Source organism: Anopheles bellator, chromosome 2, assembly GCF_943735745.2.
Source record: "Anopheles bellator chromosome 2, idAnoBellAS_SP24_06.2, whole genome shotgun sequence".
Taxonomy (NCBI): domain Eukaryota; kingdom Metazoa; phylum Arthropoda; class Insecta; order Diptera; family Culicidae; genus Anopheles; species Anopheles bellator.
The window spans coordinates 33,935,312-34,059,705 of NC_071286.1; the positions used below are offsets into that span (position 1 = coordinate 33,935,312).

At 50.0% G+C, this 124,394-nt stretch overlaps 6 protein-coding genes and 1 non-coding gene across 8 annotated transcripts; 2 read left to right on the forward strand and 5 right to left on the reverse strand.

Moving 5' to 3' along the window:
* Positions 1-65,876: 65,876 nt before the first annotated feature.
* Positions 65,877-69,612, reverse strand: LOC131212684 (putative aminopeptidase W07G4.4). Its single transcript, XM_058206641.1, has 3 exons — positions 69,467-69,612; positions 66,277-67,657; positions 65,877-66,214 (listed from the first exon to the last, which is right to left on the reverse strand). Exons 1-3 carry the CDS (start codon positions 69,478-69,480, stop codon positions 66,041-66,043), a joined length of 1,569 nt encoding a protein of 522 aa, XP_058062624.1. The 5' UTR covers positions 69,481-69,612; the 3' UTR covers positions 65,877-66,040.
* Positions 69,613-70,530: 918 nt separating this feature from the next.
* Positions 70,531-71,730, reverse strand: LOC131210201 (protein BCCIP homolog). Its single transcript, XM_058203411.1, has 3 exons — positions 71,546-71,730; positions 71,341-71,467; positions 70,531-71,272 (listed from the first exon to the last, which is right to left on the reverse strand). Exons 1-3 carry the CDS (start codon positions 71,663-71,665, stop codon positions 70,629-70,631), a joined length of 891 nt encoding a protein of 296 aa, XP_058059394.1. The 5' UTR covers positions 71,666-71,730; the 3' UTR covers positions 70,531-70,628.
* A 328-nt stretch (positions 71,731-72,058) lies between these two features.
* On the forward strand, positions 72,059-74,147 carry LOC131208762 (T-complex protein 1 subunit zeta). The gene is made up of 2 exons (XM_058201643.1): positions 72,059-72,278; positions 72,486-74,147. The coding sequence occupies exons 1-2, from the start codon at positions 72,142-72,144 to the stop codon at positions 73,942-73,944; spliced, it is 1,596 nt and encodes a 531-aa protein (XP_058057626.1). The 5' UTR covers positions 72,059-72,141; the 3' UTR covers positions 73,945-74,147.
* Positions 74,148-74,579: 432 nt separating this feature from the next.
* On the reverse strand, positions 74,580-76,229 carry LOC131209383 (CDP-diacylglycerol--inositol 3-phosphatidyltransferase). The gene is made up of 4 exons (XM_058202440.1): positions 76,074-76,229; positions 75,871-76,005; positions 75,468-75,621; positions 74,580-75,388 (listed from the first exon to the last, which is right to left on the reverse strand). The coding sequence occupies exons 1-4, from the start codon at positions 76,129-76,131 to the stop codon at positions 75,052-75,054; spliced, it is 684 nt and encodes a 227-aa protein (XP_058058423.1). The 5' UTR covers positions 76,132-76,229; the 3' UTR covers positions 74,580-75,051.
* Positions 76,230-76,829: 600 nt separating this feature from the next.
* LOC131211089 (uncharacterized) lies at positions 76,830-79,191 on the reverse strand. Its single transcript, XM_058204441.1, has 3 exons — positions 79,128-79,191; positions 77,980-78,086; positions 76,830-77,906 (listed from the first exon to the last, which is right to left on the reverse strand). The coding sequence occupies exons 1-3, from the start codon at positions 79,189-79,191 to the stop codon at positions 76,830-76,832; spliced, it is 1,248 nt and encodes a 415-aa protein (XP_058060424.1).
* A 4,837-nt stretch (positions 79,192-84,028) lies between these two features.
* LOC131212723 (protein TRC8 homolog) lies at positions 84,029-90,928 on the reverse strand. Of its 2 annotated transcripts, none has more exons than XM_058206701.1 (8): positions 90,164-90,928; positions 88,123-88,399; positions 87,357-88,046; positions 87,078-87,219; positions 86,762-86,936; positions 86,026-86,207; positions 85,793-85,963; positions 84,029-85,719 (listed from the first exon to the last, which is right to left on the reverse strand). In XM_058206701.1, exons 1-8 carry the CDS (start codon positions 90,429-90,431, stop codon positions 85,156-85,158), a joined length of 2,469 nt encoding a protein of 822 aa, XP_058062684.1. In that variant the 5' UTR covers positions 90,432-90,928; the 3' UTR covers positions 84,029-85,155. The 2 variants fall into 2 exon arrangements, with proteins under 2 accessions (XP_058062684.1, XP_058062683.1); XM_058206700.1 differs by having other exon boundaries at positions 86,026-86,222.
* Positions 90,929-109,805: 18,877 nt separating this feature from the next.
* Positions 109,806-109,878, forward strand: Trnav-cac (transfer RNA valine (anticodon CAC)). The gene has a single exon. It is a non-coding gene; the product is annotated as a tRNA-Val (tRNA).
* The last annotated feature ends 14,516 nt before the right edge of the window (positions 109,879-124,394 follow it).

Below are 124,394 nucleotides of genomic sequence, written 5' to 3' on the forward strand. Positions count from 1 at the left end.
ATTACAAATTGGTCGCATCTGGTCTGGCCCGCTGGCCGGCCATGGACCAACCGCGGGGCCACGGCTTTGCATATCAGGAAAGGGACGGCCAGGGTCCAGGCACCCAGTGAACGATCCGCCGGCTGGTGTCGACCGCGTTTACTACCCAAAAAACCAAAAAGAGCTCCGGATCCGGATTCGGAGCACCCAAAACTGAAATTAAACCTGCGCATCGTGAGCTGTCACATCAGTTAGGCGGTCGATCGATTAGGAGGTGAGGCGGGGGTCAAACGTGCTCAGGACTTGAGACTTTAAGTCGGCTAAGGCTGGCGTCTAAGATGGCAAACTGAAGATTGTTTCGTATTAAGATTGTGGTGTCGCAGTGTCGCCACCTCAACACCGAACAGCCATCAAGTGGAAGTGGATAATAATTTTTTTCCAGTTCACACAAATGAAATCAATGTCCCAATACAGTTCCAATAGAATTAGTAAAAATGAGAATGAGTAAAACGAGTTAAGATTGGGGACAATTCAAGCCACAGGAACTTCAATTTGATAAAATGGATTTTGTGCGTCGATTCGTGATTAACGCCATAATCATGATTCTAAACAAGAGACCGAAGGTATGGTGTAAACTTGATTTTTCGGCTCCGTAACGAGTTCGTGTGCACAAATCGCCCAAGCAAGTGTTAGCATCAGTCTTTTTGGGATGCAAAGGGAATGTTGTTTTTTTTATTGTTTGTAAACTTTGTAGACCAGCTGAAGAAACAGATTTTTTGTTCACGACCCGGTTTGTAGAAGAAAAAAATCCCCAAAAAGAACATTTTGAAAATGACAAAAATCTATCGAATTCGTTCGACAGATTTTAGAATCGTTCGAATTGTTTGAGTAATCACCGTATTCGCCAGATTAGAACTCTAGCGACTTCCACTTGTTTCCAGACCTCAAAAAATCATACGTGGAAAGCATTGTTCATCAAAAGATGAGGTCATAACAGCTGTGGAAGCGTATTTTGCAGCCCTATAAAATAAAGCATAAAGTGAAATCTCATTGAATCAAGTGTATTGATGTTCAGGAAGACTATACTGAATAATAAAGTGTATTTCAAACCAACAAATTGTATTTTTCCTGACGAAGCTTGAAATTTATTGAATTACCTAGCAACACTAACTGAACAATTTAGATGTATGATTTGGCTACCGACCCCGCGCTCAGCTCAATAGTCAGTTGATAATAACCGTCAGATAACGGTATCTATGACGGCAAGAAGGACAGTAGCATCTGACTGTGGGACATGTTGAATTATAGAAATGAGCTTGTAGCGAGTCATCATATTCCTAGGGCATCGAACGAACAATTCTGAGTTTCTCATCCGGTCGTCATCGAGATTCCATAGCCGAACTAAACTGAGGCTGAACGCTTGTCTTGAAGCGTCCCAAAATGTTAAAACATATTGTAATTTAATTTCACAAATGATCTAAAAGACACCAAGTTCGTCGTTTAAATGAGGTCCAAAAGAAAAATGAAGCCCGGCACGGTACCAGCAGAAGGATCCGATGGCAGCGGCCTAAGCGAATGTCCTTTGAAATAACAATAATAGGGTGATGATGAACTGGCGGTTAAGGTAGCATGCGGTGCCTGCGTACTCTTCACGGGAAGCTGACCGCAAAGAGATTCCGAACGATGATTTAAATGGTTAACATAAACGGCACTGATCGCCCTCGGCAGCGCGCAACTTATCAGGTTGCAGATGGTCGGTCACCGGTCGAGCTGCACGTGCCCCATCGTCCCATCGTGATTGTGCAGGACGAAGGATGAATAATGTACAGCTACACTGCCATGGGCTTTGTCGCCATGACCTTTGATTTCCGATCGGAACGAGCTCTCAAAATCTATCGATCACGTGCAAAATCTACAATTCCTTTGGCGCATCTCGCCCTGCCATCAACGCAGCGAGGGCGACGCATTGCGCACGGGCTCCTGTTTCGGCAATGAGATCGAACGTTCTGACATCTGGTGCCCGGTACCTTACACCGCCTTGTTGGAGGCGTATTGCTCGTCCCGAAAGTGCCACACGAAGGAGTGATTTGCGATTCAAAAGGGTTGCATCCTTCATTGGCGCAATCCTTAACCATGGTTCTGCCATCCGATGAGCCGCCCTTCGATCGCAGGGACCTTCGTTCACTTTCTCACCGCGGTCAATGATTGTGTCGCGCGAAGGTTTTACTACAGCGCCCGCGTCAACGACGTACCGGACGGCCAATGAACCTCCGGCCATCTCCTATCCGGTGCCAAACATTGGATGCGCCAACGCGCATAAATGTATGATTTCGTTTTGACGCGATAAGCAAAAACGCGTTCACGTTCTCGCCGTACCGTAAACAACATACCAACCGGCCGGGGTCGGAAGTGTGCTGGCGAGGCGCGGGTTCAAATGCAGTTCAACTGCGTTTTTCCGAAATGCATCGCCGGACCTTATTTTATTGGCACACGGGACGGGTGGGGGGCACACGCGGGTCGCGGGCTGCATCGCGCGTTCTCGGAATTCCAGGGAACACCCGCCGAAACCCGAGCCGGACCACCACGGTGGGTGGGTGGGAAAAATAGCTCCCTGGTGCTCCTGTTGTGCTGACCAGGCCACCCCGGGGACCGCGGGTTTGGTATTCTCGTGAATGGCGTTGCGTTGCGGTGGACCCTCGCGTTCGACCACAAGCTGCTGACGCGACTAGGGACGCCAAAAATACTACGAACCCGTAAGGGCAACGACGCATGTTGCTCACGCTCCAATCCAATTCATTCCGACACCGAGCGGCCAGTGAACGGAATGGGCAGCATAAGTCCTAAAAAAAGCAAAGCAAACAAAGCTAAATAAATAAACCGATTAACGCTCCCGATCGGACATGGAGCGGTATTTTTTAGTGAAATCGCTGCGTCCGGCAAACAATGAATGATGTTTTGCAAAGCACCGATCAGCATGTGAACAATGTTGGAGATCATAAGGAGAGTTTGAAGGAAACCGAAATTTGTTTACCAATCTTTGCTGGTAATTGTTTCATGTTTTTAAACCCTTCGTTTGGTGTTACAAAAAAACCTGGCAAAGAGTGGCACGCGATACAACAATCGGAGAGCCTGATTTGTTGAGGGACAATTCTTGGTTTTTGCCCCACAAGTAGCTTGTTGCATCACCTTGTTTTTTTTATTTTCTTTTACCATGTTACTTCTGGCTGTTCGCCAAAATAAAGAGGCCGCGGACACCTTTTCAACAGTTGGGATAGGAGCCGAAATGAAGGATGTGTTGTAGACTATTCCTAAAATGAGCTTTTCGTCGCCAAAGTTAAAACACATGTAGTCAGAGATGTACAGTAGCGATTATTTTTAAGGTAATGCCATTGACTTAGAAGAATAAAGAAACAATTTTTGAATTAGGCTAAAGGTTACAAACAAAAGATCAAACCGCCCCTTTTCAGGACCACTGACATCCCTTTTTGACCACAACAACGGCGGTTCAATTTACTATTATTTTGTTAGTTCACCATATTTTGCATTCAATCATCGTCATCCATTATTAGTATGATTTTATAATTGTCTTTATCAATTGATTACTACTTTATGATTTCATGTCTCACTCATTTTTATTTTACCATTATAATTTTGGCGGTTTCGAATGGTGCGCTTGTGGTGCGAACAAAATTCTTCATAGCATCGGATCCTCATCGGTTTATTCGGCTCGCCGGTGCTATGGGAGGCCATAAATCACTTTCAGAGCCTTTACCCCAACGGGTCATACACTCTTCTAGAGTCTCTCTTCAATATTGCGAGGAATCAAACATATATTTAGATAGAATTACTATGCAAAAAGGGACCAATTTAATGCCAAAATTGCAGCTCAAAATCTCTAACTGGATTCCTTCCAGACTCGACTTCCGATGGTGACACTAAGAAATGCCCCAATCCTAGATGACCCTCTCCGATAACCTATCATCTTGCCCGGTGCGTGCCTACTGTCATGATTGCGACCCTCAGCTCGCGGTCGATTGGGAGCGACAAATTTTCGACATACCCAAAACCAAATCCCTACCCCAAAAACAGGACGTCTAGATGTCCAATTCCAGGACATCGCCATCGCCGGTCACCGACATCAATTTGCATTCGCGCAGGGCACAAGTTGGCACGGCATCGACGGGCCACGCCACAAAAAGATGCGGCACCGGAGAAGGGCAAGTCGTTCGCGGAGCAGTCCTTCAATCACTGCTAAACTCTTCATTACCAAACAATGTTGTTGCACCCCCCGCAAGGTCCTCCCCTCCACCCGTCCTCCAGGAAGCCTGATTCCATCGGAAGCGAACGCGTCGGTTTTTATTCGGGTGTCCGCCTCCAGGATAAGTGGTCCGCAGTCCGCGTCCGACCAAAACGGCCCAAAGAGCCACCCGCGGTCCCGATATGGACCGTGCCGAGCACGAGCCAAACGTAGCCAAAATATTGACAAAAATTGCTGCCACTGTTTTTGTCCATTTCTTGGCGATTCGCAAATGGAGCGACCGGCGACCGGTCCCGGTGCCGGTGCGCTGCGCCATCTTTGCGCTGCCAGAGGTTCTTTCCGTTCCGCCGAATATGGGTTGTTTGTCCTTTTTGAGCTCTCGGGCCCTTGGTCGGTTCGTGGCCTCACCATTTCCGATTGTTATCCGCCGGGACGCAGTGTCGCCTCTTGCTGATCCGACCAGGCCAGTGTTTGGTCGCGGCGGTCTTAAGGAGCGTTCGTTCCGTTCGGTTGTTTATGGAACAGATTATCCTAAGCATCCTTTGGCCCACACCGGTTTGGCTCATAGACACCTGCCTGGCCCAGGCGCACGGTGGCTTGAGACATGTGACAAACGCAAGTCAGACCGGCAGATTCCACCCTCTGACGTTTAGCAAATCAGCGAACCGCCGACCCTGGTGGACGTCCTCCTGCTCATCGCCCGGGGATTTTTCGACCACGGGAGTGCGGCGCGCCCTTTGAAGGCCTTATTTGATCGTGGGCTCCTCCTCTGGATGCACTCTCAAGGGCCGGCGTTCGGTATGGACCGAACGTCCTCCGAATGACCGAATGAACGGAATTCCTGTGCGCCCATCCTCCCAGATGATGATGTTATTGTCTGTGTCCCGGCCCCAGCGGCCAGTCGGTCGGTCGGGCCATAAATCTGTTGCCCGTGGCCGTTGCCCGCGCATTCCCTGGGACAAGTCGGGCTCAAGTTCCCGGGCAGTTGTCCCAATTTAGGGATTTGAATCGCATCCGATCGGTCCGGGTTTTATTCAAAATTGATGGGGCTCGTGTTCATAATTGCGCGTAGAGATATTGATCCGGCGGGGTCGGACCAGGGCGGGACCGGGGCCTGGGGGCCTGGGGGTTCTGGGCGCTTTGTCTGGGAATTTTTTCCACAGAAATTCTTCAGAACTTTCGGCGCATCAGCATCCCATCATAATCATGACAGGCCCGAACGCGGACCGGACTAGACCGCAAAGGGACACGCTTTTGGGGCAGCCGAAAGCCCGGGAGGGCACCGAGGCCGGGATTTCACAGGAAGCGATTTTGGACCCGGGCGAGATGGCTCTTCAAACGCCATTTTTACGGCGGCAAATCAATGCACATTTTCTGGCACAGACGGACCCGAAGTGGCGATCGGCCAAAAAATCAGAATGCACAAGAAAAACGCGACCCCGACCGATCAAGGGGAGTCGATCGATCGAGGGGCCGTGTGATTCCGGGTCCGCAGAACGGTTGCATTTCTTATTCAAAAGCCCGCTCCGCCGTTACCGAATGATCACACAAATATACATAATTATCGGACCTCCGGTGGGAGCGGAAGCAGGAGCTCGGCCAGGGCGAGGTGGAAAATCGACCATTTTGTCGGCGGGAATGGCGCAGCGGAATTTTGCATTCGACCGTTTAGGAGCCCGTTTTCGCAAAACTCGGGAATTAACCGAATTATACGAATCAATCAATTCGCGCTGCCGCAGCAACGGTTGAGCATAATTATGTTGCGACGCACACGCTTGGGTGTGCTACTTTGAATAGCTACCTTCCTTCCAACCGCACCGCTAATTGGCCCACGGTGATCGGAACGGATTGGTCGAGAGTTGAGCAATCCTCACGCAATCTTGGGATGAATCGTCGAATTCGATATTTGTTCTAAACGGTTCGCTACTTCTGTAGGGTGTGAGTTGAGCAGTACGTCACCTGGAAGGACACGGTTTTCGGAACAAGTACCACGGAACTCTGTGCGTGTTTTGTCACAGACGTCAGCGAGAGGCACGGGGGGAATGGACGTTGTCCTGACAGCATCCACCCCAGGAGTGGTTGATTTACGACTGCGATCACGATCGCGAGCCTTCGACAAGCGGAGCTGGAATGTTTGTAGGCTTTTTCCCCCGCGGGCCGCTTCACGATAACCTGCACGCCTAATTAGTGGAGGGCAATCGTAGTCGGGCTCTCGGTCTCGTTCTCGGTGTGGTGTGTAAGCCCGGTAGCGGCTCGAAGGAGCAGTAACACCTCTAGTAATGCATCTCGGAACGGTTCGCGAACCTGGCGAACCGCTTGCCTCGCCACCGGCCGGCCACAATCGGTGGGCACTTTGCGATATTATTATTATTCATTAATCTGTTTATGCAGCGACACTCAAGGTGACTGCCGGGCCTGCCTGCCGTCTATTGCTCGCGGCGGCTCATTGTTTTCAAATTAAATTAAATAACGATAATAAGGGCAGAGAGCAGGGCAGCGTCGGGCCGCCCGGTGCGATCGGAGATCTGGGCTCCGATCTCCAGGGCACACGCCTGCTCTCGGTGCGTTGGCACCGAGATCGCATGCGATCGTGAGGAATTCTCGCTCGTCGCACTGATTGAGTAATTGCTCCACGGCCCCACAGCGACACGCGGATGTGGGACCGTTTCCTGGGAGCTCCGACTCCGACCGTTAGCGTGACCCTTCGCGTGTGCCTGTGTTTGGCAGGACCCAGACGGATCCGTGGTCCGGCATGAGCTGGCATGAAGTATGCAAAACAAGAAGCCACCCCACGTTGCACCGAGCGTGACACACGGATGACGTATGAGTGCTCTCGATCGGTTCCTGGTTGCCCCGGCAGTCCACACAGGTGCACCAGGCGGAACCGGGTGTGCGGTAAACTACGGCCGTGTTGACAGCCGTTACCGATCGACAAGGATGTGCGACGGCTCGCCTTCAGAATTTCTAGACCATTTTACTGTTCTGCGTCCACATTCTCACAAAAGTATGAGAAACTTTCTCTCGGGAACGCACTTCGCAATAAAATCAAAATTATGATCCAATAACTCTGCCATCGGGTTCGAAAGCTTTACGAGCCAGCCCACAAAAGGACCCACGAAGTAAAGCCATCATCGGTGCGTCACTCTTGGCGATGCTGTCGCCAGTCCAAACGATTCCCAGAACACGGTTGGTCACCGTTTTCGCGGGCGGTCGTAAAGGATAGAGATACAGGGCCAGGGAGAAGGCTGGCCCACCCGAAAAGGTGATTATCCTTTTCACTTTCCTTCTGGGGTCCTTACTGTACCACACACCGGGACACAGGTAGTGGTACATCGGGTTGCTGTCCGATCGGCTTTGATCTTCACTTTCCCTTCGACCGGACCGTAACTTTCGTGCGTTCGTCGACGATAGATCTGGCTGGACCTCGGCGGCTCTTTACTTTTCGATACGTTTTATGGCATGAACTAACAAGAAAACAAATATTGTGATAAGTATGGGGTTCGGCTTGAACAAAAACCCCTGGAATAAATCTTCCCATTTAATGGGCGACCCGGGCAGCTTCACAATGCGAGTATTTGGAGACGCAGCTGATTGACACTCTGGCATCTTCGATAGCGCGAAAAAAACGTGAAGCCATCGTTAAACATCGTCGGCCGGGGCAAGATGCTTTCGCTTTTTTTTTTGAAACCTCGGACCAATCAAAAAACCCACCACGTGGCGGATATGCTGTGTGCGCGCGCTTCCGATCGCTTCCGGTAACATGTGATGCGCGAGTGCGTGCCTCGTGCCACGCACAACCGTTCCGTTGGTGTCCGTTTCGAGTTTCACTTTTTTCTCGGTCGCGTCTTGTCGCCGGAGATCGAATCATGTTTTTGTTCGCTCACAAAAGGCGTCTACCTTTCCCTACGCCCGAATTCTACCCCGTTCCGGAGCGGATGAACCCCTTCAGCAGCAGCGGTGTATAAAAAATCTCTACTCACCCTCACCCTCGAAGCAGACGCTCCCGAAGGACTCCGTGAAGGAGCGTGGGGTCCTGCAGGAGCGAGCGACTGCGCCACCGGATGCGCGCGTGGCACGAGCCGAACTCACTTACTGATTCCCGATTTCGATTTGTTATTCCGGCGCATGTGTCGTCGATGTGTCATAATAATCTTGAAGTTTTATTTTACTTTCGATATCCCGGTGGTGGCGACCTTACCCCTGATCGATCGACAGCCGCGCGGCCCCGAAGGAAAGTGTCAGGTTCGAAAGGGGTTGTTGAAAGTGACGCCGCCAGCATCTGGATTATTGCGCCCTAATGGTGGGTGAAAGGTGCGAATTTTTTTGGTTAAGGGTATTGGCCAACCGCTTCTTCAAGCACGGCCGTCTTCGGGGATTTCAACAACAATTACGCCAAAAGCTATAGGGCCGTATTTGACACGATCTCAATGGCGACAATTCGATCATTTTGACAAGCACGGAGACCGCTGGGTAATTGATCAAAGGCCTTCTGCACTCCACTCCAAGGCTGTTCAATAAGTTCGAATGGTCGATAAGAAAAACACACTTTCATGGTTTGAAATACACTTAATTATTCAGTATGGCCTTCCTGGACACCAATACATTTCTTCCGATGAGATTCCAATTTATAAATTCCATCCCTGAAGTGAGAACCTGGAAAGGCTTTAGAAAAACGCTTCCGCAGCTGTTGTGACGTCATCATTTGATGGAAAACGCTTTTCACGCATGATTTTTTTTTATCTAAAAACAGATGGAAGTCGCTAGGGCCCAAATCTGGTGAATACGGTGGATACTCCAACAATTTAAACTTTAATTAATGGATTTTTGCCATTTTCAAAATGCTCTTGTGACCTGGCATTGTTCCAATTTTGGCGAATGCATTTTGCACAGAGCTTTTTAAACCCAATACTTCAGTCAAAATATTGGTTCGATTGCTCAATGAGATGCTTAGGCTCAATGAGATACCGTGTGCTAAACCTTTTTCAGTCATTTGACGATTTTCCAGTACGATATCCTGTATTTTTTCTACGATTTCAGGTGTTGTGTCTGTCTTTCGGCGTCTTTGACGTGGATCGTCTCGAAGGCTTGTACGATCACATTTAAATGCTAAAACCGCCCTTTAACCACCTAATTAAATATGAAGAGTCCTTATACACTTCCAACATTCGCTCACAATTTTCCATTTATTTTACCTTCCAAAAATAAAAATTCAATCACTAGACGATACTTGATTTCTCCCATTGTAAACAATACTGTGGCACGTCGATACTAAATGGATTGTAAAAAAAATTAAACGAACGATTGAAATGAAACTTGACATACTTTCATATGAAGAGTGTACCAATAAAGAAAACAGAAATTAAGCTCGAGTAGCGCTCTTTGTTACCGACCATACGAACTTATTGAACAGCCTAGTACTCTTCGCTAGTTTCGTAGCTCTATGGCTACTTGGATGAATCTTTGTTGCCAAACTTTGCATGTTTCCATTGAGCAACTGGCAGTGACGGTTAATGTCATCAATTTAATTAGACTGCACTTCACAGGGGACTACTTAACCCAAACAACCAACCTACAACCCTTAGGCAATGAAGTTCGAGCTCCGAATTCCAGAAGTTGTCGTGTGCGGCGATAAGCGAAACATACCATTGCAGTAGCAACACGGGCATCTCCGGTTTGACAGCGCTCCGCAGATCGACGGGTAAGTGACGTGCCAGAAGCCACCAAACCTCCACATATTTGAGAACTTGAGATGTTTCGCGCTGATAAAGTTGATTGAAAACAATACCCAATAAGCATCGCAGGCCGCCTTCGCTCTCTAGGGCTAGCCGCCCCGGAGGGGAAAAAAAACGCGAGAAATCCATAAAATTCTCCTCAGGACTCTGTCGCGCCGGCCAAACGATGCGCCTTTCCGAACGACGGTGGCCCAACATATCTGTGGATGTCCCGGATGGATTGGGCGAGCCGTGTTTTCTAAACAATGGTAACGCATTCCGCGAACGCTTCGCAGGATCAATATCAGCTTCCCCGGTGACGGTGGCACACTTGGACTGGCCCTTTGTCTTTTATCCTGCGCGAAGCTTACCGACCGACAGAGCGCGTTTGACGTGTCGGTGAAGCATTTCGAGCCATCAAAGCCGACTGCCGGCTTCGGCCGCCCTGAACGACCGCCGAACGGTCAGGCCGAACGTCTAATTTTATGCGCTGCGCACTTCCACATCCTGGCCCCAAAAAAGGGGGCCACGTTGTCCGGGCGACGGCGACGGCGGCCACGGTCGAAAACCTGTCGCCGGCTCCCGGGCGAGCCGATTGGCGAACGCGGAGGACATTCCCCATAAATGGGAGCCACCGCGAAATCTCTAACTTTTTGGGCAGACTAATCTCTGTAAATGGAATAAACGTAGATTTCGGTCTCATGATTTACTGGCCCGCTGTCCGGCCGGCGGGAGACTCTTCGCCGGTCGCGCCTGAGGACACATCATCGGAATGGCCTTATAAAGTGACGAAAGGCTTCTTCGCGGGTTCGCCGGGCACGGTCCATTCCGGTTAGCGTTGTTGTTTTGTGGCCGTCTGGCCGAAGAATCGCATTTCTGCGGCATATTTTCAATTGATCGTCCCCGATACGTGCGCCGATCGGGCGGCTTCGGATGGCGAATGGCGTAGGGCGTGAGGGCTGTTTAATGATGTGATGCAAGCAAGCAACTTGTCGGACACGTCATAAACCACTCGTGCGTCTCTGCTCACAGTTTATTCGCGACATGCAGAGCGAGGCCAATGTGGTTCACTCAGCCGTATCCTTATTTCAGAGAATCATTCTGACAGTTGTTGGGTGGTTCAAATCAAGGGATTCATTCCAGCAAGTCGCAGTTTTCAAGTTCAATTACACAGGAGCGGTCTGCGGGAAAGTATCATAGACACTTTTTCCAGTTCTTGTTACTTATCCCAAGTATTGATCCTCAGGTGAAGAAGAAAGCTGGAAAACGTCTCCAATGGAAGTGTTTCACATTGACCCTTTGCACAATTTTCGCCTGGGAATGTTATACTCGTGATGGCTTAGGGCCGATTCTTCGAGTTGTTGAAACTGTGGACCACCGCTTATCCGACGTATAAAACTCAAAAATGATTTTTTTTAAAGAATTTGTATTAAAATGAAAAATTATATTTTATTCAAAATATGTGCCGTTGCTAGTGATACAATTCACCCATCTCTCTGCTACATCGGGGATTCAACGTCGAAAGAATTTTTCTGAAGCGAAATGTCTTTTGAAGCAAACCAATTAGTCATCCAATTTTTGACTTCCTCTTAGGAATCGAACCGTGCCGTGCCTTCTGACTCATTCTGGTGGTTTTTCGATGCAATCTGTATTTGCGGTTTCACCAGGTTCGATGGTTTTCCCGGACTAACCCATGTTTTTTTCTATTTAGGGTTCTCAAAAAGAATACTTTTTCCATCCCCAACCACGATTTGATGGAGAAATGACTTCCTTTTGTACCTGTTGAACAGAATTTCACATCTGATTTTTCGGTTTTCCTGCTGCCTTTCATTCAGTTCATGTAGCACCCATTTTCCCATCTTCTGGATCTTTGCATGGCCCTTCAAACGAAGGAATTGGACACATTGGAACGAGGGTATTAGGACACATTTGGCTGATCTGTGAATTGTTGTAGCGTTTGCGTGTCAATTTCGTCCAAAAGTTCTTTTAGTTCATCGTATAGGCACATGGCAAATGTGGATAAATGCTTGAATTCATATTTTAGTTTGAATCGAGCAAAAATAGCAGCACTCAGTAAGTGATAGCTCAGGAATATTCCAGCGATTCTAACGGCAAAAGGCACCAGATGATTCACGCCAGGTGCCGGTAATTGTTGTACTCCGTCCCGTAATGGTTCCACGAATGCGCACAACAACTGTTGGCATTTGAATGTTATGAAGAATCCGATGGCTGGATCAGCGACTGTCAAATGGCGCAACTGGACAAAACCCCCCGGGAGTCCGATGGCAGTTTTACGATCGGCAGATTTCAAGGATCAAGCCAACGCCGCCAACGTTGGCCGGTGTTTTGCGGTGAACTCGGCCGCCCGTTTACAGGAAGCGACGAACCTTCTGCCCAAGAGATGCCCGGTACGTGTTGAAACCTGTGCGGTCCTACTCCGCGGTCCGGTCCTGCCCGGTCCGAGACTGACAGCGTCCGAGGGGGCAATCAATCCCGCTACTTTACGACCAAACGAAAGCGAGAGTCACCGGCGGCTAGACGATCCCAACCGGCCTAGGCAGGCGCTAGCGCAGAATCTTCTCGACCATTTGCTGACCTCCCGGCCCGGTCCCGATCGGTCCGGGTTCGAACCGGGACGGACGAAGGCAAACGTTTGAGAAAAGCCATAAAACAGGACTTTGGGCACTCTCGGCCGAAGAAAACTGACGAGACAGATCTGCTCAGGCCGGACCGTTGGATCGAGTTTTACGAGCACTGTCGAAATGGCAAACTCCACGATTGGCAGATGGCAGGCTCCGATTGGGGACAAATGTTTCCGTGTCATTCCGTTTCCTTGGTCGGGCGCTTCTGTTTGCTCGAGACCCGACCCGACTTCTCGAGTTCGTATCCGATTTCCTTTCCTTCCGAGTCGTTTGACTTTCACCAGGACACCGCCAGGAAACCGAATCTTCCCACTCGGAACGGATCTAGAGAAATAGAAAACGACATCCACCAAACGTTGGCAAACAAACGCCCAAGCCCAAGATGCCGGTGCCGGAATAGCAAACGCTTTGTTTACTCCCGGCCCGACCCGACCGCACCGATTGACTTTCACTCCCGGGCTCCCGGGTCCCGTCGGTTAACGGGATCCAGTGGTTGGCCCAGATTGCGTCACACGCGCAAAGGACATACGGACGTGGACTACCGTTATAGTCCCGGAGGATTTGGGGTTTCCTTTCGTTTTCGAGTGGATCTCGGGACGACATCCGGCCCGTCACGGAGACGACAGACGAGGCACATCCTGCGTGGCGTCGTACCTGGCAGATGTCCGGGCGTTAGATAGATGACGTCACAACCAGCGAAGCCATCATTTATCAATCGACTCGCTCGCGCACATTAAGTCATCCCTGGTGGTCATGACTGGCCGGCTTGCCTAATCGATCGGCACTCGATTTCCGGATCACTTCGGTGGGGTCTACTTCTGACATTCTCACTCCCCGCGAGACAGTATCTTCCCCGCGTGGCGATGTCTGCGGGGGCCCACTTCCCGCTGTGAAGGTGAGTGAAGGCGTGAAGTGCATCACTCAGGCACCGGACCGCCCGCATACCGGTCGGTCGAGATCGCTGTGTTTGCTCAGCTCAGTGGCGATCGCCGATCGGGGAACCTGCCGTGGTGGTGCGGTACCGGTTGAAGGCGCTGCTGCCGCGTTTGCATAGTACGCAACAATGTTGCGCCGATCACAAACCGGTGCTCTTTAAACCCGGTGCCGGTCGTACCTTTCTTCGTCGCTGCACGTTCATTCTTGTATTAACGACTAATTGCATACCAAGCACGGATTACTATATTCCTGCTTCTATCGATCCCGGACCCATGACTGGCGGACACACGGACTCAAGGTAGCCTCTGCGACGACGACGACGACGACGACGCTAAATTAATCGTCTAAGGTGTGAGACATATCGGATCGGGTTAGCAAGTCCACGTCGTCCCAGGTTGACGTCCAGCAGATTGTCCATAATGTAGCCCATCTTGCACGTACCTCATTATACTTAGATCGCATTCATCACCTGGATGAGGTCCACAGCCTCAACACGGTGTGCGCCAATTATGTCTCATTTGTAGTCCGCGCGTCGTAGCTCACGTAGGGTGAGGCAGCTACTCCCGCGACAGGATGATCGATAATTATAAATTATGAAATTTGCATCTAATTTATGCGCGGGTGCCCGCGCGCGAAGATCCGAGCGATAACGCGCGATGATGCGTTCCCGAGCGCTTCGCATGCGCCCTGAAACGTGAGACCTGCGAGGCGCAGGATCACGCAGCAAATCATCGCCGGCCGCCCCCTCGCCGGATACCTCCCGAGTTCGCGCCGGCCGCCCTTCTTATTATGCAAACAGCAACAACAACAGCATACCTGCGGCGCGTACAAGTTCTCCTCCTGTCGACACGCATCCAGAACTTGGGCTGGTGGTGGCGGGGCAACAGGAAAATTAAGTTGATGAAACCACCCCCCGCCGCACGGTGGCGTATCGCGATCGCGATCTTGCGCACAGACACTCGGCGTCGTAATGGGAGCGGCGTACGAATTCTCGTACTTTGCACGGCTTTCGAAATGCGGGAGAGATTCGAACTGGGATCAACTGGGACCAATTCGAACTGGGACATTGCGCCAACCGAGGGTCGATAATGGGCGCAACGTTAACGTACGCACTAAAGGTACTGAGGACTGTTGTTAATTTCTTCAACTACGCACGCCAGTGTACGAGGTGTGTTCGAAAAGTTCTGTTAATTTGGAATATGCGCAGGCTACGTATATCCTACGTGATCAGTTAATTTTTGACAACTGTTTTGCTTGGACGTGTTTTGGCTCATCGTCAATTTTTCTCTGTTCCAAACAATTGATGGCAAAGAATCGTTATCAAATTTTGTGTGAAAAACGAAATTAAATGCGTGGACGCATTAAAAAGGTTGACTGTACTCCAAAACTAACTTCCAGTCAATACAAATCAGACTGAATAAAATTCTTAAAATGATCCTTAATTTACACTCGAAAACACCAACGAATCTTGTCCTAAGCTTTGCTAGCGCACAAAGAGTGTCGTTCAAAATTAACAAACTAAAAGAAGCCCTAATCAATAGATGCAATAATTCTATCCACCCAACAATTCAAAAACTAATTATCTGAAATTCTATAAAATTAACTAGTTGTAAGGTGATATTATAAGTAATTAGTTATAAGTAGGATAAAATGACTCAATGCCACGTGACATAACATATAATTTAAATAGATTTAATTCGAAACATTTTCACTTCAATCATGTTGATACCTCAGACATGTTAAATAGCTACAACCCCAAAGTGGAACATCTCTGTACTCTTATGTAATCAAGCATTTATGTCTAACAAAGTTCCAAGTTTAATATATATAAAACAATATTGACCGAAGAGCCGAAACACGTCCAAGCAAAACAGCTTTCAAAAATTAACTGATTATTTAAAATGGTCGCCGAAATGGTCACAATACTTGAGTCACTTGAGCAGCAACATAACGCAAAAAAAAAAATCGAAAATCAAATATACGTAACCCGTGGAAACCCAAAATTAACAGAACTTTTTCAACAGACCTCGTACGCGCGAGCAGAAGCGATTTGTCGATGGTCGACCGAACCGGACCGGACCGGACCGATTTCAGCTGGCAACTTTATCGTTGCCCCCCGGTAGCCGCAGATACCTCAGATGGCGAGTATTTAGTTGTTTTGCGCTCTGCTCTGCCTGTTATGCCTATGTAAAGCTGCCCCCCATCTGCGCCCTCTCTCTCTCTCTCTCTCTCTCACTATCTTTTCGCTTTTCTTTCCGGCCGAGTTCGCGAATCTCTCGTCACACTCTTGGCACTCCATTTCCACGCATGTGGCCCGCGCGTACAGCGCCTTTTAATAAACACTCAATCATTTAAAGTGATATCATTAACTGCTTCATCTACACTTCTGCCGGCCGGGACCCATCTGGACCTGCCTGGTCTGGTCTGGTCTGGTCTGGGCGCTGGGGTGGCGATAAATATTATGACAAATAGATAAACGATGCCTGTACATAGTCACCGACAGAGCCGATCGAGAAGCTTTTATGCTGTCGCGCGTTACGTTAATACTCTCCTGTTATGGTCCGGCATTTTGTCAGTCCCGGTGCACCACGGTGTCATCGCGTTCAGTGCGCTTGGAGTGACCTGTCAGCCCCGCGGAACCACCCGGCAAACGACGGAAGAAGAGTTCTAATCCGTAAATTAAACCCAACGACCGGGCCAGCCGATTGATTGAAGACCGAAGCGTCCTTACGAGGCGCCAACGACGAGAGTTGGCACCGGCTAAGGTCACGCGCCGAGGCACCGAACGCCGCGGGACAGTTTTGCTCTATTCGTTGAACTTCAACTGCAGCGCCGCGTTGAACTTCGCGCTGAGCGCAAGAAGAAGCAGAACTGCTAGTGGTTGGAACATTTAATTGATTCCCCCGGGTCCTCGGGCAGTGCGAGCAGATCGATTGGGAGGTAGAATCGACATTTCACATGACCCGACCGTCGGCTCGTCTGCGATCAACATCATCAACCTGCCACAACCGAAGGCGAGCAGCTAATTTAATAATCCGGACGGACGGATTTGCATTAGAGCCCCCGAACGCAACGAGTCGCGGATCGTCGCACCGGCGATCAAACCGGGACCAGATAGGCCGAAGAATGGGAATCACCGGTCTCGGTACTCGGCATCGAGACATTGTCTATCGCGCTCGCCAGACACTTCCGCCAGCACTTCTGTTGGCGTTCGTATGACGTCACCGGACTGAGATGAAATTTATTTGCCTACATTTTCTCTCTCGAGCGCCGTACCGATCGGTGATCGGTTCGGTGCCGTCAGCAGCGATCGTATGCATTTTATTGCCAGTCACAGCCACCCCACGCCCCGTTTTCGCGAAATCCACTCAATTGACATCTGGCGGCTTCCGGGTTTTGTGAGGGGTCCGGGCGTCAATTGCTGGATTCCGCTGCAATTCCGTCACCGGGCCTGCGTATCCTGTTCCAATGGGTTCGACTAGACCCGGGGGGCGGGAAAGCCCCCTCGCAATGCATCGCAACTTGGGCATAGCGTTCAATGCTCTTGTTTGCTTAAGGCTGAAATTCTCGAAACTCTAAAACCGGTCCCAACTCGATCGATTCCCACAGACCTCGGTGGGGCACATCTCAACACATAACAAACACGATCAAACACTATATATGATTAGTCAGATTTACGAATAAATTTGTTCATTTGATAGCAACAACGCACGAGGCGCGAACGAGGCTGCACCAGGCCCAACGAACGAGCGTGTCTCGCTGACTCCACAGTTCAGTTTGATTGGCCGGGGCCCAGCGGCTGGGGGCCCATGGCAGGCAAATATCGAATGAAATCCCGAGAAATGGGCGATTCGCCCGAAACTGGTGGCCGTTGCGCGGTTTGCGTCCCCGGACCCAACCCAGAGCGACACCATGGGATACTTCTGGAAGACCTGGACGAGAATTCAGAGAGTGATCCTTGTAGTGTCTGGATTTTAAACTACCAATTACTTCACTTTTGAAACGTCAACAGGACAACAGAACGGAGACGCTACGTTCCATACAACCACAACCCGTGTGGTGGGTCCATTCCGCGAACTGCTGTCGATTCCGTATTAACATAGTTTTTGTTATTGTTGGCGCACACGGTGTCAGCCAGTCACAACATGCACAGTTCCGCATCGTACGCTATTAGCAAACAATAGAGTTCAGAGTTGGCAAATGGCCAGCCCATTAATCCGGGTGATGCCGGGAGCCCATTAGCGTACCGGTCAGCAGCGCGTCGTGTGGATCGCTGCTCTTCGTCGCCGACGGAGTCAGGAGTCAGGTTTCAGTTTCGATTTCATTCAGTTCGCGACGTCCGGCAGTTTGACGTAACCGCCCTATGCACCACCGTGTCTAGGGCATGGCCCGCCCGGAATCTCCCGCTGTGCTGGCCGGAGGCCACACAAGGACGCCAAAGTCGTTCGCCTGTGAAATGCCACCGTGCCGGGCCGGCATCCGATCGGCCTGCGCTGACCTTCAAGGCTGGAGCCAGGAGCGCAGCGATCATTTGTCGCCCCTGCGCCGTGCGCTTATCGGGTGCATTCGATCTTCAGCTCCACATCGACTGCCAAGTGGAGCTCGTAAATCAAACTGCGCCCAGCCCAGGCTAACGGGACGCGCTGTCGACGTTCCGGCTCGGTCGCGATAATTGTCAACAGGAGATGCAGTTACGATCAACAAATTAGCGCCACCCGACGTGCGACGTGTATGACGCAACGAGCAGCGCGGGTGACGATGATAGGAGCGCTGATGGTTGATTGAATTCCGATCGAGGCCTGATTTACGGCGCCAACAGTTAAAGGGTACCGAGGCGTTTTGTTTTCCATCGTTCCTCGATACCTCGATCAGATGAGGCTCTCAGGGCAACGAGTGGCCCTCTAGCCCGTCCGGTTTGGAACAATTGAGACATTCCCCGGTGGTGGTCTTGTCAAAGGTCCTTGCGGTGCACATTAGAAGTGATTTACTGTTGTCACTTGATTTACAGCACTACTTTTCGATGGAGATCTCCTGTGGTATGATCTATTACCTCGCCACCATTGTCCGGCCTTTCTCAGCCTCTTCCTGGCACTTTCTTCCAGAGACAGAGTGGGTATTGATTGCAGGAGCCACCATAAATCAAGTGTGTCGCATTTATTGACTTTCCCATCGTTCTTCACACTGCCTTGCATTCCTGGAAGGCTCCAATCCATCATGGGCACGGTCGTCATCGATTTACAGCCGTGAACTATTTGGAAGTCTACCTCGACATCCTTACTTTATATTCGCTAACTTTCCATGATAATATTAAATTATATAATAAAAAAGTAAACGGTAGCCGACCAAGCAAATAGCGATCTGTCATTGCATGTTAAATCGCACTTCAAATATTTAGAACAGCTGAAGTAGAACCCACAAGCTTCGAACTCGAAGAACAACTTACCTCTATAACCTAGTTTGCCTTTCAAATGTAACAGGGCCAGATCTTCGGAGACGGACAGAAATTAGAGTATCATAGGCCACTCTTAGATTCTTAGAAACAACGAGCAGGTCACCAACCGATCCAACCGGCCTGTCCTCAGCTTCCTCCAACATTGACATGCTCGGACAATAAGAACACGGGAAATGGAAACTGGTGTTCGAGTTGGCAGTTCTGGGATCTTGTTTGCCTGATTATTTCGCCTCTCATTGCTCAGCGAAGTAGGAAAACGGTCAAGTCCAACACCTGGTGCCGCCCGATCCAGGGCACATGTGCGTGAGTAATAGGAATAAATGCGGCGATAAATGAGACGATGCGCCGCGGTCACCCAGAAGGCAGGCTGGCTAGGCCCTTAAGTACTGTGTTTGTTTGACAAAAGTGAGCCCCGCCAACGTAGCCACTCCGACGGCAACGTGCAATTACGGACGGTGCGACATTAAGAGCGCAACTAATGAGTACCTCTGCTCCGTAGTAGTCGGGGCGGTACTAAGTTTAACGATCCAGGTTTGTCACCGAGATCGGGCAGGTGCGTTGCGATCGGAGACAGGAAGGCATTTCCATGTTGCTCGTGTGTATGTTGCCGACAACACCCAGGGGCCCTAGGGGTCTTCGGATTGGACCACGGAATCGCACACAATGTTGTAATCGATCAATCGGCGCGATTGATTTGTTTGAATGCACTTACGCCGATGGAATCCTGCGACCAGACCCGAAGATGAGATATCTGCGCCACAATCTGCACCGCGCCCGACGGACTCACGTGGCGCAGAGCGCGCGAAGTAGCTGCGTAGACGAGAGCCAAGCGGGAAAAAGAAGCAATAATTTAGCTCCTTTGCTGAGTAAATATTTATCAACCGCGGTCCGCCGTCCGTCAAGGCGTTAGTCGCAGCCACCAACAGGTCCGCTGGCCGATTGCCGCCGCGTAGACCAATTCACACGCGGCCAACGCGACTTTTGTTTCTCGCCAACTCTTGACTAAGCAATAGCGGGCTCGGCGAACGCAAGCCAGTCTATGCGTGTCGCGATAAAATGCGGAAATAATTGCAAATTACTCCGTGGCAACGGCGGCGCTCGTGTTTGCGGCGATCGAGTTGGGTAAGCTCTGGGGCCCTTACCGAGTGCTTTGCGTGGAAACGCGAGTTCAGCTCAAGAGTAGACCGCGCGCGCGCGTAGGGTATGGTTAGCTTCGCTGCATTTCCTGCTCCCGGCGCAAGTTCCCCTAGTTGTGTCTAGTTCAAGAATTTGAAGACCTTAGTTGACAAATTCAATTACAGGTGTAAAATACTTTCAATAAAGTCAGGCACAAGGGTTCACGCTTATTACGGGTATCATGCATACAACTATTTTTAGCCCCTGCGGTGCAGGCTGTTATTAGTTGTCCAGCAGGGTGCCGTGACTAACTACTGGGTTGTCCAATAAGCTTTGCGGTTCAGTAACAGGGGGCATCCAATGCTACTGGCCCTATTTTTTCTATGTTAATATTATCTTCATATGAACGCATGTAAAGTTTCATTTTAATCAGTCACTTAATTTTTTTACAAGCCATTTGGAATCGACGTGTCAAGGATGTCCAAAAACAGTAGGAAAAATACAGGATGTCGTATTGGAAAATCGTCGGATCATCGAAAGAGTTTTAGTATTTATAAAACCCCTAGCAACCTCTTTGGGCAGTGTAAGTAATATTTTGTAGTATTGGATATTGATTTAAAGTATTGATCTAAAGTATCGGGTTTGGGGGGTAAAAATGGAACAAAAACGCATTTGAATCAAACTTTTTCGCAACACTTGGAGCGTTTTCGAAAAGATGAAGTGGATTTTGTTAATCGAATCATCAGTATGGATGAGACTGGGGTCTATCACCATGATCCTGATTCAAAACAAGAGGCCAAAGAGTGGTGTGAACCTGGTTCTTCGGCTCCGAAACGAGTTTGTGTTCAGACATCGGCCAAGAAGGTGTAAGCATCAGTTTTATGGAATGCGAAAGGAACTTTGTTTGTTGATTGCTTCCAAACTGGTAAGACAATAAATTTGAAATAATATTTTGAAATAACCTTTTAAACCAGCTGAAGGGAAAAGTTCGCGAAAACAAACCCGGTTTGGAGGAGCAAAAAGTCCTCTTTCATCAGGACAATCCACGAATTGGCATTGGTTGGAATTTTTAAAGCATCCACCGCATTCACCAGCTTTGGCCCCTTGCGACTTCCATCTGTTTCCGAACCATAAAAACTTCATGCTTGGAAAGAGTTTTTAATTAAATAATGAGGTCATACCAGCTCCGGAAACGTATTTTATATTCTCACTTCATGGATGGAATTCATGGATTGGGAATTCGTTAGAACAAGTGTATTTATATTCGTAGCGCAAAACTTACCGACCAGCCTGGTAGAAACCACCGTGACAACGTCGAAAAGAGCACCGCCAACGTGCTCCGGTGGTGCTCCGTGGTCCAACAACCTGCAATTGCGCCCAATGAATGTCATTGGATAATTAGTCCCCGAGCGTATCCTGGGGGAGCGTTAGTGTAATCGATGGGTCTACAATTAGGCCCTGGTGTGCGTATTAATCCACGCATCATTTGCCTATCGATTTGGAACCGGTGGTCTTCGGGGCCAGGTGTGCCAATTCAGACGGACTACCCAGCCCTTGCGCGGCTCCGAAGACCAGCGAAGGCTGTCAACAGCGGTTCGCTGCGATGTCGGCTTCGCGTCCAATCATTGCGATCCGAGACACCGACGAGCCCAAGATGAGACGCCGGACGACACCATCACCACCACGGTGTCATTGCATTGTGTTTTCCGCCTTGCGTCCGGGCCGATGACACAGGCTAGCATTACCGATCTTCACTTCATCGCGGACCCATCCTCGCTCCGGGAGCCCCCGGGGCAGGAAACTGTGGCGTATTAATCCATCCCGGCCAGCCATCGACGCAAAGTGTGGCCCTGCGGCCCTCCCGGGTCCAGGACCAGCCAGGTGCCGGGTGGCGATCGCATGACGCGCCTGATGAACCGCCAGCAGGAGGAGGTGCCTGCTAAGTGCACATTTTAGTGCAGTCTCTTTTAATACGGCAAATTTGCGGCAGATTTTCCCGAGATGTCACTCGGAAACCGGATGAGCGGCAGACGGCGGCCGCGGCGATAACCGACCACGGCGCCCGCCCTGGACAGACATCCTTGCCGTCCGGGCCGGTTCCTGCGACGGCGACGACGGCGAAGCCCAAAACAAACACACTGATAAATAAAGTTATATCATTGCCGGCTGAGAGGGCGCCTCCGGAACGCCGAGCGTGTCGTTTACAGCCGTTCCCTGGACCCTTTGGCTGCTGTGAGCGACCTCTCCTGTGGTCGATGTTACATCAATTAGATCCCGGGGAAGATTATAATTGTCGCTGTAACCGGAAAATCAGTTGCTGGTCAACAAGCCGACCACGACGACGACGAGGGGGGCACCTAGAACCGCCCAAACAAAGAAAGAGAACAAGAATCGCAGCGAGCGGGAGAGCGGGATAGAGAGAGAGTGAGTTAATGAGAGACACGGGAACGATGCTCCCTCGGGAACAAGGGGGCTTAAGCAGATCTTTTGCAGTTTGTTGCTCTTGGAGCCACTTGGGGTCCGTGTCCTGTCACTTCCTGCCCACTTACTCCTGCTGTCCCATCCAGACTCTAGTGCCAAAACAAACCCACCGCTCCCGGATTGGACTCTCCGGATGTTTGGACTTCGGAGTACGGACCTCGGGGCATTCCCTGGTGATCCCAGCAAAACGGGGCTTGACCCGAAGAATTCCATCCAACATATTCGACCAGGTCCGTGGGGTTCCTCCCGGGTTGGTTGCACCTAGGTGACCTCCTCCAGTAATTAGTGGGCCCTTGGCAATGGCCGAGCCCGAGCCCCACGACATAAAAACGGCTCAACGCGACCAGTCGGGCGCTGCTTTTCCCACCGGACGAGAGTCCAGCCAGAGGTCCAGGGCCCAAAGTGGCCGGCCGAGCCAATCAGCGCGTCACAGCGCGTTGACAGCTATAACTAGGGCTCCCCACCTAATGAGACATCGGAAGTACACCGGGTTCGCCCCACCCAAGAACTACGTGCCAAAGTGTCCAAATCCCTGGCAGGCCGATGCTGCTCTCTCGCTCTCGCACTACACACAGAGAGAGACAGTGACACACTCGGAAGCCACAGAAACCCTCATATCTGGAATGATTCGGATCAACTTCAGCTGACAGTTCAGGTTGGTTTGGACTTTGGGAGTTGTCGGAATGGGGGTAACTGGGGTCCACCAGGGGGAATAAATTTCCGCCTTGCTCCGCCCGCGCACCCACTACATCCGCCCACTCTCATAACGTCAGCCCGGATCTTGTGGCCTCCTCCGGCCGCGCGGTGCAACGGCGAAACCGGGCGAAACAGTGCACCACCAGGAACACCACCAGAGAACGGACGGACACCCACCAAAAACTCATCCACAGCACAACACACATTGTCGGGGAACCGGCCTCCGGGAGAAAGTGGAATGAAACAAATTACGAACATTTTAACAACCCTTCGCCAGCTGAGCCGGGAGTGGAGGCCTGGGCCCGGGTGCGCCTATTGCTCACGGAGCATGCTGCCAGAGCCAGAGCCAAGGAGTGCTTGGCACGCGCGGCAAGTGAGCAGAGCGTTCGTTCATTGAACCCGCGTGAGCACGGGTGAACGAAAAGCAAATTAATCCGCGCGAGTCCGGCCAGTAGAACCCGCCCGCCATGGAAGCGATTTTTCGCGAGTACTTACCGCTCCTAAATTAAGGTCGAAGGGTACCACGGCCCGGCTTCGGATAAGTGTACGTCACGGAATGACATAATCGGTTCTGGAATCCCCATCCCCACCAGACGATCGCCAGATCGTTCTCCCCAGAGGATCTGGCGGACTTGGAGGACTCGTGGAGCAGTCGTTTAATTCAAATTGTTTTTCCGATTGCTCCGGCTCTAGGACCGGCTCCTGCTGGGGGCCACCACGCGCACTATCAATGTGCGGAGCGGAATTCCTGTTTCGACATTAACATAGACAAAGAATGCCGTAATTACGCCGCCCCGGTCGGCCGCCCGATTCATGGTGTGGCTCGCTTACGGATTCATTGATCGAAATGAGAATGGGTCTCGGTCGGCTCGGAAAGATACTCACCTCGGGCCACGGCAACGTCGGAGATCGCGGGCGAATGGGGCCACGCAAAGGACTCGCCTCTTTCTCGTCAGCTGTCAGCGTGCCGTGGTGTGGGTCTTTGGCCCTCCACTTGTTGTCGTTGGCGATTACTTTGTGTTCCCGGAATTTCGCGATCTTCGAATGCATTTGGCCAGGGGTTTTTAGTGACTAGTGGTGTACGTTGATTAAGTGGACTTCCACCCAAATAATTGGAGAGCATTACAAATCGTATCTTTCAGTCCGTTCATCATTGAACTACTTTAGTCAGACCGATTCGATTTGGAATGTACATTGGCTTATGATACAAAGTTTACTTCAACAAAAGAAAATATTTCATGAAATACAAGCAAAGAAAATTAATTTAAATCCATCATAAATCAGTTTGAATATCTTTAAAATAGTGTAAGTAACTCTACCATATTACAATATAATTAAAATAAAACGTTTAAGCCATAGATATTAAGAACAACCTTAATTCCTCTAACGCAAAACATAATTTATTTCCATTGCGCCCAGAACATATCGTCACATGGCGTAATAATGTCACGCAGCATTTTGTACAGGTCTCAGATATTGTAGTTAATTAGACGGTATAAGTTAATGAAGCTGTTTAGGTAGGGTCGTAGGATCTTCTCATGCTTAACAATGCCCAATACTCGCCTATTTGATGTTTCAATTAAGTTCTTGTTAACTAATAGTCGAAGATTTGTTGTCAATATGTTTTTTATTTATTCATCCAATCATGCTGGTGTTTATTTCTATTGTCCAGAACTTTCGATTCGATAGCAACCTCTTACATTTTCATTCACTTTGATTAGTTGGCATCGTTTTTGTCAAACATTCTTCGGGATTCCTTTTTTATTTCCACCGTCGACCTATATTTTTGACCAATGAAGGTTTTGCCGTCGCTTTGTTTAGGTTAGTTCGAGTTGTTAATCAATTAAGGACTAGTAATCAATAATTAACTAAAGTTAGTGTATAGATTGTAATATAGGGCAAAATAAACAGTAAGGAAATTGAATTCGGAAAATCAAAAGTAGCTTCAAATGCCATTTTTATTGTTCCAAATGGTTGAACCAGTACACCAGCATCTTTAAAAATCAGTTAAAAATTTGATACTCATGTAATTTAATAGTTCATCGAAATTTTCAGATGAAAAAATCTAAAAGCCTCTGTATTGTAAAATTCAACTCATCAGCACGCGAAGACATTTGTCATTCCATTTTTAATTTCAAGTCAAACATTTTCGATCCTGTAGTGAGGTACCACTGTTTGGAAGAAGCATTTAAAAAAAATATTTCTACGTATCGGATGTTCATCGATAATGTTTAGATAATCGATAATCACCTGGACGGAGTGAAGAATTAGACCACTGGGACTTTAACTGACCTGGCTGACCTTTTGCGAAGAAAAACCGATCCAACTGTGAGTGGGCAATTATAAAAAAAAGACTTCCCTGAACCCATCAAGCAAACCGTGCCGTGCGGTGTGCAGGAGCCTTACCTAAGCTGTCGGAGGAACTGGGCGAGGCTCGGACTAGTCCCCCCCCCCGGGGTTACTTCCCGATTACGTCTCTAACGCTGCTAGCACCAGACCAGAGGCGAATCGGCGTCCCTCGCCCCTATTACTGTCGCTGGAGCTGCTGCTGCTATCATCATTATCTCTGCCCGATTGAGCCAGGCAAGGTGTCCTAGGTCCAGTCACGAGGCCCACCAGAGTGGTAGTCATCGAAACGAATGCACACATAAGACACCCCACCGGTGGCCATATGATTGTGGTCATTAAGCAACACCCGGAGACGGAGACGGACGGATTGCGAGACCACAGCCGCCTATTCCTGGCGGAAGATCTGGAAAAGTGCGTTATTTGTGCTCGGCATCGGACCAATTTTCCCTCAGTTCCCGGCACCAGTCACGGGACGACCAGGCCCGTGCTATGGTGCGCAGCATCATCATCCGGGCATAATTTCGCGTTGTTGGCGATAATGACGCAATATTAAAAGCAACAGCACATCATTTCCGTAGCGTGCCAAATAGTGTTCCACCCTTGAGCTGGGCTGATCTCTTGGTTCATGGGACAGACCTACAAAACGGGCATTATGGAACCTGCTCACAGTTTATCAGAGTTACCCCAATTCCTGAGATGTCTTCCAGATATTCCTAAATCTCGGCATCGGAACCTCGGCACATGCAGTGCATACCGTGCGCGCGAGACCGATCGACGATTATGCAACAATCGCAACCGGGCCGGGTTCAATCGCTTCTTCCTCCGCGAGGTTCTTGAAGGGGCATCTCCCAGCAGCAGCCAGGGCATTCCCCCCTTCACCCGTCCCCTTCACCAGCACTCCGAAGCCATCACCAAGCCACCGAAGCCGCTGCGGTGGCCGGTTCTGGAGAACGGCAAGGACGTGTCAATTCGCACGCATCATTCGGTTCCGTCGTTCTCGGCACGGGGTGCAGCGACGCAGCAACATGCCCTCCCCCCGGACACCCTGCCCTGCCCTGGTTGCGGCGCACGGAAGGGTACTTAATGGGTTACACTTGTCGATATGACGTTCAACGCTCGCCGCGCCACGCCACGCGGCGAAATGTGACAAAAGCGAACGGGGCAAAAAAGGCCCCGATGGGCGCGCAGCGATAAAGGGCCCGTCCCGGCCCGACTCCCTGTCCCGCTCTGGCCGGGACCCCACCGTCCCCATCTCGCTCACGCCGGTGTCTCCCGGTGTCTGTCCCCCCCAGACAGCTAGCCAGCCAGCCGCTGGCCAGAAGATATGACGGGTGGGTCGTTGGTGTGGTCGTTGTGTATGTGGTGTGTGTGCGTGAGATAGCTGCCGGGGGGGGCGAAAGCGAGACGGCAGATGAAGAGTTACTACCTGCAAATGACTTTCCTCCTCGCCAGCGCGCCCCGGGAGTCGCGCATCGCGTTCGAAGCAGGCCGCCCCGGCGAGAGTAATGTGCGCGGGTCACTGAACCCCCGGCACACGTCTTCCTTGCTCTCGCTCTCTCGCTCTCTCACTCGATCTTACGTCAACGCGTCAGAGGCCCCAGCTTGCGGCGGGCGCCCAAGATTATGCTGCGCATATGAGTATCGCCTCTCTCTCTCTCTCTCGCCCAGTGGCGTCTCGCTCTGTTGCGATGCGTCGATCGAGCATTTCGTCGTACGATCTGCTAAATCTAGGTTTTACGCTCACTTTTCTCCCCGGGGGGGCGAACGATCACATCTCCCCGAGGGGCCACGCTATCTGCCGTCCTGCTCTCCTGGGGCCCTGCTTTCGCGACCTGCCCCTTCTTCTGCGGGGTGGTGTGTTGAGAGGGGGTGAGGGGAGCATTCTTGTGTTCCGTTCTCGCTCCAGCCAACTGCCAACTGTGATCGTGTCCGCGGTTTCGGTTTCGTTGCGATTGATTCTGCTTCTGCTCTGTTTACTTTCTTTCCTCCTCTAGCGCTTTCTCTCTCTCGCTTTTCGATAGTATCATTCACTCTTTCACCGAGCAGCGGGGCCGTGCCGGGGGTTTTAACATATGATCCGGACCGCGGAAGAAAGCCTTCCCCGGACACGGTTGCCTACAGTGCGTATCTGATTTCGTCGCGTGTCCGGCGTGTGGACCCGAATCTAGCATTCGGTTAGCGTTTACCAATGGACAACTGCTTTGAGGACGAGGCCCATTAAGCATAGGTCCGACAGTCCCAGAAATCCTTTTTTGGGGACGGTCTGGCATTCTCCGGTGGCGCGTTCTGAAAGACAGACACTGTCGGAGGCTGGATGGATCAGCAACAGTAGGGTAACCAAGGCCCAGAGGGCTTCGGACCTTAGACGATTTGGCTGATCGACCACCCATCAGAAGCCCAGACCCATTCAGACACCCATCAACTCATCAAAACTCTTGATGCTCCAAGCCCGACCTCTCCAAGTCCTCGTCCCGGCGGTCGCGGGGCTGGACCGCGATATTATTAACCAGATATATCAACATAAAACAAAGAGCCAGCATACATACAGATGAATGCTGTCTTTCCAATGTGTGTGGTGTGTGTGGATTTCGCAGCCATCGATCGTCTGTGCTCATCCTAATTGCTCGTCCGCGGTTCTAAGACGGTTCGTGATCTCCGTCGGACTTTTGCTTCTGTCGGACCTTCGACGAATCTCTGAACCGCCAACGACTAGTAAGACAAACTACTCGTCTAGACTAAAGTAGAGTCGTCCATAAAAGTCGTTTTCGATTATCGTGATGTAGCGCATCCTGAATTCCTTCCAATCAGCCAAACTGTCAACACAGAGTACTTCTTGACTGTTTTGACTTGGGGTCCGGAAAACTAACCGGATATGTTGGAGACACAATTCTAGGTTTTTGGGCATCACCGAGAACCGACAGCCGGGAGACAGGAGTCGAAACGAAAAATTGGAACAAATTTAGGCATGGAGTAAGGATTACCTGAAAGGTTATGATGGAGATATAGAAGAATAAACTAAGACCTCTTGAGTTCCTAGTTGAGACTACATAACAAAATAGACACCCTAGGCATAACTAGGGATAACAAGAGATCCGTAGAGCTCGGCCGCAGAGGACAGTTAAGGGGATCCGTCCTCTGCTGCCCGCCTGCAGTTCAATTCTTCGTTTTTTTCCGATGGCAACGAAATATAAGACCGAAAATCCCCGACCGAAACCAGGGTGCAGTTGGCCAGGGAAACGAATCCCAAAACTATGCAGGTAACATGTTCTGCACAGAGGAAGAACCCATTCGAAAAAGGGTTCCTTACACCGCCTCACTCCGACGGTGCTCCAGACGACGGCTCCAGAATACCCAAAATCTCCGTTTGTGGCCCGGAGAAGCGCCCGGTCTCTCGAGATGACCCGACCACCTAGACCAGCGAATTGTGTGTCTGCAAATTGTCTTCGATGAGTCGTGGCCCAAACCGGAATGACCACCGGCCGGGGGGGGGAGCGCCGGGCGGCGTCGGGACTAGACAGCGAACAGCCAGCCGATTTGCCACAATCTGTTCCATTCCACTCTTTCTTTCTCTCTCTGCACCAGACGTCAGATACGCGAACTAGAGGTAGAGAATCCACACGGTCCACAGCCCGACACCCAAAAATAGCAAACGGCGGCGGCCGAGGCTGGCTGGCGAGCAAAAAAAGCTTGGCCCCGACGGGCCGTCGGCGGTGCATATGGAAGGAAAGTTTCGAGATTTGCGGGGAGCTTCCCGACGTCCCGGCGACACGGCTCGCGACCGAACGAACGTGACCTACGATGCGCAAGGTTTTGAGAATTTTGTATTTTGCTTCGAAACGTATTTTCGGAAACCAGTTCCAGGGGTTTCTAGTTCAGAGGTGGTCAGCCGGCTCACGTGAGTTGGTCTATCGAGGCGCGAACCACTGCACTCCCGAACCCCACCAACGGGGGGAAGACACAGCGCGAAATATCGCGAGAGCGGGTGGACGCGGCCGGCGGGCGGCGGAGAACGAAAACATGCCCGAAAACTCCGCCGTACGAGTGTCGTTGACCCGTGCGCCCGATGCGATGGCTGTTCGGTGGCGCAGCTAGGCGCCACCTAGAGTTTCTTGGACTTCTCGTCGAACGCGAATGCAGAAGGCTCAAAAGTCCGTGCGAGTCCTGTGGCGGTTCTAGACCTTCAACTCCACTTGCTCTACTTTCTCTCGGGACATGATGGAATCTTCTGGAAGTGTCATCATGGGAAAAATTCGCTACACAAGGAACGTCCAGTCAGCTTGTCGGGCGCACGCGTGATAAGACTCTATCGTCCCGCAGCTTCCTGGCCAGTCGGTCGTTGATCTGCCCGCTCCGTGGCTGACCCGTGGATGCAATGCGCTTGATGTACCGCGCAGCAGTTGATCGACATAATCGTAACATCATGCGTAATCCATTATCAAACGAGTTGAACCGCCACGATTTTCTGTCTCTCTCCTTCTCTCTCTCTCTCTTTCTCTGTCCTCCCCTTGGAAGTTCGCTGCTTCTCAGCACGACTCCGCGGCGTAAATGTTTCCATTCCTTTCCTTTCGCCGTCTATGGTTACGTGCACCAGCAAACAGCAAAACCGACTCACACAGCCAAAAAACCGGGGGGGGGCTTCGGCCAATTTTCATGCACATTTTGGGCGACATTGACCCCCGAATTGGCGGACTGGGAGGGTGCCTCAGCCGTCGTCGCACGAGATCCTGTGCCCAGGCCAGGGTCCAGGTGGTCCAGGGCCGGCCTGTAAGACGGACGGGAATTAATTGACCTCTGTCATGTTGGATGATACATTTTAATTTCCTTCGTACATTAGCAATTCCTGCGCGTAACGTGAGCACCTTCGAGTGGTGGTCGAGTTCGGTGCTCGGTTTTGGCCAGCTCGGCGTTGGGTGCGATTGCTTTTTCGGGAATGGGGAACCGAACGGAACAGTTGGAAATGTCCAGAACAGAGCTACCGAACGGTAGCATTTCGACTAGAGGTTGGCTTAAACAGACATGAATATTTGGCGTCCAGTGCATCAAATCTGACCCATTTTGTCGTTGAGCGACTTGGGTTCACGTCGGATCGCCATCAACTTGCGTCACATTCTCCTCTGCCAGATCGCCAGCTCCACGCATCATCAGGTCGAATGCAAAATAAAGCGAAAGAACGCACATTCGCCTTCAGGTGCAATGCACCGATAATTGTCATTTTTATTCACCATCTCTCTTTCTTTCCTTTCTCGTTCTCTTTCTCTCTCTCGTGACTCCCCAGATTGATTGTAGCCACATCGCATCACACGTCCCGAGTAACATTTTCCTTATCGGTTCGCTCCTTAAGTCCTCAACGTGTCTCTCTCCTTCTGTTTGTCTCTCTTTCTTCCCGGCTTGCCTTTTCTGTTTTGTTCCCTTTCTTCGCGAAAAGCGTTTCTTTCCCTTTCCCTCTCGCTCTCTCTTTCTCCCTCTCACACTGGTTTGTCTACATCTGACGCGTCAATCACGATCTTTCTCCTCGGATATTTTTGGATGCTGGATCCAGTCAACTGAAGCCGGTTACCCACTAGCCCCAGCCACACCTTGGCTGCATGACGTCCGTGTGGCTTCGTTAAAAACACATCACAGAACTTGATGCTTGTGTGAAATTTTTGCAGACCCCAAGACCGATCGGCACTCCCCAAGCGTTATGTGGAGAAAGTTCTGAGGAAGAGTAAGCCCAACAACAAACGGATCCAACCCGCGTGTTCTTGCAGATAAAACACCAGCGCGATCCTCGAAGTCCACGAAGATCGATAAATAGTTTGAAACATTTTATCTACCACCGACAGCCGGCGGTTCCGGCACTTCCAGGGTTAACTCGGTCAAGGCACCTGCCGAACTGGCATTACGCAGCCATTCCTTAAGATTAGTATCAGGTGCTCAGGGCGGGGGTACGATCGCCGCCACCTGCCACCGGGTTTTTTAGCGGCGTAAGCAGACGACGGACGATGACCTACATCTTGGCTGCCGCCGTTTTGGCCCACCGTCGTAATCCTTCCGCGATTCCCTTTTCCCGACGGGGCCCACGACGTTACGACACGGCGCCTGGTGGCCGCCGGGAGAGCGGGGGAAAAAATGTAAACGTCACAAGCCGCGGCCGAGGTGCGAACGGGCGATCATAAACAAACCGATGGCCGACCCACGTCCAGGCAGCTCTCTAGTCTAATCGCCTTTTTTCACACGTCCCGCGCATAGCGACACCGATCTGTGTCGTGTCGTGATGAGAACCACCACGAGACCACCAACTCCACGCGGGGTTCTGAGTCACTCTCGCATCGCACGTCGTGAACTTCCGCACCACACATCGTCGGTGCCGTCGTCCTCGGCTGCGCCGTCGTCACCCGCTCCGCGCCAGTCGATCCCCCTCCCAGCCAGGGGCTGTTTGTCGGTCAATGATCGACATCGAAAATATAAATACTCACCTCGCCTCGATCTTGAACTTTTGGCTGCGACTTTGCGCTCGGTCGATCGGCGGCTGCCGCCAGAGCGATAGACGGCGCAGAGCGTGCGTGCCCCGCGCTCGCGCTCACGCCGTGTGTCGGTGTTGGTACTTCGTACTTACTACACCGAACACGTGTGCTGAAAAGTCACGAGCCTAAGGGAGGAAAATGCGCATTTTTCGGTTCCAAATTGGCTTTATTGATCAACGCAAGCTCCGCCACGAGCCTCAGAATCATTGCAACGCCACTTTAACATTTCAATAGCACTTTTGTGGGACGATTTTTCTTTTGCCTTCAAAATGCGATTCAATCGTGCGAAATTTCTTTCCGATGAGCAGTTCTTTGAGGTCTGTCTGGGAGCCAAACCAAATGCGTTCGTTTCTTTGCAATTTCGGTCTTCAAACGCTCAAATAACGCTATATAATATTCACTGTTGATGGTATTTTCCTTCTCAAGATAATCGATGAATATAACACCACGAACATTCCAAAATACCGAGGCCATAAATCTTTCCAGCCGATTAATATACTCTCGGATCCTTTAGCCGAGGTTCACCAGTTGCATTCCACTTAGATAACGATCGTTTTGATTCCAAAGTGAAGTGATGGATCCATGTTACATATCGACGTAAAAATTCCGGTTTGTCACGTTTAAGCATGACCAAACATTGCCTAAAATCTTTAACGCGTTCTTGTGTTTGGCCAACAGTGAGCAAACGGGGCAGGCACTTAGAACAGAACTTTCTCATAGTCAAATGCTGATGCAATTTAAAGCCAACATGTTCTTTTGATATCTTTACAATGTCAACTAACTGACGCAATTTCATTTTTCGATCATTCAATTTTGTGAATTTTTTATATGATTTCTAGCATTATCGCCTCATTTGGAAGACTACTGTTTCCGCGTTTGTTTCTGACCACTGTTTCCACGATTTTCCGCGTTCCGAGTTAGGCAAATCCACGGAGTCCTTATTACACTTCACAAGTTATCGTTTCGCTTAAACAGTATTTTTCCCATCAAGAAGTAGGGTAACATTAAAACACGAAATTGTGTGCGATCCATTGATTTGAAAGTAACAAACATAGTGTCATTCTAGCTCAACAACTCGCCAATTTAGGAGCAGAATCTCATTAATCTCTTTCTTTCGAAAGTTTTTCGAACTTCCAAAACGATGACTAAGACTAGGGCCATCCATGTGTTCCAGGCTCGGAACTTTTCAGCCCACGTGTTACACACCTACATACCTCCGACTGTGAGGAGCGCGACTCATTGCAAGCGATCACGCGTACACGCGAGCCTTGAAAATGTCACTGCCTCGCGAGTGACGTGCGAACGATGTTTGATACGCCGAAAGAGACGCCACTACCCCGGGGGCGACAGAGACAGAGCACGTGCGGGTATCGGACTTAGATGGACGGCAGTCAAAAACAAACGCGCCCGGCTGTGCATGTGTGAGTTCGCTTGTAGTTCGCGATCCCCAAGGCGATCCAGTGGCGATCTGTCGCAGCGCCGGGCGCAGCTCTCCACCTCGGCGGCTGCAGAGCGCATACCAAATCGGCCAAAGCAGGAAGCGGCGTACTTTTGACGGTGTTTTCGTTTTTTTGCTTTTTGGCGGAAGGGATCCAATGGCGCAATGGCGCGAAATGATGTAATGTGCAGCGCAGCCCAGGGCGACAGGGATTCCAATTGAGCGAAGAAAGTCCGGAAGACGAAGTCAGCACAGTCAGCGGGCCGGAACCCGGGATTCGGTCCCTTTCGGATTAGTCAGAGGACAAACACACAAACAAACGGGTGGTTCTTTGCTTTTTCCATACAGGTTTTTAATATGATTTCCGTCAATAATATGTTCAACAAGTAATTGTAATAATATATAATATATAATAAAATAATAATGATCATCCGTCGATGATCATCGATTCCGTTCCGCCTTCCTCCTGAGCTGTGAGTTTGAATTCCCCATCGCGTTGGGCCTATCGCTAATCCTGAATCCTGTCCAGACGCTCGCAGAATTCTGGGGGAATGCTGATCAGATGATCGCTCTCATCGCGCGCTCTCGGAAGGCGTCGACGATATACTAGGTTCCACAAACATCGTGGGAAAAAGCAGCAAACAACCCTTAGCCCCCCGGTAAGGACCCAAGCGGGGGGGCTTGGTCGACAAAAACTGAAGGGTTGTTACTCATTGTTGGCAGTTTGGAGGCTGATTTGCGCTGCACCAACCACTGCACAATAGACACGCGTGTGGCAGTGAAGTGTAGCTGTGTATGTGTGTGTGTGCAGTGGGCGCTGCCGCCGTACAACTAGTACAATTGTAATGATAATAATTAGCTGAGAGAGAGAAAAAAAATCATTCCTCTACGATCGGTGCGGCAAGGCACCACCCAAAGAGGTCCATTAAAGGTAGTTAAATAACATTCGTTCCCCCGTGCACGACAACACTTCCGGGGAGCACTAGGAAGGTAATGTGGAAAATCTAGATCAGAAAAATAGCCCGAAAAGCTCGGCCATCGCTCACACGGTCTTGTGGCAGTAAGGCTTAGGAGAGTGGGTCGATGCCACAGGAAACACTTTCGCGCGGGCAACACTAATACTAGAGAGAAGCTAGACGCCTAGACGCCTAGAGCTTTACACAAATAATAATAATAATAATAATAAAAATAATATTATTAATAATAATAGTAATGATGACAGTGATAGTGATAGTAAGCCACAGTAGGAGTGGTTAAAGTTAAAACTCGCCACTAAGGCACTAGAAGTCGAGGCGAACTTAGGTCAAGTAGTTAAGTAAAAATACGAGAACGAGAGATGAGTGACGGCCGCTGGCACTGCTACGTAATATGGGGGGTTGGGGGGCTGGTCAGAGGGAGGGTAGCGGGGCTTCCGAATTCTCTTTAAAAAGTAATCAACTTCCCTTTACCGGCGCCGGCGTCCGAGCTCCGGAAGCTCCGCTCTTCTCCGTCGGCGGGGCTGGGCTGGGCTGGGCGTTTCCTCCGGGTGGCCCCGCCAGGAACCGGACCGTGGTCCCGTGGCCGTGGCCATGCCGTGGTCGCAGGGTCGCTGATTGTGGCGGGCTAATACGTCAGTAAAAAGTATCACATTGTGCGCGCTCCTCGGCAGGGCCGCCCTCTCTCAGTAGAGCCCGGTCGGGTCTAGGTAATGGCACTTGACTTGCTGGTGGTGCTGTGGCATCCGTCGGTGGTTCTGTTGATGGTGGAGCGCCGACCGCTGGTTCGCCGATCCCGAACCCGGTCGCCGGTACATGCCGGTGGGGTCCAGCTTACGTTGGGGTTCCATCTCGGAGTTCGGAGTCTCGGGTTGCTCTCGGAGTTGCGTGGCAGAGGATGTTCCGGCGGGTTTTGTGGAGCCGATCTCGGGGGATCCTAGTTGGCAGCGATTGGGATAGTACACTTCGTCCTCTCTCTCTCTTTCTCTCTCTCTCTCTATCTCTGGCTAGTAGTAACCGGTGGGGTCTAGAATTGTGCACGCCATCGTGTCTGTATGATTTGGCTGACTGAGTGTGGTTTCAAGGAATTCTTCCGGGCTTCTCGTTCCGGACTTTTGACGTGTTCGACGAGTGCGGGTTTCCGCGGGCGGCCGTTGCTCCCAAACAGCGCAGATCGGGGTCGTCAGCACCGCTCTCAGTAGTGACCGGTTGGATCCAGCTTGCGTGCCATCTTGCGTTTCGCTTTGAACTTCTTTCCGAAACCGAACGGACCGGACCGCGCCGACCGAAGAATTGGGCACACTAAATTCGGGCACACACCGAGTCTCCTAGGGCACAGCGTTCAGAAACCTCCTGGTGCTGCTCTAGTAGTGTCCGGTCGGGTCCAGCTTCATGGCCATTTTGGTGCGGTACAGACGGGTTGCGAACTTCTCGAACAAACGGCACGCGCTCTTCGGCGACACAGAGTTGTTGGGGAACACACTTGCTGGCAGGAAGCACACTTCACACTGGGCACAAGCACGGCGGGAGACGTGTGACGGCGTCTTCTCTAATAGTAACCGGTCGGGTCGAGGATGGCCATTTTGGGAGGAAATGATGGCTGACGATGGCGATGGCGATGGCGATGGAAGTTCCGGATCGATCGGACGGGACCGATACAACCTCACCGTAGCGAATGAACTCTACAACTGCGCGCGCGCCGCTGAGATCTACTACTCTCCGGTGTTGGCGCTGGCTGAGTTCCCAGTCGATCGCGTCGATCGCGTTGCGCTCTCGCAAAAGGGGTAGAAGCCGAAGTCCGGTGTTCACGCAAACGCACACAACACGTGAGACTTGAGAGACAAACGTCTGGGGCGGTTTGGCCGATGTTGCTCACTCGACTTCACTCGTCGTTCTGACAACTTCTGCACTCGGGCCGGCGCTCTTAAATCGAGCTCGCGAGCTCGAACTCTCACGATTTTCCTGCTCGAACGCGCCGAACCCGCAGCGCCGGAAAACGCTTCCGCTACCCGCCACCTCCTGCACCCACCGGTCCGCAAGAGCGAGGATCGAGAGAGAGAGAGAGAGAGAGAAGGAAAAACAAACGATCGATTCCAGTGAGCGAGCGAACACGACGCTTCGTTGCGTACCCGGCGCACCGGATGCCGGAGCGAGAAGGCACGACCACGGAGCCGGCCAGAGGCAGCTGCGCGCGCCAGGAGCACCAGGACAGACAGCCAGGCCCGCCAGCTAATCCCGGAGGTGATCCCTCAGGAACCGATCGGACCGATCGGGATCGCCCGTCTCGCTCCGACCTACGGCGTTGGCGATCGAATTAGAATTAGATTCTTTCCCCTCCATTCGCCGGTCTTTTCCAGCGCCCAGGGCTGCCGGTGGGAAAGAGAAGAAGCTTTCCTAATCCAGGGGACGACCTCAGGTAGCTCTCCAGGAGACCGAAAGAGGATGCCGTTCTGGCCAGTAGAGGCTTCTTGTTCTTCGGCCGCTTCCTGGTGTGTGTGCCCGGGCATGATATGGGAAGATTCTGATTCGCCAGAATGGCCCGCCAGGGACGCATTCTAGGAGGAGTTCTTGTTGTGCTGCTTCGGTCACATTCGGCACTGGCAGCTGTTCGGGTTTTTGGTCCTGGACAGGCGTATCCTTCGGTGGTGGTGGGGAGTTTTTAGAACATTTGCCTCGCTGTTCTAAGCGGAGCGTCTCGGTGCAGGAAGCAGATGGCAGAGCGGCTGGAGGCGTAATTCGGCCGATTCCTGGTTGAATGAAATATTTCAAACACAGCAGACGGAGCCGAAGATCCCCCCCAAATTATCCAGCATCGATCGTCGTCGATTCTTAATTGGTAACTGGGGAACCCGAACCTGCCTGACGGCGGCAGTAGAAAGTAGGCCAAGAACCTGACGATGGCCGAGAATTTGCATGCGTCAAATCGGCCGAACTCCGCGCGACGACCTTAATTACCTCCGCAACCATATTTGCCCAATCATCCTCGCGTGTACCAATTAGCATTGACACGTCGTTTATGATGGCTTTTTGGCGAGAACTTTTACAATCCGCCTTTGGCTGCTCGTTAGCTCGCCTCATTTTGACGCCAGGCTTCAAGTCCGGCAAGTCCGGGAGAGAGCGAGAGAGTCATCCCTCGGTTATTCCACGCTTTCACTGCGATGTCCTACATCGCGGACCAAACGGTCAAATCTGTTGACCGAAGTGCGCCCCGCGGGCCTAAGTGGGCTAACGAAACCCGCACCCCCTTCGAGAAGGTCGAACCAGAACGAACCAGAAAGGGAACAGGTTCTCGAGCCAAGAAGCGCGTTGTAATTCGCGTGGAAAATAACAAACAGTTCGCCCGGGGGGTCCCGGGAAGGACACCGCGCCAGCGACATGGTTCCCAAGTCCATGGTCCGTGCCGTAGTTTGGTCAATGTCACTCCCACAGTCCGGACGCTTTCACCGGGCTACGTGCCGTTCGGGTTTCTGCCTGATCCTCTCTACCCGTCGACGGACCACGCCTGGGACGGACACTACCTGGGCCTGGTGGATACTACACCCAACGTTGAGTCCATAACATTTTACTCGACTCACTGGCGACCGTAGAGGTCCGTAGGTCCGTCGACGCGGATGTCAATATTTTGATTTCGGAAGCATAAAAACACGACGCAAAGCGGTAGGATGTTGACGGACGGAAAACGGCACACCAAACAGTACCAGGCCGAAGTCCCAGAGAGACCGCTGCGGCCCTAGAAAACAAGCTGCCTCTTCGAACTGAACGCACTGAAGATTGTAAAAGTGGTCCAGTAAAGCCATAAAGTCTTGCAGGGCCATTCTGGTTCAACCCTTTCCGTTCTTTTGCGCGCTGCACTCTCGGTACTCGGCGTCGTCGGATCCGTTCCGTAATGATCATTTCTCTCCGACGCGGAGGCCACCCTATTCGTCCTATTTCCAAATGTCGTAATTACGTTTGTTGCGCTAGGGTCCCTAGGGTTGATCGGTCCACCGAAAGGGTTAGGTCCTTGGCCGTCCGAGCACGGCCATGGCCTTTCACCCACATCCGGCGGCCAGGATTGTAAAACGCAAATCGTTTTCTCGCCGCCGGAGGAGAAATTTCGGGAAAGCAGCGCTTTGTTATGGTGCCCAATGTAAACCAAGTTTTGGGCTTTATGGTCGCTCACCGGACCTGCCCAAAACTGAATGGCACACTGTTGATGGGTTTATAGGGGCAATGCAGGGAACACAAATGACTCAATCCTTTCACTACGGCGAAGGAAAGCAAGACCATGGGACATGGCAAGTGAGAATGCAGATGGCTTAAGGAACGATAAAACGAGGCTAATTGGGTACTTTTGGGCAATTTCCATTCAGTTTCGTATGTTTCGACCAATGTTTCGGCCGCCATGCGGGTAATCCTTGTTGTAGCGAAACTATATTCGTAATCTCGTTATTCTGAAAGTGGTGTTGCAACCAAAGGCTCCAATTTGCTCCAAACTTTACTCATTTAATAATTTAGATAATATGTATAGGCATTTGTATATCTTCTTTCGAAATCGCTTTTTGTCATTATGATGTGAGAAACACACCGCGAAGACCTCGCAAATCCAATTGATCCGATTTTGTGTTTTTCAGGTTGTCCGATGGCATAAATCCCGACATGTCCTAAACGAGAGCCATAAACGAGTAATGAGTATCTCAACAACAAATCTTTGTTTATTAGAGTAAAATTTCTCAGTATTAAATGGAAAGATAATAGACTCTATCTGTGGATATTCGACTTAGACAACATGATGGCATCAACTTGCGAATTCAACTAGTGAATTATGAGTTTAGCCTTCATCCTATAAGCGTGGTAAATCAAATAAAACAGGTAACTGGTTGAAAGATGTAATCCGTGATCATTCGGTACCTTGATGGCGATGATATTAAGGTCTCAGACTATCCACCACACTGCCCAGTCCTGTCGACCACTGAGAACATGTGGTCCTTGGTAAACCTCGAAGTAACTAGGAAGACCGTACGTAATGTAACGGAATCTGCCTAATTACTTGTAACACTCTGATGCACAATAATGTCGGAGGCCTTTAGGACTCTGTGGCAATACCACGGCAATATTGTCTGAACCCAATGACAATAAATTTACACAACTTAAAAGATCTTTTTTACCGAATATGAAACAAACTGAACAAATTGGATCGTTACTAAACGTTACTTACTAAAACGCGAGAAGTCCGACGGTCCGCAACTACGCAATGGTAAGAAGCGGACCTGTTTTAGTGCACCCATCCGAGCTCTTCAATCAAGTCTGGCCTGGAAAACCAAAGATCTGCGTTCTAAAATCGGGCACGGTTTGGCAATAGCGGGGGGACAAAGTCCAGCTCAGGAGATGCCCCTTAACAAGAGGTGTACCGAGAGACAGTGTTTCATTGAAATTCAACAACCATGTGCCACTAATTTCCATACACACGTGTTCCGTTGGCCAGTCAGCCAACAGGGCGGCCGACCCCGAGCCCCGGAGCGTTCCCGTGTCACGTGTGGTAACGTCAACGTGAAGCGGCCAAACGTCATCGCCAAAAACCAAACATCGCAGACGCAGCCTACGTCAGCCCGGGGGCCCAGAAGCCTCTCTCTCGCCAACGGCTCCTCAACGGCGATCCAAATCGTCTAATGAGCGTCTAGTCCAGAGTTCATTCACCGTGTCCTCATTTCGGCATTTGCTTTTTGCGCTTTCGTTTCACGTCCGTCCGGGCCACCCCGCCCCGGGGCAGGTTCCCGCTTCCCGGGCAAGCAGACAACCCGTTCTCGCGGCGCCCCTGGCCCCACGCACATGCTAACTGCCCCGCCACCCGGCTCGTCTCGTCCGTCCCACCAGCACCACTCGAACCAAGACAGAAATCTTGACGTGGCGCGGCGTGAAGAAGGCGAGCGCAAAATGGTGGGTTTTTTATGACCCAAATATTCACACCACGATGCAGCAGTAACCACGGCCCCGGGGTTGCTGGCGCTGGAAGAAAGTTCTCGAGCGGCCAGGGTACTTTCTTCTCATTGCCATGCGGCCACGAAACGAAGCAGGCGAGTTCTGGCGATGCGATTCCACGGTGGGAGTTCCGATTCTTCATTCCCGTTCCCTGAAAATCAGCTGGCAGCCGAGAGAGGGCGTTCCCGAGGGAGTGGGGCCGATTCCCGAGGCAGCGGTTAACGGGTTTCTTTTAAATCCGCAAACCTAGCGGTGGATCCCGCGCGCTCAAGTCGCTAGCCCGTAATAATCATCAGACGATCATCTCAGCCGGGGCGATTACAAACCCGGGAAGCGGGAAAGATGGGCCTGTAATCCCACGGCCGGCGTGGTTGTGAGGTCACATGTCAGAGTCTTCGGCTCGCTCGATTATCATGTCCATTGCTCCATGCCTCTGAGCAATGGCCCAGACCAGAACACGAACTACAGATCTGACAGCCTGCTAGATTGTCAACTCGTCGGTGGCGCTCGGAGTCGACAACAGGCCAAGGCATTACAAAGTCCACACAGCGATCTGGGTAACGGCCAAAACGGCCAATGTGTACGTGCCATGAGACTGGTTACGTAACCCACTCGCAACCGCTTCTATCGCGCGGTCGTCGCGTAGAATATTTGAATAACGGTTCACCTACTTTTTGCAGTTGCAGTGACCGGCGGACCAGCGGCTTAGGTGCTGCTGTCCGTTCGTCCTACGTCGCAACGACTGGGAAATCTCTCCGGACGGTAGTTCTTTGACCGGACACTTGGAAGGTTCATGACTCGAGTGGATCTTCAGCTCGTTAGCGGATAGGTAATGAGGCTTGATTTAGACTGTCAAGTTAGCATTTTGGTGGTTAGCCGGATACGGAGAATCCCTTGGTTCGCGGTTCCGAGATTTGTTTGTTTGTTTGGATTGAAAGCTAAACGTTGGCTATTAAATTTCTAAGCAAAAAAGTAAAATAGAGTTCTGTTTTGACTTGAGCAGACATCGTTGTCGTTCCTTTCGATGTATAAATATTGTTCTTTCTATTCCGATAAGATGTCGAAATACATCTTCAAGTACGATCGTGTCGATGGACATTGTTTCCTTAAAACATGACTTGAAGCCACAGGGGTGACTGAGGGCAGAACCCAGGAAATCGCGAGTGTTCTTGGAACTTCCGGCTCCGGGTACGCCGGCGCTTCTGTGCATCACTAAACTAAAGTTTAATAATGTTCCAAAAGTCAAACACCAACATCTCGGTAGCTGGGAGAGCCAAGAAGTGGCGAAAATTGTTTTATTTTGGTTTCATTGTGTCTGTTTACGGTTCGAGACCTCGGAACGTTGTCAGTTCCTGGTTCCTGTTCGCCGGTGTGTCCGGACCAAAACAACCGTAACTCAGCCACCGCCATCCGCCCGCTGGCGGACTGTGGCGAAAGTTAGCTACGCGGCAGAGCCGTGGATGATGATGCCACCGACGGACAAACCGGCGACCGGCCGCGGTTGCGAGTCAGCAAAATTTCTCTCCGCCGGAGCAGAGCTCTGGTCGCGACCGGAGACGTTTCGTTTCACGCTTCACGGCGTGTTGTGGATAACATTGTGGCCGACTGTTTATGTTGCGCCTGTCTTCCTGGTACTGGCCACTGCCGTTCCGGCATCGGCTGTCTCGGGCTGGCCCAGGATTCGGGGGATACGCCCCAGACTCTGCTGCTCTGCTGCGCGGAAAAAGGCGTCCAAGTCTGGTTCCAGTTCGGTTTTGCGCCGCAATCGGGGAACTTTCTGACGACCGGCCAAAGTTTGTCACCCGATTTGCATGAATCACAACTGCGCAGGAGGCGTTCGATAAAAGCGGATATTGTGAAATTGGAATAGCGTTTCTGCTGTTGCTGCTGCCCGCACTCCACGGCACCCCTCCAGGGTGGCCGACACGCGTACGCCGCTGGCCACGCAAGAAATGCAAGCGGCGAGTTTTCCTGGGAAGTGGACAAAAACCGCGAACAAGTAACCAACGCCACGCGAAAGAAGACAGACTCGGACGTAGAGAGACAGAGCGAGAGGGAGACCGGGTCTAGACCTCGGTCCCCGCGTGGTGGGTTTTCACTTCCGCGAAATGGCGGCGCGTTAGCCGACCGCCTGTGCCTGTGTTTTTGCGCACATCGGATCGGATCGGATCGACGATTGGCGCCTACCGCGAAAAGGGCCCACGACCGGTGGCGGCGTTGGGGTCCGACCAATGGAAGCCACAAGAAGCTCCAGGAAGCGCACGCGCAACTCAAATAACAGCAGGGCCCTTCGACCCCGGGGCTGTTGCGTGCAAGGTTGGTTGCAAGCCGCGGGGATTAGCTAACTCCGGCCAACGACGGGGGGACGGTGCCGGAATCGAGTAGTAATACACATACTAACCATTCGTTTCAAGTTTGAATTGAAGCAAATGAAGACTGAAGTGGCTAGCTGAACTGGACAAAATAGGATTTATTTATTTATTATTATTAGAACAGGCAGAGCCCTATCAACTTAAAGTTTTACACTCAAGCTGATGCTCTGTCACGATTCAAACTGACGATTTTCACATAGAAACCCAATAATAGGTGGACCGAGACGGATGATCTACGGACGATCTTCAAGCAAAAAGGATGACTGCCAACAAAAATAAAAGAGCGAAAGTTTCAGCGATGCGAAATATGTTAAGCAATTCATAGTTCTTGGTCAACAATATGCAAAGTTGGAACTGCTTTGTAGTTGGAAGATTGAATAGATTGGGATATCAACTTTAACTGTTTCGACACATTTGAAGCAAATTCACTCGTACCTGACATCGTACCACACTCGTATCAATAACCAATTTAAGTTCTTTATCGATTAGTTTACGATATTTCAAGGGTTCTGCCGTCTTACAAGCTCAGAAGCAGTTTGATGTTATGTAAATTCTTCATCGTGTGATTTTCAGCCTTAATTTTGCATTTTGCATATGAAAACATGTAAAAAATCGAGTTATTATTACTCATATATAATTGAATTTACTATAGTTACCAAGTTACCAAGTAAAACGAAGGAAATTGGTTTGAAAAACTGAAATCTTCAAGCTACAATGTTCGCACCATTTAAATTCATCGATGGCGGTACAGGAGGTTAAATTAAAAAAGGCCTTTTTTCGTCATAATTTTGCTCTTAGAACCGTAAACAACCATTTATCATCTTAAAAGAGCGATTCCAAAAGAGGATATTCTCATATTTTTACATATCGTTCAAATGTTCAGTAGTTAAAATGGAAGCATAGACAAATAAATTGTGCATAACGAAGCTACTCCAGCGTTCGCGACTAACTCAACAAACAATAACACAATGCGATAAAAACAACATACGCCGGCGCAGACCACTCCATATTTGTATCGCCAAATGGAACGCCGGACACCTGGTCCCACCTGGAGCCGTCTTTCAAACCTGATGACCGTGGCCATCAATGCTGGATCCCCGCTGTCCAGCCGGTCAATCCGGGGGAATCCGGCAAAACATAGCTGGCCAACAGTTAACAGCAGACCGTCTCCCGTCGACGCATCAAATGGTACTCGAATGTGACCTTTGTCACCGCATAAGTATCTCCAAATATGCCCAACCTCAATGCACGCGCTAATCCTTGCCCCGGACAACTTGCACCTAGTGCGGCGGAACGAAGGATTATCGATCGAGCGTTCGTCCTTTCGACCATTGTCCAGTCGGACAGTGGGTCACCATTCGGGTGATGGATAATCGCATTATTAACACCTTCTTGTCTCCGTGCGCCGCCAGTGGGTTCCTTCGTCCGGCCGGCCACCTCGGACAGCGCCATCTGTCTGTCTGGGTGTCCGACGAGATGGTGGGCTCTAACGGGAGCCTGCGAGGCCTGCTGACGCGCCAGGATCCGGTCCGGCATTTTCGGCGTATTTTTCTCAATTTGTTGCACATGAGTGCATCCATCTTCCGGGCCACCGGGCAGAAGGTCACTACCGGACCCGGCGATCGAGAAGGATCGGGCAGCGATCATCACTTCACGCGGGCCGGAAGATTAGAGAGAATATTAATAAACACAGCCCGGTCGGAGCGGTCTCGGAGGCGCCGTCGGAGGGTGCCGGATAGCGGTCCAGAAGGTGCCGGACCGGAACATGGGACGCCGGAGCGGGTGCGTCCTTTCATTTCGTGCGCTTCTCGCTTCCAGCTTAGCTTCCGTCTGTCGTCCGTGTTTAGCTGCTGCACATTTCGCCGGATGGGCAGCGCCGGTCAGCGGATTCTTTGAAATCTGTCAATTAATAACTCGATGAGTATTCATCATCGACATCATCGTTAAGCTTCCTGCGTTCCCGCCGCGTCCGCCACACACCCGTTCTTCACACCTCTGTGGCCGGTCGCCCCGTTCCCGGGGTGTTATCCTTCGGTTGGCGTTTCATTTTTTACCATTTCCCTGCGGTCCCCCGGGGCTGTGGGTTTTGTGGTCGATTTTGCGTATTGGAGACACATCCGCCTTCGTGTCGAAAGTGAAACCACCACCGGTGGTGTGGTGCTGCCGATCGGTCCCGGCTGCTGAGCGGCGGATGCAGATGTTATCGAGCCGATGAAACGATGAAAGCTAATTCAAACAAAAAACCGACCATCCATTTGTGCTGCACTTTCAAGGCCCAAGGCGAAGGAGAGCGAAAAAGGTGTTTTGGTTGGAGACAGAGAATCGACAAACAGTTTGGTTGGAGTTGGTGAAGTCCCTGCACATTCAGTTGAATCACTTTGTGCACTTGGTTACATAATTAATATGAAGTTAAATAGAAAATTATCTGAAAGCAGCATTTTGAATTAACTGTGAGTTTCGGAACAAGGTGATTTGTATCTGTATCGTTGTCGACTCATATGAGTCAAATTTGGCCGAAGCAGCAGTAAACCTAGCCGGAAAAGGATCGACAAGTTGAGTTGTCTTGGCTTACGTGTTGGCCAATTTAAAATTATATATAGTGTCATTTAAACGACTATATGCTTTGGTCATGTTTAAACATGTTTTTAAGTTCAAAATAACCCATGCCAAGCACACTCGTTATTTAATGGGTAGTTTCGTCGAAGTGGAAATCCTCGATAAAAATAAACATTTTCGGAAGCTGTTTTGGGGATCGATTTGAGACTTGATCGAATGAATGAGACTTCAATAAGGTCGCGTTTTATCAATATTCCATCAACTGGCACAATCCAGCTTGGATATGGAGCCTTACATTAGTGTAACGAATTTATCAGAATTAAACTTAAAAAATCCGAAAACCACGAACTCCACAAAACTTCTTTGAGTGTGAAGGATGAAATTCATTTTTTATAAATAGTTTGAAACATTTACCATCGTCTCTAGGTATAGCCATTGGTATAGTCTATTTGAAACATGTGTCCTTTCATATCAATTGCTTTTGTTTTAAGTAATGAATTATCACGCCGCCCACCAACATCATTTACAACATTCATCAACAATTAATAAATAATTTGGTTGGAGCAATTAGTACCAACATTGTCCAAACGATGAAAACCTAAATGTAAATGTTAATACAAATAGAGATAATTTCTCTTTTCTTTTTGATAAATTTTTATTTTCCACCGATTCTTCTTGCCATTTCTTCATCGTGCGTTCGTTAACAGTTATCTTAAAATCCAATTCCTTCAATTCTAATACTACAACAGGTGTGGCGTTTACGGTAAATTGGAACCATTCCTGTCCCTGTAGCCTTGTGTGGCGAACGAACAATTGATCTCAGCCGGTAAGCTAATACGAAAATTTCACCAATCATTTCGAACACGTGTCCGTCCAAGCTGTTATCCGTCCAGGGATTTCGATTCCACAATCTGACGTGCTCGCGTCGTAAAGCTGACGTTTTTATGCGTCACCGTCTGTCGAATCAAGCTGCGGAGGTAACAAAACAAAAGTTACACCATCACCAGGCTGGAATGAAACCGAAATCAAAATCGCAATAAAACTGTTAGTCACTGAGCTTCGGTTCTGAACCGCGCGTCGTTTTTTTTTGTCCTGAATGCTCCTCCGAAACCTCAAACCTCCTGTGTCTACATATGACGCACCGGAACTGCTGCGTGTTGCGCATTGGAGAACCCACCGAAAAAAAAGCAAACGGTTCCTACGCACAAAGGATCCGCCCAGAAGCCGGTAAGATGCCTGCCACAATCTGAGCCTCCGAATTAGGAAAAAAGCGTATCTTCAAAGAAAAAATCTCTATGCCCAACGGAACACCCGCTACACCCTAATTTGTTGTTCGGTGGCATGTGCCCGGCGCGTTTTTTTATTTTTTATTGTACAATAATCATAGTCTTTTGAGCGTTCTCGCTCTCTGGCAAAGAACTTGCCGTCGCTTCCGAGTTTTTACATGGAGTTTGATTGAAGGAATGGAAATTATTTGATTTCTTTTCATTTCTTCTAAAATGGCCGTAAATTGAAGCAAATCTAAAGAGCGTCGAAATGAGTCCAAATATTGCACATTGGACTAGCTGAACGAAGCGTGATTTGATGCTGTCCGCCCTCGGAGCTCGGGTTCCTCCTGACAGCCGGCAGCACTTAGGCAGCAGATTACGGCGCACTCTAAGCACGCACCGAAACCAAATCGAAATCGAAAGCAGCCAAAGGAAACGAGAGAAACAGGACCCACCGGTAAAAAAGCGAAAGGAAGCCGACGTGAGGGCGCATGGCGCATGATCCTCGCCTGTGTGTGGCGAGGCGGAAAGTGAGGGAGAAAAAAAACGCAGGGGAACATAAAAAAAACGGACGACCCGCAGGAGCCCGGTAAGAAAACGGCGGCCGGCTTCCGATTATGCTAACCGAAATCGAAACCCGCACCGTGGCGTGGCGTGAGCCGCGGCGCACCCACAAAAAATCAAATGCAATTCCACGCACATGCTGCGGTTGGCTTCCGCCTCGCAGGAACCACGTGGTGCGTTCCGATGCGTTCCGTTGCGCTGCGGTTCCCGCAAATCACGCCACGACGACGGCCGGAGTCAGCCGCTCGTCAGAAATCTGTTTTTTCGATTTCGTTTTTTTTCTTCTTTGTTTAATCGCTGTTATGATTGGTGTGCGTCATGTTGTCCTACGCCGTGTTTGCTTGCTCCTTCGCCCGCGTATCCTTCGTGCGCCACATTTGCTGTGGTCCGTGTGTTTTTTTTTCTTCCTTGGGTCTCCATCCAGGATGTTGGTAGGTGGCCTCCGGTGGCCGGCTGCGCTGGCAGACTCCAGGAGGCGCGTGCGCAGACGCAAGCGACACGTGGACAACAGGCCCACGCCTAATGCTTTTCACTTTTTACAACGTGTTCAGGTACAACCTTCCGGTACGGTGTAAGGGAGTTTTTGTCTATTGACCGCAAATATTGGTCGGTGGAAATCTGCACAATCTGCGTCTTTTTTATGTGGTTTCACTTTCGTGGCGCAGCTTTTGCCGGTAGCTCGTGCCGCAAAAAAACGACACTTCCTTCACATGCTGTGCGTGTTGGTAACAGATTGCTAATACCGTAGACAAATCGTGTCCAATGTCGCAAAGAATAATTAAATATGGCTCGTTATTTCTTAAGCAAATAACAAATTAAAATAATTCATAAACAATTTAATAATAACATCAATTTTGGTCGTTTTGTTACAGACGGGCAGGGTATTCTCGACTTTTCTGTTTCAGTTTTTTTACAGAAACAAATCGTCAAAATGGTAATCGTATAATTCGGCGGAGCGATTAATCAAATGTTTATTAAAACTTGACAGAAATTAGATGCCTATTGATGCTCTTGAATTAATACTTTTTAATTTTCATTCAATTCCTACAGAGCAGTTATTGTTATTCCTTGAAATTGAGATTTTGGAAAACCATACATTTGATGCATCCTCGTGGCTTGGCCTTTCCCATAATCGAAAAGTTAGTAATAGTAAAATACAGTTACTTACTTCATTACTTCATACAGTGTTCTCAGACTAATAGAAAGTTCAATAACACCCGGACCAATAAATTCTCTTCCGGTCGGCTATGGCATTCCATAAGCCAAGCAGAAAAACTAGAAACAATCATAACATTTACAGCACTAATGGATACACGGGTGATGTTTACCTCCCGCCGATTCGTCCACCGCGACGCGGCATTGTTTCTGTTGATATTTGTCCAAGCTCCACCCGATCCACCGATTCCGACCGCTGCAATCCGATATGGTGCAGTCGAAGCTCCGGGCCCATCTGCGGTCCGAACCGGACCCCAACCAAATATGTATCTGGCCCCACCCATGTCATCAATTTGGAAGCCGGTGCTGGTGCGGTGCGGCCTGAGGGGAAAGAGAGCATAAGATCACCTCTCCCAAGGCGTCCCGGCCCGAAATTCTCCGTTATCCGCGCGCTGCAGTCCGCGTGCCGGCCCCCGCTATGCTGTATGTGATAACTCGCTCCCACCATTGGGGCGACCGGTCGTTGAACCTATGTGGCGGAAGGGTGGCCGTCCGTGGTTGCCCCAACCAGATACGGTCATCCACGTGGATCACGCGCGGCGCGAGAGGCCACTAACCAGCGCAGCGCATCAACGCATCACGACTCACACAGCGACGGGGCGCGATCTAGTGACCGATGCTGCTGCCGATGCTTCGACACTGACTCTATCCGACTGATGGCCGCGACTGTTTCTGGGGAGCTATTTCGTTTGGAGCTCGGGTCACGTGTGCCACCGCGACGATACAGGCTCCTACTCGACAAGCCGATCCCTAGAGGCCGACCATCTTGGGCAGCCATTAAAACACCTAATAGGTGTGATTATACGATCCAGCCGGTGAAGATGAGCGGAGCAATTCGATTGCTCTCCTGTGGACTGTGGACGGTACTCTCGACGAGCTGATGGCCGGACTTGACGCTAATAAAGGCCGCTAAGGTGTGAACTAGTTGTGACACGAAGAATAGCTGCTCATGTGGGTTTTATGTGGAAAGAGATTCTCTCTTCACTTTGGGCCCAAAACTCGGTGTGACAAAACTAGGTGTGCCGATGGTCGGCCAGCGAAGCAGGAAACGGAGTGGTACCAACAAAACCATCCTAACTGACCTCACTCCGCGCACACGTCACGCTCGTACTGTGTGAAGAAAATTACATGATATGGTAATTAACGCTTACGAGACGCCGGCTGCAACATAGAAAGGCCCCAAACAACCGCCCATCAACCGGCCACCGGCGGGCCCCTGATATTGAATTAGAGTGAACGAAGAGCGGGTCGAGTGGGGAGTTAAAGAGAGTGTAAACGATGAAAAAAAACCCGAGACAGGGAGATGCTTCCCCGATTCCCATCCATCAGCGATTTTAAACGCCAATTTCTCGACCCGGAGGCGTAAAACATTGGAATTATTCCAATCAATTAGCTCTACAAACGTGCGCCTCTCTTCCGTTACGCCCTTCTTCGCCTTTTTTTAGGTGTTCACCGCCACAAGTGTCTTCCAGTTTAATTGGAAGCCAGCACGAAAAGCAGGTGATCAGGTGGTGCTCAGGCGTTGGTGGCGCAATCGCAATCGATTAGACAGGGTGTGTGAACCGACCCACCACATCATCCTCGGGACCCCCCGAGGAGGGCCACGATTAAGGACGTGCTATCAAATCAAAAGGCCGGAAAACCGGACCAAAACGAAGGACGGATGGGTTGAGTTTAACGATTTTCACCACACTCTTTGCGGCGAGGCTCCCCGTCCCAGGGTGGCCACTTGGGGGCTATTCAAGTGCACCGTGCCTACGCCTACGGCCATTACAAGCCCCCGGCGTGATCTGACGGTCGTTACCTAAGACGATGGACGTGTGGCTGGCTGATGGATGAATAGAACGATCATTTTCCGCTGGATGAAGATGTCAGCAGCGGCCCTTCTGAAGTAATGGGCGCCTTCTTTTACGGCCCCATGCCGATAGGGAAGCTAATTAATTATGCTACAGCCCTAACCAGCCCTTGACGGAGCTGGGCCGGGCCGCCCGCAGCACGAGCATTTCAGCGAGCCCTAGGGCGGCTTTCCAGGGTGTGCTTCCTAGTTTCTGGGACTCCAATTTCTCCAACACTCGCTCCAGAAAACTCTATTGATCGCTAGACTTCAAAACAATAGCGATCAGCCAGTGGAATGCGAAATGCCCATCTCTGCAGGGCAGACGCACTCCGTGAAAGATCGTGAAGCGCAACGCAACAAGAGCGAAGCATTGACACTTCACACAGTTCCCTGAACCCGCAGGGAAAGGAAAACAAGATATGAGCAATAGATTCAGCAGCCCGATCGGAACGGGGTGTTGCTCACATTCCTCGCCTCGGCCCGAGAAACACACCCATAAATCTCTGATCTCTGTCATTAGCTCCCGGGGGTTCGCGCTCGCGCTCCGTCCGGGCATTAGTCGGCGCTCCAACCGCGCTCCGCGGATTGACAATCAGTGTGAGAACGCGACGAACGCGAGCCGCAGCCAAGAACAAAACAAAAACAACAAAACACCCCTCGGACCGCTCCCCAGCGCAGCATAATGCTGCGCCGCGATCGGGGCGCAGAACGCCAAGGAGTTTGCGCCGCAAGAGCCGATGGCCGTCAGACGCCTCGCTCGTCAGACGACTCAATGGAGCTTCGGTCCATGCAATGCATTGTAATAACTGAGCGCGGTCTTGTCGACAGCCTCGGCTCATCATCAGCCTGCGCTGGATGCATAAGAAAAGCGCGCAGCAGCCACACGCGGCCGGTCCCGAACGTGTTACTCATTTTCTTCGCCTTTATTTATAGCTCCACACATCGGCGGACACATGGACACGCACGCACACGCTCACGGTGCGGTGGCGACCCCCAGCAGCTTCCAAAATCCGACGGCAGCACGTGTACAGCTTCCCGCAGCTTTTCCAGAAGCTCCCCGTCGGCCGCGCCGTCCGTCTGGAACTCACAGTCCGCGGGTGTTATTGACCTTTAATCAAGATCTATTAATTAATGATAAAAGTCGTTGTGCTTTTTTTCACGCACACACCCTCGCTGACTCCACCACACACACTACGGGGTTTAATTCATGCACGGGAAAAACGCACGCACTACGACATCATAGGACACGACCGATGCACGCAATGCACCGACGCTCTGTCTCGTGGCGAAGCGATTGGGTTCGCGTGGCCGCCCCGCTGGGGGATAGATGAGAAACAGAGAGAGTGAAGACGAGAGAGGGAGAGAGTGAGAAAAATGATAGGTTATGCTAGGCCCCGGCGGTGGCCCCCGGGCGAGAGGGAGCGGAGCGATCGAACGAGACACACCACAGAGATCGGGGAGCAGCCATTCGGGAACGCACACCGGGAACGATGCGATGGATGTGGTGGGGAGGCAGAGGGGGGTATCAAGATTCTATTACAGCTTCTAGCCCCCCCAGAATGGGAAGAGGAATGTTGCAGAACGGAGCCCCCCGATGGCGATGCAGTTTCCGTCCCACGGCTACAAACCGGAGGGCACATCTGTAGGTTGAATCGGGATGCTGGGTGTCATTCCCGAGAAAGAGGGTTTTGGGACCAGCACTGTTCGATCCATGTCTGGTGGCTGGTTGGGAGCCGTGACCGTGATTTTGGCAACAATCTGGATGTGATATTCGATCATTGATCTGGTTGTGTGAGGTGCATCGACAGCGCAGTCGATTACATATTCTTCAAGTACTGTGAAGTATCCATTGAATTTGAAAACAGAAAACGATCTTCTGAGAGTAGAGTATTGGGCCGGGTACTCTGGAGTGTCAATCCCTATGCAGTTTAATGCTAGTCCTACGGAGTGATATAAATATTATTGAGTAATGTGCTGGAAACAGTAAAAGTGAGGTCGAGATGACTCGATGTAGTCATTGGCAGGGCTGTTTATGGAGGAGAGCTAAACTGTAGTGGGTTATTTAAATGAGTGGTCAAATGATTACTAAAAAGAAATCCCGAAATTGGATGCCTGAGAATCACTAGGCCTAATAGATGCTAGTTAACTAGTATGGCCAGGCCCGTCGGTATGTTGATTTGAGCATCACTTGATATCAGCTTCATTCTCAAAATTGCCTGTAATCTGCGAATATGTTCCTGTGTCTACATGCATCTGCCAAAATCATATGTAATTGTTAATCAACCGGAACAAGCTGGATATAATTTGGATTTAATATATTAGGTTGTTGAAAAAGTAAACCATTATTTTCGAGGTAGATGGCTTTAGTATCGATCGTACGGTGTCAAGTTTATGCTCGTTTTAGCCCATTTGCGCAAAGCTGGATTCACAAAGAAACTCGATGTTTAGTTGCCACACCAATTCACAGGAATAAAACGTGATGAATCTAATTTCCATTTGCGAAGTTTTGGTAAAACGGAATGAAATCGACCCACTTTTTAAGCGGATGGGTTTGGGGATGAGAAATAGGACAAATGCGACAATACTATGTTAAAATGATCGTGGTCTGAGCGTGGTGAAGCTTCTTAACCGGTTAAACCAGAGCTAACGGCCAGGACGGTTCTACTGGGTATATGGTAGGACTTGAAAGGAATTGTCAATCATGAGTAGCTTCCGTGTGACTAACCACTAAATTCAGATCTCTTCCGTCAACAACTGCACCGTTCGAAGCTAGCAATTGACCAGAAACGACTAGAATCGGCCAACGAAAGAGGTTTTGTGGTCCATCCAGGAAAACGAAATGTCACGCACGACTTTAGCGACTCGCTAGAAAGTTCAGCAGCTTGGTTGGGAAGTTTTAATGCATCCACCGTATAGTCCGGACCTTGGACCAAGCGAATACGAAGGTCACTATTTATATTTCGGGAATTGGCAACACTGATGTCATGTGAGTCCATCTGATGGTTTCATCGTAAAGTTTGACATTTTTGACGACATACGTACTCAGAACATTTTGTCATACGGACGCTATTTGTTTATTTTATATTTAGTTGAAAGTTTCGTCTCGGCAAAAAAATGGAACTGAATCGTGAACATTTTCGAGCGATGATTTTTTACGACTTTCGACGTGGATTATTACAACAAGAGTGCGTCAATCAACTTAATTTGACTTTTGGCGATGAAGCTCCATCAAAAACCACTGTGTATCGCTGGTATAGTGAATTCAATCGTGGTCGTAGTTCGCTGTCCGACGAGTTTCGTGAAGGTCGTCCAAAATCGACTGTAGTGCCAGAAAACATCGATGCTGTGCACGAAATGATTAAGCAAGATCGTCATGTAACCTATTGTGAGATTGAGGCATCCCTAAGCATTAGTTCCACCAGCATATATGCGATTTTACATGAACACTTAGCTGTGCGAAAATTATGTTCACGTTGGATCCCACATAATTTGACAATCGCTCAAAAAAAGGCTCGTGTCGATTGGTGCAAAGAAATGCTTCAGAAATACAATCGCGGTGCTTCAAAAGACGTTTATAAAATCGTGACAGGTGACGAATCATGGATATATTCGTATGAGCCCGAAAGTAAGCAGCAGTCGACTGTATGGGTGTTCCAAGATGAACCAAATCCAACAAAAGTTGTTCGCACACGAAGCACTTCAAAGAAAATGGTGGCCTGTTTCTTCGGAAAAACTGGTCATATTGCAACAGTGTCTCTAGAGGATCGTAGAACAGTAAATTCTGAGTGGTACACAACCATCTGTTTGCCAGAAATCTTCGGTGAAATAAGGAAAACAAACAAGAGACGTCGGATTGTTCTTCATCATGACAATGCCAGCTCTCACACATCGGCTCAAACAAGAGACTATTTGAGCACTCAAAACATCGAATTGATGGGTCATCCGCCGTACGGCACCCAATGATTTCTTTTTGTTCCCATCCGTGAAGAATAAACTGCGTGGTCAACGATTTTCATCGCCCGAAGAAGCTCTTGAAGCGTTCCAAAATCATGTTTTGGAGATACCTCATTCGGAATGGAATAAATGCTTTGAAAATTGGTTTAAGCGCATGCAAAAGTGTATCGATCATCGTGGCGAGTACTTTGAAAAACAATAAAAATATATTCGCAGCTTCACTATTTGTTTTTGTTCCTATTCCCGAAATATAAATAGTGACCCTCGTAACACCTTTTTCGCGCATTACCAAATTTCTTGAGTGATGAAAGCTTGAGATCAAGAAAGGATTGAGAAAAAAGATTGTTCGAGTTTTTCGCCAATAATGATCAAGAATTCTACAATAAAGGCATTTCAACGCGGGGCTTAACGAGTAAATAATGAACATTCCGAGAGATTTGCTCATTGCATAGAAAATCCAGGGATCCGTCGATCCTTCAGTGTCAAAACGAAACATCTACTTGGACCTATTTCTAGCCCGACTAGCCATTGTCTCACTGGCGGCTCTACTCTGAGCTGATGATGAGCGAGGATCACGTTCGAATTGAATACCTACCGTTGTGCGCTATCCATTAAGGACAGCATCCTTGTCAACCGCCCGTTACAGGCAATTCAATCTTTCTTTAGCGTTTCGTTCACTTCCGTGAGACTCTTTCGCTTCGTTCATGATAACGCTGCAGAACGCTGCTCGGCGTCCCAAAATAAACAAAATCACTGCGTAATAATGGGGCCGCCCCAGGCGGACCATCTGACGGACTCGGGATGTAACGAACGCAGGAGTGGTCCCCAAATTGCAACAACCAATGGGTGCCAATGGGAACGCAGTGTCTTCTTCGGTCGACCGGCAGGAAAATATGTGTGACAAACGCTGGCCGCACCGAAAGTGCCACTTTGCGGCAAGGTTAAATAAGTGTTCCACTTTGAGGGCCGTAATTTTCAGGTGGCCTCTGAAAGTTCAAAGGACTTTCGCCACGGTGCATTGAACTCCGGCCAAACGACATGAACCAGGAAGCAAGTCACAGGCAGGCCGAAGCTGAGGCCTCATCAACATGCTGCGCGAAATTTCTTTCCCTTTGGGGCCGTGCTGGACACACGGTGGTAGTAGTTACATGTTTGCACACTCTTCCTGCACATCACAAACACATACTGACGCGGGGCGGCTCGTCCCGTCCCGTCCCCGTGTCCGGTCGCCCTCTTCCGGCAGCACAATTATCGATGAAAGAGTAATTTATAATTACGCGCGTCCCACGATGACACCCGGGGGAATCAGACCGGGACCAGGAGACCGGGCCGGAGATTGAATATTTCCGCTGCGGTGCACCGAAAAGGTAAACAATTGGGGGCCCATCGGTGTGCGTGACCGACCGGGTGGCGCATCGGTGTGCGTATGCAAAGACCCTGCCCTTTCCCCGAACTTGTTTCGGGGAGTTTTCCGCGATCGTGGCCGCTTTGGAAACTATGTTTTTGTATGCACACCGCTCCGGGGCTTACGGGCTCTCCGGTTCTGGTCCTTTCTCCGGCGTGGTGGGGCCAATGGGTGCACTTCTCTTCCGTCCGTTGTGCTGCTGCTGCTGCGCAAGAAGGTCTACTTATTCTGATTATATTTCAATTTGACTCATACACAGCACCGGGGGCAAGAACGGCACAGGAACGGCGCGTTAATGTTGCAAAGTAAAAGACTTTCGACCATCCGGGACACGCAGAACGGAGGCAAGAAACAAATACTCGAAAGATAGTTTAAAAATGTGCGCGCAAACGCCTAGTGCCGTGGTGGAAGCCTTTCTTACCGGCTGCCGGTTGGAATTCGTGGATTGTTTTTCATAATTCAACAGAAATGATACGAGCCAAAGTTGATGAAGTTTTTAATCGACAATCAACTAAAGCCACAGAAAAAATTCTGCAAAAAATTAAGGAGCGAGAGAGACGTTTCGATGAGTAGGGCTTCTACTAAATTTCTTTCAGTCACTCGACGCTTTTCCGATACGATATCATTATTCTTTCTACGATTTCAGGTATTGCTACTGTTTTTGGACGTCCTTGACGTGGATCGTCTTCAAAGCTTGTACGATCACATTTAAATTCAGAAACACCACTTGTAATGTACTAAATAAAGGCGAAGAGTTCTTGTATACTTTTCACAATCGTTCATGAATTTCCTTTGCTTTTAAACCTTCCAAAAATTAAAAAAACAAACACTCCACGATACTTGATTTTTTCCCCTGTAAAAAATACTGTGACACGTCGATACTAAATGGCTTGTAAGCAAAAAATGAAGTGATCGATAGAAATTAAAGTGCACCAACATAAAAAAAATAGGCTAGTAGCAGCATCCTCAGTAATTAAATCGCAAAGCTTATTGAACAACTCAGTACGATCGAGTACATCGAACGAAGGAACGATCATCGACAGGCCGACTGGCAATCGACGAAATTGTCGGCCGATAGTTCATAGTGAATTCGTAATGCTTCCTTGTTACTTGCTTACTTACATGCCGCATTCTGCTGGGACCATAATTTCGGCTACGGTTGACAGAGAAATTGTAGTTTCAGATTTTAGTAACCATCGGTACTGCTCCAGTGAGTCACGTCAGGCGGGTTGGCTCCAATGCCAACGCTTTTCCTCTGGCCAGCGCTTGGCCACGGCGTAGAAAAACGCAAACGAAAACGAAACAGAAAAGGGAGAAACGCGCAAGGAAGCGCGCCCCAAATGGAAAGGGCACACGCGGGCATTTCTTTTTCGCAACCGAAACGACGGCGAAAAAAGGGGCGAAAAAGAAAACAAAAACAAAAACCAAAACGATCATCATAAAGAAATGTATCGCTGCGCCATTTACATACTTTCCCCGGCGCGGAACGCGTGTGACGCGCGAAGCGAGAGCGGAACGATCGCCCACCGGCATGAGCGAGAGAGAGAGAGAAGGAGAGAGAGAGAGTGCCTTTCGCCCAAAAGTGTACGCCATGGCGGAAGAACCGGCTGCCCCCCTCGGGCCACCCCAATATCAATGGGAGTTTTGCGCGGACGCTCCTTCGGCTGATCGCGCCGTGCGTGCGTGCGTGCATGTGTGTATGTGTGGCGGGGGGCCAAAGAACGGCAACGAAACATTCTCGTCACTCGTCCCGCCGCCGATCGCCGCCGATCCCCGCGCCGGGAACGAGGGAAGCTGGCGGGTGGGTTTTATGCGGCGAAGAGAAATGGCGAAGCGACCCCACCAAGAGGGAAATGGTGGGGAAAATGACGGCTCCCCGCGCCAAACCGGGCTAGAGGAAACCCCGGGCACGGCGGGGTGGGGGGCAAAGTGTTATAAAATTTATGCTCGCCGCGCGCGCGCGCGCTCGCGGTCGGCGGTCGGTGGTCGGCGATCGGCGGCGTGGGGAGCGACGCCGAACAGAAGGTGAAAAAGAATGAACGACTGCCCGGTCATTGCACTGCGTGACGTCATCGGTTCAATGGCAAATTCTGACCCACATCTGGGGGCCACCGTTCCGTCTCACTCACTCGCTCTCTTTCTTTCGCACTCTCTCTCGCGCGCCAGTCGCGAGTTCCTCTGGGGCACTCACTTGAAAGATCCGATCACTCACTTGGCGATCGTGTGGCGACGCGATCGCGACGCACTTCGGAGAAAGAGAGCGCCACTCACGCACTCTCGGGGCCCGCGAATCTGTGCCAAATCTCCCGCGTGCCGCGGATTCGCGGAGAGCCTGGAACGAGACGGCCGCTGTTTGGGTTGTGGCGCTCGCCGCACTCGAAACAGCTGAGTTTGTTTGGCCGGCCGAAGGCATCCCCCACCCCACACGCGATCGCGGCCAGCATCCCGGAAATGGGTTTATGATAGGCCGTTCAACGACACGGACCACGGACTCGGCGACAAGCCTCCCGGGCTCCGGGGCCGGCCGTCCATCGATTTTAAATGGGTTTATCCGGTACACACGCTTGGAAGCCCCATCATCCCAGGCGCTGGAAAATGGCGTAACCGGTGCGCACGCGTCATAATTCATTGAACCGGTGACTCTTTGCGGACGGGTCTTCTAGGGTAGCTAGGGTTTAAGCACATCAAACACAGGCCATAGTGCGCCATAAGTCCGGGCTGAATTGAATCCGTGATAATGTACTTCACGGGTCCCTCTAGCAGACTGTTCTGTGGCCGTCAGAATTTTGCTTCAAGGTCTACGAGGCTATCTGTTCTTGTTTTATGGAGTTAATGGATTAAATTTAATAGATTTTATAGATAGAATGTCAGTGGTCTTCATCGGTTTTGAGGACTCTACGTCCCCACGAAGCTATCGACAAAAGTTTAAAGATTTTGGCTTGACGGTTGAGCTGGTCGATTGCTAGTAACTGTTCCTGGCGGCGAATTCCCTTCGGTATTTTTTACCACTGAGCTTCGAATTTGTACAGAAGTTGATTCTTGTGTGATACCCAAAAGCAAATCAAGCATTTATCTCGAGAAATGTCCGGAATAGAATCGTTATTTCTTTATTTATTTTGGATATCAGTTAGCCTTCGATCTATCGCCATTGCCTGTCTCGTCATGAAGGATAGTCAATAACTTTTGAGTACACTACGACATCGACCTTGTTACTTTCTGATCGTGCTATGATGTGGAGCTGATCATCATACGCCAAGGAATGAGAGCATTTTCCCAATTGTGATCGAAACTTCTCATCACATTGCCAGGAACTTCACTTTCATAAAGATGTCACTAGTCTACTCCCTAGTTTGGGGTCAGCCAGCAAAAGGGCAGCTCACACACAGTTCATCAATCGATCACTGTCAGGGCAATGATCATGTGACGTCTGACATGATGGGTAGTGGAGATGACTCCGAGCGCGAGACAGAGAGCGCGCACGAGACATGGGAAATTGAGTAGTGCGCATAACTTATCCCGAAACACGTGTCGGTTGGGAGTCCCGACACACCGAACAAAGCGGAATCTACATCTCTCCCCATCCGCGCGGGGCTTTGTCCGGGGGCCGTAAATTTGAAAACCAAATTTATCTCCCTTGTGGAGTCCTAGTCTCACGTGCCAAGTGACTCCGGTGTGCCATTTCCTTCGGGCGGCCACGGATCCACGTCGGGAAAAAGACATTAACGTGACGCTTACACGCATATCTCGGGCCCCAACTCCGCTGTCGTGCCGTTTCGCTCGCCCCTGGCGCGTCTCTCCTTCTCGCCCGTTCCGTTCGATGGGGGACCACCACCGCGCGGCGTCGGACAGGTTCTGCCGCAGCCGCTACGCACACGCTACGCAGGCGGCCCCCCGACTGCGACTCTCCCCACACGGACCCCGGGGAGGGCTAGTTAGCAAGTGGGGAGCCTCTCGAGACCGCCGGGGGGCTCGAACACCCCTTGGCGGTTCCTCAAATCTCGGACGAACATTTTTCGGCACACCCGGGCCCAGCATTCGGCCTCTCGCTCTCTCTCTCGCTCTCATCTATGCTTCTTTCTACCTTTGTTTGACCCACGCACATACACTCTCACTTCCTTTCGCTGCCCAGCCACCCGGCCACCGCCGCTAGTGACTCCACCTACTTCCGTCTGCGGGATTAACCCTGCGCTCATCCTCGCACTCGTGATGGACCCGGCCGCTCCACACGCGCATGTACCGCTAACGCGGCTCTCGCAAGTCCGGTCAATGCCCTCACGCGTCGAAAAAGTAGACAACGTTTCGATACACATTAGCCGTGCCGCCGCCCGGCCCAGCCAAGAGCCACCCCACCACGTCCGGCCGCTGGAACGCCCTATGCTCTACGCAGACGCCAGCATAACTGGGGAGCCGGCTGGTGCTGGGTGGCGGTGTCACATGCAATCCTTTGCATACCAGTTAAGGGTGGCCGAAGTCGAAGAATGAATCGGTGCAGCGGCTTAACACTCAGATATTGCACCGCTAAACGCTACAAATTGAGTACTAGAAAGAGAAGGAGTTTTCGTTCTTCGACTGCCAGTTTGATGTTTACTTCATAGTTAGAAGTTGTTAGCATTAGTCCACATAGAACATTGGACGAGGTATTTCAAAGTGATGATAGCAAAGCATCGTCGAATTCGAACACGGTTTTTGTCCGCCAAGCTCGGCGCGATGATTGTCCCTTGAATGTTAATCAGTTGTAGCTGCTGGATGCTCGATGATTGATCTACGCTGAAACAACTACTCAAGTCGAATCTGACCGAACATTCGAGATCAGTCGGCCTGAGATATTGTGCGACAATCACATCAATTGCACCATACGCTCAGAATCCTATCCTTGGACGATCACGTTCTGAACAACGAAATATTCACGAGAATCATTTTGAAGTATGGCTGAGGTAGTGATTATCCTGGCCTATGACCTTCCGGGGAAAAAGTTACATGTTGACCGATTTAGGTCTGAGTGTACAATCAAAGCATTCATTAACAAGATTGTCCATTTTGTTGGTGGGTTTTGGTCATAAGACAGTTCGAGCCTTTTTTGGTTGATGGAACAACTGTTAGGAACTCGAGTAGAGAACTCGAACATAATTTTTTGTAAAATTTGAATTTTTTTAATTTCTAAAAACAACTCGTGCGTTGGAAATTAGTACTTCAAAGGATCCGGAAAGGTATTTATGCGTCAATGTTTTTTAAGAGCTGTTGCAAACTCTAAAACAATCGTTACCTGAAACCGAAACACCCGGCGAGAGAGTCTATCGGTGTCCGAACGATGATGCTGGAGCACACCGCATGAAGACCATTCTTTCCGACATCCCCAAGGCTCGCAGGATCCTTGCGCGAAGCGAACCCGCCACGCGCGTGGTACGTGAATGGCAACTCGCGGAGAAAAACATGAAATAAAAACAAACCATAACTTTCGCGATGTTCCCGGTCAGGCCGTGAACCTGCCGCAAGGTTGGTCCAGCCGTGAGATGCATCGTGTTACATAATCGATCGCTGAACGTGCTGATGTGTGTGTGGAGTGTCCCGCGGAGGCTGAAGATGGGTAGGAGGTGGGTGGGAGAAGCGCATCGGTTGCATCGTGCTGCATCCGGGCCATAATGCAATGCGGGGAGGGGGGCGCGGCACGTGAGTGCCTTTCAAGCCTTTCCGGGGTTCGCAATCTCAGCTGGCCGGGTGCTCAACGCTCTCCGATGGGCGGCGGTTCACTCACACACTCACCCGTGGAGGGGCCACTTTTTCCCACCTTCTTCCCAATCCCGTGGACCCCCGTGGGGCCACTCTCTCGCTCTTTCCCTCTCGCTTGCACGCGCACCAACCGCCCGGGCGTCGACTTTTCCACGAAGGAGACCACCAGAGATCGCGGGCGCCCACGGGTGACAGAGACGGCACGCATTTTCCTCGCGTTCTCGGCGTGGCCCCTTTCCCGGACGGATTCTGGACGGCGCGGTGCGGCCACCCCGAGCGCCACCGCGAGCGAGACGGAGAGAGGTTAATGCACTCCCGTTCGGCGTTCGGAGCCGATGTTAGTAGGTCACTGCTAGGCGCGGGTCATTGGCCTTCTAGTTGCCAGCCGGAGTCGCGTCTTCTCGCTCGACATTCGCGCGCGCAGTTTTCCGCGCCGACTTCTTTCGCTTTCTTCACGTGCCCGTTCCTTCTTCTCGGCTCGGCGTTCGGGCTGGCGCTCCTTTCAAGTTCTACCCCAGCCCGGCCGGGGGCCCGTCGAAGGTCTAGTTCACGCCACGCGGCCGTGGTTCGATTCTGCGATCGCAATCGGCCGCAGCCCGGGGTCTAACCCCATGCATCCTGCAACATTCGTCTTTGTGTCATTCGCTCCGGGGCCCGGCTGTGTATGTGGATGCTTCTAGCGCTTTGTTTCTAGCAGCTCCCACCGGTCTCTAACGTCCGGTTGGGAGTCAAATTACCCCGATCTCCCGGTGGAGGCTTCCTGTGGACTCCCCCTTGGCCTTCGATTCCAGTTTACGGTCCAATAGCCTTGCAAGATGCTTCGCTGATGGCGATCTAAGTAGACACACGCGAACCGCATGGCTTTTGACAGCTCTTGGTTTTTTTTTCTCGTTCGGCCCCATCCCAGCATGCTTTGTTTTTGCTGTTCGCTCGAAATCATTTCCGCCAGAAAAAGATGTCTTTTAAGTTTCGGCCCCCGTTCGGCGGTTCTTCTCAGTTTTGCAAACGTTGGCGCAGCTGTTGCTTTCGGTGCTGATCGGTGGTGATAGGCAATTGTTTACCCTACAAAGAGCTACACGCCTTGTCACCGTGTGCCAACGATACGTGGCATGTGGTGAGCTCGCAAATTGAGCATAAAATCGTAGAACGTAAAAAACTGCGAAGGAAATGACCCGATCCGGGCCTGCCGGAATGTCCGAGAAACCCAACATCAGATGCTGGACGGTGTCGCAGATACGCTCGGAAGCCATACCGGGGCAAATCCCGGGAGGGACGTAGAGCGATCATTGAGTTTAATAATATTTGGAATAGGTTAAGGCTTTAGGCATTTTGATTCAAATCGCTAGTTCACCTATCGCTATCAAATAAATATGATCATTTGTGTCCAGAAGTCTTCAAAATACTGATTGTTAAAATCTACTTTAAATGATTGCGTGTTGATCGTGTATGGTGAGATCAGCTGGTAGTTATCCATTACAAACTGCTGGTTACCTATACTAAAACCAATTGATCGGATTTCTTCCAAGCTACACGTTGAAACCGGTGGACAAGGCCTATAACTTAAGTGTTCATCTAATAACAGCAGGCTGCATAATAATGACAGCTAATCTAATGAGTTTGAATTTTGTCATAAAAACCCTCCCGAATGAGATGGCCTCTCGCTATCGATTGTCCATGCATCTATTGGCAGTCACAGTTGATCCGTAACTCGTAGGAATTCTAATGTCAAAGTCGCAGCTCGGGAAGAAAGAAGATGCCACCGAAGAAAGAAACCCCAACGCGCTCGGACGGACCCGGTCCCAGCCATCGGCCATCTTCGCCGTCGTCAAGCTGCGACCCGGGAGTGCAATGCGTCCGTCCACGGGCCACAGCATAAGGCAACAATGTCTATAATCATCTCGTTTTGCCATAAATTTATTGATATTAAAACAACCCCCGTAGCTGGGGCCGTGCCCGTGGTGAGAGTTCTGTGACCGCCCGACCGGCGGCCGCGCGCCCCTCGCCCGACCGCTTCGGCTGACAGTGAGATAGGCTGAACTTCAGCTCCACGCCAGCAACGCTCCACGGAGTGGCAGCTTCCGCATACAATATTTCAACCCGCGTTCCGCGCCGGCCACTCGGCCGGGTCGTGTTGGGTGTGGTGCCCTCCCCACCATGGACGCGATGAACTCGAGCTTCCCCGGACCCGTAGACCCGCCCTGCCATGCTTTGCTTTTCGTCCCTCTTCTTCGGAAGGGCGGCCCCCATCGGAGCCATTTTTTTCCTTCTCCGTTCGCCTCTTTAATTAAAATTATACCCATCTACGGCACACACCACGTATGATCGCGCTCGGTTCCCAGCCTCTCGGTTCCTTCCTTCGGGGCGAGATCTGAGATCGTGGATCACGCCGCCGTCGCCGCCGCAGCCGCCGATGATGGCCGCCGTCGTCGTCGTCGTCGTTGGCCGGGCGGTGCAGACCCTCCGTTCGGCCGCGACGACCTTAGCGAAACGAAAAGATGTTTGCATTTGCCGGCGGGGGGTGGGGGACCCGTTAGGTCCCGGGAATCGACACCGGGCCTTTTATGGAGCTAGCGGGGTGGCGAGTCCGCGTTCGACGTTACATAATTCTAAGCTCTCGCGCCACCCGCCTCTGCCATCGTCCGCGCGCCATCTAATGCCATCACCAGCAGCAGGAGCAGCAGCAACCGAAGTCGTTCTTTGTTTTGGCCCGGCCAGGTTCGTCGCCCTGTGGCCGCCCGTTCGACATTTCTGCACTTCTCTGGCCAGCGGGATAAATCATTAGCAAGGCAAAGGGGCCGCGTGCGGTCGCTGCTAGTTCACGGTCCCGTCGAAGAGGATCCCCGGTAATGGGTCCGCACGCTACATCGATCGGGAGTGGACCCCGGTGCGATCGCATCTAAGGATCGCGCGGAATCGCTTAATGCATCGTTCGTTCCATTACATTCCCCACGGCGCGCGAAGTGGCATGGCTCTGGAAGGGCATTGCCTGGCCTACTTCTACTTTGAGGCCTGCACCGAAACGATCTGATCCCGTCCCGTCTCCCAAAGGGCTCGGAACCAGTTCTGGGCCGGCAGTTGCCACCCCGTCCCCGGAAAGTAGCGTTATGTCCACCGCACAAGCTTCCGTGGCGGAAGAGAAGGCAACAGACAGCGAGATAGATCGCCCGCCTGCACTGGGGACGCGGCACCGAACGCGGAAATGCATGCGAAATTGCACGGAACCCATAACAAGGAAGTTGCAGTGCGGCAACGGGGTACGGTCAACGTCCAGCAACGTGGGCCGCCGGTTCCTCGGCTGCCCCGGCGTTGATGTCTATCGTGTGCGGCGAGAGGTCATGCCCAGCCGCCGCCGTGGCTCTCGCAGCCGAGTTGCATTAGAAAGGAACCCCCACACGGAACTGGAATCGGAACGGGCGGGCGTTTCATAAATGTCATTGTCCTCTCGGGAACCGTTGGCCAAATATTCCGCTTTGCCCGCGCTCGCCGGAGTCGCGCACTTTCGATGCAATAAATGCAGCCTCCATATAAACCACAGGGTCCATTCCCTCTTTCTCTCTCTCTCTCTCTCGCGCCCTGGCGTTCCCGAACTTTCTTTGGCACACGAGCGGGAAGCCGACCCACACAGCGGGAAGGGGGATCGAACGTTGATGGACGGTTCCGGTTTGAAGTAACCGCTCTGAAAAACATAACCAAAAACACTTCTCAACCACTTAAGACGCTATTAAACCCACCCGGTCGGTCGTCGTTCGCTGGCATGCGGCGCTCGCCAGCGGGGGGTTTATTCCTGCTTTCCATTCGCGGGGCTCAATTTCCGCGTTCAATGAACCTTGCAGCGGTGTTGCACCACTTTCACCACCAGGCAGGCAGCAGCAACGGCGGCGGCGGCGGCGAAAGGCAGCGCGAGCGAGCCGAGAGATTATTTCCGCTCCGCGATTTTGGCCTTTTGCCGGTCTCCGCTAACGGAATCCGGACACGTTCGCTGTCGGCCGTTCGCTCTCCCGAGCTCGTTCGCCCGCGTCTGTGTCTTTGCGTCGGTCCGCGTCGGTCTCCCGTGCCGCTCTTCCGCCGGCCGACCGTCCACAGTCTGCCGGAGGCCCTTTGGGGCGCGACGATGCCCGATGGGGTGATCCCACACGACGTCGGTGGCGTCGTAACTCCCACGAACTGTGGTGGGTGGGAATAGGGTTCCACCGGTTCCGTGTCCGCTATCCGCTAGTCGTCTTTGGTTCACCAAACTCACCTCCCCACGGCCGCCCGCTATTCCGCGGTGACTAAGGATTCGTCGTCATGCATCGTCGGTGGGCTCCGGTCGTGCAGAGAGAACCGTTACGATGCGAACCCGGGACCGGGAGCTAAAAGATTGAAATGATACTGAGGTCGAGAATGTTGCTGAACGCGGAAACTGTCATCGTGCCCCCGGTCGGGGCACTGCGGGGGCCGTCTCTGAAGAGGATCCACCAAACGGGCGTCAGAAAACAGAGATCTAGCAAATACGGATCCACTTACGGAAACCGTCACCAGATGGCGCGTAGCATGCAAGCGTTTTATTGATTTTCGAAAACAAATGATCCCCCGGCTCCGGTTCGGTGGACACCGGAGGCACCGTGATGTGTCGGTATTGAAGGCTTTTGTGGATTGGCCAGGTCTCAAGCTCCTAGCAGATGGGTGCGAGCCAGTGCCAGCACCGGAGAGCCCGTCGGAGTGTCGGGCACGTCACCGGCACTACCAGCAATATCCAGATGCGAATACTTGATCGGATTGGAAGACTTTAGACCGCACTTGTCCAGCCCGGTCGCCATCATGAGAAAAGCGGCGGGTCCCTGTGGAAAAGATCACGAGAATTACGTCGTGAAAATAACAGGTAGCGATCGCACCGTCCTACCTGATGTCCACGGGGAGTCCTGCTGGACGGGAGATTGTTGGCCTGCAGAACGTCCTCGCCGTAAGCTTTGCCCTTATGGAAATCGAAGTCCTCCTTGCGCAGGACCGACACCTCGAACGGGTCACCGACTTTTTCGCCCTCTCGTTGCAGCCGCAGCCCATGGTCCGCGGCCCGGGCCGGTCCATTGTCCATGACGATGGCACTGTTGCCCACGGCGAGCACGGCGTGCCCGGTCAGTGTGGCGATCGTGAATAGGTGCGGATCGGGCACCCGCTCGCTCACGAACCGTTCCTTCATCTGGCACAGTGCGTCCGCCATGGCCATGCGCCCCTCGGCATCCGTGTTCCCAACCCGGATGCGCACCCCGGCCCGCGACGTAATCATCTCATCCGAAACGTAGCACTCCTCGCCGACCGAATTGCGTACCATGCACATCACGCCGATCACGTGGATGTCCGTCGGTTGCAGCTGTTCGACCACCTTCATGAACCCGGCTACGGCGGCCGCCCCGCACTTGTCGCGGCTCATGCCGGCCATGACACCACCCGCCTTGATGTCGGCACCGCCGGTATCGTACGTGACGCCCTTGCCGACCAGCCCGAGGGTTTTGCGGGCCGCGTTCGGGGGCTTGTACTCGAGAAAGATGATGCGCCCCGAGTGGCGCTCAACGGTGCCGGCCGCACGGTTGACCGCCTGGAAGAGTGGATACTCGCGCTCGAACACGCCCGGATTCTCGATGACGCTGACCCGTACCGGACCGCCGGAGCCGAACGCGTCCAGCACGTACTTGGCCACCCGCGGCGGAGCCATGCGCTCCGGATCGCCACCTCCGATGTCTCGGGCCACGAACCGACCCGCCTCTAGCGTCTGCACGGTGCGCAGCAACCCCTTCACCTGGGCCACATCCGGATGGTAGACGCCGACACTGCGGAACCGGTGGCTCTTCTCCGGCACATCCTCGCGGAGCTGCAGCGGCACGTACAGCTTGTGGAGCGCTCCGAGCAGCGCGACCAGGGCCGCATCTTCGAACCGCCCGACCGCATTCGGCAACAGTAGAACCGGCTTGATGGCACCCGCCTTTATCGCCCGCCCGAAGGCGGCCTCGGCGGCTTCCGCGAAGCGCCGCACATCGTCAAAATCTCCCAGCTCTCCAACCGGACTGAAGACGACACGGCAGCCAAGTTCCTCGCACCGGAAGCAGCTCAGTTCCGACTCGAACGCGGCATCGAAGGATCGCTGGCGCCCGAACAGGGTGGCCAGCGGGGGCGACGAAGCCAACTCGGCCGCACCGCCATCGATCACGCAGATCGTGTCGTAGTGGTCACGCTCCAACGCCACTCGCTCCAGCGAAGTCACCGGCTGCAGCAGACAGGGCAGATAGCTGTGGGGAAAGAAAACGACGCACGCACACACGAATGAATGGAGGGGGCGAATCTAGGTCAACGACGCCGAAGTTCAAGGAGCGCCCCAGAGCGGCCAGAACCGGGAAGCGGCCAGCCAGCCCCGCAACGGTAAACGCTCTCAGGATGACGCCGGTGGAACAAACCGGAACACGATCGAAAAGGAGGCAGCATGAATCGTGTCCGATCGCCGTCCCTCTCGCACCACTGCGCCCCACCCCCGCAGCAGCGTGGGGATTAAGGGGAGCCCGAGCAGCCCCGAGGAGCAGAATGAACGACCCATTGGGGGCTGTGGCAGCCGCCCGTTCTTGGCCGCACTGCACGAATAATAAGACGAAAAACATAAAAATAATAAAAACGGCCCCCAGAAGCGTCCCTTTCAAGTTCGCCTTTGCCGCGAAGCCGAAGCAAATGCGCGCACGTCCCGCCACCGCTGCCGCCGGTTGACCGTCGTCCGGGCCAACGAACGACCGCGGCGAACGGGAGAGAAACGGAAAAACTAGGTTAGGAATATCTTCTGCCAAGCCACCATGTTCGCGCCTCGGCACGCCACTCCGCAGCCACCGCCGCTGCCGCTGGGGGTCTTGCCCGCGCTCGCGACCGTTGTCTGTGGTGCGTTGTTCTTTGATTGCGTTTCTCCACAATAATAAAACCCACACATACAGGGCAAGCGCGGACAGAGAACGGTTGGTTGGATGTGCGCTTAACGGTAAATTTGATGATTTTAAGCGCGCCTTCGTTTTGCGTCGCAGTTCGCGGCCCCTTCTTCGCGGCCGACGACGCGCGACACGGGTTACCGCGGGCGCGAGAGGTCGGATGGCGCAAAGCAAGTCCCGAAAGTGTGACAAACTAAACAAACACGCATACGGGCCGGGCTGGCGTGGGAATCACGAGCTTGACCTGAGGCAAATGGACATAAATGGCACAAGCCGGTTTCTTCGTTTCCTTCTTGCCCTTAAATTCCACCACTAGAAGGGGCGCGCGTGTGGAACTATGGACAATCTAAAAGAGTACCCGATACTGACCGCAACACCACTTCGTCCGATGTTGCCAGATAGAGTACGAGTTAATATACGCAGGTGTAGCGCAATGATCGTGAAATTGATAAGGAACAGCTGTTTCATGCCCGGCCTCTGAACGATACGTTACGATAACGGTACGACGAAGCTAGATGGTAACAGGAGCACACTTTGTCAGAACACTCACAGGAAGATCAGAGCTCTAGAGACTTCTGGTGATACTCTTTAGAGAGTAAATTGTACTGAAAAACAGTTCGATGAAAAAGGAAAGGATTCAATTAAAAGGATTGCATTGCTCAAACGATCAGCTGGTTGGCCAAAAAAACACACCAAAAAAACCAAAATGCCCGATGGCGAAAGGCTACGGGTCGTTGACCGTCCACCAGCTGTACCGAACACAGACCAGCCAGCTCTAGCCTCCGGGCAATTGCTAGCTCTCCGGTCCGCCTTTACGATGCTGTCTGGCACTTTGAGGAAAGAAAAATGAATAGGCGTCTGACAGTTATGCCGAATCCCGTTAATAGCTTCGATCCGCCTAACGGAAAATCCCCCCAGAAAATTATCACAAGAACACTGTACTTACACATTACTGCGCCATCATGTGGCCAGCAAGTGGAATATTTGCACACGCGCACAACCGCACTGGCCCGAGATAAGTCTTTCGCTTTGAAAATTGAGAATCTCATTTCGACCCATCGTAACGTAGCAACTTCGCATGGGAAACTGGCGCGATCCTCGAATAATAGCTACAATATTGGGGGTCAAACTCACCGTTCGATGCCCATCGCCGATCCCGTAGGCAAGAGAAGTTCGCTGCAGAATTCCGCCTCCAAACTGCGACAAAGTTCGGTCTATCCGCTTCGCCAGGCGCACCGTAGGACACTGGTCCGCTCGTAGCGATAATCTGTAAATGGCCACCGGCAGAATGAGTGAAGCAGCTGCAATAAATGGAAATGTCGGATGATTGATAGGGCAGCTCCGAGTGCCCAGATCTCGCCGGTATCAGTAAACAAACAATGGTTCGCCTCTGTAGATGCTGCTTATAAGTTCACTTGTGATCGAGTGGCCCCACGCACAAATAATGAAATATGAATATCTCTGATAAGCTCTTTGTTGCTCCGAACGAGCTTACGTTTCACATAATTCTTCGGTAACATCGCGCAATCATCGCCATTTACTGCAAATGTCACGAACAATCGACGCAGCGCGCTGCCAATTATGAGTCAATTTCAGCTCCATAAAAAATTGTACAGGACGTGCTAACGGACTTGACTTCTTTTTTCCTCCAATTAGTCATAAGCTGCATGGGCTCGATGGACACGGCACGCGACAACGGACATCCGGACATGACCGAATTTTGTTTGCAACGACCGTTTATGCTCCGCTTTTAAGTGCATTATCGTACTTCACACTCAAGGGTTAGAGTAATACCGCGTTGTATTCGCTGCGTCATCCGAGGTTCCCGGTTAACATGAAGTTCAAGTTGTGGCTCCAATTGGCCGTAACATATGATACCAGATTTTTTATGCTTACCCGCGGTATCTTGTGCGATATCACAGTTGATTGATTAAACCGCTGTTTGTCGTTTTTACCCTCAACAGTTACAACAAACCACCTGCTACCTAGACGTAAACACAACCGCGAGTCGTGCGCGAATTCTGCTGACTCGTTCGTGTCAAATAACGACAACAACCGATAGCGTTTTTCATTCAGCGACGTTTCGGCGTTTTCAGCACATTAGCCGTGCCACACACCAAAACTTATCCAAGATTACAACTTTTCCAGGATTATAGAAAAAATATCGGCGATTGAAAAAAGAAAAGAAAATTTGAAGCTCTGGGAAGAATCAAGTAGGAACTGTGTTGTTTATTCTGTTCAAATACACGGAAAATTGACACACTTTATAAATCGCACTCAAATGACAAATAGATGTTTACCCTTTTATTGCGGAAGAGACCAAGTTCTTGATGGTGGCGACAATGTCCGGTAGCTTGCTGGCTTCTACTAGCAGCACCTTCCGGAATGGTTGCAGTTCTTCGTCCTTTTTCTGCCACTGACCAGCCAACGCGGTGGTCGTTTCCTTCTGCACCGAGTAATCGAAGCTCGCGTACGATTCCTTTATGAAGTACTCCTCTTCGTCGTTCGTATAAATAACTTCGGCCGGTGTATCGCCTGAACCTGCCTGCTGATAGTACTTCACAAACATCAGATAGTAGTCGAAGTTGTACGGCATGCCTTTGGTGCGTGCCCGTTCCATTTCTTTGAGCAGGTTCTCGCTCAATGGCACAAATACGGCCGCGGGGATGTTGATAAATCGTTCGTTTACCAACAATCCCACCGTCTTCGTACCGCTTTCGAGCGCTTCCCGGAACTGTTGGACCACTAGCTCGGTAGCATACTTTTCGGCCTTCTCGAAGATTAGCTTTTGCAGTTGCCGCACCGAAGCTAGATCCTGCTTGTTGGACAAATTGATCACGGTCGTTACTCCGAACACCGACACCGTGTCATCTTCATCATCGTCCTCGTCTTCGTCTTCGTTGAACGATTGTTGCAGTACACTGCCGACGTAGTTTTGTCCTGCGCGAAAACACAAGAGCAATGTGAACAATTCTGCGCGCAAACACTTCCGATGCTTCCAAGCCTACCAATAATGACTCTGGCGAGCTCGGTCAGGTCAACGTGGGCTTTCACAAACAGCTGTCCCAGCATCTGTTTTATGCCGTCCAAATCCGAGTCGATTGGGATTCTGCCCTCAAAATCCACCACAATGCCCTGCAACGAGTAAAATGGTACCCAATGGGCCACGGTTTCGCCGATTCGCCTCGCGTGACTCTGCAACCAAACACTCACCTCGTCCCCGTCGACGGCTTCTTCGTTTTCCTCTTCACTGGAGTTATCACTTTCACTTTTCGTGTCCACAGGCTGATCATCCTCCTCCTCAGCTTCAACTTTAACCCTTTTGCTGGTCATTGTGCGAATATTTTCCCAACATATGCGGGAAATGCTCCTGGTTTACGATTGCAATTCAAGCACGCGCGCGTGCACGTTTGATTGCCGGAGGAAAAATGGCTGCCATTCATACTGCCAGGTTGAGTTCTCCACACTGGCGAGATTGTTGACTTGATTGCTTTGACATTCTAAAACAATTTATTTGCAACTTTCGTGAATATGAATAAAAACATGTTCGTTTCCCACACTATTAATAATTTATGTTAGATTTTTCGGCAAACACTTTCTAATAAAAGTTCGGAGTTTGTGCAATCGAAAAATCGCGTTTAATAATGTGCGTATTCATACCCTCCACTTGAAATGTCACTTTTGCCGAGAGCATCGAAGAAGCAGAGGAATCAGAAGAAACAACAGCAGCTAACGGCAGTCTGCAGCAGGCCGCTGAAACCTTAACTCGTTGTGAAAAGAATTTACAGGAAAAGCTACAGGACTGCACAATGGCTTCGATTAGTTTGTTAAATCCGGATGCTGAGTTCGCCCGCGCAGCGCAGGCATTAGCGGTTAACATCACCGCTGCGAAGGGTATTCAGGATGTGATGAAAACCAGCCTTGGGCCGAAGGGTACCATGAAAATGTGAGTATCTCTCCGGAGCGGCGGAACAACTGCTCGCAAGAAACCTCATTGTATAGTATTTATAAATGAACTCCTTGTGTAGGGGTTTGCTAATGCCTTCAAAATAGTATAAACCATCAGTTTAAATCTCTCTCAGAAAGTTATGATAAAAAACATACGATTTGTAAATGACTCACCTGACCCGTTTCTAACCTCACTTTTGAACAGGCTGGTTTCTGGTGCCGGCGACATCAAGATCACTAAGGATGGAAATGTGCTGCTGCACGAGATGCAGATCAAGCATCCGACGGCTTCGTTGATTGCACGTGCTAGTACGGCGCAAGACGATGTGACCGGAGACGGAACTACCTCGATTGTGCTGATTATCGGCGAACTGTTGAAACAAGCGGATCTTTACTTCGCTGATGGATTGCACCCGCGAATCATCGCTGATGGCTACGATCAGGCACGTTTGCAGGCGTTGGAAATTCTGGACAAAATTGCCTGTCCGATTGAGGTGAATCGCGAGAACCTGCTGAATGTTGCTCGCACGTCGCTGCGTACCAAGGTTCACCCCGCGCTGGCTGACCTGCTGACGGATGTTTGTGTTGACGCGGTACTGGCCATTCGCACGGAGGATAAGCCCGTTGATTTGCACATGGTAGAGATTATGGAGATGCAGCACAAATCGTCTTCTGATACGCAGTTGGTGAAAGGAATCGTCATGGATCATGGCGCACGCCATCCGGACATGCCGAAGCGTGTTGAAAATGCGTACATCTTGACTTGCAACGTTTCGATGGAATACGAAAAATCGGAGGTAAACTCAAGTTTCTTCTACAAGACGGCCGAAGAGCGTGAAAAGTTTGTCCGTGCTGAGCGTGAGTTCATCGAGCAGCGGGTACAGAAGGTGGTTGAGCTGAAGAAGAAGGTTTGTGACGGAACAGATAAAACGTTTGTTGTGATCAACCAGAAAGGTATCGATCCGATGTCGCTCGATATGCTGGCCAAGGAAGGTATAGTCGCACTGCGACGTGCGAAGCGCCGCAATATGGAGCGTTTAGCTCTCGCCTGTGGTGGTATTGCAATGAACTCTTTCGACAACATGGATGAGTCGTGCCTTGGATACGCTGGTCTCGTGTACGAGCACGTGCTCGGCGAGGAAAAGTTTACGTTCGTTGAAGGGTGCAAAAACCCGCTCTCGGTGACGATTCTTCTGAAGGGTCCCAACAAGCATTCGCTCATTCAAATCAAGGACGCCATTCGCGATGGGCTGCGTTCGATTAACAATGCAGTCGAGGACAAAAAGCTTGTCCCAGGTGCCGGTGCTTTCGAAGTACGGGTGCACAACAAGCTGCGCGAGTACGCTAAGACCGTAAAGGGCAAAACACGCCTCGCCATTCAAGCGTATGCCGACGCTATGCTTGTAATCCCGAAGGTACTCGCAGTGAACAGTGGCTACGATGCTCAGGATACGATTGTGCGGCTGCAGGAGGAAGGATTGTTGAATGAAGAGCCGATCGGATTGGATCTTTCGACCGGCGAGCCTATGAAACCGGTGGATATGGGAATTTTCGATAACTACATCGTAAAGAAACAAATTCTCAATTCCTCTACTATCATCGCTGTCAACATCCTGCTAGTCGATGAAATTTTGCGCGCGGGCATGAGTAGCCTGAAAGGCTAAGCCGCCTTCTTCCGAGTGGTCAGCACTCTTTCTGTATTGCTTCCTTGCGTGGTCTAATATTTCTTTAAGCACTGTCTTGTTCATTTATCACTCACATCCCGTCGAAAAGCGCAACTGAAGAGCGAATTGATTCATGTCGAGTTTATCACCTAACGATGCTTTGTACCCTCAATTTACTTCACAATAAATGCACACGCTTAAACATACCATCAAAATGGCTTGTAAAGCTTTTTTATAAACACTGTGTATGAAAGAAGGTCGGAATTTGGTCTTCATTTTCAACAGCTATGTTGCAGGATTTATTTATTAGACACAGGAGTTCAACTACGTTCTTCCTAAAGGATTCTACACATGAGATTCTTTTTCTGGAACTATTCATACATTCACGATACAATTCATTGTTCAATGCTCGAATCACAAGTGAACCTTTGCGGAAACGAACTAAAATGTGACATTACAATCAATGTATGATAATGTGGTCTGAGTCTACTGTAGTTGTGAGTTTTATCTTTTGTTTTCATGAAGCCATTGGGCGATTGTACTTTTTAGTCGTTTGGGATCGAGGTAATTTTCCGTAAAATAAAGTTTTAAATAGTTTTTCTGATTATGCAGGTTAAAAGTCCTTGCCTTGCCTGTCAAGAATAGTTAGTTAGTCGTGCAGTTATTTGTAGTCGTTGATACAAATTTAACCGGAATGTGCCATTAAGCTAGCTGCCATCTATTCGTAAACCTCTCCATACATTTGGTACAGTGCGTATGTTACTTGCAGCTCAGGTGCAGTTTTCTTCGCTATCATCGTAAAAGGTTACGGCTGTGCTAACAGGTTTGATTACGACATGTTTATGGTAACAAACGACGGAACACTTAAAACGATTCACTTTGGCATAGTTTGGAATTCGAACAGAGACACACGATGCTGGACACATAATTGTTAGAATTCTACGACAAACCAAGCGGAGATCGCAAGATCGGAGAAACCAGCCTTCCGACCGTCTTTAAGTCGTCAAACGAGGCAAGCATTTTTTAATGCTCTTAGCTGCCAGGAAATTCTTTCAGCTTGTCAGAGAACTCGCTCAACATCTGGATACGCGTTGAAAACACATTGCTTTACTGTGGCTTCTTATTTGCCTCACGCTCCCGTTGAGCAGCCCTTTCGGCCACGTCGATTACTCCGATATTGCAACTCGCTACGAAGCCATGTATGACGGAGATACCGGTTTTAACTACTGCGACCGGAAATGAAACGATTGCCAAAAGCTTGAACGACGAGATGCCGAAAATCAGTGGACCCGGCGTAAAATGTAGCAAATACAGCGACGAATAGAATAGTTCGTTGAACAGACACATTAAGCCCAGTACGACCCGATTGGTGTAGTAGACACGCATAATGGGATTACCGGACATGTCAATGAACTTATGGGAGGTCTTGCCCTGCAAAACGGTCCTGCAACATGCAGAAAAAGTTACGCATAAGGACAGCTGTTATTTGAAAAGATCATTGTGGACGAATGCCGTATACTTACGTGTGCAGATAAAACCAATGGCAAGCAACATCGATTGCCATCGACAGCTGGAACCAGAACATGTACTTCGGATAGAAGTAACTCAGCGTAACGAGCAATCCACAAGTACCACAGCGGTCGGTGAGCTGATCGAGCATTGCTCCGAATTTGGTCGCTTGAAATGGCAAAAAATCGTTTATCATTATCAACCATTATCAGTCGTTTAGTGGCGATCCCTCTCACTAACACTCGTCGCCTACGGGTTCCCCACTGATATCGGTGTAATGAAGCTAATCTTAATTTCGATGACCATTATGCAACCGGTTGCCACGCTACTTAATCCAATCAGCAGAATGGTTTTCCGGATCGATTTTTCCGGATTTTTGTGGTACACAGTTTGCGCTCGACAACGTTTACTACTTACATTGATTAAAATGCCGCGCCGCATGTCCATCGAGAGCGTCCAGCAGGACACTAATAATGTAACACCAACTTGCAATCACGTAGTTCGTCGGCATGTAGTAGAAGGAAATAATCGCCAGCACAATTCGTGCGTAACCTACGTCGGAAGATAAACAAACGGAGTGCGTTAACAATGGGCTAATGTAATGATAACGATTTACATACCGATAATGTTCGGAACGAACATATAAATGTTTTCTTTCGCTTTCTCGACCTCCATCATAGCCTCCTGTATCGGATATTTTGGTTTTAGCTGCGGTTCGAGTTTCGTATTCAAAGTTTTCCTCCTTTTGCGCGATAGGTTTTCCACCCTCCGTCACTCGCGGATTTATTTTGGAAATGATGGCGATTTGTTGATAGAATAGCAGGACGATTCGCTTCGGACACTTAAGAGTAGAAATGTTGACGTTTACGTGAAATATTTCAAGCCACGGACGAGCCCAGTATAACAGTTGATTACGGTTTGAAATAAATGTAAACAAACGTTTATTTCTCGATATTCATAAATTCAACGAGATTCACATCATTATGGTGCAACGAGGAAGCACTGCTAGAAAGATGAATTCATTCCAGCTAAAGGCGTTTATTTTCAATCAGTTACAAGCTGTATACTGGACAACCTTATGCGAGAACCGTCTGATATGTACATGCATTTGCAGTTCCTCAACGTGGTCACATTTTTATCCTATTTTTTTCAAACTGGCTTCCTGGTAACCTTATCCTTGCATTGAGATGGCTTGAGCCACAGCTTTTGAAAAAAATGCGACACGAAAAGTGATAAGAAAATAGCATCACACTCAAAGACTGTGTAAAGTTCTTCTGCCTTATCCAGCATAATCAAAAATCAAATAAAACGCAATGAATGTTGTTAATTTTTAAAATAATTTATTAAATTAAAAGAAGCATCACGAGAGCACATCGTTAACCGTACGACAATGTGTAGCCCATACTTTCCATTAACGTTTCCTTGATGGCCGGCTGCAGAGCTTTTTGCATGTACGTCGTAAGCAGCCCCCGAACGCCCTTGGAGAAAAGGTTGTCGATTTCGTTCGAGTAAGCATCGTCCAGAGCCTCGTTTGTTTCTACATTTTGCCAACCCTTGTCCGGTGTGGCGACTGGCGTTGGTCCATACCCGTATGCGTTAGGGCCCACGTAGGACGAGTACGAAAAAGGATTGCGCTCTGCAAAGAATGTCCTGCTGTTTGGATCCAGCTCTGCGGATGGCTCGAGATCGTGCCGATCTTCATCCACATCGACAAAAGTTGCGGGCGATAAAAACAGAGTGTCACCATCGTTGAGCTTCAGTAAATCGTTCTTGCCGTCGTTGCTCGTTAGGTCGTCATCGACGTAATCTAGAGACCTTCGCCGATCGCGACCATAGTGGGACGGTGCAGTTGGCTGACGATTGAGAAAATGGCGTCGCTTTGAATTGATACGATATTTGATACCACTGGGACCTTCGCAGCTGTGAGCGAACACTGATATGAATCCGGGTTCCGAAAAGTGTGAGTCCGTGCGCACGTTGGCCTGCCGGCTGCGTTCACCGAGCCCGGATGGCACCAACGGGATTGTCCGAAACTCGATGCCCGCTCGACGCAGCCTAAGTATCATATCGCACCGTCCTCCCGATGGGTGCATTATCACTCTCCCGCTGATTTGTAGGTCCGGAAATTCTAGCTTAGTGTCCAGCGTGCGATTATGTTCGATAAACTGGCATCGATCAACCACAACCCACTGATGATTTTGAGGGATTCTCACCCTTAAGTTAGCCACTTCGACCTGGGCGGCGGACAGTAGGTTTGGCGAACCAGCCGTTGGGTAGAAGGGTAATCCCGGACCATTTACTGGTCCGCTGAACTTTTGCTTGTAATCGGTAACAATCTGTTGGATTTCTTCATTAAAGTCACTATTGCTGTTCGCACTAAACGGGGATCGCTGTGCTGCGCCACTAAATAACGACTGTCTTTGGGGTCCACTGTCGGAGAAATCTATGATAGACTTGAAACGCATTTGGAATGAAAAAAAATTGTTAACTTTCAGCATTTGCCGAGATTCCGAGTGGGCCACTTACACTGGAACCTGATCGTTGCTGGCTGCGACGAAGGGTTGTGTCCAGAGCCGATTCCAATCGATTTGCACAACGCTGCCCGTACAGGTTTCTGATTGCCCGAGTACGCCCTATGGAAAGTAGAGGAAAATGGATTCGGAAAATATAGGACGCTAAATTCTGGAGAAGTTTCGGAATGGACCGAACACAGCTGTCGAATTAGGATTATCCTGTGACAAAACGTTGAAAAAATATTCGCTTTAAAAGGTCTTGCACAAATGGGCGAAATTTTAACACAGCCAAACAATTAGATAATTCCATCTGAAAGTGTTTAACTTTATTTCGTGAAGAATAGCGTATTCATTTGGCGCACATGACATTAAAATTATTCGTTATTAGTCCAGCACGAGCCAAATTTCTGGCATCCATTAAGTTCGCAGCATCGTTCGGTATGAACGTATGAGTCATAGTTTTGTTGTTTTCGATAAACAATTTTCATAATCGTACAACCAAGCCGTACTTTAAACACTGATTTAAATTTGAATTTAACACTATTGAAATTGGGTACACGCAAAATCAAATAAAATGCACTTTCGACGCTCTTATCATTTTGTGATTAATTCGTACGCTTTTGCTCACATCATACGACTTCGCAAAGAAATCGCTTTTATTTTGTGCTGAACATATTATTTGAAAATTGATTATTAACAGCACAGAAGGTACTACGATAAAAGTCCGTTCAACGAACCCACGTCTTCGACACGCACATTTGGCCATTGTTAGCATTTGGGAGGTCTGTTGTAATTCGTATCATAAACAACCATTTTCTCACTGCACGTCGATCTAGCCTGTTGGTACGTCAACAGAAAACGGAAACAATGCGGTGTTTCCTTCGGGTTTCCATTACATCACACTGTTCCCAAACTCTTTCGAACTAACCACAGCCCACCCGCTGAGCACAGTTTCAAATTTTACAGCACCACATTCACAGCCACCCCGCGAACTGCGCAACACAGATCGAGCCACTGTCTTCCCCGCTCCGTGCTTGGTCACCCCACGGCCCGTGGCCATCCCGTGGAAAAATCTCGAAGGGTTCCCTTTTCATTGGAACGAAGATGCGTCAGCGCCCTTTCACGCTTTTCACTTTCCTTTCCGAACCATTCGTTGCTCACCTAAAACGGAGTCGGATGACGCACAAAGGCACAGAAGGAAACTGATCCAGAAACGCGGACACATGTTGCTACACCGATGTAACGTTTGGCGCGAGGCAATACTTGTGATATTACAAAAATGGCAATACCAAACTATGGCGTAGCACCGTGCGCATATCGCGGTGCACAATGCACAAACCACAACGGTCACTGGGACGATCAGCGGGGCACGGATCGCGATCGCGTAACTCTTCCGCCGGAGCTTCTTGCGTCGTCGAAAGTCGTCGTCGGACTGAGCGGTCGCGGGCCCAAAAGTGGAAACCACCTCCCGTGCCGGGAATCGACCGGGCACGGGAGGGAAATTGTAGCAAACGAACCTCCCTGTGCCGCCGCTGGTTGGGAGCCTCTTTTTTATTTCAAGTTCCATTTTGTGGCACATCTTCTGTCATCTTCAGGGCCCGGCCGGAGGCGGCGAGGAGCGGCTGCTTGGGGTTTTGGTTGGTTTGGCAGCGCGCCAGTGCAATGCGCCATCATCGCTGCAAGTTGATCGGTACGGCAGCAACAGGTCGCACCGGGACCGGTACGGTTGCTGTCCCTGGAAAACGTGTGGCATGCAGGCCTTCGGGGGTGGTGGGAAAAGGTCTTCGGATTCACGTTCCGTGGAAAGCAAGCGTTTTTCCTCCCGCGCACTCGAAGAGAGTGAAAAAGGAGTGAAAGAAACCGCCACGGACTCGTTTGCAGGGCCGGTTCTTCTGTTCCGGACCAGTAAATGTCGCTGGCGCTGGCGTCGGTTCTGGTGTGCCCTTCGGGGGCCAGGTTGCGTGCAGTATGTGCAGAAATCGGCAGCAGGCGCACTTGAACTCCGGTATCGTCGTCGAACTCGTTAAGCAGTTCGGTATGTTGCACCTTGTTCACAGTCGAGCAGCGCCGTACGTCCTATAAAGTTGTTGAGAGGTCCAGAGACAAGGTGAAAGCCTTTTTATGGTTCTTCAATTGCATAGAATGCAACGTTTTCTGACTAAGTTATCCTTGTGGTCAATAAAGAGCGCTGCCGTGTTAGTACAATGTCCTCATTATGATTTCGGATCCTGCGATCTTCTTTTGCCACTGACAACCCTAAGCCGTAACATGTTTGAATGGGAGAAGTGCTTGACCGAATGGACGCCGTTCTCAAACCAGGTCTAAGAAGGAACCATCGACTACCAGGAAGATCTAAGCAGAGAACTCTAACATGAAGACCGGAAGATTGATACATGTTTAGAAGGGTTTTGTAAAGCATGTTCCGAAAATTTATATCTGTAGCTTCCTTAGTCCTTCCTTCTTTCAATAGAGTTTCAATAACTGATTCCAATAAATCGTTTAATTGATCGAACTAGTTTTTGTTGACTGTTTATTTTCAATTTTTATAAAACAACGATCTTACCATTGCGTGGTATGTAACCTTCATGATTATTTCATTGGCCTTGTACGGTCGCTTTGGCGCCCAGTAGTAATGTCGTTCTGGTTGAACGGAACACCCGCATACGAGGTCAGAAAGTCTGCAGGTTTTTCTCTTGGTCACTGTACCAAACCGGGTGTTTTGCTGTTGGTAATTTGGCGAGAAATTGGAAAGGTGAAGACCAATTCGGTTGTTGTTTTCGTTGTGGTGATAAAGGCCCCAAGACCAACATGATAAAACAAACGCCAACGGCCATTTTACAGGACGTAGACTGGGTGGATCTGCTAGCCTGAAAACTACTACCTGTAAGTTTGATTGGGTTGCTATTATCAATAGGCTACCATCGTACAGGCTACCAAATACTAAGTATTCTATACGGTATTCAGTAGATTTTAGAAAGACGAAGCCGTCTTTGTAGTTTGCTTGAGTGTAGTCACAAATCAGGATATACCATGGCAGCGATTAAGATTCCATTACCCTGTAAAACTAAATGAAAAAAAACATAAACGAAGAATCTGTTTGTAGCCAAATTTAACGAAGGATGTACAACGACCAGAAGGGATTTATGTTTTGAGGTAACAAATCTGTGAAGAGAAAGTTCCAAAATAGCTTATCACCGTACCAAGTGTTCGCATGTGGGGTTACTTAACTGATGGATTTTTTGTTTTTCCTCGATACAGTTTACAAAATGTACTGAACCAATATTAGTGGTGCCATCAGGCTCGAGACACTTTTCCCGCCATATACGTTGAACCTTATCGCTCCACCACACAGAGAGAAGGTCAGTTCCGAGCAAGCAATAGAAAGGGCGCAGACCGGGGAGAGCAACAATCAAATTAATTCACTTTTGTTGCAAAGCCCGTGGCGGTCACCATGGCCGACCGCTGCACCTGGCTTGTCGCAGTGGTCTATTAGCACGCATTAGTGTGTCCAATTTGGGTAACCGACAAGTGTCAGCGTGTCGGAAGCGAAGCTCTACGAAAGAAGTCTCCGGCCGCGCAGTGGAAGCAGCGGATACGCCGGGGGACCAATTGATTGTCGGCACTTTTCCTGCGGCACGTGTGCTTCCCTGGACGGGTACGGAAGCGTCGCGGAGTGGGAAGGCAGCGACTCGGAACGTCTGGCCGTGGTGCGATGTGTCGGAGTGGTATGTGAGAAAAAAAAACTACTTCATCCAATCGGCAGGCGCACGGAACGAGGAAAATTGTGGAAAACGAGCTTAGTAAAATCCCTCCCGGGACGGAGGATGACCCGCTCGCCCTGGAGGGACGGAGGGAAGCGTGGCGAACCTAACCTGGCATGCTGTAAGACAATGGGCATTCATTTCTCGAAGAAAAATTGGCAGAAAGTGAATCTGATTGTGTGGGGACCTTCGCGGCCATTTCTCCCTTTTTCCATACGAACATGCACATGTCCCAATGGCCCTGGCCTGCCCGTGTCTGGCAGAACCAATTGCAGTGGCATGTTGCGTGACTGCCACGCTCTTACATGAGGCATAAATTGTCGTCGGTTTCATGCAATCAGACACATCCGATTATCGTGCAATTTTTGGTGCAAAAAGTTACCGAACGATTGTGCAGATTTACTTTCTGGTGACAATAGACGCACCGGTGCCTAGGCCTGTTCGCTGGAGTGGTTTCTTGCAAATCCTGTAATCCGTCACGGACTGACGACCAGAAAGACGATTAGGCAATCGTCGCACGGGGTTAACTTTAGCCCCTGGTTACTCATGTTCCTAGTCGCCAAGGCAGGTTCGTCATTAACGTCAACCTATTGCACAAATATATTGTAGAGCGATGATATATTAATAAACTGCCCTATATTTATCTGGTACACCGTAAGACCTGGCCGCAGATGGTTCAATCGAGCATGCAAATTCATATTACGATCAAAGATGTGCAAATCACAATAATATGCAAAACCATGGTGAGGAAATGGTAGGTTAATTATGAGTCATGACAACGAGAAACCGCCTTACCAAGTGCCTGTCTCTCGCTCTCTCTCCCTTGCTTCGGGTCAGCACAGATCTTCCCTTAACGGTATCCCGGGTCTGCAGATCGCTGTGTTCTTCGCCGGCCGCCGCCTACCGTCTGGCGTGATCGCGTGGGGTGCTGGCTCGTCGTGAACCACTTGTTACTCGTGCCAGCCAGCTTTTAGGTCAGTCCTGGAGATTAGGCCAAAAGATGCATCAAAGCGAACCAGTGAATTGGCGTTGCGAGCTTGCCGCGTTCGAGCCTCCGCGATCTCCACGATAAAGCACCTACATAGGCTCCAGCTCCAGACGCCAGACACGAACGTTTTCCAGAACCACAACGTGACCGGAGCGGAACGTGAAGTATGGTGCGTTTTTTGGTTGCAGAAAACAGAAAGAGGGTCATCACAGGGCTCCGATGCACACACCCGCCCGCCGCACCGCTGTTCTTAATATGCCTTCAAAACGGGGCCTCCAAATGGCGCACCGTAGTATTCTTTTCCACCGAAGGGGCGCCAAGTTTGTTTTTTGTGGCGCTTCGTTCCACTTTTGTTTTCGGGTGACCCTCTCAGTGACGGCATTCAGTTATGCGTTTAATGCGCTGTGAATAATGTAGCAGCGTTGGGTGCCCGATGCCTTATGCCGGCGAATTTAATGGCGCGCCATGGACGGAGCGGGCAGAGGCGGGCACGCGGTAAGTAAACAATATTTTCCTATCTTGAATCACACCATTCAGGTGCAGGTGTGACGTGGAAAGTGTGTCTGCTCTCACCCGAAAACTGTAAGACGGTCACATTTTTTACGGAGTTCGTCTTATTGACGCTTGTTTGGGTTACAAAATCCTCCCCAGTTCAGTATGAATTCGCCGGACTCTTAAAAAAAAGATTGCGAAACGAATGAGAAAACTCGATCTTCCGAAGAACTCCCAAAGAGGGGTTCCAAACGGTAGACAAAAACCTTAATCTTCTGTACAGAGAGTGGGGTGGAAGCCCAACAGGGAACAAGCATAAAATGTGGTCTGGTTTGAAATGACTTCCCAAAATAATTGTGTCAGAGCGAGCGGTCTAGAGCAAAGAGAAAAATCCAGCCGGATACCGCCCGAAGCTGCTGTAAAGCTGCGTTATACTTACATAATTAATGCAGTGCAAAGAAAGTCCGCATCAGTATTCAAAACGTGTGTGCTAGGCACAAGTGGTCACAAAGTGGAACAGTGAAGTGTGTAAGGTAAAATATACATTGATATAAAAACAAACAATGTAAGAAAAACATTAACAATCTGGAAGGATTTTTTAGGTCTTTAACGTGACTCCCTGTTTGCATTATGAACGAATATAAGACGTCAGGATTTCAAACTTTCAAATAGTCGCAAAAAGGTCTTAAAGATCTGTGGGAAAGTAATCGTTATCCATAGTTTTCATTGGCTTAAATTTCGGATAATTTGGTGCAACTTAGTGTGGCAATGTAAGAACTCCATTGTTAAGAATTTTTCTTTTCTTTTATTAGTTATCACCTCGAGTCTGAGTTTTCTGCGCTTGGGTCTATTTTTGGTCGTTCAAAGACCACACTATGTACACGTGTCCGAAAAGTACTAAGAGAGGGCTGGAGTAACAGAACATAATGAAACCGGAGTAAAAAACATGACCGAAAGGAGTTTGTGCCAGAGGATCAAAGGTAAAAAACTTTAAAATTTGGAAACATATCCTAAACCAACAGCTTTGATGCTAATTACCTTTCCGTGTTTGTCTTTTTGCTATTTGTAGCGAACGGTAGAGTTAATTCATCAATTCCATTGACTATCCGTTACACGCCTCAATACGCATTAAATATTTCTATAAAACAAAGAACAACCAATTACAGCAGACCTTCGGAGGAAACGGGCCAACAGTCAGCGGCCGCCTAACGGACAAGTTAAATACACATTTTTCCCCCTTTGGTTTGCTTCGTCGCTAATTATTCGCCCTTTGTGTAATCGTTTTCACTTTGTGGTTCGCCTTGGTTCATCAGAGCATATTTGGGCTTTCGTTTCCTCTTTGTGTTAAAGTGGACTATCCGCCCACAGTGGGCACCACTGTGTCCGTCGAACTCGTAGTCGCATCCGCGCATCCGTACCTTGTCGGAAATCATCTCACAATATTGCGCAATAAGTCGAGAGAGGAATTGTTTATGTTCTGTTTGTCAATTTCTTAGCTGCGCTGCAATCAATAGGTGGAACCATTCCAGTCCATTCCAGGCGCTACAGTGCCACTAGCCTCGAATCGACTGCCAGTATGAAGCCTCAAACCCTTGCACGGCTTGAGGATCATAGTCCTCTCTGTTGTAGGCGTTTTTCGTGCTCAGATAGGAGATAATTTTCAATACACCAAACATATTTTTTTCTTAAACCATATAACCACAGTCACAGTATTGTTAGCGCCATTTGCCAGACCAGCATCTCGCGTGGAACTCCGCAAGCTAGCATGTTCTCCCGTCGCCCTGACAGAGTGGTGCCGACTTCCTTCCTATCTACAACATAAATCTATACACTCGACACACACCGTCACATTCACTAACATACACGACAACACCCTAGTATACCCTAGTGGTTGCGTTCAGTGCTTGAAGTATCGGGCACCGGTCACCTGTACACCAACAATGGCGCTCTATTGCAGCTCGTCCAAGAAGTCACGTTTAACGGACGCCCTATGCTCCGATGCTGACCGCTGCTCGGCAGCTTCCTCGGAAGTGCCTGCCGTTGGCTCCGACGTGATTCGTGCCGACAGCAGCTCTAGCTGTGCCCTAGAAGCGGACTCGCTGAGCAGGGTCGACGTACTCAGGCCGGTTATTGATTGTGTTTGATGTTGTTGAAGCAGTACATGATGCGGGCGAAGCGTGAAGGAAATGGCCGCCGTCGAGACAAGCGAGGCATTCGACATGCTGGACAACGAACCACTGCTTCCGCTGCTTCCGTTATCTCCCGCATTTGTATGGTTGCTTATGCTACTGCTACTAACGCTGCTACTGGCGCTGCTACCGTGGCTCGCACCAAGTAGTTCGTCTTCCACGGAACCAACGTTGGTCATTCCGGTGCCGCTAAAACTGTCGCGCAGTGCAGCATGTAGCACCGTGCCCGATTGTCCTCCGGTAGCAGCGCTCGCGCCAGTCGCGGTATTCGCCGTTTGCTGGGCATGTTGAAGCATCTGAGCATGAGCGTCGCCACCGTTAACCTAGTTCCGATGAGGTGCCATCATGATCGGATAAGTTGTTCTGCCTTTCTCCGGTTCCCTGGTTAAAGCTTACCTGTTCGTTTTCGTTGGCACGATCATCGGTACTGTTTTCGTCTGGGCTTCCGTCCTGGTTCATGATGATCTCGTGACACAATGGACAGCGATCCTGCACGTACAGCCATTTCCGCAGGCAAACCCCGTGGAAGTAGTGATTGCAGCGAGTAATCTTGGCAGAAGTCATTTCCTGGTGATTGGGAACAGTTTTAGTACGTGATGAGAAGACAACCGAAAGAATCGGCCTGTTACCTGATAGCAGATGGCGCACACATCATCGAAGTGCCGTAGCTGCGCCACAGAAGCCTCGGGAAGCGAAGAGATTTTGTGCACTGCTGTTCGGCGCTTCATAAACACACCCCAACCAGCCCGGGCCTCGCACCAAATGTTGAAGTACGCGTGGATGCCCATCATCAGTGCGCGTATGGCACCGCCTATGGGAATCGTTTCTAAGTGTAAGCGATGCATCGAAGAGAGCAATAGAGCGACGAAATCATGCGGCAGCATGGGGATACGGTTCTCGGGGAGGTATGGGAAAAGGACAGGCCGGTACAAGCCCCACATTCAATGCGGGATGGTGTTGGATGGCCAATGTGCAGGTGTGTTGTTTGGTGGTTCGATTGAAGGGATGCGGGAAGTGTTCGTCAATTCGTACGAAACGAAAAGGGAACGGAAAGGGTAAAATAAAGAAAGGAATAATTGTGGTAATATTGAAAAGAAATTGTAACGAAATGCACAAACTACACGTGTGTCGAAAACGGTACAGAAACATGTATCGAACAAGTAGAGTGTGAAGAGGGACCAAACCAGAAGAACTAGGCGCAACTACCAAACAACAGAAGGAAAGGAAAGTGTTAGGGACAAGGGTAACGAGGAACTGACGGTACGACCAATCGAGGTCAACGCGACGCTCTCTCCCGCCACATACCCACATGCAGTCGAACAAACATACATACAGACACCCGTGGCACCCGCACCAGTTGCTTACCGGATTCAAAAATCAGTATCCAGGCGCCGTTGAAAAAGAGGAAAATGCCGAAACAAAACTCGACGGAATTGCCAAACGCACGGATGTAGTAAACGTAGTCGTCCAGCTTCTCCCAGAACGTTTGCCGCCGAGCGTCGAGCAGAAAGAGTGTGTAGGTTGCCAAACTCACCAGAACCTGCGGGCGATCCGTTAAATAGGCCATTAAAAGTGACAAATATGCAAAAACGCGCCGAGAGCAGTTACTGTTTGGGTCAAGTTTTGTGCCACTCAAAGAATACACGAACGTACGTGGTGGTGATATGGGACCGGGACTTACCTTTACGATCACCTCCACCGAGAAGGCCGTCACGGCCAGCAGCCAGGTGGAGAGTGAGTGGCGTGACCAGAGCACTGCTAGCAGTGAGCTCGGCGCGATAAGAAGAAAAGCACACACCATTAGCGCTCGTGCGTGTCGTTTTCTGCAAAAAGTGCATATGCCCCGCGGAAGAGCAGATGCAACCGAAGAGGGCCAGAGAGGACGAGACGGAACCGAAGAAAGGTTAGCGAGAGCGCAGAGGAGGGACGCGCCGGCCACCGGGCCATCACGCGTACTTACCGCGAGGGGTTACGGGCAGCACTCAGTGACATTAGTATGGGTGCAACAATGTTGTGCAGAAAGTGCAACAAAGCCGTCACCAGCAAACACATATTGCGACACAATCGAATGAAGCGCTTGTCCGGCGACAGCGAGGTGAGCCCCGTCTGCAGGGCCAGAATGTAGAACAGGATCGCCGAAACCGTACCGATCGATTTGTCCTCGTCGTAGTCCTCGGACAGCAGGAACAGCTGCACCATCTTCCCGATGTAGTGGCATATGAGCGAGATGATGCTGGTCATACCGAGCACGGCGGTCAGCGTTTCACAGCCGCTCACGAGCAGCGTCTTCATGGTGGCCGCAAAGCGCAGGGGAGCTTCCGATGACATCAGCAGACTGATGAGGTGCTCCGCCAGCCGGATGCTCCAGAAAACGCGCAACACGCACGGCACATTCAGGCGCTGCCATTCGTTTTCGATTAGCGTCGCGATGCCAAAGTTTCCGGCGTACGCACGGGCATGCTGATATCCGCTCAGGATTGTTTTGACCACGTCGAAAGACGAGCTCCACAGTGCAATCTTCGATAGGACGAGTGGCAGAATGGCAGCGAATGCCGGGGAATGTTTCAGCACTACCGACGGTAGAGGAAGCATCGCGAGCAGCAGCGGCATTAGGAAGCTAAACGGCAGGGCCTTCTGTGTGATTTTATACCTGTAACACGAAAGAATCAATGTTACTCCATGAGTGTTTCAAAGAACCATCTCCGATCGCTTCGTTCCTTGTTTACCTTGGACCCAAATGAATGTAGGCAAAAATAACACCCATCAGCCATTGAGCAAGAAGATGCGGCAGTATTGAGATGAGCACACCTCCAGGATCGAGCAGTCGTTCCATGTTGAGTGACAGGATGTCCTCCAGCAGGCTGGGACTGTCGGATATCACCGACAGGGCCGAGACGTTGCTCCAGTACGAAAGAAATATTAACCCTACGGATACGATGTACATGTAGACGATGACCAAGTGTCTAGTCCATAGCATAAACACGCACGCTGCACTGATGGCACCTGTTAAATAGAGAAACGAACCCATTAGAAACGACGTATACGTTACGGATAACCAAACGAATGGAGGATAATTTATCATGAAAATAAAATATGCTCATTTATTACATCAATGTTTCTTCCTGCACATTGAGCATATTTTCATTCTTTCAGTCCTAAAATTTCCGTATCTCCACAAATGTTGCTGCTCATCTTTCTACGGTATTTTACTTATTGAGAAAAAAGAATCATAACTTGTGTTTCATCTTGCAGGTACATTGGAAGTGATGTGTCTTGTTGGAAGAGTCTGTTCCGTTTACAAATGCACCATTTGTTGTGCGACGAAAAAACAAACAAAACAGTTGCTTCACGGAACGGTCGTGTACACACACCTGTACGCACACAAACGTTGGAGCCATGGACAAATACATTAATCCACGGCCCTATCGCTTCTTAAGTGAACCCTGTACTGGACTGAAGTCGTTCCGTGACGTCGTTATCAGGCAAGTTGCTGAATCATTGAACAACGAACCGTCTCGTTCGCCGTAGAAAAGACGATGAAGCGCATAAGTCGTTATTTTGTCTAGTAGAAATAGGCAGTCGGTTGTGTTTCAACTACAGGCTGAAAAGGGTAGCGGGGCAGGAATTGGTATCATATCGATTTCTACCAGTACTCGTTAGGACAGCAAGATGTTCGTCATTGAAGCACAATATTTTTTCCGCTTTCACACGCAAGCTTAATTTAGCTTGATCCTTCAAAAATTTGAAACAAGAAAGAAGGCAGTATTTGCTTTACATTGTAGTTTTATCCCCGCAGAACGTTTAATTTTGAATTCGATTAGATACGCAATCAGAACGGTTGACCAACCGGTTTTAGCTTTACGTCGGAAGTTGGCCCATTTCCAAGTCACTGGTTTGCATGTCACAATTACCTTTTCTGGAAGGAAAGACAAACATTTTGTTTGCTTTATTAGAACTGCAGGTTCAATCGGAAGAACTTGAGCATACCTATGGCAGGTAAAGCTAAACGAACCGAAATCAAGCAGATTAATTCAAAGAAATTGATCAGTTTGCTTGCCATGAAACTTGTTGACTATCGGACAGGCTCCGAAGGTTTTCCACTGCCGCTTCATTTTTAATCCTTCTCTCTAACTTTCCCACTTTCTAACTCAATTTGAGATCTAGGACAGAAATCAAGTTCCTGTTCAGAGAAAAAACTATGTAAAATAATTACACCTGTTGCCTAAAGTAAATGAATCGAGGCCATCGATGGACTATTTGCATGGTGTAATATGAAGACATTACATACGGCCAAAAACCGCTAGGAGAGTGCTCCAACCACATTTCGATTCGGTTTACGAGGATTTAATCATTACTGATTGCCAGGATGTGTGCCAGCAGTGATGGACATCCGGCATAATCATGTACGCAAGGGAACATCTTATGAAGGACTCTCTGCAGGAACTACCGATAGCCCGTTACGAGCGACGTGTGGATGATAAACCAAATCGCTATGAATCGTATCACGGCGCGAACCTGACGACCATCCGCGGACCATCCGAATGTAGGTCAGAAAGAGATGGGATTGGCGTCAGACGGCGAAAGAGATGCATGCGCAAAGTAACCTACATCTCCGAGCCAAGGCTACGGCTGTCAAGCCCCGTTGGATGGCTCGCGTATTCTTGGCAAACAGGTTGCCCCTGCGGAGCCTGCTGAGATGCTGAGACGGAAGCGAGCGAAAATACAGTTAATTTGCAGGCCACGGATCGCAAAGCCCACGGTGCTTACCGAACAAACAGAAGAGAAATTTCAGCACTGACAGTGAGATAAATTTGTACATCTCGATGTTGTCCTGTATCCCATGATCGTCGTCCTCTGGCAACATCGGGGGCAGCGAGGACTGCAGCGGGCCGGTGGTACTGTTCGCCAAAGGAGCTCCGCTCCGGGACACCGGCACTCCCATGCCCATCTTGAGGATTTCGTCTATGATGAACAGGCTCGGCACACGCATTATTACGTCCACCAGCCCGAGGACCTTCGTTCGCACTACGGACATTTTGCGTCGAGCTATCGTTACTACTGGCACAAACACAAACTCACGGACCCAGGAGCATCGGGACGAATTTTCTTCAAAACAGCTGACTCTTCCCTGGCGAGCCCGATTCAGCTCGTTCCCAGGACCGTGTACTTCACGATGGGGCTTCGAAGAAGCTTCACTTCACTGGCGATATTGTGGGCGAGCCGTAACCAACGGCGACACAACATGCCTGGAGCTACTGAGACCGTTTCAATGTCATCATGTTCACTTATTGGCGAAGGCTACGACGATGACTGCGAGCGTTAGAGAAAAGGTCGTCCGTCGCCGCGAGCCCGTTAGGAGAAGAAATCCACACCACCTCGGCTCACAACAACAAACACTTCATTGGGTCTCACAGATTTGCACTTTCGCGTGTTGTTGTTTCGCTCGGGAATCGCGGCACGCACAACTCCGGTTACCAACGTTGATCAGCCCGCATCTCGATAATAGCGACAATGTTTTTCCAACCCGATTCACGGTCGCTGCGTTCTTTTCTCGACGAGCCCGAGACGATTTCCTCTCGTTACTTCTTTCAACCAGAAAAGAAGACGTCTTCTTCGTCTTCTTCGGAGTAAGTTGTCAGATGGCGATGTGACAGCCATCGGCTGTTGTAGTGTTCTGCGAAACATTTCCAGCCACGGAATGTTTCACGAGGGTTTCACAACGGCGAATATTTCAATACCGATTTTCTTCGAATTTGTTTTTGTGAATTGATTTAACTTTTACGTTTCTTGCCGAACGCCGAACAAGTATGGGAACGATTTGTTTATGTAGCCTACCCTATTTTGATGATTATATATTTATAATGACCTAAGAGTGTTCCAACATGGGAACAACTTGTTTCAATGTTCTTTTTAACCTTTTTTCTTTTGTCCTTAACTCGATATGGTTTTTGCAGGGTATCAATAGAGGCCCAAATGTCTTCGCTGGTTAGATTTTTTCTATTGTTTCTACGGTAAACGGGAAGGCGCAATCCTTCAAAGTTGTATTCGTAACGAATTTTCTTGAAACGAATTGATTTTCTGTTGCCTTCCGTATTCCACTCCGCTATCTTCCGCCCGGTAGGTTGTTGCTGTGCATCCGACGAATGCACAGCAATTTGTTCCCAAACGGTTGCCAATGGATTTTCTCAACTTTTGAACTTTTGAAACCAAACTGCGGCTGTATTTCTGTTTCATAGACGCAGGCATTGAAAAATTCAGGCTACGTGTAGGCTTTACATCCCCGTCGGAAGTCGATAAGACAAACTCCTGATTGACCCAGAAACCTTCACCAGCCGCCGTTCGAGGTACGGCATAGCGCAACCGAATAAATGCGATGCGGTCATAAAAACAAGGGTCACTGCCTCTGGACTGTTTAAAAAGCATCCCTACTTAGTATGCAACTTGATAAGTCCCGCTTCCTTCGGTCCCTTTCTTGTGTGAATTGCTACGGCGTCGTCGTCACTGTGAAATCGATAAAAAGTCTTCCTTCCCAACGTCCACGGGGCACGTTTGCCAATTATGTTCAGATTCGTTTAACTTATTCCGTTCAGGTAAGGAGCATGCTGGTAATTAAAAGTCGCACACGGAGTCCTTTCCATTGTTGCCGGCCGGTAATTATGGAACGAATCCCTTCGGCGGCACGTTCACCGCCCGATCGGGCGAGGCAGACTTCCGGGCGGGCACTCGGTGCCGGGGCGGGGGAGGCCAGCCGTCGGTTGGCTGACCGTAGAAGGTGGTCCCGCGAGAACCTGGACACCTCGTTCTGCACCTGGTTGTCGTGAACCGGCTAATTCGAAACCAATTGATGCTCCGGAGGGCCCGCGCAGCCCAATCGTGCCCAATGCTTCCTTCCGAGCGCGACACGCGTTGATGAAAAGCGTCACGACGCGCGCGACAACCCGGCCACGACTATGAGTTGTCAATCTTCGAATTAATTAATCAGTCGCCCGTGGTCCTTGCGCTGGGATGCCACTGTTCTGTCGGTAGCTTCAACACCTTCGCAGGTTTTCCTGATAGCGCTTCGATAGGCCGAGGATCGCTTTCGCCCGGCGAGGATGAGCAGGCGTGTGGCGTGTGCACGTGCGCCGGACCTGCGGCTCAGCCCCTCGATGAGATGAGTGACAACTGAACGGAGAACGAAATCCTACCATTTTCCAACTCCGGCCGAGTGTGGCGATTCAATCACGCCCGCCGGCCAGTAGCCGATGCCCGTGGCCGATCATCAGCCACTGATCATCGGCCGGGCCGGAAAAGACCACACACCAGCCCCGTTTATGGTAGCGCGCCTGTCGCTTGACGAACGTTTCATGAAGTTGAGATGGGCATCGGCTCGCGGTTCCGTTCAACACTCCCGCTCCATCGGCGGCTCGGCCGCCGGGAAGACATTAGTGGCGCGCATTAGGGACGCGAGCTGGTTGGGCTCCTTTTTCGGGGTTCCAAAGCGGATGCCGCCACCGCCTCTCAGGTCAGTCGTCGTGGTGGCGGGAAGAAATGGGCAGAATGAACCCGGAGCGTGGCCCGGAAATGGAAGTTATTAGCAAATAAAAACGACCAAACGCAGTTGGCGGAAAAAGTATGTTGGGCCGGTTAGGTGATATGGCGTATCAGCCGCACCTAGCGCGCACACACCAGGTTGTATCTGTTGTGTTCAATTATTTGTTTACGCTGAGGTGGCCCTTAGTCCCTTAACGAGTCTCCCCGCAGGTCCGTAGGAAGACGTTAAGTGGGAAGAATTCATTGCACCTCAGGATGGACCGCCGCAGCCATAGACGGGGTGCTTTGCATCGACGTCTTCGCCTCCGTTGCCGCCTCAAAAAAGAAACACTAAGGTGAGAAAAACATCAACAACAACACGGCCTGCGCTTTACATATATGCGCCCGTCGCGCTGTAAAAACTAACAAGCCTCGCTAATGGCCAGTCGATAGCTATTCATCCGCGATTAGATCGCGGTTTTTTCTGTTTGCAGCAACATAATGTTTTGCTGCAGTCACCGATGCTGCTGGGGAGAAAGAAATGGCACGCCCGAGGGAGAAAACTGGATCGTGTGTGGTTTGCGCCTTCGCGGACCGAAGAGGATCCGTTTGTCGAAACCCTTGTAAGGCGCGCAGTCGAACGATCACCAACGAATCGATATTTGTTTAATGTCGTTAAATCGGTCCTTTGCTCGCGGATCATGAAAGCGTCCGAAATCGTGCCGGTAAAATGCATGTTTCCGTTTAATGTTCCGGGATACTTTTCGTGAAGTGATTGATTTCTTCATCAGAGAAGGATGATGGTTTCATTTCTAGTGCTTTCCGGTACTGTAGCCTACACCTTGGGCTGTAAGAGGACCCCAATACTTGAAGTTGCACCGTGGCCCTCTTTCAGATGCTTCAGAAGGCATTGGAACGATTCCCGGAGCTAATACTGGAGAATGGCATCTTCGGTTTCTATTGTTGTCCAAACTCGGCTTCCGAGGGGCCCATACTTTCTTTGCTTTCTCCACCAGCTAGGCCGAGCCCAAGGTCCCTGTTCTAGCGTTTCTCGATATGGATGCAGTTCGGTCGGCAAAAAGCCGATGTCGATTGGTTGGAATGGTTGGCCCGGTAGCGCCTGTTTTGCCTATTATTTTTTTCCACATTCCAGCGACCGGCCCCCGGGAGCCTGCGGTCCATTCCATTCTGCTACCCGCCCCGCCCGAGCACGCAGCTCCTCCGAGATTCGGTGACCGAGACCGTGGTAGGCAAAAAGGAAAAACCGCGGCAACGGTGAGCCACCCCGCTTAATAAGCCATAAAATGAAAATCTTTAATTTTTAATGACTCCACATTGCTGACATTGCAGAGCGTACCCGGGTGGGGGGCAGAGAGAACTTTTCTCGTTTGGCTGATGTCCTTGTTTGGGCCCCGAGTGTCCGCGTTGAGCGGAGATTGAGAGAATGTACCCCAAGGGAGACGGCAACGCTGCGGTCCAATAAATCCCCGGGTCTTCGGCGATTTCGGCACAACACTCATTCGTCCCGTTGCCGAATTCGAAAGTGACACCATTCGCCGGACGAGTTCCCGGGCAAGAATTGTAACGGTGGACATGTGAAACAATTTGTGACACAACGAAGCCTGATCGATTAGCCTGCGTGTGTCTTGACACGGTTTATCGTTACAGAATTGAACAGCGGCCTCCAGCGAGCTCTAGGCAGACGGGCTAGAGGCGGGCAAAGAGAATGGCCGGCGATCGAAGGGGGCTGCGCTGGAAGATCAGCGCCTCCCGGAATGGCGGACGGCGTAGCTGTGGAATCCTGACCTTAATAGCCATCGCCGGGCCAACGGAGCAGCACGTGGCCGGAATGTCTGTTCACGTCCCGGAGGCGATCGCGCACTGTCCGCGCCGGCGGGAATGCCGCAACAGCAGTAATGGCTCCAATAATTGATATAAATTAATTCCTTTTATAAAACATTTTCCACCGATCGTGCCGAACCGCCCATCGCCGCATTGTTTGGTGGGCATTTATCTCTTTCCGCTTTGCGCTTGTCTCGGTCCCCTTTTTTGACAGCATGTACCGCAGGGTGGTGCGAGTGGCAGCAATTATGATTCCATCGGCTGGCAAGATGGCCACGGGGACAGCGTCCATCCAGCGTCCTGACTCCGATGTCCTGTTATGGGAAGTGCTGCGTAACCGCGCGCGTCCCCGAGGGACACCTCAACCCGGGACGGGCGATTCCAAAGTGCGCGGATGTGTGTTTTTGGTCGGGTTCGCGAGTTCCTGTTGGCCACCGGCAGGTCAAGCAGCGCAGGCCGTTGGCTGCGCGTTCCACGAAGACACATTTTTATGATGATCATTAAAATGTTTTTATTGACAACTCGCGTATGTGGCGCGCAGCGGACAGCGGACACACTGCGGTCTCTGGGGTCGCCGGGTTCAGCCGGACGGTTCCCCGGTCGCTTCGGGCCAGTTCAATTTTCGTGCTTATACATATGAAAGTTATTCGAATTTTGCATTTTTGATTAGTGCACTCCGGTGTCACCCTGGTATTAATGCAAATTTGAGGCAATTCCAGCGATGCGCTGGTGTCGTTGGCCGTTAGCTACGATCGAGCCTGATCGAAATCGATCGATTGATGGTCAAAGTGCAGCCTGCGGTCGATAAGCGGAAGACCCCAGAGCTACACTCAAAGTGAATGCATAATAGCATTTTATTTATTTCGTTAGTAAGTTCAGCTCATCCAACAGTTATTTCTTTCTTGTGTCTTCTCCTAATGTTCCTATGTTCCTTAAACGTCTCAAGATAAATAAATTTGAGGAAAAAATAATGGAATGAAGAAATCGTTAGTCTCACAAACAAAATTGATGGAACAAACAACCGACAAACAAACAAACGAACATCAAACGAACATTGACGGATCAAAAAGCTTTAGTTTTCCACATGGACATCTCCAAAAATTAGGTGTAACGATACCAATCCGAATCGGAATATTTACGGGAATAGTTTTATGTAGTCTCTTTGAAATACTTTTCCATATTCATTCAAAACGCTCGGTTTGCTCTGAGTTTCTTTCTCGAAATCTATGTATGCAATTGTTCGTCTGCACTCACGTTACAGAACCGCGGTTCCGGAAACCGTTCCTGAGTGCCATTTGCATCGATCAACACCCGACCTCAACGAAAACGTCCTATAATAGCTTCCAACTTTTCGAACACTTTAACTCTGCCCTACGCCTGGCGCAATGGCGCAAATGGACCAGCGCGGCAGGAAACACGCCAGGCCAGGAAGTGAGCCCAACCCGCAAACGCGGAAATTCGAATCTCTCGATGCTTATTGGTGCGATTACCACCGCCGTCGTGTTACTGGTTCCCGGCACTTCTTCTCTGCACGCGTTTTGGGCTAAGCCGTTCCGCCGCAGAGGCGTTCGAACCGATTGGCCAATGCTTCTGATGGTTCGGAACGGAGGGTAAGAACTTGCCACCGTAAAATATGGCCAACAGAGGGTCGGCGACGGCGACGACGCTGCGATGCGATGAGGACGTAAATGTGCTCCTAATGGCAGTTTAATTCAATTTCCAACCAATTTCGGCAATCGTTCAACGGCGTTCGTTCGTACGTTCGTATCTCACATCGTTTGTAGCGCTCGGGACGTCGATTTAGGGGTTTTCCCGATTTGCGAGGCGTTCGTCCTGCGCTGCTCGGCTGCCAGAATAATCGGCTTTATCAGGGGAGCCCCAGAGGACCTCGCTTGTTCATCGCGAACGGTTGATTTATTGATATTTGAGGGTGCGATTTGTGCTATCTCTGGGAGGGATGGCTATTTATCGGAGCGTCATTTCCACGATGAAAGGTACCGAATTTGTGGGAAAATAGTCGTCGGATTTCTCTGTGCGACAATGACGAAGTCCTTGCCATCGCGAGAGTGTGTGTGCTCTCTATTCATCTACCATGGGAATCGTTCATGAGGCCCATTTTGGATGTGTTGATCGGCTACAAATTTAGTGACACGCCTTGGAGCACTTGCGCTCAGTGTTTTACATTTTTACATTACATTTACATAACATAAAATTTAGGAACTGTAGCATTCTAGGCAATGTACAAATAATTTCTATTTCATGAAGCTATGCTAACTTACCCGAAACAGTAGCGGTGCTTCCTTTTCTATGATGGGGTCAGATGCCGAAAGGTCATACACGAAAAAGTAGAGATCTGGAGCATAAACTAACTCCAACACAGTTTGTCAATAATTTAGAACTTATCAGCTCCTGTGCTCCCGTCGTCTTCCCGTCCAGATCGTTTCGTAGCCGATCTTGTAAATTTTGGTTGGTCCAAAGAACATATTGTTGTCTTTGGAGAATGGTAGTTTTGAGTCAAGTACCGCACTCGGGTCGCTCGGATTACATTGATACGAGGTTGAAAAACAAACAACCCATTCTCGCTCACCGTTAACCAATATTAGGTTGTCGGAGTAACAATTATAAAGCAACTCAGTCTAACCGGTTTCAAATGCCGATGAAATGAAGGTCGCATTGTTCACATAAATGAAGAAAATCATTGACAAAACCACCCCTTAATGAAACCCTCAAGAGCTCATTCAACATGCCCCTTGGGATGTCTTTTGAAGCGCGTGTCCTATTTACGTTGATGGCTGAGCCGAGCGACCACCAACTCCCTGTGGGTTTTACGATATTCTTTACGGCACGATAGCTCTTCAAGCAAATCGAATTCATCCCGTTTGCGGTCCGATCTCTGATCTGGAAAATGGGATTATGAATTCTGCCACCTTTGCCACTTCCTCCTTCTCATGCTCCGCCGGAAAGCGGCAGAAAGGTGAGAAAATCATCACTTCCTTTTGTGTGCCACGGAACAAGGGACCACCTTGGGCCGCCAGCCAGCCCAAGTGTTTGGGCTTTCAGCGCAAGGAGCGCCCGAAAAAACTGTGAAGCCCGAAGCGAGGAAAATAACTTCTTGCTGCCCGACACAGCGCGCATTTTGGTCAAGCATGACACCAGTTCCTGGCCTGGGCTCCGGGGCTGGGTGTTTATTTGTTAATGATTAGCCACTTCAGGCTGGTAGTGGCCACTCGAGCGGAAGAGCACACGGGCAATTAAGCCAACAAGAGACACCGACCCGTAGCAGGAACCGTAGCGGGGCAACTCCCGAGGTGTCCCGACAAGGGCCATAATTTTTAAGAATGGTTTCATGAGCTCCAAAACAGCCCGAAATCGTATCATAATGTCCGATTGATGATGGACGAAAGAACACTGACGGAACGGGCGAAGATTTATGACTAAACATGACTTGGAGAACGGACTGACCGGTGGTGGTGGCCTGCAGCGGCTTCGGCACTCCCGAAAAGCGGACCAGGACCAGGACTTTGAATGAGGATTAGGGGATGGAAAATCGAAACTTTTACAGCGGTGCGTTGTTCAGCGATCGGCTTCAAATATAATTTTTATGAATGAAGAAACCCTGCACAACTTAAGCGTTCAAAACGTTTCAGGATACAGCCTGAATGAAACAGACTTTTTTTTTGTGAATGAAAGAGTTACCTTATGGAATTTTAATCCTGCGTGATAAATGGTGACGCGGTGCGAAAGGAGCAAGTGCTGGTGGTTAATTTTCAATTGAAGTTCCTAATGCCATTAGCAGAGGCTTCATCAAAGGCATGAATTTAAGGCATTCCGGCGGCAGAAGAAAAGCGGCGAAAGTGTGTTCTGGTCCTGCCAGACCCATTCATCAACGGTTAGTTGCATGTGTGAGAAACGAAGCAGGAATCGATTCAATTACAGTACAAATTTTCGCTCACAGTGACTCTTTTTAAATCAATTCAGAGTTTATTCAGAATATTATTCTGATTTATTTTTATTGCAACTAATGTGCCGTACGCAATCAATTATACGCTTTTCAGGAATACAGTACAAAGTAAAAGCGAATATTGCTTCTTTAGTTTAGCACAAAAACCTCTTCAATTGCGTCGGATTACACCGGAAAAATAAAAAATCAAAATGCATCCGTCAATAAGGTTCTATGGGCAATAAGAAATGCAATAGTCCAATGTGCGAACATTTACAAGGTGCGTTGAGCATTCCAATTTTAACTAGTCGGTGGCGTTCTCAATCAATATGCAAAATTCTGGTAGTCATTTAAAATAATGGTACTATGTTCTTATAAATAATAAATAAAGTTTAAATCTAACATGAACGTTGACAAAGCTGCTTTCAGAGCATAATAAAACCTACAGTTTCATCTTCATCGACACACCAACAGCCTTCAACGGTGCATTGTGGTTGGCGCGGACGTTAAACAATGATCGCCAATTAACCTTCTCAACTGTCATATTACTTGCCGCAGGCTATGATTAACTGCCACGCCGCGGCGGCGCAAATAGAGTGCAACGAGTACGAAACAGCGCATCCGTTGTTCGGCGCAGAAAACGCACAATTAATTAAAGTGACTTATTTATGATAATGTAATAAACTTTCAATTGCGCGCAATTAGCTAAACGCGCAAATGTGATCGTTGCGTACGATGCGTCTCTCTCTCTCTCGTCGGTCTCTGGCTTTGCGAAGGGCGAATATTCGCCAGAACACATGCGCTGGATAACTAGCGGCTGTCCGCAATTGAGTTGTAAATTTATGTGATTTAATTGAAAACATTCCGTGAATGATGAGGTTTCGGCTCACGCCGGCAACGGCTCATTTCACTCTGATGAATGCGATAGGGTTTCCAAGAAAATGTCCGCGATCATGTGAGTTGTTCGACGATGGCAAGATCTTCCACGATCCCGAGGATTTAATGTTGAGCAACTTTACGGCTCTCTATCATAATGATTGTTACTTTTTGAACGCTTACGCTTAAAAATTCGCAAAACGCAGGATCAGTAATTATTATAAATGTGCATCACAAACACGATCAGGTGAACAAATAAAACAGAAAAAAGCGCGATAGTCAATTAATGCGCTTCTAAATATAGAGCAAGCTCTTCCCATTTAAAATCGCGATTTTTAATGCAGCGGAATGGTGGTTGAAGGTAAATTTGTCGAATCCAAGTCCACAACCTTGGTGCTGGTTGAGAAGTCACTTATCAAACAGACTACCACAAGGCCCCTTTCTAAGCGACCAGAAGGGCTGCGCTGAGGGTAAGGCAAAACATTCCCCAAACATTTGCTCGCCACGCAGCAAACAAATTAAATCAACCAGGAAACCAATCAAAATATTTTAATTCCAACAGCCTTTTTGTGGCCCTCCAGAGGCACGGCACGTTTGAGCCTCGGCGTGGCTGAAACACTGAAACAATTTATCGCAAATATCGCGCTGGCCGGTCGAAAAGGCGAAACGGTAGGACGCCCTAAAAAGCGGGCCCCCGGCCCAGGCTGCGGACGCGGAAAAGCGACGCCTTACATCACTAATGACTTGTTTCGAAAATGAAGCAATGCAGCAAACGTAAACCCGGGGCGCGTTTCCTTCGTCAAAGTGATTGTTGCATTTTTGTCGTAATTTGTCAACCCGCTTAAGATCACCTCGCCGGTGCCGTTGCCGTTCGCTGGGCCGGTTGCCGGTTTGGCGCAACGGCCTTCGTTCCGTTCACATACCTTATCGATGAGTCGAGCGGTTTTTGTTTCGCCATTGCTTCATATCACTCTTGGTCGGCGTCTTCGCGTTTCGTCCGCGCTTGACACATTGTTGTGTTGTTCATAATCGGGGCGTCTCGGCCAAAATGGCGGCCACGTGCATCATCGCACAGGTCGCGGTCGCAATCATCGGAAGCCAGTTTTTGCACGGCCTGTTGCGCTCGCCCGGACCGCGGGGTGATATTATTTTATTTCACAATTTCACCATCCTGATTTGCTGGCGGTTCTATGCACCTCTCTCAGTACGACCCGATCGTCGTCCCGGTCGCTGGGACGCGAGCGGGACCGTCGGAAGCGATTGTTGCCGCAACAGCAGCCGATGCACCGGGTTCCAGCACCAAAAAAGGGAGGAATTTTAACAAGATGTTTATTTTTATTTCGAACAATAAGAAAATGTATCCACTTGACAACGCGCTCAGTTGGCACAGTTTGTCTTCGCGCTCTTCGCGCGATGCTGGCCGCAAACTGGATGCCGGCCGGCCGGCTGAAGTTACGAACGTTGGTCCCAGCTTCCAGGTCGATATTTTATTGTGGCGTTTGGGCTGGGAGTTAAAGTATGACACAGTAAATTCGCTTACAGATAATAATTCGCAATACGATAGAAGCCCGAACAGATCACACGTGGCAAATAAAACTTACTCAAAGAAAGGCTTTGTTACATAAAAAAATGAGCTCCATTGAAATCGTTTTGAAGCAAGGGCAAGAGAAAGGTGAAAAGCAGTTTGAAACACTCAAAACCTATAAGAAGTATATGCAACTCGAATACAGTTGAACACGTTGGGCATTCCTTTCGATGTCTTTAGCCATTTAAGTTTCAGTTCTTTAAAATTATCCATATATTTTAGTGTGCAATGTTAACTTGTTATTCACTGTTCTGTCTTATGTTAATGTTATCGCAGCTAACAGTTACTCACTAAACTTTGACTCACGAAAATTGACAAAGTCGAGTGGTGTTGGGATGAGTTGAGTTCTGTCTATGAGGACTCTGTACCATCGTCAATCAGCGCTTGGCATCTTGGGAGAATATGAACGTTTGGGGCGTCCAAAAACTTCAACTACCGTCTAAATCATCGCCAAAGTTCATATTTACAATCACCAAAATTTATCATAGTTGCAATCAAGATTTAGACGTCTGCTTTACTCAGAAGATATACTTCATCTGAAAAATACGCATTTGAAGGGCAGACATTTTCGTCTAATGTAGAAACAGTAACCTTCGTGAACAATGCTTGTGAGTGGAATAAGTACTACTTTTCCGAGTATTATTTCTATTTTTATTACTACTTTTAGAGATGGGAGCAGGGCTGGCAGAAGTGTCCCTTAGCTGACTCTGTTGAAAAATTTACAAAAATTCACGCAAAATGTCTTGCATCTTTGTTAGGTCGAGAACTTTTCAGACCACCTTCGTGAGCGGTTGTGGACTCTTGTGTCTTGTGTTTAATGATATCGATGCTATCAATCCGTTAGCATTATAAGCGATAGTGAGCCTGCCTGATCGATCGCTGATCGCTACAATGTATACTTCTACGCTCGGGTGGCTTACCTTCAGACAGCAGATGGTCAGACTTTGCTGGAATAGGATGCATGATATCTTACTTGAGATTTTTGCACGCTTATTTACTGAAACACATGTACGTTTACGTGCGTCCCGAAATGGGACGGTCGGCAGAATTCCGAAATGGCAATTAATGGTAACGATAATTCCGTCCCGTAAGGTGATTTTAAATTATCGCAACGGCTGCGCTGCGCCGATCGATAGATGCCGAACGGGGGACATTCACGAGAACACTGGGACCCCATTCCTTGGAAGGCGTCCGTGCGTCCGAACGCCTGTGGCTACGTGTCAGTCAATCAATAAACGATCGCTTAGTTACAGCTCTATTTGGACGGGCGGCTGAAAATCTCCATTAATCGCTGCAAGGTGCGTGCAAACGCGTGTACTAACGTGATGGACCCCGCTGATTGGGCCAACTTCGGGGTGGCTGCCAACTCCGAACCGCCACGGCGATTCGTGGGAACGTTCCACATTTCGGAGCATGGCGTATGTTGTGCAACGTGTAGCGCTGCGGCCAACAGCGAATGTTCTAATCAAGTATCATTACTCTAGCGGATTTATGTTGTCCCCATGTCCTGTGCCATACCCTGGTGGCGGTGAAAGAAAACTAAACTACAATGATCTAAAACATCTCACAAAGGTAACTAAAAACTAAAACACTCCACTGCAACCATGAGCTACGTGCGTCTCACTGAAAATGAAATGATAGCCGTTAATTACGTCCAACGGAGCCTAGATGACATTCTGTCACGATTTGAAGAAAAAAGCGGTAGCTGTCGATTGCATCGAAACGGCCGATAGCTAGGTGTGAAAGATATGCATCGACCGATCCCATATGGGAAGAAATGCGATTGTGAGTGGAACCTAATTGTGCAAAGCCCGAGTGAGCCGAGGTTGTTGGAAGCAGCGCACACGGCCGCAGCTGCAAATCCTCATTAAGCTTCCTGTGACATCTTCCACTCAACTCCGACGACGGGTTCGAGATTGAGCAAGATTAAAATGCGACGCGGTAGGTGAAATGTGATCAGTTATGCGATCCGTCCGTTCTGACGAACATCCGGGCGGATGGTGGCGCTGTTAGGCGCGCCGGAGCTCTGTTATTAATTCTTAATTAACAGTCAACAATTACATCTCATTAGCCCCGTCGGCTCGAGTATGGTACGCGCCGTAAATTGCGCTTCCTTGGCCGTCTTTGCTCGTTGCTCCGATCGACAGTGCTCCGCGCAATTGGCCGCGTGTTGGGCTTCCGTTTGCAGAATTCGAACCGCGAAGCCGCCAGAGGAACAGGTTTGCGCTTTTGGAACGTCTTCTGCGGCAGAGGCTGGCTGTGTGACCTACAAACACAACGCCGCTTGCCGTTGGTGACAGCCACTCGGACGAACTGTTCGTTTCCTGTTCGACATCATCTGGCGATGGCCGATTTTTTTTGGGGTTTTTTCACTGTACTTCGCTTTTCCGTTTTATTGGCTGTTTTGGCAAATCAAAATCAAATAAATTTCGAATCAAGTTGAGTTTAATCATTCGCACTACGCCCTGTGGTTCGCCTTTCGTCCATGGCTGCGTGTGTTCCTTGCCGGTGTTTCTCCAGCGGACCTCCGTCTTCTCCGACCTCCGGTAGTCCTTCCTGTCCTTCCAGTCGTTCAGCCCGATCCGGGAGAGTGGGCTCTTTGTCGAAAACGCCGAACCACGGGCTTATTATCTGGCCAACCGAATCTTCGGCGTTGAAACGTTAAATCAATTCGAAATGTGTGCCCGCTCCGCGTATCGAGTGTGTCGATCAAGACGATCGTGGAATTCGGTAGCTCCGGGCCGGTTGGCCGATTTTCCGTATCACGAACCCGAACCTTTTTCTTCGGTTCCACGGTCCGGCCGGTTTTCCGGCCAAATCCGGCCGCTCGACAAATGGAGTGACGGGCCGCGCGATCTTAGCGACCCGCTGAGCATATAATATCGCGGCATCGCCGCCGATCAATATTGTCAACCGATCACGGCACGGCTCCTGAAGACCAATAAAAACATTCGGCCGAACCGCGATCTTGCGATTGGCGATCCGGGCGTTTCAGCTCAACTCGGTCAACTCGGTTCCGATGGCGGTTGCGGTGCGGACCGTAATCGCGTGCTGGTGTTTCCTTCATTATTTGCCTGCTGCTTACACGGCACACGGCGGCGGTCCAGTGGAAGAATTGGAATTCATTAACGTTATTGAGACCAATGAGTTGTCGTCTAAGCGATAGAGTAAATAAATTATGCCCACATTCGGGCCCAGCGATCGGCCTCGAAGCGATCGATCTCGTCGCGTTCATACAAGGTGTGACGTGGGCTCACCAAGTGGCCCCAGCGACCCACTAACTCTACTAGCATTGGGTACGTGCGACAGATTTCGCTCCGTCCACAGATCCTGGAAGGTGGCTGCTGGGGCAAACCGTTCCGCAAATGCATTGCAATCGTTCGTTTTACAAGTATATTAAGTTCGCCTGGGTCCGAGACCGGGTGAAAATGGCCCCGCGAAAGGCGAACCCGCCCGCACGGAGGGAGTCACGGGCCTGCCGAAGTGCCGACAAATGTCGGGCCGGGTGGGATAAAGCGGTGGGCAACAATAAATTAAAATACACGATAAGTTTAATTTACATTTACACTTTTATGTTAATATAATAATCTAATTTTCGGAGTGTAAACTTCGGCCCACGTTTCGTGCCGGTTGGCCATTGCGTTGCGATTCCTTCGCCGGCCTGGGGCTTGGGCAAGTTGAGCTTTCCCGGGCCCCATCTGGTTGCTGCAGTTTGAGAGATGGGTGTTTTATTCATTACCTATGAGGAACGTACAAAAGCAATGGACTAAGTTACGTTACGTTGGAATATAATTGAGGGCACGGTAAAGTTTCTACAATTATTATGTAAAAGAATACCAATGTTGCATATGATTTTTCTGATTCAATTACTTTTCACGGGTGTAATCAAGCCAGTATGAATGGTATCCGTAAAAAGTTTATGCAAAAAGGTTTAGTTCGTTGTGACATCTGTGGCAGATATTTGGATTTGTGTAATTTTTTAGCAAAGAAGTTGCAATAAATTTCAATATAAAATGCCATAAGTACTAATGGTCATCGAACCACTTTTTATTTATCGCGTGAAAATGTTCTGAAAATGGTTGGAATTGAAGTAGATTTAGAAAAAAAAGAAATTAAGGTTTGGTATTTTAGGGCTAGCCATTTTTAGCCGGTTTAGTTAAAAATTATCTTCAGAACCGAATATGCTCTTCTGTGATTTCTTTTTACTATTTTAATAAAAGCTGCAACTTCGAGGAACACGTTTCGCAATGATTAGAAATAAACACAATGCGAAAAAGGTGGATAACATCTCTAACCTTTCTTGGAAGGTAAGTACCGAACCTTCGGCGATGGCGGATAACTTTAATTGAATTCCCGTTATTTAAAAGAACAAATGTCGTACATAAAATTAATGTCAAATCCAATTCCTAATGTTCTGCAAAACCCTTGCACCTTTCGTGTTGAAGGTAGCTGTTTGATTTGAATGATTAAACAACTTAATTTAGATGAGACCTACCATTCATTGGCTTCAACACATCGTAAGCCCCCGTTTGGCTCGAATGGACCGGTTTACATGTTTTACGTACAATTGATACACATATGCGGCCATCGGAGTTGGGCACCCTTATGAAACAATCCCAACGATTGGGCCCATGAAGTCCGCAGGTGGCAGAGCTACTACCGTTGGGCCAACTGCACCTATAAAACGGTTACGGAGCCCGTAAACCACGAGGCGACCATTGCCGTTCCATTGCCGGCCGGCTGGAGCACCCTCCCAGGGACAGAGGCCCTGGGGAGCCCTTCGTACCCGGTTCGTACTCCTTCAGCCGAGTCAGGCAATTGGCCCCGCTTCGCCGGCCGCTCGCTGGTAATTAAAATATACTAATGAGCTAATAAATGTTTGAATAAATTGTTGACAAGCATGATTTATTAATTGATTATTTCTCAACCGAATGGCCTGACAGGTTCGCCCGCCCCGCAGGTCGCCGCCGTGGCCGGTTGTCTGTTGATTCACGAGAGTGTGTGTCACTGGAGAAGGAAAGCGAAAATCAAAATGAGCGCAGCCACTGCAAAACCGCGGCACTGTCCAGCGATGGTGTGTCCTGGGCCGACGGACCCTGGGGGCCGGGTTTGGCGAACCGAACGGGGTATGCGTATGGGCCGCAGGCCGATCGGGTGCAGGTGCAGGGATCGCAAGAAGTCACGTTTTTTCCTTCGCACGATCGTTAATGATAACAATATCAATGACAGTAAAAATAAGCGGCACCGATCCTCATACATCAGGTTCACCGACGGACGGTGAACGGAGAGTACGACCTGGGCACAGTTATGTGCTCAGCATTCGCGGAACGATCGGAACGGTGTGTTATAAATTGCAGGGACTTTTTGAAATACTATAAACCGTAGAACAATAAGGTAATGCACTTTTGAGGTACAAATCGATGGAGGAAATGATTAGTTTTCATTTTGCAAATATTACCAGGCTGCTTCGTGCCTTTCATTTTTCTTTTCGCTCTATGAGAAATCCTGATTCTGGTAGCGCTGATCCAACAACAGCCCTTTGGCAGGTTGTCTTCGATGCAATCGTCCCGTTTTGATCTGACGCATCGTCCGCACTCGTTTGACACACGAAAAGAGAGAGAGAGAGTAGCTTATGAGGTCCAGTGCGGGGTATGCCACCAGCAGCAGGAAGGGTCCCCGGGACTCAATTGGTAGAGCTCATGTTATGAAAGCATGCGACAAGCCGGGCCGGGCTAATTCGAGAGCCCCCGAGCCGAAAGACGTCAAACCGATCGATCGATCGGTCGTCATATCGCGTGCCCAACACGGTCGCGATCCGTGCGAACAATGGTTCGCTTCAAGATTCCGAGGCCCCCGCACCTCTTGTCCGACGACTCCACGACGACGACGCAGGCGGACTTGCGGCCGCAACGGCCGCCGAGCGTCTGCGCACTAAATACGGGCAAATACGGTGAGGCTAAGTACTGCGGGCCGCGATTATTATCTGGCCGCACGAACGCCGCGGCCAGCGAAGAGGCCACGTTGGCAATTGATTTATTTGTGCCCGATTCCCGGAGTCGGAGCGAAGAAATTGGCAGCGCCGACGATGAACCGAGCGCAACTCGGCCGCAACAGGAGCTATCTCGGTGGATCGATCTGTCAAAATGTGGCGCGGTCGGGTTGCGCTGCATGCGACTGCGGGCGAAATCATCGGGATTCGCGCTTAAGATTGAGCATATAAATTAATTTAATTGATTTTTGCCGTTCCCATGGGTTCCGGATCGGTTGGCCTCGCGGTGGCGTTTGCCTCTCAATGGCCTCTCGCCAACCGGTGGCCTTTTATGCTGCAGTCCGTGTTCCGGGCACTGGCTTATAAAGAGATCAAAATCGCTACCGTCGCTTATTGGCAGTTGTTATACGATCGGAGTGCCCTCCTAAAGTCTCACGTTCCGGGGTAGCGATCCTACAAAGTGGCACGGACACTTGGATGCTTGCCCGGGTGGAAACCGGCCGAGGATAAATGATGCATAAAACATGGCGTATTATTGGCGGGGCAAGGTGGCCATTTTTATGCGACATGCTCCACAGGCGAACGATCAGACGGAGTACCTTCCAGGAGGTAGTTACGGTTGTTTTGGTAGCTTGCGGTTCCCTCAAAATTCCCTACTCCACAACAAAACTCTCAAAAAGTAGAACTGTGGGATGGCACCTTCAGAAACTCCAGGCTTGAAAATATGGCGTCTTCAACTAGTAACGCTACTACAAGACGACCATCTGGGCAAACCACCAGTGGCCATCCTCTGATGAAGTGCCAGAGATTCGGTGCGTTGCATCACGGCTCGGTCGGTTGGGCTTCGATGGCCATTTTGGAAGCTCCAGGACGGGGTCCGGATCGCGATCCGCGCCAGAAGCGGCGGCCGACCGGTCCCGATCGCTCACAATAAATTCCCGTCAAAGCGAGCAATCAAGCACACAATATTGGCGATAAAAATCTCACCTCAACTCCGGAGTTGGTCGCGATCCCTGCCGGCTCGGTATCGCTCTGGCAGCCCTTGGGCTTATCTTCACCAGATCTGGCGCACGTTTTGGCGCGGTTGGCGCGGTAATGGCGCGAAACGGCGTTCGGAGGCTCCCGGCCGTCTATTGGGCCGCTACAGCCGCTACAAATGGCTAGAGATTTGTTATTCCTAATAGTTTTTGCTCGCGAGTGCCTTCCGCGCGGACGGACGCGCGCGCCACCGATCGTAATCGATCGCCCGGGTCCGGGACAAATCTGGGCGGCCCGGCTTTCCCGTTGGCTTTCCTGACAGGCAGATTGAACGGCGATTTTCCTCGGCGAGTGGAGCGTCGTCGCCGTCGACCAATCCAACGGTTCCGGCCCCCGGAATGGCGATGGATCATTTGACAGACGGGAGAGAAACGACAAAACATGAAGAAATTATCACCGATCACCGATTGGACTGTGGATCGCGTCGTGCACTGGCGCACTGATTGCGCGGTGGGAAACAATCGGGACTCAGCGCAGCCAGTCCAGTCCGGTCAAGACTCGTCCGAAAGCACGCAACCGTGTGCGCAGGACCTGGTTCCCCTAGTTCCCCTGCCCAATGGCCGCTGTCCAGAGCGCGTCCCACTCGCGCTTAATTTACGGTGGATTGTAAACAGTTTAGAAGCCTATACGGCACTGTTTCATTAATTAATTGGATTCGATAGACCGATAGTAATGAGCTGGAGAAACTCGCGACTTCTCGCGCGACAGACGCGCCTCAGAGAGGAAGGGAGGAAGAGAAAGCGGTCTGGGTCGAAATGGGTCTCGGGGGGACAGTTGGCAGCGCTGGTTGCGTGCACGGCCACGACCGGTGCTCGATCGGATGTTTATGGGATTGAGTGGGTTGAAGTGATTTCAGTTAATTTGCAGCGCTTCGCTTCTGGTGTTGGCACCTCGACGATCCTCGCCAGAGAGACGCAGGGAGCCGGGGCCGCCGCCGCCAGTCCCCACGGTAGATCCATATCTTGATGAGAAGGAGTTAATTTTGTGTCGTTGGGGGCCTTATTGTTAATTTGGTCTCCCCGGGATTAGATAGCTGCGGGTGCGGGTTGCGGGTTGCGGGTGCGTGCGCGCGGAAGGTGCACAATGTGTAAATGCCAATAATCATAAAGATTCGATAACGATTTAACAAGCACAGGTTAGGCGCGCCGAGGCCGACCTCCGAGCTGCCTCCTTTAATGCTGCGTGAGCGGAAAGCGATCCAACTCCGGTCCGTTTCACCGCTGTGATGACCGCCGGTTATTTACGGCTTCATCGGGCTGCTGCTGCTGGGGATCCGTCCGTTTTTATTGCCCTCGCAATCCGCGATGATCCGTCGGCGTGTGTGGATAACCGGATCGCAGTACCAGTTTACGGCGATATGTTACCGATTCTTTTACGACCCAACGTAAAGTTGTTGCATTATGTGTAATAAATTTGCTGTGTCGATGGTAAAGTTTTGTCAACATTGTGCTCAATCGACCCCGCAGTGCCAAAGAGTCTTTGGCACAATTGTGGAACGTGATGGCTCACCTTGAATAGAGAGAAAACTAATCGAGACGACCACGATGATATCGGAATCTATTGTTTTTCTATATTGTTTACGTGCCTTAGCTGAGTCTGGTTTCTTATAAGCCATGAGAAGATCAGCGTTTCCGTAGTGTAGCGGTTATCACGACTGCTTCACACGCAGAAGGTCCCCGGTTCGAACCCGGGCGGAAACAAGTTTCTTTTCTTTTTTTTAATTTTTCTTTTTTCTTGTATTAGTTTAGGGAAAAAGAACTCCATTATTTTGTCGGCGATATCTCATAAGGTATCGATCAAACAATTTGAAGTTTGATGCTGGAAAGTCCCGCGCGATGGACGGCGATTGCGGCGGCCTGCCGGGAGATGTTGCGCACGCTCCAGGCGGAGTGGCGCGCGGAGCAACGGACCCTGGCGGCCGCTCTCGCGCGGGACAGGCGGAGGGCCGAGGCAACGGCGGCTGTATAGAACAATAAGGCTGACCACATGAGGTCACGGTCCCCCCGCGTGCGAAATCCTATGGCCCGAGGCAGCGGGGGGTTCCGCAGCGCCGGCTTGACCGGAATTAAATAAATAAAAAAAAAAAAAAAAACAATTTGAAGTTTGGGCTCGTTGTTAAGAAAACATTTCGCACTAAAATACATGTATGTGTTTGCTTATTTTTGTTTATTCCATTCAGTTGTAAGTTGCAGCGTGTTAAACATGGAAGTTCACAAAGAGAAAAATCGGTCACATACGGCAATATAGTGCGAGAACGATCGTGATAAAAGCGTGGTGAGGCAGCCCAAACGGTGGCCAAACTAGGACTAACGACCAGAATGGTTCTATTGCATATTTGGTGGGACTTGAAAGGAATCATTTATCATGAGTTGCTTCCGTATCGTCGGTCAAACACTAAATTTAGACCTCTACTGTCAACAGGTGGATAGTTTGAAGCTAGCGATTTACCAGAAAAGGCCATCAGAACAGGTGTTGTCAGGAAAACGCAAAGTCACACACGTCTGTACTGACTAATCCGAGCTTAGTTCGGGAATTTTAAGGCATACATCATCCGGACCTGGCACTAAGCCAAGATTAGCACCTTTCTCTCGTATTGCAAAACTTCCTGAGTCATAAGAAATTGGCATGTAAAAATCGATCGATATGAAAATTACTTTCAAGAGTTGTTCACCAATAAGGACCATGACTTCTAAGAGGCATTATAAAGTTAGCTTAAAAATGGCAACAAATTATACAACAAAACGGTACCTGTTTGACCCGGATCGGCCCCACGCCGAAACATCTCAAATAAAGATGGGGTTTTCACACCAAAATAATGGATTTCTTTTTCCCTAACCTAGTGTACGATAAAATATGCTAAAATATGCTTCCTGTGCTGCGGTTACTAAAACCCGTCGATGGTTTTAAAAACACAGCTCGAAAGTATGGCACAGAATTTAACACATTCCAATGCGCGTTCTAAACAAGAACAGCAACGGATCGTGATCGGGGCGGAGAAAACAGTCGTTAATGTAGCCCAAAAAAGGATCCGATTATCAAATCAGAGGCACACAACAATCCATAACGGCCGCCCGCGTCCCGTTGGTCTGACCGCGCGTCTTCCTGCGTGAAGGCTGCCAATTAGACAATTTCTCGGAAAACTAATGAGCCACCGTGATACAACATTCTACTTTATTTATATTGCTCCACATAAATTCGGTAATCTGCGGGCCGCAGCCCCTGTGGACACGGGAAGCCCGTCAACGCTCACCGTCGTCCCGGTCTTCGTCGTGGTCGTCGGGAGGCTTTGCAATAGCATTTAAATTAATATATTAACGAGGGCTCCCGGTGGGGCTCCCGTTGGCTCCCCGAGTTTCGGTGATCGCGCGGGCTCACGAAAAAACGGTAGCCTGACGGTCCTGACGGGATCGGGAGTGCCATCTACAGATCGGCCGACCGCGATTAGCCACCCGGTCCGTATCGGTCCGTTTCGATAACGAATTTCGGTGCTACCGAAATTTATTTCCCATTCCGGCCGATCGGGCTCCTTCACGATTCCGGGGCTCCACCCCCGTGGGCGGCTAATGAGTTGAGGAGTCCGAGGTTTGTGCGAGGTCGTGCTGTTTCCCCGTCAGCTGCCCCCCGCGCCGGTGGCGTTGGGGGCTAGCATATCTTCCGAGCATAGATTGAACCGATTTGATTGATGTAATTTATGGTCTCGTATTGGTTGCCCCGGGTTCGGTCCCCGGAAAAGGGGTTGCGATCTGCTGCCGTGTGTGCTGGCCTGGCCGCCTTGGGCGATCGAACCGTTGGCGTCACCGGCGGCAGTTCAGGACGGGTTTCCGTGCGCGAAACGCAAGCGGGGCCCACGGGCCGCACATAGTAACATAAAATTTATATTCCTATTTGTACCTCATGAATATTGGATGCTCGTCGTGGTTAGATCATTTTTCTCTCGCGCCGCACGCAACGAAGGTGTCGCTTTTCCTTCCCGGATTGGACGGCTAACCAGTGTTTCGCCGGAATTGAGACCTTTCGGCTACGATGGTTTTAATGATGGAGACAGAGAGAGAGCGCGCCAGATAGAGGCAGAGAGTAAAAACGCGAGCAAAACCCGAACCGACCGAACCGGGAGAACCGGGCCAGAACCGGGCATTCCGGAACGGTACGCGAGATCCTAGGTCGCTGGGACGTCCTAGGAAGTAGCGGGATTAATTAATCATGCGCCAGTCGATAGCCGTTGCCGGTCACGATGTCGAAGTCGGTCCGAAACGGGCTGGAAACTGATAACATGGTGCCGTTCGTCCCGCTCATCATGACCCGGCTCCTGCCCTAATGACTGTTCGGCTGTTTCCGACCCCGTTCGATCCAATTTCTCGGAACACAGGTAGTCTTTATTTTCGAAAAATTGTTCTTGTTATGATAATTTATGATCTGATAAGTCGCACCGCACCGCGCAGCGCAACGGTAGCATTCCTCCCACGGCCGTCGCCCGGCCTGGCCTGGCGTGCGTGCCCCCGAACTGCCCGAATGTTTGTGATTAGTTAGCAGCAGAGCAGTGGCCAGCAGCGTTCCGGGCCGGGCGTTCGATTTTCGGTCCCCCGGTCCTTTGTCGCGATCCGTGTTTTCAGCCGTCGTCGTCTTCTTCGACGACCGAACGAAGATTCCGATCGAACGAGATTAGCGCGAAGCCTCCGGACGATTAACAAAATTGTTATTAAAGGTATGCGTTAATTGGGAAAAATTCGGGAGCTACGCTTTTCCGTGCGTTCGCTGGGGCGTCGTCGTCGAGAACGGCAACACGAGAAATGAATTCCAACGGCCACAGCCACGGCCTGTATCGATCGTTTGTCATGTCATATTCAAACGGGACGATAACCCTCGGTATGCGGTAACAACTTACTTACTCGCCGGGCAAAACAAGACCGTTTAACACCAGAACAAACGTCTTAAGGGTTCGCCGGAATGCGATGCCCTTGGGTGCAGTGTGTGCCCGGGATCGGTCCCGGGATTGCATATTAGGCTGAAATAGAGCGACCTCGGGTTTTGTTCCGCTGCGCAAGAGGCTAGATCGCTAGCAAGGATCCCAAGGAACAGATAAATGTATCGAATTATTGTCGCCAATGATTTATTGGTGGCGAAGTGGGCTTTCGGGAATCGATGAACAGTGGACGGCCACGGCTCACGATAAAAAGAGTAAACGTTATAAAATTTAAACAAGAGCAATAAATGAATAAAAACGGAGCTTTTCATCCGAGTCAATCGAGGGGTCCAAGATTAACGACGATTATCGTCATGCCTTCATGCCATTGAGCTGCTCGCTCTGGAGAACCACCTTGGGACACCTTTGGAGGCCTTCCTCATTGATGGGAACACGATCTGGGCAAATAAAGGACCGGTAATGGTCAACCGAAATTTGTACGGCCAATCGAAACGTTCGATCGAGTTATTCCCAAGCCTGCCGGCGGACGGCTTTAATCGTTCCCATTCATCGACTTCGGTTCATAATCACATTCATTCATAGCTCCACTCGAACTCGGTGCCCGGATCGGATGCACTTTTGTCCTTGAGACCCAAAAAAGGAAGAAAAAAATGCTGCGATCCTGCGAGTCCGACGCCCGAAATCGAATCGTCCCTTTGTGCGCCGGTCGTGCGTCATCGGATCATTCCGGGCGATAGTTTGCGGACTGCGTACCCAAAGGTTCGAAAGCCCAAAAGAGTGGACCATAAAAATTTACGACCAGCTCGTAACCGAGCCACAAAACGATTGGGCGCTGGTCGGTTGCAAGACGTTTGAAGACCGCTCCGGCCGTTCCTTCGATTGTGCCCGGCGCACGACGCGATCCATCGATCACCGGGGCGGACTCCTGCGGACCGCCATTCCCATGGTCCGCATGAGTCCATCGGTGAGCATGACATCGGCCACGGTGGCTTTCGTTCGCAATTAATTTCCCGTCCGATCCTGGCCGGTGATGGCCGTTCAGTGAAGCGTGAAAAGTTTAGATAGAGGACACCTAGAAGTGTCGCGGCCCTCGATTCGTGTAGCAATCTAGTTTGACCATTGGTACCATTGTACCGGTCGGCGACATATTTCTTCGATGGCAGCGAAAGCGACGGTGGTGGATGGTGGTTTCGCTCCTATCGCTCGGAATCCCTCGACCTCGAGATAGTCCGTGATAGTCCGCGTTACGACCGCTGACTGCGATTGTCTGGCTCCTTCGGGGACCGGGTGATTTACGGTCCCGCCGTCGGTGGCTTTGTTTGGACAATTGATGGCATTCCAAGTCGATTGAATTGTAACTTGGCTCGGAACTAAAATTCTACATTTGGCAAGCCGCGCGTCCGGGCTTGCGATTCACATGATCGCCTCAATGCTATTCGTACTTATTGATTTTCCGTTGAAATTGTGTGATATCAGCCAATATTCAGAAAATAATAGGCAAACGTTTGTGGGCAAATTATTTTCATGAATATAATGTTAAACGTTTTAAACTACAACATAGACGCTGCATAAGAAGTATGATGAAGCCTATGTTTCTGGTGCAACTGACCTTCGTATCGATAGTGGTCGACGGATTGGAAGCAGTCAGCAACCGCCAACTGTAATAAAAAATTTCATTTAATGTCAAACGGACGGCCAAACGGTTGGATTTTGATCTGGGGAGAATATAAAACAACATAAGTGTTTATATATGTGATGATAATGTAAGCGTTTTTATCAACAAAATAGTTAAAGAGAATAATAGTTAAATAAAGATAGTTATGAATTTTTAAAAAATGACTGGAACCTCAAAAAATTATGAATGTTTTTCATATAGTACAATATTTCATCAACTTCGCCTTATGTCCAGTAACATATACCAGCCACTGTGTGGAAAAAGAAAAGAATGCGAAAAGTATTAACTTAACGACTTCTTGGAAAAATGACAATGAATTAAAAACAAACAAGATACGATTGCGTATCCTGTCAATTACTGTATTGCATTATTGTACTGACATTAGCTTTACTTAGAACATAAATCTTGTCTTTGGTAAAGAAAAAGGGCCATCGGCAAAGACAGTGGACGAGCGTCAATTAACATTAAACCATGCTTCCGTTCGCGGCTGAAATCAGGCTTCCGGTAGCGCAGCTTAACAGCCGCAGACGATCGCAAACACCACCGGCACAAATCATCCGAAAGGATTACGCTCTCCACAGAGAAGAGAAAGAGAGAGATGGATGAAGAAAGACAGAGAGAGAGAGAGACGGAGAAGATGGGCCCGAATCGAGCGCGAAGTCAAGATGGGGGCAATTAATTTTGCTCGCTCGTTTGACTTTTATTTGGCTACTGGCTGGCTCGATAAGCCCGGCTTTCGCCTAAAAACGGAGGCACGCACGACACCCATCGGACTTCCCATTCCGCGGCGGGCATCTTGCGATATCGAAGGCGTCGTACGCGAGCGCTTGGTAGCGGTATCCAATTAAAATAAAATAAAACAATTGCTACCACCATTCACGTCCCATGCTGTAACGGCTCCGGAGGGGCCGCTCCGGGATGGCAAAGACAGATCTCTGTTTTGGGGGTCCCCGTACCCGCCGTCCGGCCAAGCCAAGGAGCCCATTTTAAACGCACCTCACCGGACCAAGCGGATGGTCGTCACCTACCGGGCAGCAGGTAGGGCCCCGTTTACTCACTGATTTTTAGGCTTTCGGCCCGGGCTCGTTAGGGTGGATCGGCCGGCCGAGATGAAGATGGTATCATTAGGCTGCCTGCCTACCGGTGGCTTGGCCCCGCTCTGCCTCGACTGCTTGCGCTGTCGATAAGGTTTTCGGGAAAGAATGGACCAGGACCTGGACCTGGGTGCGGACGGCTCCCATTAATGCCGCTGCTGGTGTTGACCGCGACCGTCCGCGGTAGTTGAAAGTGAAGTGCAAACTGAAATATGTTGAAAGTTGTGAAGCATCGATTAACGATCGCGATCGTGATACGGCGCGGAGTCCGAGGCGAGGTGTGCGAGGTGGCCTCACGAAGCAGCCGGCCGGTTGACAATTTCCCCGGTCGGAGAGGCACTGCTGGTGGGGCCGGTGGGCCCGGGGGTGACACGCTGGCAGCGAAACACCGAAGCTCGCCAGAAATGTTGCTCCCCGCGGGCAAGGTGGAATTGGCACTACGTCGAACGGACGACCAGCAAAAAGGTTATTCGGATTTATCGCTGCTAATTGGGATAATAAATTGTCTTCTTCGGGATGCGGCCGCCCGGGGCCGAGGGTGGAGCGTCCGAGGGGGGAGGACCTTAGTACACGGCCCTTACCTGCGACCTGTAGTAGCACCTTTCGGTACTACCCGCCAGCCCCGCGATGGCGATTTGTTTCGCTTAATGCGATCGCGAAAGTTCGCTTAATGCGCGAACATCGTGGAGCATGCGTTGAAGGGATCCGCGCGATTAACCGGCAGTCCTGAATGTAGGCCTGAGATTACGTGTTTAAACAGTTTCGGATAAGTTTTGACTTTTTCTTGTCGCAAAGAGTTTGCGTTGACCGTTGCGTATTGACGATGGATTCTCTGGTGTCAAGTTGTTATTGTTTTTATGTTACCGCTCAAAATGTCCTCCCGTTCCTTCTGGACGGTCTAAGAAGATTTTACGGATTGACTGGCCGTCCGCCATGCTCATGACATGACCAGCAAACTGGAGCTTGGCGAGATGCATTTACTGCACGACAGCGAAAGGAGTTGAGTAAGTTTGGTAAGTTTGGCTGGTATTCTGAAACTAGTCATGGTTTTATACAATTTTACTCTCGCCATGCTGTAATATGTGGCCTTAAAATCGATGAAGAGATGATAGGTGTTCTGACTGTACTCAATCATCTATTCCAGGATCTGCCGCACGGTGATGATCTGATCAGTGGGATCTTTCCTCTTCTGAATCCTTCCTGATAGGTGCCAACTATCTCATCAAACGTCAGGGACTAGTGCAGAACGAGGGAGAAGATCTTATAGGCGGGATCCAACACCGTTATACCCATATAATTGCTGCATAATAGCCTGTCCGCCTTTTTGTGTATGACAAGATTTGATTTGAGTAATCACGTGCGCTACTCTTTCTTCTCGATTCTTTCATGAGCTCGACTACAATCCCGTCGGTGCCTGGTGCTTTGTTACTCTTGGAGTATCCGGCTACTCGGTAAATTGATCATTGAGCAGTTCATCAAAATGCTGGTCCAACCGCAAGAGGACCTCTGGCTGGTTACTGATCCGATTTCCAACCTTGTCGCGACAGCAGGTGACCCTGTTAAACACTGATGTCCACAATGCTTTATTGTTAAAGGATACTGTTTTTACGCATGTAATGCTAGTAATTCATTGTTGTTCTTTCATTTTTCATCAAATTAAACCAGAAGTCTTACTTCATTTCATGTTGCTGTATATGTTGTTAATGCTCTTGCGTTGTGCAAGTCAAACGAACCTTCCTGACTCAGTTCGTGCGATTCGATTGACGCCATCAAGACGGAAAATCCCCACATTGCTTGAGGTGTTAAGACCAACGGGCGTGGCTCACGAATCGTCCTCACTTTCAAGCCTCGGTGGCTCGGCTCACCAAACTGGGTGCAAGTGACAAAATAATTCCGAAACCTTCCGTGATGCCCCGCACACGTTCCCCGCAACTCGCAGTCCATCTGGCCCCTGTTGCCAGTGTTCACTGGGAATGTCTCACACAGCGCCCAGCGTCCGGCGGCATAGTGATTAGCATAAAAAGCAACAAAACCGGGCACCGTTTCGTCACGAAGTCCGACCCCGGTCCGTAATAAATCATTCAACAGTAACTCCTGCGACGATAAATGCAGCCGCGATAAGCCTTTCTTGGCAGAGGGGGGCCGGAGCCCGCACATGAACGGCTCCGTTCCCCCGAGGGAATGTAAGTAATTTTCAAACTCATTTTGTCCGCCTCATATTACCATGCTCGGCGTGGGGCCAGCCGCCCGGCTGGTCCGATCGGAGGATAATTTTTGCGAACCACGCAAACGACTCATTGTAATACACGCGCTGTAAATGGGCGCAAATATGTGTAAAATCATTGATGGGGCCCCTTATTTGGGAAGTGGCCGATAAACCGATCCTCGCTGGGTCGCACCGCACCGACGTGTGTGCGAGGGGGAAGGAGGCCAGCGAAGACACAAGGGGCTGGTTGCAAATAAATGCGCCTCTCCGAAGATTATCTCGGTGTGTCCTTTTTTGGGGCGCTCCGGCGAACGCACCGAGCGATCGCACCGCTGGGACCGCACTCCAGGTTGCGTAGTTGCCGCAGTCGTTTGCCCGACCGGAGTACGACAGCAACACGGCATACGACAACATTCCTGCCGTACGTCTCGCGAGGAGTCTCCGTCGGTACGGAGCGTGTAAAGTGTGAAACTATTCCACAATAACCATTTTAAACCTCTGGCCGTTCGTCGACGACCGACCGCAGGCGGAACGTTCCGCGAACAACAGTTTTCTATAATTGCACGTTGGGGAGGCTGGCAGGACTCGGTGGGGGGCACGTTCTGCCATTGTAGTCGCTGCCCCTCCACCATCATTATCATCATCGTCAACATTAATACCCAAATAAGTCCTGTTTCTATTATCGATTGACATTATCTTGCGCGGTTTGCGTGCGGTTCGTGCGGCCGCGAGGTCCTCGGACGTGTCCTTTCATTCCACCCGGCTCCCGTCCCATCCAGTGCCAAAAATGGGAAAGTGGAGGGCCAACGCACGCATGGCCCGCAAGACGCGCCGAGTCCACCGAAGCGGTGCAATTAATTGTTTATTGAATTTAAATTTTGCTACCGAGAGTAATTAGCCGAACGTGGCGAACGAACGTTGTGAGCCAACGGGCGAGACGGGCGGGGGAAAGGGCAGCGGAGAAGGAGGTTCGTAGGCCCGATACGCTTACGGGCCGGGTTCCGAGATGGTCGGCGCGAGGACAGCGCGAGGTGAGATCTCATTTGGCGTGCCCATTTAAGGAAATCGAGGCCCATTCGTTCGGTCGGCCGGAGTCGGCCGGACGGAAAACGGGTTCCCGGTTAGGGGGCCGGGCTTTTCCGAGCACGGTCCGCGCACCGGGTGGGGAGGGACCGGTTTCCGGGGGCGGTGGGTGGAAAATAAAGAAATTACAATTACAAATGCTTTCCACGGACGGCGTGGCGTTGCGCTGGTCTCCCGGCTCCGCAGAGAGAGCCCGGAGACCCGCGCAGGGTCCAGTTTTCCACCCACCACCCACCCCGCCCACCGCGGCCCTGCTGGTGGAAATGGTTAAATCACTAATTTATTGATAACATCTTAATACAATTCACACGAAAAGTCTGCGATGGCGAGTCCGCTGCAATGGCTCCGGAGCAGGGTGGATCGTAAAAAAAGGGTTACAAGGAGCCAGGTCCGGTCCGGTGTGGGGAACGGTGTGTGTGCGTGATGACAGTGTGGGCCGGGTACCCGGGCACCCGGGTTTTTCCTTATGCGACCGGTAATAAATATGAAATTTCCATTTTTCCGCCATCGCCCTAAGTGGAGCGCATTGATCGAACAGCATTTTTATAGCCTCCTCCGGGCGACTCCGAATCCGGACCGGGTCTCCGATACACTCCGATAGGGATTTGTGCGTGCGTGTGTCGAGTCTTTCGCTTTTTTTTTTGCTGCTCCACCGGTAATTAAATAACACACGGATTGCGCATTCGACGAGTGATAAAAACGTGGCCTTTTTATGAACTCGAATTGAATTACAATTATTGGAAAAATCTACCTTCGGCCGGGAACCGTTTATAGTTTGAGTAGTGAAAGAAATGCATTAACCCGTTTTACTACGTAGGTGTATAAATGCTGAGCCACCGGCTCTTTAAGATTGTTTTGCGATTCTTCAAAAAGGCTCATGCTTTATTATCTGTGACGTGAAAACGAGATGGTCATTTTAGCCATTAACGATAGCAAAAATCTAAGGTGAAAAACATTAAAAAATGGTGAGGATCGTTTTGTCGTATTTTAAAGAATATTACCAAATAAAATCGAACATATTTTAAGCATTGAATGGTAGAGAGTAAATATTGTGCCGAAAACCAGTAACGAGGTATACAACACAAATCCCGGAAACGTCCTAATATCCAGCATGCCGAACTGAAAAACGAATGAAAACATTAAATTCCGGAAGCAACTCAAAATGTCCACCATATCTCCGATTTAATCCAGTTTAATTGTCTCGAATACTTCAAAATCGAGTGCTTAAAAGGAAACTTTGCTGAGAGCCAGCCATAAAATACTCGGTTTGAAGAAGCTGAAAAGAGGTTCTCTTATTCGATCGAAGAAAGGGAACGGATCTATCATTTAATAAGCTCAAGGACATTTCGTCACTGGTGCTTAGACATATTAAAATCTAAAGTTGATGATAAACTATAGTGAGCACGATGAATTGAAATTAATGGGTCGCTTAGTCCGCCTTACCACCTGAAGATGCAAGTTGTGTTAGGGAGAACAAGAATGGAGCTTGTGCAACTTGGCATCTGTGCTCCTAGTGCCTAGAATGCCTAAAGTAATCAACTAATAGCGGTATGTTGCAACATTAAACCCAACCTAATAATCTGGTTTACTATTTCTGAAACAACGCCTAAATTACTTACTTACAATTATTTCTAATTGGCCCAAAATCATGCAGTACTATGCAGGACATCTAATATAGTTTGAGTTATGTAGAAAAAATATTCTTCTTTGTTCTTTTTTTCGAAATGTTAACTACATTTCGGAAGTCCACTTTACAGGGTCAAGACAATCGTGTATCGTTAGTTGAATCGAATTATGCGAGTTGGGCGAACCAATCTTAAAGGTTCAAAAACATGTAAAGGTACGTTGGTAACAAATGATGTCTGGACTGTCCGGCGCCGTTTCGTAGTTTTGGACCCTCTTTGTATAGCTACTTTATCTGAAGACATCTGAAAAGCGAAACGATTGAACTGCCCTCTCAAAATAAGCGTTATTCAAAGCACAGTGCGTGGAGCATTAGCGTAATTGTTGTGGTCACTATTTTATTGATTCCTAATTTATTCCGGTGAGTCGTTTTCTCCTGTCCCTCCATAGCCCTCCCCGGGAGCCACACTTTCGAGCAACGGTCACAGCATACGATCGCCACTCCGCGGTGCGTGCATTGCGACGAAGCGCGCACGAAGTCCCTGCTTCACACACCATTATGCTGGCCGGTGTTGGGACAACGGAAAGCTATTTTTCTTAATTAATTGCCAGTGCAATTGCACCGGGGCGATAAGATGGCGCACCGCCTTTTTCCTCGCCACTGGTAATTAGCTAATTTCGAGCGCAAGACGCAAGACGCGTATGGCGTATTAAAGCGGTGGCCATCATGGGCCACCGTCCTTGTGTCTTTACTTAGTCTGCCCACCGCCATGGGCCATGGGAATCGGATCGATTGGCCGGGTTTTGCCGCAGCGAAAATTATGCAATTTCCAAGCTAAACCGGCCGGCCGGGCCACGGGACCCGTTTGCGCAGACGCAGACGGTCCTGCCGGTCCGCTGGGGGCTAAGCTATGTGTAAATTCATTTGTTCGCTCGGACGCGTCCCAATGCGCGGACGCCATTTGCAGTCTTGGACGCAGCCTATCAACATCGCGAAATGGCGCGGCCACGCAACCGGCCGCAGATTAGCGGGATGATGATGTGGCCGGCGACACATCATCCCGCTCAGGAACAAATTACGGAATGCGTATGAATTAAAGATGACCGGCGGGCAGCTGGAGCACCGAGCAGGTCCTGTATGCGACCGCGCCGACGACAGGCGATTGATTGGCGAGTGAGCTTTTCCTTACGGAAAATTATTCACTCACATACACGCGCACACGGGTGGAAAAGAAAGTCTGCGGTCGGTCGGACTGTGGGAAAACTGGCCCCGATCGTGCGGATGTGTGACGTACGGATTCTTGCGCTAATTGAATTCGACGGAGTTCGCGAGCCAAACGGTAACGGGGGAGGGGGGGGGGGGGCCTGGGACTGGTGGCCGAATTTACTGGGCCGAGCTTCCGGCTGCGAGTGTCCGCACCGCACACCGATAATCGATCCGAACCGATCCCCGGGGTGTAAACCGACCGATAACGTCGAGTGAAACGTTCGCCCCGTAATTGGATTAATAATGTATGAATTAATGCAAGAATTAATGTGAGTGACAGGCAGCCGGCACAGCAGCAGCATCGTGGCGGAAATCGATCAGCCAACGGGACCGTTCCATCAATCAGAAAGTCGACGTCCACTGGCCCGCCAGCCGTTCCGCGTGGACGTTCGGCCGTTTTGATGAGATCATTTTGCCGGCCGCCCGGAGCCGGACCGATGTTTCATAAATTAATAAAAAATTAGCGACGCTGGCTCATTTGTTTCGTGTGTGTGCCCTCAGCTGCTGCCCCTCCTGGCCCCGGACCGGAGACCGGCTGGACCGGATCTGCGCCGCCCGGGGCCCGCCGGAACCGGTGATCTCGGGAATTAATTGTTCAGTTATTTTCCAAGAATTTTAATTTTTAAAATTGGAATAATTTCCTGGCGGACCTGAGAGGGCTTGAAGAGGGGGCTGCCTGTTGCCACCGCGCAGCATACTTATGCTCCGGGTTTTTGCGGCCCTCCCGCCGGCGTCCAGACCTGGTTGCGGCTCGCGGTGACACTGGAAGCGTTTTGCGGCGCTCGATAATGGACGCGCGCTTGTCATTGCGCTTGCGCTTGACAGCTCCGGCGTATACGTCGCGCGGGATGCTGCAGCCTCGTTCGGAAGTCGGCGCCGACCGATCGATCTTCCGTTTGATCGATTCGAGCGCTCTCAGTGTTTTATACCCGTTCAGAAAACACGGTACCCCGATCGATAGTGTCACAGGCAGCATGGAAAGCGTTCTAAACGATCACCACGAATCACGGGGCCAGCATCTCCGGCGATCCGGCGATCGTGGACATCGTCCATAACTCATAGAACCACCGGGCCCGGGGTTTGACATTTCGAAAATAGCCCGAGTCGTCGGGCCATCCGGGATCGGACTATTAATCACGGCTCGAAACCCAACCCGCCCGGGCCCCGTGGTAGCAGACGATTCCTCGGATTCGGATTCTGTTAATTGACACAGCAGCGAGCGCGGGTCCTGGTGGCCTCCAAAACTGCGCACTGCGCGTCGCCAGTGGTTTGAAGTTTTTCGGGAAAAATCATTAATTTACCATCTGCCTCCGAATGGTAGGAATGGTGACGCCATTTCGGACCCCGTCGGCTGCTACCTGCGGCCCGTAGACTCCGTACGGCTACGAACCGATCGAAATTATTAGTTCGCCCCAACGCCCCGAATCCCCAGACGACATGTTGTCGTCTTGGCCAAAATCGGACGAACGCATTATTTGCTTTTGATTGATTAATTGTGTGCGTTTGCGTTGCGCTGCGCGAGCGTGGCCTTCGACAATGTCACAACGAGGGCGACGATAATTGGTCGTATCGTTTTTCTTAATGATGACAACCAGCACCAGCAACCAGGTCCACCCGAAGCCGGGGCCGCAGCATCAGGCGAGAGTGGTGGAAAAATTAGACAAGATAATTACCCTGCGGCCGGAGCCGCAAGTGTGGTAACGGTTGCACCTGACTCGGGCATGGGACGGTTTATTTGGAAGTGTTTTGACCATAACACGGTTACGAGAAAGCACGGTGTCTTTAATTAACCGTTCCTTATGTGGCTCATCTGGTGTAGCTGGTGGCATAATAGGCAAACTAGGTGCTGCAGATGGCTTTAGTTTCGCTTCCAAACTACAACCCATGGACTCAAGAAACGGTTCGAAGATTTGAGGCTCTATTGGAAGACTCGTTAGCTTCCATTGCTATTGTTTTCCAACTCGGTTCTTGTAATTGTTTCTTTCAACTTACAACGACTATGATAATGTTGTTCCTTAACTTTGATGTTTTTGGATTCTATTTATTTATTTTTTGTACAATCGGAAGGGGCCAAGTCTGGCGAATACCAGCCAAGATAGTACCTCCCAGCCAAAATACCGCACCGTGTCTGTTGGCTCATTTCGGTCGTTTTTCGATCTTCGACTTCGACAAGCATTTGATGCGATTCTAAAGCAGTTTTCTTCAGCAGCTAGCAGAAAACCAAAAATGCTCTCAAAACGTTATTTTCAGGCATAAAAGTCGACATGGTCAGTTACAAAATAATTTTTTTCCAACCTGAAATCATTTACCTATTGTCAAAAAATCACAATGAGGACAACATTGACAG

Excerpts from the sequence above, each read along its gene's own strand:
- LOC131212684 (XM_058206641.1), bottom strand. Across the intron at positions 66,215-66,276 it reads GGACTCCCCGTGGACATCAG|GGACCCGCCGCTTTTCTCAT; the intron begins GTAGGACGGTGC and ends TCTTTTCCACAG.
- LOC131210201 (XM_058203411.1), bottom strand. The coding sequence starts at position 71,665 with ATGACCAGCAAAAGGGTTAAAGTTGAAGCTGAGGAGGAGGATGATCAG. Across the intron at positions 71,468-71,545 it reads AAGCCGTCGACGGGGACGAG|GGCATTGTGGTGGATTTTGA; the intron begins GTGAGTGTTTGG and ends TACTCGTTGCAG. Across the intron at positions 71,273-71,340 it reads GCTCGCCAGAGTCATTATTG|GACAAAACTACGTCGGCAGT; the intron begins GTAGGCTTGGAA and ends GTTTTCGCGCAG.
- LOC131208762 (XM_058201643.1), top strand. The coding sequence starts at position 72,142 with ATGGCTTCGATTAGTTTGTTAAATCCGGATGCTGAGTTCGCCCGCGCA. Across the intron at positions 72,279-72,485 it reads CCGAAGGGTACCATGAAAAT|GCTGGTTTCTGGTGCCGGCG; the intron begins GTGAGTATCTCT and ends ACTTTTGAACAG.
- LOC131209383 (XM_058202440.1), bottom strand. The coding sequence starts at position 76,131 with ATGATGGAGGTCGAGAAAGCGAAAGAAAACATTTATATGTTCGTTCCG. Across the intron at positions 76,006-76,073 it reads GTTCGTTCCGAACATTATCG|GTTACGCACGAATTGTGCTG; the intron begins GTATGTAAATCG and ends CTTCCGACGTAG. Across the intron at positions 75,622-75,870 it reads GGCGCGGCATTTTAATCAAT|CGACCAAATTCGGAGCAATG; the intron begins GTAAGTAGTAAA and ends TGCCATTTCAAG.
- LOC131211089 (XM_058204441.1), bottom strand. The coding sequence starts at position 79,191 with ATGTGTCCGCGTTTCTGGATCAGTTTCCTTCTGTGCCTTTGTGCGTCA. Across the intron at positions 78,087-79,127 it reads GTCATCCGACTCCGTTTTAG|GGCGTACTCGGGCAATCAGA; the intron begins GTGAGCAACGAA and ends TACTTTCCATAG. Across the intron at positions 77,907-77,979 it reads AGCAACGATCAGGTTCCAGT|TCTATCATAGATTTCTCCGA; the intron begins GTAAGTGGCCCA and ends ATGCGTTTCAAG.
- LOC131212723 (XM_058206700.1), bottom strand. The coding sequence starts at position 90,431 with ATGTCCGTAGTGCGAACGAAGGTCCTCGGGCTGGTGGACGTAATAATG. Across the intron at positions 88,400-90,163 it reads ATTTCTCTTCTGTTTGTTCG|GTGCCATCAGTGCAGCGTGC; the intron begins GTAAGCACCGTG and ends TCTATTTAACAG. Across the intron at positions 85,964-86,025 it reads TGTGCGCCATCTGCTATCAG|GAAATGACTTCTGCCAAGAT; the intron begins GTAACAGGCCGA and ends CCCAATCACCAG.